Below are 144,179 nucleotides of genomic sequence, written 5' to 3'. Positions count from 1 at the left end.
CCCACTCTGTCATGAAACTTGCTGGGTGATCGTAGAACAGTGTCTCTTTCAACTTAACCTACCTGACAGAGTTGCTGTGAGGATATAATACAGGGGTGGGCAATTATTTTTTCCATGGGGCCGCATAAGAAACAGAAAATATTGTGGAGGGCCGGGCCAAAACGCAGGGGGGGCGAGGTGGTTTTGAAAGCCCACAGAAGCCGGCGGCCAAGGCAACCGGCTTCTGCGGGGCTTTCAAAGGCGCCTCACTCCCCAGCAAGGCAGGGGCGCTGGTGAAGCTTGAAAGCCCCGCAGAAGCTGGCAGCCAAGGCAACCGGCTTCTGCGGCGTTTTCAAAGGCGCATACCACCCCAGCAAGGCAGGGGGGCGAGGTGAGCGAAGCCCGCGCAGTAGCCGGCAGCCAAGGCAAATGGGCTTCTGCGGGGCTTTCAAAGGCTTCCCACTCCCCAGCAAGGCAGGGGGGCGAGGTGGTTTTGAAAGCCCCGCAGAAGCTGGCAGCCAAGGCAACCGGCTTCTGCGGGGCTTTCAAAGGCGCCTCACTCCCCAGCAAGGCAGGGGGGCGAGGTGGTTTTGAAAGCCCCGCAGAAGCCGGCAGCCAAGGCAACCGGCTTCTGCGGGGCTTTCAAAGGCGCCTCACTCCCCAGCAAGGCAGGGGGGCGAGGTGGTTTTGAAAGCCCCGCAGAAGCCGGCAGCCAAGGCAACCGGCTTCTGCGGGGCTTTCAAAGGCGCCTTGCTCCCCAGCAAGCCAGGGGGGCGAGGTGGTTTTGAAGCCCTGCAGAAGCCGGCAGCCAAGGCAACCGGCTTCTGCGGGGCTTTCAAAGGCTCTGTTCCCCAGCAGAGGTGTATCTATGCGAAACTGGTCTCGGGGACAAAACCTGAATTTGGCGCCCTCTCCCCTGTTAAGGCCACCCTTCCCCACCACGCACTCAAACAAACAATGATTTTTTTTGCACCATTGCACAAAAACACCCCCCCACCTCCAGCAAAACATACATGTATTGCTCCCCACCAACTCTCTTTCCTAATTTTGTCCTTACACCAACCCTGTGAGGTAGGTTGGCCTGAGAAACAGCTGAGGTAGGCCTGAGAAACCGCTCCAAGCCAGTGCAAGAGGAAATTAACTTTTGAGCATATAAATCTCTCACAAATCACCCCATCAGAAGATTTACCAAACAAATGTCAGCAATATCTCTCACAGATCACCCCCCACCCCCAGCAAAACATACATGGCTCTCTCCCCACCAACTCTTCCTTCCTAATTTTGTCCTTACACCAACCCTGTGAGGTAGGCTGGCCTGAGAAACAGCTCCAAGCCAGTGCAAGGGGAAATTAACTTTTAAGCATATAAATCTCTCACAAATCACCCCATCTGAAGGTTTACCAAACAAATGCCAGCATCATCATCAGTTCTGTTGCTGCTGGGATCCAGCTCAGCTTCCCTTCTCCTGACCTGTGCCTATCGGAGCCAGTCTGCCCAGAAGGCTTGTGAGTAAGGGAGAATAAGGCACACTGGGTCAGAGGGAGGGGAGGCGGAGCGCCCCAGTCCTGCTCCTGGGAGCACAGTGGGATTTCTCCCCCGCCCCCTGGACACTCCAGGCCACCGTACAGAGTGGGCGGGGCTACAACAGGCACTGGCAACAGTCGATGCCTCCATGTGGGCTTGCTAAGGCCTACAGAATCAGCTTGTGTGTAGGGACGTTTTGGCGCCCTGTAGTCAACCCTGCAGGGTCGTCGCTAAGGAATAGGCGAGACGCGGAGGAGGTTTCATCTGGCGGAGAGCGTCAGCAACAGGAAGCGCGGGATTTCGTGATCCTGACAACTCTCCCCTGTGCTGGTCTCTCGCACCTTTTATTAGGGTTTCCTTGTGGGCGTGTAAAGGAGGTGGGTAGGGAGATGAGCGGGAGACCGGGAGACCTGGAGATCATCATGTGATGCATGATCTCACCTGGCTGCTACGTGCGGAGAGGAGCATCAGCGTCTGGGTCTAATCCTCACCTGGGGGCAGGGGCCCATTGTCCCTTTGTCTGGGACACCTAGTGACTGTGAGCCAGATAGTTCATGACCCGTGACTCATAGGGGGATGAGGAGTGGGGGTGCGGTGCGACCAGAAGGCCGTAGGTCCGCTGGTGTGCCAACGTTCTACCACGGTGCTGCTGGGTCAGCAGTGCATTACTACAGCGCCCCCCACGTGACCAAAATGGATGCGCCCGGGGACAAGAGGTACTGTCCCTAGGCAAAAACGCCTGCGCTCCCCAGCAAGGCAGGAGGGCCGGTCAGGGTCATCTGGCGGGCCGGATACGGCCCGCGGGCCGTATAATGCCCAGGTCTGATATAATAGAAGGGAGAAATTGCCTTGAATTCCCTTGAGGGGGAAAGGAAGGGTATCAGTGGAGTAAATAAATAAACAAAAATGTTCAGCTTCCTTTCTCACATTAACAACATTCTCACATAGGCCTTTTATGCATGTAGTGCTTACCTCACGGCTTTCAGCTTTGTGTTAGGGGTTTTTCTCTTTTTTTGTTCAAATGAGATTCTCTTGCTGCAAAATGTCCTCAGCCAAGCGGATATGTCATTTTACACCCCCCCCCCCCCCCACACACACACCTGGCTTTCTCCCAATAACCTCCAGCTGGGGAGGTTGCTCTCTGCTGCCTTTTTTTGTATGTACTGCATTGTATGTACTGCATCTAGCAATTTTGTATATACTGCATCTAGCATCATTTTGCTAGACCATGTACATTTCATGTAGATTTCACCAATCTACTGATCCAGCAATAGACTGGCAGCGTTTTGGTGTTGTTTTTTAAAGCTCTTCTGATTGCTGTGAATTGCTGCTCTGAAGACTGGGAGAAACTGCTGTTAGTTGGGTAGGGAAGGCAGGGAGGAGCAAGAAAACCCAATGCAAGCCAAAGCATGCTGACTCCCTTAATTTTCCCTGTGAAAGGAGAGGAAAAGTTGCATTTTCATAGGTTTTGAAAACCACAGCGATTCTCTGATCTGAGATGTGGTAAGTTTGGGTGAGGGAAAAATGTGCCATATGGAGAATTAAATCCAAAGGAAATGTATGCTCAGTGTGAAGGAGACCACAAGTGTGTAAGAGGCCATGCACACAGAGTCCGAGCAATGTTTATACTCAGGCCATGTGAAATACAAGTTTTCTGGGGTTTTTTGTAGGCCTGGCATAGTAAACCCACTGAAATCCCTCACCTCCCAAAATACCACTTTTCCCAGACTCCATCCCCAAAATCTCCAGAAATTTCCCAAGTTTTAGTTGGCAACCCTACATCAACCCCAATCACTATCCTTCCTCATTCTAAAATACATTATTCTACTGTCTTTCCACCTATGATGATTAAATCCAGGAGTCAGGGTTACTGCAGGGTAGGCTTGCCAGGTCGCCCCTGGCAACCAGCAGAGGAAGGAGCTGGGCAACTTACCACTGGTGGACTGAGGCCTAGCCCCATGTTTTCAATAATGTGTCAAGATCACAGCTAGCACTGACAGGAAATGATGTCATCGCATTGCCAATGACATGGGGACATTCTGGTATTTTTCCAAAAACTCCATGGTAGAAGCCATTTTTACTAATACCTGTACGGTATTTGCTAATATCTGAGCATCCCCATTTATTCAGCAGCATGATGACATCATTTCCAGTGAGCACCAGAAGTAATAGCAATGTGCCAGTTTGCAAGTGGTAAGACCCCCAACAGCCAGCTAAACAGTGCCATTGGGAAGGAGGACCAAAGTGGGGGATCCCTCACTCCTTAAAGGGGTATGGCAACTCTATCACAGGAGAAGGATTGCTGCCCTTGCACAATGACATCACTTCCAGTATGACTTAGAAATGCTGACATGGTGCCAGGGTGATGATCTAGCACAGTGGTGACGAACCTATGGCACGGGTGCCAGAGGTGGCACTCAGAGCCCGCTCCGTGGACACACACAAACAGAGTCCCCCCCCCCCCACATCTAGGCTGGCCTGGGCTGCTGGGCTCGATTATTAGCATTAAACCTAAGACCTAGTTTTGGGGAAGCAGTATAGGTAACCCTGTTAAGCACTGTTAAATCCCACTGATTTTCATGTGAAGAACTAAAGCACGATCCTTTACCTGGAAGTAAACTTGGTTGCTGGCAATGGGGCTTACTTCTGAGTCGTGATTCACCCATTGGAAGAGTTGCACAGTTGCTTCAAAGCAAAGCCACCGACTACCACCAAGCTCACTCCCGAATAACGCACACCTCATAGCCAACCGTTTTTTCTAAACTAAAACCTCAGTATTCAGGTTAAATTGCCATGATGGCACTTTGTGATAAATAAGAGGGTTTTGGGTTGCAATTTGGGCACTCGGTCTCGAAAAGGTTCGCCATCACTGATCTAGCACTTGCCCAAAAATTCTATGGAAACCATGGAGTTTTGGGGTGAATGCTAGAGTGTTGTCCCAGAGTTATGCCAGCAATTCCAGATAGGGTGGGATGTGATGTCATCATATATGGATAACAGTCACTAGTCTGTTTCTGCCAACCAAGTAATTGAGCATAAGGAGTCATTGCAAATATTGCCAGGATCTTGCCCACCATAAGCAGGTACCTGCCAAGCCTACCAGAAGTTCTACATGTTTCAGCAGGAGGCCCAACTTCATAGTGGGGCGCCTTACGAAAGTTACCAACCTCTAGGTGGAGCCTGGAGTTCTCCTGGACTTACAACAGATTTCTAGATGACGAAGAACAGTTCCCCAGGAGGAAAGGGCAGCTTTGGAGGGTAGATTCTGGGGCATTACACCCCTCCCCTCTCCAAACTCTGGCCTTTTTAGAACGCAACCTCCAAATCTCCAGGAAATTCCCAAGACAGAACTGGCAACCCTGGGCCATCATCATAAAGCCACTGTAAAACGGAGCAGCTCATTATCTTCATTCTCACCCTAAAGGATAATCAAGACTGTTACTGGAATCCAGAAGTATCCCTTTCAGTAGCTATTGCCAGTCGTTGCTTCCCTGTTGTCAGTTTCTGGGGGAAGAGATCCAAACCAAGGCAGCTCCCTCATGAGACAGCAACCTGCCACCAGCAGCAAAAGCAAGGCCATGATGTTGCTCTGGAGATGCTCTGTGCCACTTCTGAAAGAGAAGGCCTGATCTCAGAATGCAGAGAAAGTTTTCCTGATCTGGCGCTCAGTTGCTGTTCATCTGCTAAGACCAAACTTCAGAGAGAGGAAGCAGCCTTGGCACGTCCCCTCCTCCACTGCCCCCTCCCCATTCTCCTCCACCACTGCTGCTGCTCAGGTCTGGAGTCCCTGCCTATGACATCATTTCTCACCAATCACGATGGCAGTTGCCTCAATGTCTGGAAGCTGAGGGGGGTCACTTCCCCCCATTTATATCTAATACAAGTTCAATGGCATGCAGTGAAAATTGACCCAGCCCGGAACAGAGAGGGGAGGAGGCAGTTTGCATGCTTCCAATAATGACTGTCCTGATGAGTGCACAACTGGATAAACCCAGGCAGCTGCCTAGGCCCCACACAGGCAACAGGAATGCCACTTCTTTCTAGCAAACTCTCCACCAATGGGTTGGTGCTCCCCGTTTCCCTCAGCTCATTTCTTCTAGTTAATCAAATACCACGCCATACCCACACCACCTTGCAACGTCCAGGCTTCCCACTTACAAGTACTCCATCCTTTACACAGTTTGACAACAACAAAAATAAACAAACCTCCTCATGACTTTTTTTAGTCATGATAATTTCAGTGATCCTATATCATATGGCAGAGTGTGGCAGAGCATGCCACACGCGATTCTATTATTAAACATGCCCACCATTTTATGTGAATAGGGCAAGGTGTGCATTTTCCAGCCTTGGTATGCATAGCCATATGGGTTCAAAAAGAAATCTGGATTTCTTATTGAGAGTGCTAAAACTGAAAAATAGTGTGTCACACAAAATGGTAAACACATGCACTTCATCCCAGAACACAAGGTGCGAGTGTCAAAATCATAACACTTGAAAAACCTTTTGTGTTTGGTTGGGATCAAATAAATGTGGAACAATTGTTTATTTAACTTTGCACAGGGTACCAGAAAACAAATCCTGGAATTTTTGCTAGTGTAAGAACATGACCGCTTTAGTTTCACACTACACAGAACTCTACATGAAAGTGACTGTGGTATTTGTCTGCTGTAAAATCTGTCAATGACAATGAAACTTTGAAGTCAAATTTGGAACTACCTCCAGTTTCACCCCCACCCCCAAGAGCAGGTGTGGAAAGCAAGGATTCTGGGTCAAAAGGTGTGAAACATAAAAAAACAAAAATGGGGTTGCTTGCTTTCTTGTTAGCATTTGGCAGAAATACAACTAACACATGGGGAATCTGCAGCTGCTAAATTTTTGTTTGTTCTTTAATGGTTAAGTAACCCTTGTCAGGAAAAGATAATAATCGCTAAGCACATTAGGACCAATTCATACTGTTCTGAACACTCAAGCAGGGTATAGGTCAGCAGATGTGGGATGCAACTGTGTGTGTGGTGAAAGGATTGTTTATTTCAGCACCCTTCCTGATCTCTGTATTCACCTTGCACTGGTATCATAGAGAGAAAAACAAAAACTGTTTCATTGTGTTCTCTTTGGAGATCTAGCTAACCTCTGAAGAAGTCAAGTGAGCATTCATTTGTTTGCAAGATGTGTCCATGTGACCCTCATGTGCCCGAGACTGTATGAATGGGCACATCACTGTGTAAAACCCCTTGTTCATTGATACGTCATCTAGGAAATGGAACATTTTCTGTTTTACATATTAACAGCATCAACACAAAGAAAATATGCAACTCTGGAAGGAATCACACTTCCTGGTGTGATAACATACTTGCTGGGAAGGGAGAGTCTAATAGGTAGTGTGAAATCTGAGAGATCCGGATTCAAATCTTGGTTAGCTATGAACTGCCAGGAAACCTCTGAGCAATTAAACTTTCACCTTTTTAACTGCCAGCTGCTTATTTCCACTCTGAGGCCATTACTGGTACAGTGGTGTCTGTGCGCACTGTAAAACTGCCCCTGACAGACATAGTTGAGTTTTCTGAATGGGCATTGCAGGACTGGACCCTGGCAACAATGCCACTGAGTAGCTTGCTCTCTGTGAATGAACCTGTTGCCTTCCAGTCAGTCATACTACTCCACTCACTCGCTTGTTGTTTGCAGTAAATGAGCTGAGCCCAGAGAATACATGTGCTCACGATCCCCAACCATAGTTAAAAAAAAAAGTGGATCAGACATACAAAAGCATCTAAGAAATGTGAAAATACCTATATGTTCAATGAGTATAGGTGCTGGAGAGGAAACAGAGACTGCCGTAAGAAATCCAGGTTCAAACCTCAATTACAGACTCCCTCTGATGATCCACTAGCAATCGCAACTGGAATCAGGGGGACAAAACCAGCTGCTTTTGTTGGGAATTCTTCCAACAAATCATAATAAAGCACAGCTAGTATCAATGTATTTTAAGGGAAGACTATCTCTGTTGTTCTACTGAGGAGGCTTTTTGAGGGTTGCCAGATCTCCTAGGATTACAGTTGTTCTCCAGGTGGCAGAAATCAATTTACCAGGAGCAAATGGCCACTTTATGGTGGACTGTATGACACTATATTCCACTGAAGTCCCTCCCTAGCCCAAACCCCACCCTCCTCAGGCTCCGGACCCAAAATCTCCAGGTATTTCCCAACACACAGCTGGCAACAGTAGCTGTTCTGCCAATATTCATTTACTGAGTACATTTTAAATTTTAACTTTCATCCAAAGGGCTCAGGGTAATATACATCAATTCTCCCCTCCATCATTTATCCTCACAACAGTCCTCTGATATAGGTTAGGCTAAGAGCCAAAATAAACATAACAGCATCCTTGTAACTGCCAGAAAAGTGGATCAGACATGAAGAGGCAGCCATGTTACAGACATTTTTAAATGCTGTGAGGGCCCACATTAGACCCTCAGTGTGGTGCTCCTTCCCCCTCACCATGCTTTTTCAAGTACTGATAACCCACAGTGGGGCTTATCCCTACCATGGCTGTTATGGCACTTGAAGAGGGGCAGGAGGGGGGCCCAAGAGGGCCACACCACAGAACCAACCTCACAGCATTTTAAAATACCCTTAAAATGGAGGTGGCGGCCTCATAGTGGCCAGGAGGATGTTGTCATATTTCAGCTCTGAAAGAGTACGACTGTGACTGACCCAACATTACCCAGCAAGCTGCAGTGTGATGATTTGAACCTGGGCCTCCCAGATCCTAATCCCACACTTTAACCACTTCACCACACTGGCTGGAATCAAGCTCCAGGAAAACCTGGATTTTTGAACTTGCTTATGAGGAGTCAGTACACAAAGGTTTTCCTTCTAATTTTTCTCACATTTGCAACACTGCTGATTATATACCAGTAGTGGTAATCGCAGGGAGTTCTGACGTTAGGCCAAGGCCTGCCCTTAGGTCAGGTTTTCTGCAGTGGCCTCAAGCACTGCTAAATGACAGAAACACAAAAACACCATTATTCAGTCTATACCTGCCAAGTGCTGTCATGGCATCTTCCACCAGATTGCTGCCCCATGTTAGAGAGAAAGAAACTTCAAAGTTCTGTAAAATCAAACTTGTTGAAGAGTCCTGCCCAAGGATGGTTTTATATATACTTTTTAGAAGATCCAGCAGCCCAGGCTGGTCAAACTGACCTTCTACTGAGGACAGCCAGCCATTTCTGTGATTCTCCCCCATGTCTCCCTCTCATTTCTTAACTCCTTCTGTTGCAGCAGACCCAGCCAGTTTTTGGTCAGCTAGAAAGCAAGATGATAAATCGGCTCCCTCAGATTGTCTGGACTGCAGCAGCCTGGGTCAACTTGACCCATGCTATAATGTTAATTCTTCCATGAGAAAAATGGGGCATGCCCAATATGTTGTCAAGTTGCTTCTGACTCATGGTGACCATATGAATTAATGTCCTCCAAAATGTCCTATCATTAACAGCCCTGCTCAGGTCTTGCAAACTGGACGTTGTGGCTTCTTTTATAGAGTCAATCCACCTCATGTTGGGGCTTCCTCTTTCGCTGTTGCCTTCAAATTTTCCTAGCTTTATTTTCTTTTCCAGTGAGTCTTTTCATAATGTGACCAAAATAGAATAGCCTCAGTTTAGTCATTTTAACTTCTAGGGACACTTCAGGCATGATTTGTCTTTTTGGTGTAAGGTATCCATAAAACTCTGTTCCAGCATTACATTTTAAAGGCATCTACTTTTTTCTTGTCAGCTTTCTACAGAATCTTGGGAAGGAGGAATATTAGTGTTTCTACAGTGTTACCTGTGTAAAAGAACATTTTGCAGCATGATAAAAAAAAATTGTCTCTACCCCAAGGATCTTACAATATGCAGCCAGATATCTGAGGAGGAACATTGACAGTGGGCAGAAGGGAGAGGCAAAGGAGATAAGTAAGGAATGACTTGGTGGCATTTATGATCACTGACCTCAGGATTTGCTCCGTGATTTCCCTAAAAATTCCTGGATAAGTGCAGAAGACCTGCATGTAGGGGTTAAATCAGCAGAAACTTATATGAAGCAAGTACTGGTAGTACCATTTCAGGCAGAGCAAGGGAAGTTTGTGGAAGTTGAATTGTCCCTGTGCTCCTGCTTTCCACTCTAACATTGCTTTGCCCCAGCTGTTTTTCTCCTGCTGAGATTCTATGACTGCAAACTGCAAGAAAAATGCCTATGGTGAAATTAAATCAGGGAAGGAAACACACGCAGTCTCAGCCTCTGGTCATAGCCTACACAATGAGAATAGAATAGAATAGAATAGAATAGAATCTTTATTGGCCAAGTGTGATTGGACACACAAGGAATTTGTCTCCGGTGCATATGCTCTCAGTGTACATAAAAGAAAAATACATTTGTCAAGAATCATAAGGTACAGCACTTAATGATTGTCATATAGGTCTAGTAAGCAATCAGGAAACAATCAGTAGTAATGAAAACATAAAATGTAAAATCATAAAATAAAATAAAATAAAATGTCAGCACAGGCTATAGTCATACAGTCATAAGTGGGAGGAGATGGGTAATAGGAATGATGAAAAAAGTAGTGCAGTAATTATATAATAAGTATATAATAAATAGTTTAACATTATCGAGGGAATTATTTGTTTAACAGAAACAAAGCAGTGGACCAACTTTACAAGGTTGTTTGGGAGATGATAAAATGGAAGTCTATATAGAAATCTGCATTTTTGTGCTAAACAAACATCCAGTCAATGTTAGATATTTTAAGCCTATTTATTTTCATTGGGATAATTAGTCACATATTTAAAGTTTTCCCATTGAAAACAATGGGACAGAAGTGCTTACATTTGGGGAGGTCACTCCTTAATATCTACCAGTATTATATTCCTGATAGATACCTTGATACTGTCAGTCAGTCCGGAAATAGAAAATATATTAACTGGTTTCTTATAAATTAAAGCAGTTTTTGATACCTTCATTATAATTAACTCACAAAGTTAAAATCATGTCATGAAAGTGCAGCTATCAGATACATCAAGATGACCAGTAAGATTGCATCAGGCCATGTGTGATTATATATAAATAATGCACACACACAAATGTGCATACACACAACACGTCCCACTCACTGCCATCATGGGGTTCCATGTACAAATCACACAAGTATGCATCTTCCACACCCAGCCAGACCACTCCACGCTGCAGGAGGTTTTGCTTGTAAACATCAGTCACTAAGTAACACTCTTAATTAGTTGCTGCTAGACTATTATTCATCCCAAGCTAACCTTAAACCCTGTCTCTTCTCTGCAAGGCACCCCTAGAACAGAGGAAATTCCACAGCTCTGATGTGATGTGAAACAAAACATGAGTTGCCACCCCTAGTCCCCGCCAAACTCTCTCCTTCCCAGACTCTCTTTTTCTCTCTGTGATGCTTTCCAATAAAGCAAGGCTCTCCCTCTGCATATCTACCCCTTCCCCCTTTCTTCATCCTTTTCTGGTTTAGGCATTGTAACCTGATAGGCTGGAAATGCAGTTTCTTTCATCTTCCATTTCCCACATCCTGATAGTCTGGCGAGAAAGAGCCCACCCAAAGAAAGGAATTTCAGGCATGTGGCTTCCTTTCCCTCACCAGCCCCCCATGTGGCTCCATTCACAAAGCAGATTAGCAATAGCACTAGGGCCTCCATTGAGCCCACAACTCTCCCCCCCCCCCCCCAACACACAATAAGAATCATTAGCAACCCCCTCCCAGGTATAAATAGCGCCTTTTCTCTAGCTCTGGCATCCAGCTCCTCTGTTCCTTCTTCTCTGCAGAAGAAAAAATTGAAGCTAAACTGGACTGCCCTCTTTATTCTTTACCATAGTGAATAGCATTCAGGTTTCTTTAAACAAGGGTCCTGTTTGGGCTTAAAGATATTTGGAGGGCAGTCTACATGAATTTCTAACTGCCAACCAATAACACAATTGTCCTAAAATCTCTTGGAAGATCTCAAAGCACTTTAAAGAATGCATAACTCCAAGAGAATGACTATCCAATAAAAACAGAGACAACTGGATGATTTCTGGGTCTTGCATACCCAACCTGAGATGCTTACATATTTATAATACCAGCCTACCTTACAGAGTTACAAGAGAATGTGTATGCAAAGGGATCTGAATGCTGAAAATGTTGTACAAATTATTATTATTATTGTATCATCATCATCATCATCATCATCATCATCATCATCATCATCATCAGGCCACTGGTGTTCTTGGTCAATAGTAGCACTGTGCTACTTCTGGCAAAGTGCCTCTCACATGAGTACTATCCATGAAGTACTAATGTAAAAAAGAATGTCTAAAAAGTGAAATACTCTGCAGCACCTCTGCCATGTGAATGTGTCCTTCACTTCAAAATTTACCTTCAATACTTGGAAGCAAATTCCCTCTTACAAAATACAGTCACTTATGAATGGTGTGCATGCATTTAGATTGTGGTTTTGGGTAACAATATAAACATGACTATGGGCCATATCCTTCCAAAGCAGCAGTTTGTATGTATCTTGGAGGGTGCAATTTATATATATATATATATATGTAGGTCCTTAATCAGTATGTCGGTTTATTTTTAACTTGGGAACTGAACAAATGAAATGTCTGAAATGGGTCTCAGTTGCTCCCTGTGTCTTTGTTTCCACTGAGTAAACAGAGGAGGGAAATAGCCTTTTATTGAGAAATAGCCAGTGGTGGGATTCAGCTGGTTCGCATATATATATGTCTGTATGTGTTGATGTTTCAGAAGCATTTTAGATGAAAGTTGTGTTATTTAATCATAGTCTCTTAGAAGATATGGAAGCAATGATTGATTTCACTGACAAATACAATGAATCATACCCTGACCTGGATAGCCCCAGGCTACTCTGATCTTGTGAGATTTCGCAAGATAAGCAGGATTGGGTCTGGATGGGACACCATCAACAAATACCAGAGTTGTAATGCAGAGGCAGGCAATGGCAAACCATCTTTGAATGTCTATTGCCTTGAAAACCCTATGGGATCACCATTAGACAGCTGTGACATGATGGCAACCCTCCCGCAAAAAACCACCAAATCACAGAATTATGGAAAAGTAAAGCATCATATCAATGATATGCAACAATCACTGACACATTGGAAGTAAAACATGGATCATATGGCTTCCACAATGACCTTTAACATGTTCAATGTATTGTCGAAGGCTTTCACGGCCGGAATCACTGGGGTGCTGTCTGGTTTCCAGGCTGTAAGGCTGTGTTCTAGCAGCATTCTCTCCTGACGTTTCACCTGCATCTGTGGCTGGCATCTTCACTACCAGATCCTCTGAAGATGCCAGTCACAGATGCAGGCGAAATGTCAGGAGAGAATGCTGCTAGAACACGGCCATACTGCCTGGAAACCAGACAGCACCCTTTAACATGTTCTTACTCATCTCCTTGCCTCTGATTAAATTTGTGACACTCAGCATTCTGTTTCAGCTACAATTCTCTTTCTCCCTGTGCAATAGTAAATTAGGAGGACTGATGTCCTTGATTATCTGATTATGAATGATTATTTAAAATACAGGTAAAGCCCATTGACATTTGTTGGGTCCATTTTCATTGTGTTACAATAGCAGATAGAATGTTCATATTTTATAGTATGTGGCTATTTGAGTTATCTTTATTTTAATGTACCATAAAGCTGGAAACTTCCCGGAACTGAACAAACTGCAAACCCAGCTCTGACATCCAAGTGTGTGGGGGGTGGGGGGTGGGGTGGGGGGATATTCTAGTGATTTGTTTTCAATGGAATAAAATCACAAGCTGATTTTGATAACCTAAAAAAACCCTACCTCCCCCATTTGTTAATTGTAATAGTAAAATCTCAAAAGACTGAAGGATGTACATCACAACAGGGTGAGGGAGAGCTGGGGAAGAAATATACATGTAAGATGAGAGAGGAACACTACAGTTTGAAAGGCCCAATCACAGGATCAAGCAGTAATTAGGCCTGATTATCATGCAAGGCAGCTCTGGTTAGATTGGAATGCTGCTGAAGAGACTGCAGAACTGGATGGATTGTTTGCAGTGCTGGGGACTGACCCTTTGATGTCTGCATGAAAGCAGCTTCCCAGCCAACGGAGCACACAAAGGCACAAAAATTGGTTGCAAATACAATGTGTAATTCTGCAGAAATGCAACCTTTCCTAGTGGAACAGGGAAATATTGACTGATAAAGATTATTTTTCACATAGCACTTGTCACTTCCCCACACATACACCCAACCTGAAGGCTGTTTGATATTATGTCTGCCAATCTGACACAAAAAGGATCAAATTTGCTCCACCATCAAAGGAACAGCTCAGCCATCCTTCCTTGGCAAAGATAAAACTGCTTTTTCCTGGTCTGGGTGTGGAAAAGCAAGAATTAGATACCTTTGGCACAAGCAGATGAGGGGATTTCAAGCAGCAGAAATGTTGATCCACAGCACAGGAAGAATCCCCTTGAGACGATAATGAAAGAACAATAATTGAAAGAACAATAATTGGCATAGGGTTGCCAGCTCTGGATTGACAAATACATAGAGATTTGGGATGAAGCCTGAGGAGGGCAGCATTTTTTTTTTGAGGGCGGGACTTCAATGGGCTATAGTGCCATACACCTTCCACAGCAGCTTTTTCCTCGAGCTGAATGGCACACTGTTGCCTGGAGGTCAGTTGTAATTCCATGAGATCTCCAGCCACCATCTGGAGGTTGACAACCCTTGACAACCAGATGTCTGGGTATCAATTCCAGGATACATTAAAGCAGTTCTTGCACCAACAATGCACTTTCCTAAGTTGGCCACCTGTAAAAAGCATCCACGGTCTGGGATTCCCTTCTGCACATGGGCACCGTAGAGGTTCTCGGTCTAAAGTGCATTGAATAAGCAAGCCAGGGAACTGAACATATCTATGTGTAAAAGCATCATGAAGAAGGTGCTAAGGTGAACTGTAATAGTAATGAGGAACTAATATTCTTGGCAGAATATCAAATTTTAACTGGAAATGTTAGTAGGTGTGTTTGATATCCAGCAGGAAAATAACTCATTCTATACAAATGCAAAAAAGATACCTAGCTAGAATCCCTTTGGTTTTCTTTGGTGCATGCTGAATGATTAGGGCAGTGGTGGCAAACCTATGGCACGGGTGCCAGAGGTGGCACTCAGAGCCCTCTCTGTGGGCATGCACAAACAGAGTGGGCTCCCCCCCCACATTTAGGCTGGCCTGGGCCTCTGGGCTCGATTATTAGCATTAAACCTAATACCTAGTTTTGGGGAAGCTGATTTTCATGCGAAAAACTAAAGCGCAATCCCTTAACTGGGAGTAAGCTCAGTTGCTGGCAATGGGGCTTGCTTCTGAGTAAACCCTCCTAGGGTCATGATTTACCCATTGGAAGAGTTGCACGGTTGCTCTAAAGCAAAGCCACCGACTACCACCAAGCTTACTCCCGAGTAACGCACGCCTCGGAGCCAACCGTTTTTTCTAAACTAAAACCTCAGTATTCAGGTTAAATTGCCGTGTTGGAACTTTGCTATAAATAAGTGGGTTTTGGGTTGCAATTTGGGCACTTGGTCTCGAAAAAGTTCGCCATCACTGGATTAGGGCAATGAGTCATGAATCATAAAGTGAAATAAAAGTCCTGTTCTATGAAATCAAGTAAGCCTGGATGCCTGGGGAATGAGATTTCTAAATACAGTTTACTGCATGTGGGAGATTCATATATTTCTTTCTGCTAAATTGGGTTTAGAATGATGCAAGCATGATGTTCCTGTTTGTTTTTTCTTTACTCTTCTTGGATATTTATCAAGATGTTGCTATTAACCAGCTTGCTGTCATCATCTTACAGAAACTACTGGGTTCAAATTTCACTGGAGGTCAGAGTAGAGAGCTGTTCTAAATAGCTGTCTACAGGTGATCTACAAAAAGCTGATGAATGCATAACATCTTTGAAAAAGAATGGCCATCAGATCGTTAAGGGTTTGTTTACAAAAGTTGGGATGCAAGAAGGTGTCCCAGTTTAATGATTGAAGGGAGTCATCCTAAGAAAACCTTGTACTGTGTGGTGTTTGTGGTGGTGAAACATTATTACAAACATTAAAGGGATTTGTGCGTGTGTGTAGTGGGGTAGGAATGTAGCAAGAGAGAAAGAGAGATGTGTTGAATCATAACTTGAAAGAGACCACAAGGGCCATCCAGTCTAACCCCCTATAGGAGAGAAAAACACCAATAAGGAGATATGCAGAGATGGACTGGGGCAGGGGAAGGGGGACAAGGGAAAGTATGTCAGGGGTGAACCAGAGATTGCTGAGAATGCATGGGGAGAGAATGATTATGCTATCATTTGCTGATTGTAGCTAGATGATAGATAAGTCCCTGGAGGAAGGGATTATATGCACTGGAATTTTCCAGTTAAATGTTGTCTAAAGATGTTATTTATGTAGGTAGGGGATATCACAGTTATGGAATCCAAGGCCCACATAAGAATGTTTAGAGTTAATAATAAGACCATCAACTCATTGTCTAAGTTTATCTCCCAATCTAAATTATCACTGAACCTGTTGAGATAAATGGAATTCAAGTCACTGAGTTTTCAAGGGTTTTTTCCCCTTGTTGCATTCTTTATCCATCCCTTCCATTTCCACAAATTAGACATGACAATTGTTGTTATTGCAGTGTAACTGCCCTGATAGGAACAACTAACCACAGAAAACTTGGCTTTTATTTGCTGCTGGCGATCAAATGTAAAATTATCTTCCCTATACTGATGTGCTTCAGATTTCCTCTGATTTCAGTGCAAACCACTTGTAGAGAGTGCTAACACATCACTTATTCAGTGATGGTGCTTTGTTGGAGCAGCTACTAGCACTGTGTGTTATTAACTGGACTCTGCATAGATGCACCTGAAAGTAATGGCTGCAGCTGGGACAATCCTCAGAGGCAAAAAGGCCTGGGGGGTGTTTTGCCCGCTAATAAATCAACCTAACTTTATGCCTTTCAACATTCCAAAACCCAATTATATTAAACAAGAATTTATCCTTCATCTTTTCTGTCACTTAAATAATCACAGGCAGTTGACACAAATTAGGTTTGACATATAGATCATTGAAACAGTTGGACAGTTTTGCTTGTTTGTTTTGTTGACCGAAAACCCCTCAGCTCAAATGATGCATGTTAACAGGGCAGTTTTGTCTACTGTTTGTAAACAGAGAAGATTAGTTCTAGGGGCTGCCAATTTGGCACCTTTCAGTGCTAGTTTAAAGAATTCAGTAACATTCTACCCAGAACGCAGTGCAAACTTTTTAGGGCTAATGCACACAATCAGTAAGTGCATGGTTGGACACTTTCAGATATCAGACTGAACTGCAGTTAGCTTGAGGTGACTGGGTCGTGTGAGGTTCAGATCTCCTGAAAGCAGGTGAGAAGAAATGCTTATGATTGGGGCAAGTGGCAACCTCTCACTAAACACATAAAAACCTGTCATCTACAGAGAAAGATAGTGAAAACAACACAAGCAAGGCAAGCAAACTATTTCTCAGTGGATAGCAATCTGCCAAGAGAAAAGATCCCATTCAGCTGGACAGCTCATTTGAGGAAATAAGTGTGGATCAACTAATGCTCAAGAGAGGTCTCTCATGTCTGTCATATGGTTGTATCCAGTTCTATCTTTTATTTATTTTTAATGTAAGGAATGTAACAGCTGAAAGATGTTAACTTTCAGAATAATAACTCTGCTCTGATCTAAATCTAGCAATTTTTAATGGTAAAAGGAGGAGATAAGGTTGCTTTTCCAAAATTTGTGAGAAAACAATACCCTTCTTTCTGTGGCACTTCATATCCCAGACACTTAGTATTTATAGTTTTTGTTTCTCCTAATCACTCATTCTTATTCACTCCTATTCAAAATAATTTTCAAAAGGCTACACACAGGTCCAGAGATTAACATCTACCGTGATTAAAATTTTTGAATAACTTGAACAATTGTAAATTTGTCTGGCATTTTTGTGGTTGACCTTAATAAAAGGAAATCTATGGTGGTTTTTTGATTTTGTTATGGACCAACATGGCTGCTGACTTTGTTAGAATCCAGAGGGAATCCGAGCAAGTGACCTAAGGATTGGTGCGTGGAGTTGCCAGCTTTTTTTCTGACAGAACTCCTGAGCCTTAAATAGTTTTGGGCTAAACTAGTCCAGATTCTTTTGGGGTCCACATTCACATAGAAAAGGGATATGAGCCATATATTTTTTTCTTGAGAAGAAGAACATAGGTGAGGGGGAAGAAACACCGTTCCCGCCTTATCTCGGACAGGGAAAAGAAATGCTTGAAACAATGGAGCCCAGCGCAGTAAGACAGGATAATTCAGTTCCCCTCACCTGTATATTCCTTTTTATGTAAAAAAAAATACCTAGCCTCTTGCTTGATATATGAATGGGAAATACATGTGAATAAAGCACATGTAGCTATCCAATAGCAATATTTAGCAGATAACGTTTTATAATTGCAACAGGAAAGTCTTCACCTGCTTACATGATAGGGCAACCCTAATTTATCACAAAATAAAAGAGTTGTGTTACTTTAAAATTAAAGGCTAACCAGTTTATTGTGGTTTAAGCTTTTGAGGGACAGAGTCCACTTCCTCAGACACATTAAGTATTAATCCTTACAAAGTGAGGCTAGAAGGTCACAAGAGAAAGGTGTGACACATCTATGCAGGGAACAAATGAAAAGGCAGCCCAGTCAAAAGGGTAAAGGATCCAGTCAGAGGAGGAGTGACTAGTTCCCAGCTGGTGATCAACTGTCAAAGCGAGATTATGAAAGTACATAAACACCTCAAGAGGGGCAATTACTTTCTGCAGAGAGCAAGCTACTCCCAGGTTTTGGTGAGCTTGGACGGCCAGAACTGTAAATCAATCAGCAGCTTCACACTGGAGTCTCCCTTTGAAACTTTTGTCTTGATCTATGGACACTGTGAAGTCTGCTACAGAATAAGCCATTTCTGAGTGATACCACTTTTAAAGTTCGATGTGTCCACATTCTCTTGCCTAAAGGCAGCCTGGTTTGACCCACGTAAATGGCAGAAGAGGTTGCGGCCGTAAAAATGTATGCCTTTATGTAGCCACCGATCTCTGCCATTTTGGCAGCAACAGACTAATGGAATGTGCCACTGAGAGGCAAGATAAAGTTGGATAAAATTTTCTGGATAAAGTTTTATCCTTGTGAAATTATTATGTGACCTGAAGAAAAAAAGCCCATGTGGCATAGTGAACTGGGAAGTAAAAATGGTCCTGGAGCCAGTCAAGCTGTGTGGCCCCTGCTGTGCTACAAACCAGCACTGCAGGGCAACTCAGCTCAGTGGATTGTTGAAGGCTTTCACGGCCAGATTCAACTGGTTGTGGTGGGTTTTCCGGGCTGTGTGGCCGTGGTCTGGTGGATCGTGTTCTTAACGCTTTGCCTGCATCTGTGGCTGACATCTTCAAAGATGTATCACAGAGGGAAGTCTGTTACACACTGTGTCCAGTGAGAAGGGAATGTTTTAGTGTGGTATAAATTGTCATGTCCCCAGGTGGGGAACCAGTCAGTAAGTGTTTGGGTGGAATTTGCTATGCAAAGGTGTGGTTGATAGTATAGTATTGCAGATGGGTTTTTTTCAGTCCAGGGAGTGATTCACATTTGCATTCCCTGAACCAGGAGTACTGGTGAATGCAAATCCTCTGTTTGGGTGGAGTCCATTGTCCATGAACTTAGCATGTCAGTGGGGCTGACAATGGGCACTATCTCACTCACTGTTTCTTCGCCCAAATGGGAGGAAATGCAGGAGGAAGCAGGTGGTGAGCTGACATGAACTGCCATGGTTGATGAGAGGTCTGGGGTGAACGGCTCCAAGGGCTGGCCAAAGTTGATGGCGCTTAGCTTTGCCAGCTCTTGACTACCCTTGGCCCACCAGGAAATTTCCCTGTGAATTAAATGGCCAGTTCACTCTTAGTGGTTAGAGTACTGGATTAGGGTCTGAGAGACCTAGGCATGAATATGCAGTCTGCCATGGAAACTCACTGGGTGAACCTGGGCTACTATCTCAACCCACCCTACCTCACAGTTTTGTTGTTATGAGGATAAAATAGAGAAGGAGGATGTTGTAAGCTGCTATGGGTACCACCCCGAGGACAAATGTTCTGTATAAATACCTATCTGAATAAATAGGATCATTAGGAAATGTATATAAGCTGAAGAATAATACTGATAATAAGAAAGACTGTGGCGTAAATTCTTAGTAAAAGGTAAAGGTGGTCCCTTGAGCAAGCACTGGGTCATTACTGACCCATGGGATTATTTCACATCATAATGTTTAGTAGGCTATGTTTACAGGGTGGTTGGCCACTGTCTTCCCCAGCTGTCTACAAAAGCCAGGTACCCATTTTACTGACATGGCTCAGAAGGATGGAAGGCTAAGTCAACCTTGAGAGAGCTACTAAACCCGACTTCCATCAGGATCGAACTCAGGTTGTTAGGAGAGCCTGAACTGCAGTATTGCAGCTTACCATTCTGCCCCACAGGGCAATTCGAGGTGGATTACAGAAGATTCTTAGTAGCATGAGCAAAATCACTCTAAACAAAGAGACTTCTCTGCACACACACACACTGCAGTCCTCTTTCTCCTCCCCCCTCAAAAAAATCATGCTTGGAAATACTTTTTTTTTGGTGAAGATGTGTTAAGATGTACTTTAATAAGTCTTTATTGCAGGGTTTTTTCCTTCAGTGGAATAAGGTCAACTTCCTCCTACCCTTTCAATGTTGTTGAAAGGGTAGGAGGAGGCGGCTGAGGGGGGATATGATTGAAGTCTACAAAATTATGCATGGGGTAGAAAATGTTGACAGAGAGAAATTTTTCTCTCTTTCTCACAATACTAGAACCAGGGGGCATTCATTGAAAATGCTGGGGGGAAGAATTAGGACTAATAGAAGGAAACACTTCTTCACGCAACGTGTGATTGGTGTTTGGAATATGCTGCCACAGGAGGTGGTGATGGCCACTAACCTTTATAGCTTTAAAAGGGGCTTGGACAGATTTATGGAGGAGAAGTCGATTTATGGCTACCAATCTTGATCCTCTTTGATCTGAGATTGCAAATGCCTTAACAGACCAGGTGATCGGGAGCAACAGCCGCAGAAGGCCATTGCGTTCACATCCTACATGTGAGCTCCCAAAGGCACCTGGTGGGCCACTGCGAGTAGCAGAGAGCTGGACTAGATGGACTTTGGTCTGATCCAGCTGGCTTGTTCTTATGTTCTTATGTTCTTATGTTGACAGATGTATGCAGCAAGAAATTGAACAATGATTAAGTTATGTCTTGAATTTTTCTCAGTGCTTCAGCTGGAATGTCTAGCCTCCCCGCCCCGCCCCGCCCCCCCCCCCCATACACCATGTTTGCATGTTTATGCAATTTAGCATTCCTTCCGTGCCTAATTTTTCAAAGCCACCTTATTTTTAAAGAGTTGAAAAAAACCTGCTCCTGGGGTGGTAAGCTTGTTATAAGCCTCCAACTAATCAATGTGTTGATAGGCCAGTTTCTGCCTCAAAAATGCAGAACTGGTTTTCCCTGAGCTCAATACTTAGCAGATAGTACAGAGCACACTGAGTTCACTCCCACAACATCTCTACCACTCAAAATATGTACATTTGGGTCCACCCTTTGAGAGTTGCTTGGGACTGCCTTTCCTCAAGTTTTGTAGTAGTTTTGTACTCGACAGAGCAGCCAGAACCAATGGAGCAAGGGTCATGAAGCATGGGGGCTTAGCCAAATGCCCAGGGGCAGAAAAGGACTTGTCCACTGAGACTAGCTGGCTGTCAGTGGCATTCCCCCCTTAAAGGGACCAAGTTCCTCCACTGGTCTCTGGGCACCTGCCAGTTTTGGCATGGGCCCCAGCATAGCCCACCCCACTATGAACCCCATGCCAACCCCTGACTCTTATTGCCAGCAAGAACAGGAGCAGAAGGTGCCTTGCTATGCAGGGCGCCTTTCACGGTCTTGCACCCTCAGGACCCTTTCAGGGGGGATGAACTGCCAGGCTCTGGAAGAGCCATCCCCCCTGGTGTGACCTCTATTCAGTTGTTGGAGATCAGAAATATCCCTCCCCCATCCCATGCCCAACGCAGCACTGCACCCAGGACACTTGGTGAGGGTCCTCATTCTCAAGGAGAGCTTCTTTCATATATGCACCTCCCATCAATGTCCCCTCTTTTTGGCATCCAAACCACTTGGTTGCACCTGCATGGCCAGGGCTTTTTTTGTAGGGGGGGGGGGACCCTGAGCTGTGGCATCGACCCTTGCAGCTGCAAGCCCCTGAGCAGGCATATGTCACCTGAGGCAGCAGGCAAGCCAAATGAACAGACAGCATGGACATTGGGACTCCTGAGGGCAAAGAAAGGAGCTTTCCAAAGCCCCCTCTGGGGTTTTGAGTTCTTCTTTTAACAATTATTTGTTTCCCCTGTGAAGGGGAATAGGTGGATTTGTTTCTACTGGCTAAGGACATCTGTAGAACCAGCATTCTTTTCTGAGCATCCAGCCAACTTGGAATGTAGAAGGACCTACGTATCTGTATGGATGGCTGACTTTCCATAGTGAGCTCCTGTGCACCCACCTTACAAAGGGTCAGTGCTCTAGCTCTGAGGGCACTGGACCTCAAGATGAAATAGAGGCTTGAACTTGGCACACCACTGCCACCAACAGCACTTATTGTTAAGGATTGGCATTTTCTCCAGCACAGCCAGCCAGAAGCCCGAGGCACACAATGATCAGCACTGATTTGTTTTGAAAATGGCCCCCTATGAAGCCCACACTCTGTGTGGGCTTTCTCTTGCTCTGTTGCCTCATTAGCATGGCCCTTCTAGGCCCCCGTATAGTCCAAGACCACCCAAAACTGACCCACATTGTTTATAACCGTCAAAAGACAAGCTTCCAATGCAAGATGCAGCTGCAAGCTGTTTCAAGTGGTCTGCTCCACCCACCGTACTCCCACATGGACAGAACATGGACTCCAAGGTCCATGGATCTCAGTGTCCTCCCCCAATCAATTGCAAATGTTGGCCAATCCTCAATCTGAGCTGCCCCGTCCCTCTGCACTGTGGTCCCAGTCACAAGAACCCATCATTTTCTCAACTGATTACACCTCACTTCCTTCAGGATCTCCAGACACAGTTTGTGCTTTTGTCTGAGGGTCCACACTTCAGGGGCAGCACATACAGCCCATGCAGATGGGTCACCATCTTTAGCAAGAAGGGCTCTATAGACTCTGCAGGCAGCATCTGCAGTACTAATCAGCCTCTCTATGCACTGTCCAATAACTCCTACAGACACATACCAACTCACAGGGCAACAGAGGTCAAAGCTCTGCCTCAGCTTCATCTCTGGGGAAATGGGTGTGGCTATCCTGGAGTGGTTTCCAAATGGGGTGGAGGACCAAGAGAGACCTGCATATGACCAATGCCTTCCAAGGGCAGGCTTCTTCTGCAGTCAGAGCTTAGTGTAGCCCAGGGAGTTGAACACAGTGTTTGAAGCCAGAGCTCTCCCTGTTGAATTTTGACCTGCAGAACAGAAAAACACAGACACTTGTCAGGGGCCAATAACTTCTTGGTGGATGCTAACAGGTCACTCAGGGGGTTACCAAGGAGTTCACTCAGTAGCACTTGGGCAGCCATACATGCTGCACCATCCAAAACTCCCTCATCTGTCTGGTGTCCACAGCACTAGCACATGAGGAGCCTTCTTGGCATGTGCTCCTGCAAGGGAATAAATCCAGGGATGGTGTGGTTACCCACTCCAATCATCACAGTGGTGATCAGCCCCTTCCCCTTGCACCCCGTTTGAGGGGGAGCCTGGTAATTGCCTGAGCTGACAGGCTACACAGCTGACAGTTAGAGCCCACTCCCCAGGCAGCTATTCCAGTCACTTGAATCACAGCCCCTTGTATGCAGAGGCTATGTGGTTCTGGGGCTTCTGCCATCACCAGGTTCAGGAGGAGACTTTGCTAGGGTGGCTCCTGGCCAGAAGGGAAGGGAACAGAAAGAGGTTGGGGGGAATAGTCCCCTGCTTACCTATCAGTGTGCAGTCTCCCCTTTGGGTCCTGGCTAAGGTGATGGGTTCAGAACTAGGAGAGGTCACCCAAACTGTGGACTTTGCTCTCCCTGTTGGATGTTTGTGCAAAGTGCTCTCCCAAAAGTGTTAAGTGCTTTTCACGCCACAGAGTTGCCTTTCTGCTCACTTGAAGTCTTCATGGCAGATAGTGCCTCGTGCCATGTACCCTACCTACTGAGTTGAGGTTGTCCTGGCTGGGGATTTGGTAGGGCTGGGGCCCGGGGGTACTGTGATTGGGTACTAGGGAAGGTTTGACCAGCACAGGGGAGGCAGACGATTGGTCACATCCTTAGTTGGTGGGGGTGGGTGGGTAAGGTATTTGAAGTTTCCCTATTTACACCTCTCAAAGAAGGCATTCCTGAGCTGAAGGGGCTCAGGGAGCTGACTAATGAAGGCCACGATCCCTGAACCACCCACAACTATGACAGCGCAGCACCCCACACCTGAATTGTGCCAGTGTGCCTCTGTGCTGGTACTCAAAAGCAGTGCAGCAGCACTGGCCAACTGCATGGCACAATGGGCCCTTATGTCAGCATGTCTCTGAGATACACCAGCATAAAAGTCAGCCTGCTCCCTCTGCCCATTCACTCCCTTAGGATTGTCTGAGTCAATGATTTTTGGTGCACATCAGGGGTTTGTTTGACCAAAACCCCACATATCATATAAAGGTGTACATCTGTCTTTTCCAGTTCACTTCACTTAGTGTCCTTTGGGCCTGTAGGATTTCCTGGTAACTGTTTCCATTGCTTTTGTTTTAGTTTTGCTATTTTTCAGTTCATCTGGATTTTTATGATTTCATACAGTAAGCGTCTGAAGCATTTTTGTACACTACATTATCTTTCTCCCAGAGGTTTAAAAATTAGAATACATATAAGAAAAGGTTCACAAAATCTAGATTTAAACAAAAATTAGTTAAAAAGCATGATTTCATAGTTAGGAGTTAATTAAAAGTAATTATTAGCTTTTAAATTTTATTTGGCTACATTATTCACGTCTTCACAGGTGGAAAGGGTTGAAATGGGAATGTGTGTGTAGTATATAAGGCTATATCTAATGAATGAAAAGAATACCTAGTTCAGTGCTTACCTGGAATGTGTTCAGGAATTATCCTATCAATGAGTCACTTTTTATAGCTGCAAACATTCCAGAACGGATTATACGCATGATGCTTTTCCTATCTTGCTTACTTTGCTAACAAAATTATGTATAGTGCAATCCTAAATAGTCACACCCGTTTAAACCCACTGACTTCAAAGAATTTAGAAGGGTGTAACTATTTAGTTGACAGTCTGACTGAGCATCTGTTTCCCTTGTATGTACATGTTGATTTTGAAACTAGAGACAGCAGTAGGAAAATATATATTGTCAATTAAATGTTTTCACTCTTTCTGTCTTCTGAAATATCACATGGTGGGACAATTACACTTCAATATCCGAGGTCAGAATGCTGTAAGAATTATCTAATTCTGGAGAAACTTGCGAGATTTAGATATTTTTGTTCCATCACAGCAAGAAGCCAGAACTGTTCACTGTGTATGTGTTTAAATAATACAAGTAAACAGCGATCACCAGAATTTCTGCTAAACCTCACTAGATTCAAACAATTCACTTCCCAAGTATGTATGGGATGCTGGGAGCTCCCAATGTGTCCAAGAAAGGAAAGAAAGAAAATGAGAAGAAAAAAACACCTCGGATAGTCTTCATCTGTAATAATGTAGATGCTTGTGGCTGGAGTTCTTTGCTGTAAATTTTAATAGACTGAGTAATCAGAACCCTATGCTGGTAAATTATCTTATCTCTGGAACTCAGAACAGCATCTCACACAGCAAATGCTGTAGAAAGATGCTGTGGCCAAGTAGTCCCAGCAGGAATTTCATAGAAGAGTAAAAGTTCAGCAGCCAAGTTCTCTCTACATATTTTCTGGAAGAGATGAAGTAATGACAAGATTAGCAGAAAGGGTTAATCAAAACTGACTTCACCTTGGCAACTGATGAGACTAGACTTGTGAGGATGACAAAGGCTTTTGTTGTTGCCTGTAATGCAAAAAGTAACATTAATTTTTGTCATTTACACACTTGTGGTCTCATTTACATTGAGCATACATTCCCTTTGGGTTTGATTCTCAGTTATGCAGATGTTTTCTCCTCTTAGGCTGCCACCTCTCCTTCAGATCAGAGAATCCCCACAGTTTCTGAAAGCTCTGAAAGTACGACTTTTCCTCTTCTTTTGCAGGGTAAGCGAAGAAGATCAGCATGCGTTTTGCTTTCTTAAGGTTTTCTCGCAGTCCTATGTAACTCAAGCTTCTCAGCCTATGAATGTCCACTCTTTAAGATTTACTTGCAGATAAGCATTCACAGGATTGCAGTCTAAAATGTGTAGTAAATATGCCTAGGTCAGAACCTTACCATCCTGGTCCTCAAGAAAAACTGCTTTTTATCCTGGAAGAGACTCTATATTTTTAATAGCTGCATCATAAACAACAATTGCACTTATTAACATGCACTAGCTTTGACAATAAGGCATTTTTATTTTTAAAATTTTAGAGACGTATAATCTGATTTAGCAACTAGATCTAGAGCTTTATACAGCATGAAATATCTTATTGCTTTGGGGATCATCAACAACCTGTAGGATTATTGTCTAATTAAAAAAAGAATGAAAACTATGACATTATGCCATACAATCTTTTAAAAATGCTTTCGTTCAAATATTTCTGTGAACTGCATGCCTACTATGTAATATATAATTATTTTTCCTTCAATGTATAAACTCTACATACTTAATCAACATTTAATTTCTCTTTTTTTAAAAAAAACAGCTGTTACTACTTCTGTAGAATTATGTTAATCAGTAGGAACTGGGAGATTAGGACTGCAATTGAAAAACTTCTTTGGGTCACAGTCACAGAACAAACTTGAATTTCAAAGGACCCTTTCATGAAGCCAGAGAATGGCAGCAACCTTCCTTTTAAGACCCAGGGGGAAATCGCATGGTGCTCAATAGATTATCAGTGCTCCAGAACAATGGTTGGAGAGTTAACTACCTATGCAACTCAGGCAAATTACTGATTCCCCAGCTCCTTCTTTCACATTCTTTTCCCACATGGGTGTGGCAGTGCTGATAAAGTTCATTCACAAGTTGGCAAGTGTAACAAATGTCCCTGCTACATTCCTTTTACAAATATTACAACCAGAATGATTTGCCAAGTTTTGGACCACTTTTTTACTGTTTGAATACTACTTTAGAAATGCTTAATTTTTTTCTGCTCTAGAATAACAGAAAAATTCAAACTAATAGTCTGAACTGTCTTCACCTCCTTGGTGTAAAATGACGTTTACAGAATGGGAAAGACTGGTGGGACAGGATTTTATCGTCACTATCTAAAGGTGCACGACCACCACCTTTGCAATTATTTTGTAGGCTAGGCAGTGTGGCATTATACACCTTGTTTCTTTTACATGATGAAAATCTGTTGGTTTCACTTGTATTTATAGAGTTTCACTTTCAATTGCTACAATAGTTGGCATACAAACCAATACTTGTTTCTTTTAAAGCAGCTGTTCCTGTTCGAATTAAATTTAAAAACTGTAAAATCACCTTTCCCAAAATTTGCACAAGCTAGTTTGTACAGAATTTTAAAAGGGTGGGCAAAATGAAACTCTCCCTTTATGTACTGCATGTTACCTGTGTACTGCAATATACACACGTATCACCCACTACAAGAAAAGGTCAAAGGTTGCCAAAAATCTTTACTTGAAGTAGTATCAGCAGATATACCATCTCAAAGGAGGCAGTGAAATGAACTCATAGTGTTCTGCCTGGTGCAATTACAATGTATTATGTACTATTAAATTCCAAGTTAAATGAATGCAGTATGGGATTTACAGACCTCACATGTGCAAATCAGGAGTCGTCATCATGCAAAGCTTGTCTATATAGCTAGGAATGTTGTTGTGTTAGTTTTCAAAAAATGAAAGATGAAGCAGATATTGAACTAGCTTCTGTTTATTAAGTGTCCTCTCCTAATCCAAATACAAAGTCATTCCCATCCTATGGAATGTACAGCCAGTGCTAGATTACATTTTAATGCTTCAGATCTTGTCTGGTTTGCAGCTTCACATAGGGCTCATGACCTAATTGAATAACACATACATTTGCTTTCATCTTTTCTTTCATCTTCCTCCTATTTTTCTCTTTTTACTCTAGAGCCCTTTGGGATAGGGCGGTATATTAAATTTAATAAATAAATAAATAAATATAATAAATATAATAATAATAATAATAATAATAATAGAGGCCAATATATAAACTCAGTTTGTCAGGTGCTACTTTAGCATATATTAAAGATTCCTTCCAAAAAGATGAAGTTCCATACCATGTGATGCTCAAAATTATTAGGATTACTTAGTAAGTAAAAAAAACTTTCCCCTATTGCAGCATAAGATATATGAATGTCATATCAATTAACAATGGACTAATTTATATTTTATTTTTCACATTTACAATGTACAAAGACAGGCTCTAGGGCACGGTCATTTCTTATATTATTCCCAGACAAATCCAAAACTGCCATGCAGTCTCCTGTTCATCCTTTCCTCTAGCTTTTGGAACCCATGTAAAAGAACAGTCACGGCACACTTTCAGACCCTAACCTAAAATCTGAGAAGCACTGGACCAAGACAGCCTTGATTCTGTATGGCTCTTATAAATGAAGCCAACAAGACTGTATCTGCTTTTGTCTAAGCTAGTGAGGTGAAAGTAGAGGTGACAGTAGATGTGCTTTTAAACATGATAAAAATCCCCTGCTTTAAGCGTATAAGCCAAAAATAAAAGATTAAACTTTCCCGTAACTTGAAATAGAGGAAACTTCACTTGTTAAATTTCTGCCAGTTCTGGTCGCCGCATCTCAAAAAGGATATTGAGGAGATAGCAAAAGTGCAGAGAAGGGCAACAAGGATGATTGAAGGACTGGAGCACCTTCCCTATGAGGAGAGGCTGCAGCGTTTGGGACTCTTTAGTTTGGAGAGGAGGCGGCTGAGGGGGGATATGATTGAAGTCTACAAAATTATGCATGGGGTAGAAAATGTTGACAGAGAGAAATTTTTCTCTCTTTCTCACAATACTAGAACCAGGGGGCATTCATTGAAAATGCTGGGGGAAGAATTAGGACTAATAAAAGGAAACACTTCTTCACGCAACGTGTGATCGGTGTTTGGAATATGCTGCCACAGGAGGTGGTGATGGCCACTAACCTGGATAGCTTTAAAAGGGGCTTGGACAGATTTATGGAGGAGAAGTCGATTTATGGCTACCAATCTTGATCCTCTTTGATCTGAGATTGCAAATGCCTTAACAGACCAGGTGATCGGGAGCAACAGCCGCAGAAGGCCATTGTGTTCACATCCTACATGTGAGCTCCCAAAGGCACCTGGTGGGCCACTGCGAGTAGCAGAGAGCTGGACTAGATGGACTTTGGTCTGATCCAGCTGGCTTGTTCTTATGTTCTTATGCCTGCTGTCCACCTATTAAAGGATATTTTATGTGATTGCGGTGGCCTATGGCTTACAATAAATTACACTACTACTACTACTACTACTATTAAAGGCACTGTGGGGGGGGGGGGGAGATCTACAAAGGACTCCTTATACTAGCCTGGTGATGAGTGAATGCACTGCCTGAGATCTATCGGATTCACAGGCAGTCCCCGCCCGATAGCGTGGTCCCTGGTCCCGAAATGGCTGCAACACACAAGAAGCTGCTTTCCTCCGCCTGACCAGTCAGCCATAGGCGAAAGTGCACCTGCCGATGCTTAGCACGCTGCTGTCAAAGGCTGCAGACAGAAGGCCGGGGCAGCCCTGAGCACTGGCAGCGGATGTTGTTTGTTTGGTAAAACACCAATGGTGTGTGATGAGGTAGGAATGCACACCGGCGAGCCGGTTTAGTAGCAGCCGCCGCCACCGCCGCCGTCGTCATAGCTGGCATTCATGGCCCCGGGCAGCCGTCTATGTACCCCATTGTCTGTCTTCTCCCTTTTCCCGCCAGGTTCACCGCTCTCAGCCCCCTCCTCTCCATTCTCCGGAGTCCCCCTCTCAGCCCTCCCCTCCCCTCTCTTTCTTTGGCGCCTTTTCCTTCCCGCCACGTCGAGTCTTCTCGGCAGCCCATTCTGACGGAGAGGCCCGGCGCGGGCTGCCAGCCGCAGCAGCGATTGGCCGTGGCGGCGCCAGTGGGCGGGGCCTGATGCTGCTGGAGCCCTGCCCGCCGGCTCTCCCCGGCTCCGCCCGAGCCCCGCTCCCTCCCACTTTACTACAGGCGGCTGGAGCCGCGGCCGTCGCGCCACAAGGGAGGGAGCAGCCTGGCCCGGCACGACCTCGCCCGCAGCTCCCGCCGGCGCCGAAACTCCAGCCCCGCAACCTCGCCGAAACCGCCGCCGGCCCCGGCCTACTTGGAACACGCGGACGGGGCGGGGATGCTGCTGTCCAAGATCAATTCGTTGGCCCACCTGTGCTCGGCGCCCGGCGGGGATCTGCACCCGGTCAAGCCGCTGCCAGGTCAGAGAGGCTGCTGTGGGAACCGGGAGGGGGGGGGGCGCGGGCGGGAGGGTCTCAGTCGGGTGATGGGTGGCCGGCCGGCATACACCCGGGAGGAGCCGGGCCGATTTTCACGAGGCCGGGGCTGGCAGCCGGGCTTGGAAGGAGCAATGCGGGGAGGGGCCTGTGGGGGTGCTCGGAGCTGACCCTTCTCCTTCGGCGTGCTCTTTGCAGGAAAGGAAAAGGAACCCTTGGAGAAGCTGTACCAAGTGGGCCCGCTGCTGGGCAGTGGCGGCTTCGGCTCTGTCTACTCGGGCACCCGGCTAACAGATGGCGCTCCGGTGAGTGTTGAGGTCTCTGGTGAAGTGTGCTTTCAGCACTCCCCGCTACTCTAGTCAGGCGTTGTGTATCCCCATCCGCCTCTGTTCCTACCCTTCCTTCCTCTGTTTTATTCCGTGTACCTGTGCTGACATTGAGCCTCTTTTTGTTCTGGTGTGTTTGCAGGTGGCCATCAAGCATGTGTCCCGTGACCGCGTTTCAGACTGGGGAGAGCTGGTGAGTAAATGGGGGTAGGGATTTTGGGGGGGATCCTCTGTGTTTCTGCACAGTCGGTGTTGGGCTGAGCTCCAACCTGTACTCTTGCATTCATGGACCAATTATCTTTTCCCTGCCCCCATCTCCCCCCTCTTCCCCCCCCCTTTTTCTGCTCAGCCTGGTGGAACGAGAGTGCCCATGGAGATCTTGCTCTTGAAAAAAGTCAGCTCAGGATTTCGAGGGGTGATCCGGCTTCTGGATTGGTTTGAGAGGCCAGACAGCTTCATCTTGGTTTTGGAACGCCCAGACCCTGTGCAGGATCTCTTTGACTTCATCACAGAGCGAGGGGCTCTGCCTGAGGATTTGGCCCGCAGTTTTTTTTGTCAGATTTTGGAGGCAGTTCGGCATTGCCACAACTCTGGGGTGCTCCACCGGGATATCAAGGATGAGAATATCCTTATTGATTTGAGCAGTGGAGAGCTAAAACTTATAGACTTTGGATCTGGAGCACTGCTCAAGGACACAGTGTACACTGATTTCGATGGTGAGTCTTGTCAATTTCCATATGTCTCTCTGCGCCAGAGAATTTCCATTCTAAAACAGTTTGTTCCCTGCTTTTGAGCGTTCAGTAACTTCCCAGCCACGGAACATATTCTTTATTTGGTCTATAAGGCTTGTTTGTTTTGTGCATGAAATGCATTTGCCTGTATTTCCCTTTCTGGGGGAATGATGAGTGCCTCATTAATGACTGCTGTAGTCAAACCCTGGACCTGAAGTTTTTTTCTACAGTAAGCATAGAAATTAGGAAGGTAGTCGGTCTGTTGTAAATATTTGAGGTACTGGTCACTCATTCACCTGCTAGGTATTGTAATATGAGCTTGAGTTTCCTCCTAGACAAGGCAAGACTGTCCGTATTCTTTTTTTAATTTGGTAGATGGAAGAAAGTATTGGGCTTTGGCCTTTCAGTGGTGTCTGAGTTCAAGGGGTGGTGGTGATGGTAATTGTTCAGAAAAAAGTGCTGCCCCTGCTGTCTTACTAAATTATTCATCTTAACTGGAAAGTTACTTCTTGTCATTGCATGAATGTTGTGAAATGTAATCTGGAGTAGATCCATTTACAGGCAGCTCACTTTCCTTTCCTACTAAGAAGCACACAAGCAGATGAGACCAGTAGTCTGTTGTTGTTTAATGTAGGAGGAGGGATTAATTCAAATATTTGAAAGTATTGTAGGGCAGAAACGTGACTGCTGATACATGCCAAAATATTTACAGAAAACAAATGTAAGCTGCTTGCTTGGTTAACTGACTTTCTGTGAGAACTGTTGGGTTTTCAAAAATCATGGCTGGCTTTTGGTTAGTTTTTGTTTTCTGCATCAGTGTACCTGACTGACCTTAGTTGCTGCCGCGGTGCATTTTTTGTTTTTAATTTAACGGTTAATGACCAAGGGATGGGTTGGCTCCTCCCCTTGTTGCCCTCTTTCTGGCATAGTTTTCCTATCTGGTGGTGCCCCCTGGTGGATTATGAAGTATGTTTTTACAACCCAAAGTTTGTAAACAAGAGTCACGTGGCTGGAAACCAGACTGAGCAGCTCTGACCTCAGTATCCTTGCGGGCGGGGGGGGGGGGGGAAGGGAGGGATTAAATGCCATCCACGAAGACAGGGTGTATCTGTGCCAAGAACTTCTTACAGAAGCACAAGTAAGGTGTAGTCTGAGCATCTAAGGATTGTCAAATGGTACCACACCAATCTTGTAGTACTCTGTAATAACTCTTTGTGGACCTATTGAATAGGATAACTTGGTATGTGCAGAGTTCTTGTTTTTCTTTTGGGAAGAGGGTTTTTAAAATTAAGGCATCATTGGGAAGAGAACGATCATTCTCCTAAAGTGCCACAAATAATTTATTTCATTAGCAAACAACTGTAATGCTTAGGGAGTCCCTCAATGATAACATAAGGGGTTTACCCAACATGGCCACTATAGTTGAAGATGTGACTGAAAACTATTTTAATGATATGTAGTAATATTAGTTCAGCTGAAGACCAGATATTTTTATGTTCCTTTAGTTTAAGTGTTCAAGCACTGCAACAGCTAAAGCTACAAGGGATTATCTAAATCCTGACCAGGCTGTAATGCATGGATTAAGCATATCACTGCCAGAATTCTGTAGGATCTTTTAATTCTCTTCGTGATGAGATCTAATTTTCCTTTTTCAGGGACTCGAGTATATAGTCCCCCAGAATGGATTCGCTACCACAGGTATCATGGCAGATCTGCAGCTGTCTGGTCACTTGGCGTATTACTGTATGACATGGTCTGTGGTGATATCCCCTTTGAACATGACGAGGAGATTGTAAGAGGTCAGGTCTATTTTCGGCAAAGGATTTCTCCAGGTAAGTGCTTGCCACCTTTATTTAATAGGGGGCAACAGAAGGGATGGTGAGATCTAGATGGCATGTTGGCGCTCAGTGTACACTCAAAGCATTGTCACTTCAGGACGTTATCTGGAAAGCACTTGTTGCAGAGTATTATCTGTTCTCTTAAAAAGATTGTTTGTCTTAGATGCTGCTGTAAGCTAGTATTCTGGGTAGGCTGCACATTGTGTAAATAGCACCACAGCTACACAAGCTTAACTCCAGAATTTGAACTTGGTAGCAAACTAACAACAGTGGTGTTTAAAGTTGATAACTGTTGTAGGGTTTCCATACTGAAGTTCCTTTTGAACATAAACAGTTGTTAACATAGCAGTTTCTTTTTTTAAAAAAAAGTTTGAAGAGATGCCTCTTCTAGTTTTACAGATTCTGTTTTCCTAATTTTGTGCTTTCTTTTCCAGAATGCCAGCATCTTATTAAGTGGTGTTTGGCTCTGAGGCCTTCTGACAGGCCATCCTTCGAAGATATTCTGAACCATTCTTGGATGCAAGACGTCCTGCTGCCTCAAGAAACAGCTGAGATCCATTTGCACAGTCTAATTCAAGAGTCTAACAAATAGCAAAATATTTAATCTGTCTGGGTGCAAAACAAAGTTCTGCCCTACTGAGTGGGGATTTTTACAGGGACAGCATTCATCTCATTCCAGATCCAGCCTGCCAGGAAACTTTTCCAAGCCTGAAGAAATCTCATACTGGTGTTGACTTAAACTCCTGAGATTCCACCTTGCAAATCTCCTTGCCACTAGGTGACTTGGGTGAATCAGTGAGTGTCCATAACCTACTGAATCAGATCCCAGACTATGAAATGAGTGGAGCAGAGAGAGAGGGAGAGAGAGAAAGAGCAGATTTTCTGTTGGGGAAATCTAGGTACGGGAACAGGGAGGGAAAATATTGATTTGGATTGGCTGCCTGTCTTCACTGTGTCACCATGTTCTGAGTGCCTTCAGTTGCAAAACGAGCTGTGCTGGGAGGGAAAAATACTTGAAAGCTCCTTCACTGCTGCTGTCTCAAGATTCATCTGGTTTTGGTTTTATTCCACCTTTCGAAAAGAACATCATCAAAAGAGGCTTTGTATGATTCATTGGCAAATGCAAGCCAATGGTTATCCAGTATAAACTCTGATTTTGCTTTTGCAGCCTCTCAAAAGCCAAGGCATCCTCAAGTGCACAAACAATGCAACCCCACGGAACTGTAATTTTGTACAGGATAATATAGGAACAAAGCTTGGTGTACAGAAGATTGTAGTGTATAATGTTTTTACTTCTTTGTTTTTTAATTTATTTCCAAGGGTTTTTTTAAATGAAATGTCCTTACTTTGATAGCTTTATTTATTTTATTTATGAATCATGTGGGCTTATAGTCTACACCTCACTTCTGGTTTTCTGTTACATTACCCCCCCCTCCCCCCCAGCCAGTTTTCCTTCCCTAGTCCCAGGTTGTATATCTTTTGCCTGTTTTGCTCTGATGTCTTGCCACTATATGAAACAGCTTGACCACCTCTTGGCTGTTGTAAATAAATATATCCTCCTGTGTGGCTGCTCAACCTCTCTGAATTTTGACACATGCTTCCAGAGGTATTGGTGGAGAAGGGCTGGTGCCATGCGTTTGTATATAATGTTCATTTAATGAAAAGTGGGGCAAAATACCCTGCACTTCAACACTGTCAAGCTTGTATAAGTAATTTGGTGTGTAATCTGCTCGTTTTGTTAATAGCTAATACTGTACAGGGAATTCAGAAATGCTATTTTTTATACATGCAGTTTTAAATAAAAATGGAATCACTTGATTTACTCAGGTTTCTGATGTCTTAGAAAAAACTATGGCAAGTCATATTTCACAGTTGACACTATCATAGTTAAAAAAAACCATCATGCTTTTATTCAGTGTGACAACTATGTTCATGGGAGACACAAATACATGATTTTCCCAGAGCCTTTGTGACTCTGTTTTCATGTTCTTGTATATTCACTTATTCAAGATAACTCATGGAAAGTGATGAATATAGTCAGTTCCACAAATATTACAATAAATAATTTGAAGTTTCAAATATCTGATTATGAACCTTTGCACGATGAACACCCACCCAAACCTTGTGTGTCCTGCGCACCCATTGGCCATTTCCATGCCTGCAGATCTCTCCCGCCTCCCCCCTTCCAATACCCAGGTCATGGAGCGGCTGCTCCACAGGCCCGGCAAAGACCTCCCACCTCCCTCCAACCCCAACCATACATAATCCACCCTAACCCACACCTAGCCACATCTTTCAACCTTCCCCCACCCCGAGCCTCATCTTGCCATCTTCCCCCACCCCTACTAACCTGCCAATCCTCCCACCCTAATTCTCACCTACCAGCCCTCCTCCCAACCCTAGCCACACCTACCAAGCCTCACCTTGCCACCCTCCCTGACCAAAACCCTCACCTGACCCCCACAACCAAAGTCACTCCATTTCCCCTAATCCACCACCCCAAGCCTCACCTTGCCACCCTCCCTCCACCCCAAGACACTCCTCCCCACCCTTTCCCTATCCTCACTTTCATTCCTACCCAGAGCCACACCTCTCCCACCTCCAAGCCACAGACCCAAAACAAGAAAGGTGGCACCTGTCACACTGGGGGGTGGGAGGCTATGGCCCCACTAAAGTCCATTGCAGGGGAGTTGATTCCTCTTCCACCCTTTCCTAGGGCCTATATTGCATCTTCTCCACAATGGGCTTTGCTGCTAGTGGAAGCATAAGGTTAACAAGTTTCAAGTACAAATAATAGTGCCATCAACAAATTGCCTAAAATGTGAATAGGTTACAGCATAAAATCTGGCACAGAACATGCATTGCCGATGCGTATAGCCAGAAGGTAGGTGGTGTTCTAGATCATGATTAGGGAGACATGAAAGATTCAGGCAGTAGATATAAAAATTCTACTGTTTGAGTGCTTTGTAAACCAGCTACCAGTTTCCTTCAGGATTTTAGGTCACGCTGACCTGCTCATATACACCTACACTTTCCAACAATTACTCTTGCCAAAAACAACCTACTACTGGAATCAGAGGAAGCAAAAATTACTATTAAGAAGTGAAGGCAGCATGTAATGTCTAGTACAAAAGGTAGAATGGTTGGGGACATGCTTCTGTTTCCTGTCACAGCAGGTATGAATATATGCGTGGTTGGGATAAAAATAGCTTGGGCTGGTGAGTTGGAACCTCCTGTGCCTTTAGGGGGTGGGGGGCAGGGCAGTGGAGAGAAAAATCACAGAATATACAATCCTATTTTACTATGCAGGTCCTGATTACATTTCTTTGCAATCGCTGCTGGAACTGCTCTTTTTATCATACTTCATGAATGAGAAAATGATGACCCCAAACTCATACTTTTGCCAATGTTTTGAACTCAGTAACAAAGGGTGTGGTTACCAATGATATCCTCTGTTACATTTTCATGCCATTCTTTCAGAAGCTCAAGGTGCCTTGCATGACCCCCCTTGTTCTCTAAGTGGCTGGGTAAAGTTTAGTCAAAGATAGCAACTGACCCAAGGCTGCTGACTAAAATTCCTAGCAGTGAAAATTTTAACCAGTCTCCCCAGGCCTCGACTTGATTCCTAATCACAATATAATGCTGGCTCCTGTTGACATGTACTATTTTTTATAAAAGATGGTGAGTCATGATACAGTGGTTCAATTTTTAAATTCACCACTTGGTGAATATTGGCTATCTACTGACTTGAATCCCTCTGGAGTTTATCACAGACAGTAGGTGTTCTGCTTGTGGTGTGACTTTTATGGCTCGTCTTCTGGTGAAATCCAAAATGCCCCTCAAAAGCTACTCATGGGAGATAGGGGAACCCTACAGCTACAGCAAGAAGGGCTGCTGAGGGAGAGGAGAACTGGCAAAATTCATTCTCCTTGCAAAGGTAGATCTGTTTGATGGGTAATGACTTGCAATATCTGAAAATATTTGCATGTTGCCTATTTTCCACTGCTGAAAAATTCTGTGTACTCAATAAAAAAAATGTCTGGACTTTCATCTTTTTGTTGATACAACCAAGTATTCTTCTTTGAGATTTTTTTACATAATTTTAGTAAAATTTTGCCATGTTTTCAGAACATTCCCATGTGTTACACAGGAAATTAAGCTGTGGCTGACATGGCACTTACAGCACACACTTGAGGTATTTTTCCCTTGTGTCTTGGATTAATTATGTCTTCCTGTGTTCTGATGAAGCATGGCTTAGCTTTTGTTTTTATACTGTAGTGGAGCTGCTTCAGTGTCTTTCTGTTGCACCCAGACTTCACAAATACCTTGTAGCCACATCCTCTATCCTGCATTTGTTTACTGCCTATTCTAGGGTGAAGCTAATCTCTGCTGCTTTTGTTATGCCACAAACCCATGTGATTTACACACGTCAGCCAATTCGCAAGCCAGTTATGTATGGCTTGATATTCTTCACTTTTTCATATGGAACTTTTCTTCTAGATGAAGAGTATTAGTCAAATGTATTAAACTGTTTTTTTTCTTGTTTGTACTGTAAGCAAAGTACCAAGTACTTTTCAATTCTTTACCTGCCTCATGAAATAATAGTGCTACCTGAAGCCTCTCCCCTCTTCCTTCAAACTCCTTGAATTCTAGACCTGGAAAGGACCTTGAAGGTCATCTACACACAAACCCATTAAGTTGCCTTCTATTGAATTGGACCATGGGTTCATACATTAGTACTGCCTACTCAGCCCAGCAGCAGCTATCCAGCACATCTACTAGCACCTGATTCTTTTAAGTGGAAATTGCAGGGGTTAAACCTGGTACCTTCTGCATGCATAACAAATATTCTACCACTAGGCCTCAGCCCTTTCTGACCGCTTCACAGACCAATTCTGTTTCGTGTTAAAGACTCAAAACAAGAATATTTCTGATATCTGGCTGGCTTAGCCTCTGCTTGAAGACATTTAGTGTTGGAGAACACTGTCAGCCAACTATTGGTTCCCTTTTTGGGAAGTTTCTGCTACTGTTCAACCAAAATCTACCTCTCCCCCTGGAACTAAAGTCTCCTAGAATTAGTCTTTGCCTCTGAGACAGCACAGAACAAATCTTCCTTGTGGTAATCCTTCAGGTATTTGAAGAGCATGATTATATATTTTCTGTTCTATCATCCTGTGCTATGAGTGGGATGATAAATTGTGTGAATTTTCAGAGTGATTTCTCATACACTTCTGAAAGAATAGCTTCGAGCAATGGCAGTGGTATGCCAAAAGCTGGTTCAGGTTGTTGGGTCACATGTGGCACCCAGACTTCTGGTCGCCACATCTCAAAAAGGATATCGAAGAGATAGAAAAAGTGCCGAGAAGGGCAACGAGGATGATTGAAGGATTGGAGCCCCTTCCTTATGAGGAGAGGCTGCAGCGTTTGGGACACTTTAGTTTGGAGAGGAGACGTCTGAGGGGGGATATGATTGAAGTCTATAAAATTATGCATGGGGTAGAAAATGTTGACAGAGAGAAATTTTTCTCTCTTTCTCACAATACTAGAACCAGGGGTATTCATTGAAAATGCTGGGGGGAAGAATTAGGACTAATAATAGGAAACACTTCTTCACGCAACATGTGATTGGTGTTTGGAATATGCTGCCACAGGAGGTGGTGATGGCCACTTCAACCTGGATAGCTTTTTAAAAAGGGCTTTGGACAGATTTATGGAAGTGAGAAGTCAATGCGATGGCTGCACCAATCTTGGATCCTCCTGATCACTGGAGATTACCGTTGCAAATGCCTTAGCAGACCAGGTGCTCAGGAGCAGCAGCAGAAGGCCATTGCTTTCACATCCTGAATGTGAGCTCCCAAAGGCACCTGGTGGGCCACTACGAGTAGCAGAATGCTAGACTAGATGGACTCTGGTCTGATCCAGCAGGCTAGTTCTTATGTTCTTATGTGACCGCTCAGTCCTTGACAGCTTGAATGGAAGTCAGCATAAGCTGAAAGTTTTGTGAAAGAGATGGATAGTTGGGGATTTCAGTCAGGAAATGGATCTGACTTGGAAGTGCCAGTGCCAGATATGTATCCCATGCCAAGAGTGGGTGAGCTAACGAAAGCAATTGGGGCAGCTCAATACATCTCCATCTTGAACTTGACAAAGGGATTTTGGCAGGTGGCAATGATTTAAATTTAACCCTGCAGATCAACAAAAGACTGAATTTGTGACCAGGGAAGGCTGAGAAGACAAGCATAAAACACCTCATACACTACTATCAAAACAGCTCAGTCATAGAAAGGGTGGGAAAGCCTTCCCAGCATAGTTAGGAAGCTGTCTGTGCCTGCCACAAATAGGAGGGTGAGAAGTCGGCAACAGATCTTATCAGAGTGGATGTAGACATTGGTAAAATTAATTGAATAGTGTCCATTATTCTCCAACAAATGACAATTATTTCTGTTAGTGAATAAGCTGCTCCAGGTCTCTAGTGATACCCAATCTAATGGTGCCACATATGAGAGACGGGAACAGATTTTTTCCCCAGTTCATGAAATCTCAAGGATAAATTAGATGTCAGTGTGAGTGTCAGCCTGCTTCCAGTCCCCCCCCCCCCCCCCCCCCCAACAAATGTCTGGTGTTGTAATATCATGACGTCTTGTTTTCCCTCTTGCTACCTGCCCATGGTGCACAGTGTGACCAGGAAAACATAGTGTATTGTAACACCACAACACAGTGTTAAGTTCTGGCTGGTGTTAGGGAACAGGAACTGAATGTGTAGAGTCTGTTTTTGGCAGCTGTCGAAGATTTACTGTAACTTCTAATGTGGCTCTCAGTTAATATGACCATTGCTGTATAAAATCCACTGTTTTTTCCACAGTCTGAATTAATGGTTTGTAGTCATCATGAGTACAGATTTGTTCACCCCAGATTTGAATGACTGAAGTAAAATACTACAAAACAAATGCTTTGAACAGCAAAAACCCTATTGCTATGATCACTGTGTAACCTTGATAGGAAAGAGTGCACAGCGGTCATAGGAATTAGTCCAGATGCACTGCAAAATTTTCAACACCACATAAACTTGGGTTTATTCATATACCACACTAAAATTAACCAAATCTGTATCTTGTGCTCTGGAATGCATTCTTTGCAGATGGTGCCTGTACTTAAGAACATAAGAACATAAGAACTAGCCTGCTGGATCAGACCAGAGTCCATCTAGTCCAGCATTCTGCTACTTGCAGTGGCCCACCAGGTGCCTTTGGGAGCTCATATGCAGGATGTGAAAGCAATGGCCTTCGTTGCTACAAGGCAACGCTGCTGCTGAGCAACCTACTGGTCTGCTAAGGCATTTTGGCAATCTGAGAATCAAGCGAGTGACTCAAGATTGGTAGCCATAGATTGGAGCTTCCATCCTCCCATAAAATCTGTCCACAAGCCCTTTTTAAAGCTTATCATCCAGGTTAGTGGCCATCACCACCTCCTGTGGCAGCATATTCCAAACACCAATCACATCGCTAAAGATGAAGAAGTGTTTCCTTTTATTAGTCCTAATTCTTCCCCCCAGCATTTTCAATGAATACCCCCTGGTTCTAGTATTGTGAGAGAGAAAAATTTCTCTCTGTCAACATTTTCTTTCTGCCAATCGCTTCAATCATCCTCATTGCCCTTCTCTGCACTTTTTTTCTATCTCTTCTCGGGATATCCTTTTTTTGGAGATGTGGCTTAACCAGAGACTGAACACAGTACTCCAAGATGCGGCTCGCACCACTGCTTTTATATAAGGGCATGTGACAATCGCTTGCAGTTTTATTATCAACTCCTTTCCTAATTATCCCCAGCATAGAGGTTTGCCTTTTTTTTTCACAGCTGCCATGCATTGAGTTGACATTCCCAAATGGAACTATCAACTAAGACGCCTAAATCCCTTTCCTGGTCTTGTGACTGATAGCACTGACCCCTGTAGCGTAATGTATGTGAAGTTTGGGTTTTTTGATCCCTATGTGCATCACTCTTTACATTTAGCTTCACATTGAACTGCATTTGCCATTTCTGGAGCCCACTCACCTAATTTATCAAGGATCCGCTTGGAGCTCTTTGTAATCCCTTTGTGGTTCTTACCACCCTACATAATTTGGTATCATCTGCAAACTTCTGGCCACCCTACACTACCCACCCCTTACTTCCAGGCCCATGAATAAGTTAAAGAGCACTGGTCCCCGGAAACAGGATCGCTTGGGGACACCCACTCCCTACATCTCTCCATTGTGAGAACTTCCCATTTATACCCACCCTTTGTTTCCTGTTCCTCAACCAGTTTTTAATCCATAGGAGGACTTCCCCTCTTATTCCTTCATTGCTGAGTTTTCTCAATAGTCTCTGGTGAGGAACTTTGTCAAAAGCCTTTTGGAAATCCAAGTAAACAATGTCCACTGGTTCCCCCTTATCCACATGTCTGTTTACACCCTCAAAGAACTCTAGTAAGTTTGTAAGATAGGACTTGCCTCTACAAAAGCCATGCTGACTCTTCCTCAGCAGGTCTTGCTTTTCTACATGTTTAATAATTTTATCTTTAATGATAGATTCTACTAATTTACCAGGAACAGATGTCAAACTGACTGGCCTGTAATTTCCCGGGTCCCCCCCCAGACTCTTTCTTAAAGATTGGTGTGACATTGGCCATCTTCCAGTCTTCAGGGATGGAGCCTGATTTCAGGGATAAGTTGCATATTACTTATAGAAGAGGGGACTGAAACTAGCTCTAAGTTCCTTATTTGCAGTTCTTATTCTAGTGCCTTGTTCAGTACAGTTCTGGATTCCTTTTGCATTTCATTTAGCTAGGAATTAACTTGTCCTGACTAAAAACTGCACAATACCTAAGTATACTGGGGATGGTGTATTTTCCCTGCACTGCTTTGCATGTGCATTAGCTACTAGTGTTTAATTTTGAAGCAGTCAAAAGCTATAGAAATTTTTAGAAGTAGCCTCATATAGGGTAAGTTTCCTAGTGAGGAGAAAGTACTAGGGACTGTACTTTATATAGTAACTGTGGCTATTTCCACATAGTGACAGTTCTCCATCTGACTGATGTGGCTGCTACAGATGTGGAGGCATTTGCTGTAATGACATAGCACCCATATGGCAGGTTTACATTAAACTATAATCTTGAAAAAAATAGCACAAGTTTAGGAAAGGTTACAACAAAATGTAGGGAAAGCTGGATGGTACATGAATACCATACAATGCAGTATGGAATCTCCTATCCCCGCCCAAAACATGTAGCACTTTGAGACCCAAGACGGACCAAAACACCCACATGGAAGTGACCTGCATTATAAATATACAGGTTGAACATGGGGGGATAAGCATTTTTAAGGCAATGCTGTTCTGTATTCAGTTGCCCCAGAAGGTCAGACCAGAACCAACACACTGAAATTAAATCAAAAGAGTTTTCAGCTAAACATTAGGAAGGATTTCCTGGCAGAGCGGTTCTTCACTGACACAGACTTCCTTGGGAGGTAGTGAGCTTTGGAGGTTTTGAAGCAGAGGCTTGAAGGCCATCTGACAGCAAGGCTGATTCTGTAAACTTAGGCAGATCAAAAGAGGAAAGGCACGAAGGGATGAGTCCGTGCTCGGATCTCTTGAACCTTTCCTACATGCTCAAGAAAATGCAGATCACCATTTTGAGGTCAGGAAGGAAATTTCCTCCAGTGAGATTGGCCAGGGATCCTGGAGGTTTTTCCCCCCCCCCCATCTTCTGGCCATGGAACAAGGGTGTGTGTGTGTGGGGGGGGGGGGGTAGCTGATAATAATAAGTGCAGACCTGTGTTTTGACTAGATAACGCAGGAGGTCCCTTTCAAATCTATGATTCTATGGCATGGCAGTCTGTTCCCCTTTCCTCTAAATCTCATGCACAGGGTCCTATGCATGTTGCGCAGCTCTGCCTCTTAAGTAGTGCTCACCAAAAAATTATTGGGGGAAAAGAGGAGCTTTTAAAAAGAGCTTTAAATTAGTTTGCCATTTCTGGTCCCAGTCTGAATTCTCCCCTCCCTCAGCTGTTGGCTAAAACTCCAGATGGAAAAGCCTGCTCTTTCTCCTCTTCTTGTTCTATGGTAGGTAGAAAAGGTAGGGAAACATATCTCAGCCCTAACTCACGGAACATTGCAAAAGAGGCCAAACTTGTTTTAAAAGAGTTGTCCTTGTTTTAAAAGAGTTGGGTCTAGGTTCCTTGAAGCCACACAGCAGCTGCAGGGAATTGCTGTCTAAAAATAAAGGAAAGGCTGTTTGGGTTCAGGACACAACTGCAGAAGAAGGCCTTCTGCCCTGCCACCCACAAGCAATTTTCCCCGCACTGTGCCTGGTTGCTGTTTATTACATCTGACTTCAAAGACATTTTGGCTATTGACCTGGCTTTCAATGGTGCAGTTAGATAATTTTAGACACTGCACTAAATGACCTTTAGACAGTAAAACCTATTTCAAATGTGAAGCCCCAGCCTGTGTTCAGCCAGGCCTACCTCCCCCATTGCTGAGTCCAAGCACTGGGCTTCTGTTGAAATTTCTGTCCCGCAGTCCTGATGGCAGCACTGCTGGTCTGACTTAATATCTACAAATAGTCAAGCATGTGTATATGTCTATTATCTACTCCATCAGTGTTAAAATAAGTCCTCATATGAATTAAATTAATCATGTACTTAAAACAGACTTGCATAACTTGTAATCCTCCCTATACTAGAATGTCGCCCATAGGAGACCACGCAAATTCGACTATCAGCCATAAAGGTGGTAACTTATGCAAGAGCATGAGAGGGACTGAGGTGTTTTGAAACATACGGCGGGGAACTGGCTCATAGCTATGTTTGCTTTGTTGGGTCATGTTGTGCAGACCCTAAGTTCGCTTTGACTCGCTGTTGACAGTGGCTTCAGGTCTCCGTTTGCAAAGTACCAGTATTCATTCCCACATGAATTTCTGCCTAGTTCAGATTAGATAAGACACGTTGCACAAAATAAACTTTATTACATTGCCTTCATGAAACATAGCTTGATTTTACAATGTGGTGGTTATTGGTCAATGAATTTGTCTCAGAGAGCTTGCACACACTAGATCTAGCAGGAATGAAACAAGCACACATCACACCATGGTCAAACCGTCACATTGGGAAAAAATAGCTGATGGTACAAATTCATGCAGCTGCCACATCTGCAAACTTGTTTCCATATCTGCTTTAGCAGTTTAAAGAATAGTGGAGTCCGGCTCAGGTCAGATGTCTCAATAAGCTAGAGTTCCTATGTGATGGGCACAAATCTGGTTAATTGTTGACCTCTCACACTCTCTCTTCTCTCCCCTCATACAGTGCACAGAAATAGATGATGGAAGTATTCAATTAATACTTGTTAGTTGTAACATCCAAATGCAGGTGCTCTGTTATTTTCTTTCCTAGTAACTTGGATTCTTAATCAGGCTACACTGGGGTTATGAATCCCATCCTCGGGAAAGATACTAAGATCGAACATTTAAATCACCCTATGTCTGAACATCCTGTACAAGCAGAGTTAGTTGAAGAGTTCCATTTTTACTCTTGGGGCCTCCCACAGGAGGAGAGAAGGGAAGGATGGAAGTGAGCACATGAACAAAACAATTGACCAGATTTGTGGCTGCAATAAAATCTGATCTGTTTTAAATGTTTGAACTGAGAGGATTACATGTGCTTTTCCGCTAGTTCCTGACAACGCATGAAGGTTATAACGCTATTTGTCAGTAGTAAATAGTAGAATATCTGAATTCTAGAAAGCAATGTTTATTTTTTTTCAAGATTAGGAATATCAGAGACACATGGAGGGTAAATATATCTAAGCACAATCAGGTCTGTGTTGTGTTGCCATGGCCTTTAGTACAGCTGAATACATACTAACTGCATTGATGATGAAGAGGAAGATCTTGTGAGCCATGGGTTTTGCCAGCGCCATTATTGCCGTACGCGGGAATTACTGGGAACATTTAAAGTGTTAAAGGGAGAGGAAACAAAGTCCTACTTCTCCTCTGCAACAGTCATTTCTCATCAGTCTTGTTAGGGAGAATAAGCATGTGGAAGAGAATTGGAAGGAAAGCAATGAGGAATTACTTACCCTTTGCTTAACTTCTTCGCATGAAAAGAAATTTCTGCATGTTATTCTTTCTTTTACCATCATAGTGATTTGGAATTTGTTTTACTTCTTATATCGTACGATTTGAATAAAGTAAGAGAAATATAACAGGCTAGCTCCTTGTTGAATTAGCACCTGTTAATAAAATATCACTATCTTGGTATTCGACACATATGACCAGGATACATTTGCACCTGGCAATATGGAGATGTTAGAAACAGAAGCATCCATCTGCCTCAGTATTTTAGTTCTCGTGCTCTCAATGACAGAAAACAAGAAGCTGAGGGGAAAGAACTGCAAATAAAACTGACATGAAACCTATGCTTACTAAGAACATCAAGCCAATCTGAAGGTAAAGCAATAACAGGAAATTAAAACAAATTAAATACCACTTGGGATGCTTTTCTGTGTACCCATTTTGTACAATTCTTAGCCACCAAGACAAATGCAAGCCTGTTGGTCATACATTCCAGTCAGTCAGCTGCTTAACACTCTCCCCCAATTTTTTCAGAATTAGACAGGTGGCAGAAATAGGAGGGCTATTAACCATCTAGCATGGACAGTAGTACATGATTGGTGAGCTGTGCACTGCTTGGCAGATCATGAATTTTGCAGGCCTGATGTACACCAATGCATAGAATCTGTCAGTTTTCACTGGAGTTTCCTGCACATCCCCAACCTATATTTGGGAGGTTCTTGCACATGTTTAGACAAACGTCTTACCTTCAGTGACATTCGCCCTTTGCTTCTGCTTTCAAAAATCATCAGAGTATAAATTACAACATAGGAAAGCCAAAAGCAGTCTGCAAGCAACCGGAAGGCCAGTCCAAACCATTCCAAAGGATGGACAGAATAGGCGGTATAACGTGCAGCCAAGAAAGTCAGGATTAGAATAGTGAAATTTGCTAAGTCATATAATATTATCCAAGCAATGTAGGCTAACATGCCATTCGTGTTTCTATTCCAAACAGAATAGATGAGGAGAAAACATACAGGATAAGTTAGACCAGCTAAGAGAAGTGCTGTGTAATAGTAATATAGGATCAGAATCTTGAGTAATGCGTGGCTTTGCTTCTGTGCTCAGAGTTCAAGTAGGCTGTCGAATCAACTCATACATATTGATAATTTAGAATAAATAGCCAAATACCATTACAAAAGTCCCTACTTTTTAACAAACATGCCACAATAGCCACCTGTAAAAAAGATGATCATTCTGCCTTCTCCAATAATACCCTGAAAAACAAAGACGACTCACTCAGTCCATCAGTGCATAGAAAATGTTTCCATAAATATCTGCAAAAGATAACTCAGTAAACATATTGTAGAATAAGAGGTAAAGTATTGGAGAAAAAGAGGAGGTTACACAATTTGGCAAGTGTGTTGACAATCAGATCAGTGGTAACACAGGAATGTAAAATTGTTTTAGAATGACTCCATTGATCCTAAGTCTTTCATAAAGTGTATGAGCACCTACAGGGGGCAATATTTTTCCATCAAAAAAATAGCCCTGTTCCACTAAGATTCACTAAATTTACTGAGCAATCCTATGAGTCTTCTCTGCAAGCTTGTGGGGCTACAAGTCCTGAATAAAGTCTCCAAAGCTGCACAGACAGAAAAAGCAGTACCATCCAGGACTCTGTACTATCAGAACATTGCTGCAGTAACAATACAAGACCAACATCATAACACCAGTGGCATAGTTTAGGGATCACAACTAGGCAGCACGAGTGACAGGAGAAGCAAGACTGATTTGATATTTTAAGTTTCTTCAGATCTCAGCCCTCCCATTCCGCAGCAGCCTCCAGTATAATGTTACTACCACCAGAAGAGGAGGTTTAAACTAAAATATGCCCATTTAACTCAATGGAGAGCCAAAATAATGACCCCATTGTTTCTGTTCTCTATACACTAGTTCAACAGGGCACAGGATTTAGATAACTCTGTAGTGAATCACAGCATGCCTACAGAAGTATCATGGTAGGCTTGACTTCCATGCTTCAGATGGCAGGATGAAAGGTTGAGGCTGCTTTAGAAGGTAGAAACAGAACAAGAATGTAGAAACAAATTTGGTAACTTTAAAATTATTGCACCTCCCTCAATTATCATCAAAAGGAAAAAGTTAGCCCTAGGTGGAAAGGACTGTATTTATTACCTTTTGTATGTATCCTTTACTCAGTAGACAATTTACTCATTACGTTTTTCCTTTCTGTAACCAGAAATGAAACAGACTCACAGTGGTTGTTCTGCTCCACACATAAAAGCGTAAAACTTGGCACAATGTGTACCAAAGTCAAAGAAGGTAGAAAAACCTTTGTTTGCATTTAAATTAATAAAACAGGCTGGATGCACAGTAAATACAAATTGGCCTGGTGACGCAGGTATCCTCTATCATTTCTACAGCAGAGGAAGCCCCCAAACGCTTTTTTTTGGAGTCACTGAAGGGGAGCTTTTATGTGAGAATTCTGAGCTTGCACTGGAGAGACTATGGCTGTTTTTACACAATCAGAATATCCCAGGGTGAGCACAGAAAATATCCCTGTGCAGTCGGGAATTCCACACAGCTCCCGAAGCTGCACAGGGTCTGCCCCAGTGTCCCCCTGTGATATTTACCTTAGCCTGGGATTTGCAAAAAATCACGTTTGGAAGTTCTTTTTAGAAATCCCAGTATGACGCTGCTTGTGCCTGTACTATGCAAAAACCAATCAGGAGAGGGACCGGTTTATTTTTCCTGCCCAGCGGGCTGATCACCCTGCGTGATGTTCATTCAAGCTGTCACTCAAAAACAGCAACCAATCAGAACGCGGGTACCGGGCAAGCTCACAGATGCTTGCAGCTCAAAAGCAACAGCCAATCAGAACAATAACTCGATTTATTTTCCTCAGTACAAACTTTATTTTAAATCAATTAGCAGACCTATTCACTAGTTTTCTCCCTCTGACAGCAAAATATTATTTTAAACCATTAAAAACACAGATCAATTTCTTCCATTCCCACAACACATACACAACACATACACATACTACCCCATATGTCCCTACTCGGCCTCTGTGCTCAGCAGAGGCCAATCTACTGGTGGTCCCCGGCCCCTCAATGATGCGGCTGGCCTCCACTCAGGCCAGGGCCTTTTCAGCCCTGGCCCCCGCCTGGTGGAACACTCTCCCTCCAGCTGTCCGGGCCCTGCGGGACCTTGGTGAATTCCGCAGGGCCTGTAAGACTGAGTTGTTCCACCGGGCCTTTGGAATAACCAGTAGCTGAATGGTGCCCCCTCCTGCTCGCCTCTGCTTTATATCTCTTTATTGACGGGGTCAGCAGTCTTCCCGTCTGGGGAGGTTTTAAATTTGGGTCTTGCTGGGCACCTTTGACTTTGATTTTTAAATTTTGTACTAATCGCTGTTTTTAAAAGGGATTTAGTAATATATTTGTATTGAAACTTAATTGTTTAGCTTTGATTTGTTGTACAGTTGTATTATGATTTAATTTTGTTGTACACCACCCAGAGCCCTTCAGGGATAGGGCGGTATACAAAACCAATCAATCAATCAATCAATCAATCAATCAATCAACACCAATCAGGAGCAGACCAAGTTTGTTTTCCTGCCCAGCCAGCTGATCTCCCTGCCTGATGTCCATTCAAGCTGCCACTCAAAAAAGCCCAGCCAATCAGAACGTGGGACACTGGCTATGCTCAGAAATGTTTCCGGAGCAAATACAGAAGTCTGGCTGTGCGAAGCGAACTGGAGCATTCCTAACTGTCCTCCTGGGCAGAAGCAGGAAACTGTGCGCATGTAGAAACAGGGATAAAATAGCCCAGGCATATATGCTCCAAGCTCAACCCCAGTGTAATTGTGGTGCAAAAACGGCCAAAGACACAAGGGTCATGTATAACTCTAAGGCTCATTCCGCACATGCAGAATAATGCACTTTCAAACTGCTTTCAGTGCTCTTTGAAGCTGTGCGGAATGGCAAAATCCACTTGCAAACAGTTGTGAAAGTGGTTTGAAAATGCATTATTTTGCGTGTGCGGAAGGGGCCTAATAGTAATTTTTCAATATTTCAGGCAGAAGCTCTGGCCCTCTCTGCACAGGCACTGAGGGTGTGTGTGTCTGCATAGTTTATGCCGGTGCACCCCCGTGGGACTGTTCGCATGGACGGTCCCACTGGAATCGGCGGTGGCGGCGCAGCCATCGCACAGGCTGCACCGCTCCCAAATGCTCCTTACCTCTGGTCACCTTCTTTCGCATTGTGGAGGCCAGGGGACATGCCCCCCCTCGCCAGAGCGACAACACTGGAGAATGAGGCCAGGGGGCGTGTCTCCTGGCCTGAACAACGCAACAGAAGGTGACTGGGGGTAAGGAGCGTTTGGGAGGGCTGGGAGAGAAACGCCGGCTTCCACCCAGTGCTGTTCGCATGGCACTGAATGGAAGCCGGCATTGCCAAAATACCTCGCTCCCTGAGCGAGTTTCAAAAATACCATTTTGGCGGGAGCTGGGCACCGCTGCAGCAATTTGGCAGCGGCGCCTGTGCAAGCAGTCCCCGCCAAAATGCTGTTTTACCGGCCCGCTGCCGCCGCTTTTGGCCCATGCGGAAAGGGCCCTAGTTTAACAGGATGCCTTTTTAAATGAACATACAGTTTAAAAATATTTTCTTGCTTATTCACAGCTCACCCTCACTAATGCAGTGAAGATCTTTGTGCTGTGCAGTAGCTGATGTCAAAGCAACTTAAAAAAAATCTGTACAGTCAATCAGAAGTCCCAGTCAATCAACAGCCCCACCCAGCATAAGAACATAAGAACATAAGAACAAGCCAGCTGGATCAGACCAGAGTCCATCTAGTCCAGCTCTCTGCTACTCGCAGTGGCCCACCAGGTGCCTTTGGGAGTTCACATGTAGGATGTGAAAGCAATGGCCTTCTGCGGCTGTTGCTCCCGAGCACCTGGACTGTTAAGGCATTTGCAATCTCAGATCAAAGAGGATCAAGATTGGTAGCCATAAATCGACTTCTCCTCCATAAATCTGTCCAAGCCCCTTTTAAAGCTATCCAGGTTAGTGGCCATCACCACCTCCTGTGGCAGCATATTCCAAACACCAATCACACGTTGCGTGAAGAAGTGTTTCCTTTTATTAGTTCTAATTCTTCCCCCCAGCATTTTCAATGAATGCCCCCTGGTTCTAGTATTGTGAGAAAGAGAGAAAAATTTCTCTCTGTCAACACTTTCTACCCCATGCATAATTTTATAGACTTCAATCATATCCCCCCTCAGACGTCTCCTCTCCAAACTAAAGAGTCCCAAACGCTGCAGCCTTTCCTCATAAGGAAGGTGCTCCAGTCCCTCAATCATCCTCGTTGCCCTTCTCTGCACTTTTTCTATCTCTTCAATATCCTTTTGAGATGTGGTGACCAGAACTGAACACAGTACTCCAAGTGTGGTGCACTACCGGCTTTATATAAGGTCATGACAATCTTTGCAGTTTATTTTCAATTCCTTTCCTGAGTATCCCCAGCATAGATTTGGCCTTGTTCACAGCGGCCATACATTGAGTGTACATGCCCATTGAACTAGCAATTAAGACTTCAAATCCCTTTCCTGGTCTGTGACTGATAGCACTGACCCCTGTAGCGTGTATGTGAAGTTTGGATTTTTTGCCCCTATGTGCATCACTTTGCATTTTGCTACATTGAACTGCATTTGCCATTTCTTAGCCCACTTACCTAATTTATCAAGGTCCGCTTGGAGCTCCTCGCAATCCTTTGTGGTTCTCACCACCCTACATAATTTGGTATCATCTGCAAACTTGGCCACCACGCTACCCACCCCTACTTCCAGGTCATTTATGAATAGGTTAAAGAGCACTGGTCCCAATACAGATCCTTGGGGGACACCACTCCCGACATCTCTCCATTGTGAGAATTTCCCATTTACACCCACTCTTTGCTTCCTGTTTCTCAACCAGTTTTAATCCATAGGAGGACTTCCCCTCTTATTCCTTCATTGCTGAGTTTTCTCAATAGTCTCTGGTGAGGAACTTTGTCAAAAGCCTTTTGGAAATCCAAGTAGACAATGTCCACTGGTTCCCCCTTATCCACATGCCTATTTACATCCTCAAAGAACTCTAGTAAGTTTGTAAGACAGGATTTGCCTCTGCAAAAGCCATGCTGACTCTTTCTCAGCAGGTCTTGCTTTTGTACATGTTTTATAATTTTATCTTTAATGACAGATTCTACTAATTTACCAGGAACAGATGTCAAACTGACTGGCCTGTAATTTCCCGGGTCCCCCCTAGATCCTTTCTTAAAGATTGGTGTGACATTGGCCATCTTCCAGTCTTCAGGGATGGAGCCTGATTTCAAGGATAAGTTGCATATTAAAGTGAGAACATCAGCAATTTCATGCTTGAGCTCTTTAAGAACTCTTGGGTGAATGCAATCTGGGCCAGGGGATTTGGTAGCATTTAGTTTATCAATGGCTGCCAGAACTTCTTCCTTGTCTACCACTATCTTCGTTAGTTCCTCGGATTCGCCTCCTAAGAAGCTTGGTTCAGGTGCAGGAATTTTCCTCACCTCCTCTTGGGTGAAGACAGATGCAAAGAATTCATTCAGCCACCCAGCCACACTCACTTTCTAAACACACTTGGAAGACTTCAGGAAAGGAGTTGGCAGGGGCCATGGTGCCCACAAGTACCATGTTGGGAAACCCTGATTTAGATATATTTTTAGGTGGGAGGACTAAAACTACAGATCTAATTTCTGTGGGTGGCAGTAGTTAAGCCTGCAGTCCTAAGAGCAACATTTCCCTGGAAGTAAGCCCTACTGAATAAAAATCCATAGGTTGATGAAATATAAATTAGACCAAGAACAATTGTTCTGACAAATTTGTCAGATTGCCGGTTGATGTACACATACACACCATGATATAATGAAGCGCCAACATTAGATATAATTTACAAACATACATTTTTATGTATGAGCATGAAACTCATGGAACAAGATCCATGATCCTAATTATATCACCAATTGGCCACATAATAGGAAATGTGTAAGAATTAAACAACACTTGTTTTGGTTTATATCAACACTTATTGTTGGTCTGTATGGGTGTCTATTAGTAACTACTGAAGCAGGCCCATTGAGCCAAAATGTGTTTGGTGCGATTTACTGTGACTGTAGTCTTATTTGTATGTCATCAACCGTGGATATTTATTTGTATTATTTAATGTACACTGTGGACTACTTAGTCCAGTGGTTTCAATCTAGAGGCCAAATTCAAGGCCTATGTTTTTAATCTGTATTTTAAGTGCACTGTACAATAAACTTATTTTGTTTAATTCATTTTTAACATTTGTTCTTGCACAACCTTCATGGTACTTAACGCATGTTGCCCAAACAAATACTTCAAAGTAGTTCTCAGGGCCTTTTAGACTGCTCGTCAAAGTTTATCTTTATTCAGTATACAATGAAGTACAAGCGAGCTTCTATTAAGCAGTTTTAAATGTTTCCCCAGCACTTATCACTCTATTAATGTGTGACACCACAGCACCATTCAGGATAAAATTACTCTCTTCTGGTGCATTAACAGGATAAAGTTACTGTCTCCTGGTGTATTAACATTTAAGATATTCCTATATGGTCAATTTAATGTCAAAGCATGAACTTACTGTACTCAGAACCGGGGCTCAATATTTGCTCAGCTTTGTGTCATGCACATTCTGCAGATCCTCCACTGGTGACCAAACAGTTCTTGGGTTTAATTCAAAGATCTGGTTGTCACCTGCAAAGCAATGTGGGACTACCTCTCTTGCTATGCCCTGCCACAACAGCTTCACTTATCTGAGTAATGCCTTCTGAAGATGTCACCCTGAAAACTGGTAAGGTCAGTAGCTATCTATGCACATGCATCCTCTGTGGTGGTTCTTGCTTTGTGGAATTTACCCACTTTACTTCTTCATTTATACCCCATTTTCCTCTCTACTGGAAACCCAAAGTGGGTTACAACATTCTACCTTTTTCTATTTTATCCTCACAACAACCTTGTGAAGTGCTTAGGCTGACAGTATGTGACTGGCCTAAAGTCATCCAGGAAGCTTCCATGGCAGGGTAGAGATTTGAACCTGGATCTCCCAGATCTGACAATATGATCACAACGTCACGCTGAAATGGCCCTGCTGAGGTGATCTGGAAAGCTGCTACACTTCTACAGTATCATTCCACAAGATGTCCAAACAGTTGTATATTGAAGGGAATTTTTATGAAGGATTACATTTGTAATCCCTTTCTCCATTATATGTCATGCCTCAGCATTTGTTGCCTTAAACATGTTTTTTGTTAGCATTGTTTCCCATTTCTATACTCATAGTCCTACTTCATTGTTTTCTGGAGGACTTTGCTGTCTGATTGAATTGTCTTTCATCTTCTGTAATCTGTAATCCACCACAAAGAGCCCCATAGCACAGACAGTGTACTACACTCAAAGCTCTGCGCACGACCTAAGTTTGTTCCCAATGGAAGTTGGGCTTAGGTAGCCAGCTCAAGGTTGACTCAGCCTTCCAACCTTGAGGTCAGTAAAATGAGTACTCAGCTTGCTGGGGGCAAAGTGTAGATGACTGGGGATGGCAATGGCAAAACATCCCATAAATATAGTCTGCCTCGTAAGCACCCATGGATCTGTAATAACCTGGTGTTTTCACAGGGGACTACCATTACCTTTTTAATCCACCTCAAGTCTCATTTAAAAAGGTGAGATACAATACGCTGGGATCGATCATCCTGATTTAATTTATGGAGCTGTTGTAATATATCAGAAGCACTTTGGACACTTGACTTGCATTAAATACATGCTTCAGTATAACTGAATGCAGTACAACTGAAACACCTTCAATGTAAATTTTAAAAAAATTTCAGACACACAACACACAACTTCTATGAAAATGTTAGAAGGCCTTGGCTGAAAGTTCAGCTCATTCTTAAGCCTTTGATAACTTAATACACAGCACAATGGGTGCAACGGAAAGTTCTGTTCCACAAATGAAAGTGACTTTTCATGAAACCAGTGTACTAAATCTCCCGAAGAACTTTGCTCCTTATTTCTGTTGTATCCAGGGCTATAATTTGGCTTCAGTCGATTTAGCATTGGCTGAGAACTGCTCAAAGAAGAGAACTTTCTGACCTTTCCTCTACCTGTTCCAATATGGTGTCCCCTGTAATCATGTCCCCAAGGGCTAGTCCCATGGAGACAGTATGAGGGAAAGGTGGGGGTCTGCAATAGGAAAGGGGAACCAGCAAAAATGATTTCTTCTTTCCTCCTCTCTCTAGCAGAAAACATGGGATAAAATCTAAAGATAGTTCTCCATCAGCAGAAGGGGCAGTAATTATGGGCAGTTTCTCCTTTCATTTCAGATGCCCACTTTACTCCCCTGTTACTCCTCAGGTTTCCTTGTACCCTGGAACAGCATTTGGAGTACGTACAGTAGGACAGAGATAGTTTTGTTCTTCAGAAGTGCCTTGCCTTCCATTGGCAGAAAATGACTGTCAGATTCTAAGTAAAGAAAATATAATTTGAAGGAACCGCAGCCCAATTAAAATAAACAATTAAAACTAAATAGAATAAAGTTAAATAAATAAAATAAAATACCCTCTTAACGGAGCTCAGCTACATCACCACAGCAGCCAACCTGTCCTGACACTGGGATTCAGTCCATAGTTACCATCCAAGACTTCGTACTATTTTTTTTCTCAATTTCTATTTAAGTCGATTCTCATTTTGTTTTGAGCAAAGAGATTGGGTGGATTTAATTTTATAAAACTGTAATTCTATTTTGACTTATTGCCTCTTTTTAAAGAGTAGGAGGTATCAAAACGCCTCCAATTTAGCTCTGAATGACAATGATGTCACAATCATTTGTGCACTTATTGAAACAGTACTGACAGTAGATGTCAGTTACTGCAAGGGGGTATAGACTTTGTTTTATTGTACTGACTGATTAGTTTAATGAATTCTCAGCTAGTCAGAGATCTGCCGTTCAACAGAAAATATTTTGGCACAAGCCAAACCTCCTGCCTTCCAACCACTAGCAAGAAAATGCTTCTGTCTACTCCTTAAAAATCTGCAGGACAGAGATCTGTATTGGTCCAGCTTTTAGAACCCTAAAAGTGTTGTTTTCAGAATGAAAGACAGAGCCCAAGGAGGCATGTGGGTTTCTGGAAAGATGCAAGCATCTCAAGGATTTTATCTTGTAGCAGTTTGCTATACATTCTGGCAGGGTCAAAAGACTGATACACTTCTTCTGATGTCTTCCCCCATGAATGTAATAAACCCAGCTATAGGAGCCTTGGGTCCTTTCCCCATATATTTACTGATGATTTTAGGGGCTATTAATGCCATATTCTGCAAGGGCTTGAAGCATAACCCACTGGACAGGAGATTTGCTTTGTGCTCAGTTCACTAGTCTATAAACCTATATAGTTCCCAACAGTGCCATCTTAAGCAGTTTCAGCTTGTACACCTATTGGCTGCTAGGGGCTTAGAGGGATATAACTGTACTTAGGATGGCCCAGCAAATCACCTTGAAGGCTAACTGAAAGAGATCTGCTTTGGATAAAACTTTTTGAAACCTGAAACCATTGCTGTCTTTGCAAATAACATGGAGCAGCTATGGCCAGTAGAAGCCTAATGTTATTGACTTTTAAACCCATATTTGAAAATTGTTTATTCTAAAACAGCAACAATTCTAATTGTTAAATGATGAGCAAAAATAAAAATGCTTTCACTTTGTAGCCAAAAGAAAGCAAAGAGGTGACTTGCTGGGACATGACTTGCCTGAGGCCTTGCCGAGTCACTTGTCAGATGGAGCAGACAACAACAGAGCCTTTTGGGGATTTGGTGGTAAATAAATAAATAAATAAATATGGACGGACCATGCTTCCACAAGGGGACATGATTTTGTGCTTTCCCCATTGTTGGTGTGGCTGCAGATAAAGTGCAGCAGCAACAGGGTGTGCTACGGAAGGTTTCCCTACAGTTTTCCTGCCCCAGGCCCCTGGAAGCAGCGACTTCCTTCCCCTGGGCCTCCAGAGCTTTAGGGATTATAAAAAGAATCTGTCCTAGCATACTATTGTAACTGAAGTTGTAAAGGATTTTCTCAATTTTTAGTTTTAATTTTTTAAAAGGAAGTCTTTAGCTCCTTACCTTGTAAGGATATGCCTTTCCCCTTATATCTCTACAAAGAACTGGAGACTTCTTTTTTTTTAAAAAAATGAAAGCTGAGAATTCAGAAAACCTGCTACATCTATAGCTACAGTTTTATATCAATATAATGATATTCTAGTACCGATTAAAAAAGAAAATAAAAAGTAACCCAGGAACAAGGGAAGGACATGGCTGCCATATGAACATGGTCAAAGAGAATGACTGCTATGTAGGCTGAAAAAACTGAATTTCTGTTTTTTTCTGAGAAAAGCCAGGAAAATAAAATGCACCACAATGTCGTGGGGGAGAAAGAAAAAGAACCCACTTCCCAAGTAGGGAAAGATAAACCATGTGGAAATTGCCCTTGATAGATCAATGGTCTGACTCAGTAGAATGTAGCTTTCTGTGATCTCCCTAGTCAGGAAATTTCATAAGTGATGTGGCAGTCTTTACCATAGTCTTAGCTTGTGCCAGAAACAAGATCATTTTAGTCCATGCTATCAAAATATTATGGTATGTATGCCAATACCTTTAAGCTCTCTGCATCTGAAGGCTTGGTCAAAAGCAGGGGTCCCCAACATTGGTGCCCATGAGGAGCTGACATATTTCTTGGTACCTGCCAGCAGTTTCTAGGAAGTATGTAGTGCCAGGCACAGCTTTTACCCAGCAAGGCTTCTGACTGAGATTATTACAATGTTGCAAAGCAGCAGTTACCCCCACAGCACAAGGATCTTCACTATGTGACTGAAGGTAAGCTACAGCAGCAGAGGCATAGCAGGGAAAGTGGTGCCCAGGGCAAAATGGCGCCCCGCACCCTTCCCCCACTAGCTGTGCCCCCACGCCCCATTGTAGCTATGCCCCACTTGCTTGAGCTGGTGGCAGTCCTGGGCAGCCTGACAGAGCCGAGGGGAGAAGGCTCAGCCAGTGTACCCAGGGCCCGGGGTGGTGTGGTTGGTGCTGCGGAGGGCATGCTGGCCGGGGAGAGGTCGGCTCTGGTGCCACCTCCCTGCCTGGCATGCCCAAATGGGAAGGCCCTCACTCTGGCCAGCTCACCCTCCGCAGCGCTGGCCACACCACTCCTGGCCCTGGGCGTGCCGGCGGAGCCTTCCTCTTGGCTGGGCCTGGCTGGGAGCCCTTGTCTGGGGCGCAGTGGAGGGAGGGAGAAGGGGTTTGGGGTGATCTTCTGCCCCCCCACATGACCCAAATGGCCTCCACCCAGGACATGTGATCCCACAACTCCCCATGGGCGCTACACCACTGTGCAGCAGCCATTGTCTGACTGGCTCCACCTCCTGGGGCAGCTATTTTGTGGTTGCACCCACTGTTGGATGTCAGCCCAACAAAGCTGCCCACAGACTCAAAAAATTGGGGACTCTTACTGAAGACATTCTGAACCAAACAGGAACTCAAGGCTATCTGGTTCCATAGGCACATTAACACTCAGAAGAGAACATTCGGATTTGCTGAAACAGTGAGGCACTTTGAAAATATAGAAGACCATATGTTTTAAGTAAGAACTTCATCAGGAAACCAGACTTGATTTCTGATTTTCTCTAAGCTGAAACCACTGTAAGAGCAAATACTGTGTAGCTGGGCATAAACCATTATAGTAGCTTTCAGATTTGCTGTCCTAAGTTCTTATGGTGGTGGTGCTTTCAGTTTTTGGGGAAAGAACAGACTGCTGGTGCTGCCCCCCACCTCTGTTGGAGACCGTGCCTGCTCACAGCCTCCAATGGGAGGTGGGGGGGGGGGGTGTCAACCCAGCAGCAGCCGGTGCCGAGCCGGGAGTGTCTGGCGGGCCCGCAGCAGGCTCTAGGCCTGGCACCGGCTGCTGCCGCCGCTCCCCCCCACCTCTATCAGAGACAATGCCTGCTCACAGCCTCTGATGGAGGGGGGGCCCCCGGCAGCCTGCTACGGGCAAGGCCTTTTTTTTGCCCACCCCACCTCTATCAGAAGCCAGGGGGGTGCAAAAACAAGGCCTTCTTCCGGGCTCTGTTTTGTGCTGGTATGCCTCTGAGAACAGCACAGATAATTAGGGTCTTTTCCTTTACTCTTGGTCTTGTTCTAAATGTAACAACCGACTGGACATCATATCGCATTCACAGTATCATCTGCAGTAACAGGAAAACAGTGCAAAAAAAAAAATAACCTCAACAACAAAAAAGGTACTTCATTTCTGTTCACAGCAGCATTCTATTGCCCTCTAGTGCTGACTAATGCAACTGTCAATTCTGTTCATGTACAACTGGGCGCTTGATTTCTCAGGATACTTTCAGTGCGTATGGTTCCTGAATAAAGCTTTTCTTTTTTATGTTGCTCCATCTGAAGCCATCCTAAGGTTATAATTGCACAGCATATCTAACCTCGTTCAGCTGAAAAATGGAAGGAAAGTAGCTGGACAAATGATTGCTTGTAAGGGCATGGTAAAGAGCAGATCAGATGGCAGTGTGTGTTTGAAACAGTACTGATCTGCAAGAAATGCCCAGTGCAGGAACAGCCTAAGTACCCAGTGCACTTTCCATTTCAACATACAATGAGTTTGATTGGATTGTGACATTAAGTAATGTCCATAATTTGGTCTCAAAAAGGTAGCCGCACAATATAAATATACTCTTGAAGATCCTCTTTAAATATGTTGAGTGCTTCTTTAGATAATTAAATTAAATGATAAACGGAATCTTTGGGTCAGGGACCATACAACAGTTTGGTATACTACCCCACAATTATATATAGAGAAAATTATGCTCCACCTTGATGGAAAAACACAGTTTGCCTTCTTGAAAACCAAGGTGCAAGTGATCTGGTCTAATAGTAACCGTATTTATCCATCAAAGCCATCCAAGTCACCTCCAAGGTCAGGGACAGAGGGGAGAACCTCTGTTTGCCACACGGTGTGCAGAGTCCCACAAGGGGTGATTGTCTCAACAATATCATTTAACACATTTATGCAATCCCTCACTGGGTTGAACTGGAGCTTTGGACTGAGCTGCCATCAATATGCTGATGACACTCAATTATATCTGATGGTGGAAGTCATCTGGAAGTAGTCCCAGAGATTTTGGCCAGTTGTTTGGATGCTGTAGTGGGATGGATGCGAGAGAGTCAACTGAAGTTAAATCCATCCAAGCCAGAGGTTCTGTGGCTGGATCAATGGGGGCTGGGTGGTGTGTGCCAACCTTGGAGGGCATTCAGCTTAAGGCGGTATCTACCATGAAAAGTTTGGGTGTGCTCCTGGATGCCTCCTTATCTCTGGAGGCCCAGGTAGCGTACATAGCTCACATAGCACTTTTCCATCTGCACCAGGCAAAGCTTCTAGTGCCCTACCTTTCCCAGTCTGATCTTGTCACAGTAATCCAACCAACAGTCAACTCCAGACTAGATGTTTGCAATGTGCTCTACACAGAGCTACCCTTGGGTCAGCTCCAGAAGCTCCAGCTGGTCTAGAATGTGGCAGTGAGGGCTCTGACTGGGACCCCAGGACAGGCATCCATCCAACTAGTGCTCTGCCAGCTGCACTGGCCCCAGGCGGAGCATCAGATCAGGTTCAAGGAGCTTGTACTCATGTACAAAACCCTTAGCTGTCTGGGGGCAGTGTTTCTTTGTCTCTCCTGGTATGTTCCCCAAAGAGCTTTAAGATCAGGAAATAATTTTCTGGTGGTCCCTGGTCCTAGAAAAGTGTGGTTAGTCTTGACCAGGGCCAGGGCTTTTTTGGCCCTAGCCTGGTGGAATGCTCTGTCTAGTGAGACCAGGATCCTGCAGGACCTGTAAGATGGAGCGGTTCTACCAGTCGTATGGTTGAGGCCACCGTGGCACCAGTTGGCCTCCCCTCCCCCTCCCCTCCCCCCATTCTTTCCCTTCCCATTCTTCCCCTTCCTCTTTTCCCATTTCCCTTTCTCTTGTTTTCTTTTTATTGTTTCCCTTTTTTAGTATTTTGCCCCCACCAACTGGGGCGTTGTATTACACCCAAAGATGTAAATATTGCTGTTTGAAATTGTTGGCATCACTGAAATTAGAGAATGTTTGATGATGAGGTTTTAATGCTGATTTTAATGTATATAGATATTTATTGTATTCTAATTATGTGGTGAGCCGCTCTGTCTGAAAGGGGAAGGGCAGCCTATTAAATGAAACAAACAAACAAACAAATAAAGGTTGAGGCTACATTAGGAAAGCCGTAAACTACACCAGAGCAAATAAATCTGCTAACCAGAGCAAATAAATTTGCATCAGCCAAGATAGCTTTAGTTCAAGCCGTATATTGGTTCCGAGTTACATAAAACTGATTATAGGATGGGAGTGGGAGAGAGAGAGTTTCTCCTGGCCTATCTCATATTCCAACCATATATTTTTCTTTCTAAGGCTACAAGTTTTGAAGTTCAGAGCACTGGAAGGCTGCTTGCTGTCAGCAAGAGCTTCAGAAACAGCTCAGGGAAGGATGAGTTGGGGAACAAGCCCCATCTTTCCTTAAACCAAGCTATATAGGACAATGACCCACAGTGAACTGCATTTCACTGTGGGTTCCAGCTTTTCCCCTTTAACAGCAACAAAGGCATCCTTAGCCACCTCCACCCCCAAAATAGCCTAATTAGGACTGTTCACGTACACACTCAATGTCCTTGAAATGTTCATAAAACAAAAATGAAGAGAAGGGAGGAAATTGGCCTGCTCATTGCTTTCTTAATCCAAATCCAAAACCTTCATTAGGCATAAAACCGGTGTGTGTCATGATGCTTTCTTAATCTCTGAAGGAAAAGGGCTAGATGAGGGGGAATTTTCAAATTGTTCATTTCTCCTACTACAAGTGTGTGTTGGCCTCCAATTTGTCGATTACCTGCTGATTTCAAAGCTACTTACTGTTGAGTTGGACATAGATAACTAGCATTACAACTATAATTGAAAAACAGATCTTTACATGAAGAGATGGAGTCTGGAGGTGAAGAACTGTCAATATGCCTGTTGCACTCGAAAGGCAAAGCAAGTGACGTAATAGTGGACCTAGCCCAGTTGGAGATGCTTAGGATGTGTGTGAATGTATGTTCACTGTTACTCTTGCTATCTATAAGGTCACAATTAACTGTCCTTGTTATATTGACAGATGCTGGTCTATTGACACAATTAGTCCTCTTCTGTAGGATTCAGAATCTGGGGATTATTTGATTACTCTTCTTTAATCAGCCATCAGACTGTACACAATGCATTAATATTTGATGATGGAAAGCCAGACCCACTTGTCCTCTAACTGTTAAATAAGCCTCCAAACTCTAACAATTCCAAATTCTAAAGCCGTATGCAGACCTTAGTAAATGATGTCTTAAAATTTTCTGTGTGCACTAAAGTGTCAATATTGATCTGAGTAACCAATCTTGCCAGTTTCTGGAGTTAATCACTGCTGAAATTAAAACCCATACTTTACCTTTCCAATCTTGAAATGGTTCCTCTGATTATATCCTCCCCTTAGTTCACCTTTTAATCACAACTGTTGTATCACAAGACCAGAACTGTGATTGTTGTAACATTTTCTGTGAAGACAGCGGGAAGGAGTTATGAAACAAGAAAGTCTATACATTGATCTGTGTATTTTTATGCTTTTTGGTGCACCTAGTCTAGCTGTATGGAAAACACACTGTCAGCATTAGATTTCTGACATATATCAGTGTCAGTCCCTCCAGGGCATTGATGAGGCACACTGCTTTTGCCCTTTATGCACTGTGATTTGCACTTTTTTCATGGACAACATAGGCAGTTTAGTAGAGATGTAATGTAGTTTTCGAGATGTCGAAAAGCATATGGCTCTGCCTCCATGAATGATGGTTGCCTTTCTCCAAACCTAGTTCATTTGTTAAAACGATGAGCTTTATCATAGCTGACTTTAAAAGGAGGTTGGACAGATTTATAAGTATATCACTGGCTACCAGCATGATGACTAAATGGAACTTGCAGCTCCAGGGACATTAAGCCCATTAATGCATTGCTAGGAGGCAACCTCTGGGCAAGTTTTGGCATCTAGCCAGGGTACCTGGGTGGCCAATGTGTGAAACAAGGTACTGGACTAAATGAACCACTGGACTGAGCCAGCAGGGTCTCTCTCATGTTCAAGCTTCACTTCTGCAAGTATTTTGTCCACATCCCCTGGTTCAATTAACTGAAAGACATCCATTTACATTTTGCAATTATAAAATTCATGTTGGATTGCAACTGTTTTTCAAATCACTGACCTGGTATTTAACTTTTTGACTGACATGCTCAGGATTTCTTTGATTGGAAGAAGGTCAGAAGGCAGGGAATTGTCTTGGTTCTCTTCTCCTTAAGTGGCATATCCTAAACAGAAGATTGAGACGGTAATTGAATACAAAATCACTTCCAGGTTGTAATCCTGTAGGTTTGAAAACAATCTACAGTTACCTTTCTCCACAACCTCTATCTCAGACGCACCAACAATAGCCAAACTTCCTACAACTGAACCCATTTCATTGGGTTTACAACCCCTGGTGATCTCAGAAAAGGAAGTGCAAGATCTATTTCACAGACAGAAGCCTGGAAAAGCACCAGGCCCAGACAAGATAACACCTTCTTGCTTAAAAGTCTGTGCTGTCCAATTGGCCCCCATTTTCACCCAAATCTTCAACAAATCACTAGAGATGTGCTATGTTCCTTCCTGCTTCAAACACTCCACTATCGTCCCAGTGCCGAAGAAGCCTTCCATCAAGGAACTGAACGACTACAGACCAGTTGCTCTAACATCTGTAGTTATGAAAACTTTTGAAAGGCTAGTGATGTACCATTTGAAAACCATCACGGATCCACTGTTGGACCCCTTGCAATTTGCATACTGAGCAAACAGATCGACAGACGATGCTGTTAATATGGCTTTGCACTATATCCTACAGCATCTTGAATCGCCAAAGACCTATGCAAGGGTCCTCTTTGTTGACTTTAGTTCAGCATTCAATACTATCAGACTGGACATTCTTCTAACCAAACTAAATCAGCTAGCAGTACCTGAGCACATTTGTAAGTGGATCACAAGCTTCCTAACAGATAGGAAACAGCAGGTGAAGCTAGGAAAAATTACATCAGACACCTGTAAAATGAGCACAGGGCCCCCCAAGGCTGTGTACTTTCACCACTTCTCTTCTCTCTGTATACCAATGACTGCATCTCAAACGATCCATCAGTTAAAATACTGAAATTTGCAGATGATACAACAGTGATTGGTCTCATTCGAGACAACGATGAAACCGCATACAGACGGGAGGTTGAACAACTAGCCTCGTGGTGCCACTAAAACAATCTAGAACTGAACACACTTAAAACCGTAGAAATGGTGGTAGATTTCAGGAGAAACCCTCCCATCCTACCTCCTCTCACAATACTAGACAACACAGTATCAATAGTAGAGACCTTTAAATTTCTAGGCTCCATCATATCTCATGACCTAAAATGGTCACCTAATATCAAAAATGTCATCAAAAAAGCACAACAAAGAATGTTCTTTCTGCGCCAACCCAGGAAGCTCAAACTGCCCAAGGAGCTGCTGATACAGTTCTACAGAGGAATCATTGAGTCTGTCATCTGCACCTCTATAACTGTGTGGTTTGGTTCTGCAACCCAACAAGATCGACACAGACTTCAGAGAATAATCAGAACTGCAGAAAAAACAATTGCTGCTAACCTGCCTTCCATTGAGGACCTGTATACTGCACGGGTCAAAAAAGGGCTGTGAAAAAATATTTACTGACCCCTCGCATCCCTGGACATAAACTGTTTCAACTCTTACCCTCTAAACGTAAGCTACAGAGCACTGCACACCAGAGACAACTAGACATAAGAACAGTTTTTTTCCCGAATGCCATCACTCCTATTAAAACAAATAATTCCCTCGATAATGTTAAACTATTTATTATATACTTATTATATAATTACTGCACTACTTTTTTCATCATTCCTATTACCCATCTCCTCCCACTTATGACTGTATGACTATAGCCTGTGCTGACATTTTATTTTATTTTATGATTTTACATTTTATGTTTTCATTACTATTGATTGTTTCCTGATTGCTTACTAGACCTATATGACAATCATTAAGTGCTGTACCTTATGATTCTTGACAAATGTATTTTTCTTTTATGTACACTGAGAGCATATGCACCGGAGACAAATTCCTTGTGTGTCCAATCACACTTGGCCAATAAAGATTCTATTCTATTCTATTCTATTCTAATCCTAGCTATAAGTAATCCTTTGCATAGCAGGTTCCACCCAAACACTTAATGATTGGTTCCCCACCCTGGGACATGGACAATATACCACACTAAACTTTCCCTTCTCACTTAGACACAGTGTGAAACAGACTTCCCTCTGTGATACACCTCTGAAGATGCCAGCCACAGATGTAGGCGAAACATTAGGAACAAAATCCACCAGACCACGGCCACACAGCCCGGAAAACCCACCAGAACCAGTTGAATCCGGCCGTGAAAGCCTTCAACAATACACTAGCTAAAGATGTTTTTTACACAGGAACAGGCATGAGTGCTTTTCACACTGCTGCTGTGACTACCAGTACTATATAGCACTAACAGGGCATCCACATGACAGATTTCCCCATAGTTTTATTACATTCACCTAAAAAAATTATGTGCATCAAAAACTACCCAACAGAGACACGAAACCAGAAAGCAAACCCTGGAACAGACACGGATGTCAACTTTGTCCCCGTACACATAGATAATACTATTATAAGACCTAATAACATCAGTATACCATCTAGTGCTCATCCATTTGCATATAATTTAATAAATGTCACCATGTGCCAACAGTATCTTTCTGCTATCTACACTGGGCAAACATGTTGGCTCACATGTGAGAAAATCAAAGTACACAAAAAGTACAGAAAAAGAACATTCAGAAACCAGTGGGAGAACATTTTAATTTTCTTGAACATAATGCTGCAACTAGAAAGGGAAAGTGATGAATTAAAACTCATAAGGAAACTAAATATCCAGGTGTAAACTGAGACTTGGATTTCTTCGCTCACTGTCATTTCTAACCGTTTCAATAGGAGTCACCTTCCAGAAACTTTACTGACTCTTCTCAACACACTATAACCCTTTACTGATGTCAATTAATTTTCTTATGCTTCAAACAACTTCTTTCCTGATTAGTTGTTCATTCTACATAATTAATTTTGTCAATTGCAGCCCTGGAGAGAGGTTGGAACCTTTGACTTCTCTAACGTGTTTCAGTCCCTTTCACAGAGAATCACACCTGAAAGATTTATAATGGATTCTCACTTGCCCCAACTTCTCCCTTCTTCTCCAACAATAATTTTCCTATAAAAATGAGGAATATAATTTCCTCTTCATAGTATTAGGAGAAATAAACTCTGACTCATAAAAACTAACACTGGAATAAGTGTTGTTACTATTTAAGATGCTAATGGACTTCTATTATATTTTGCTACAACAGACAAACACAACAGCCCTTCTGGAATTCCCCATTATTTCACTGCCCCAGTCTGCTGGGCAGCAGTCATTTCCCGCCAGTCCCTGGACCCCCATGGCTTTTCCAGTTGTTTTAAAACAGCAATTTAATATTGTTATGTCAATGCATCATAATTCCATTGCAAAAAAGTATCAACTCCCCTTTGTTGTGCAAATATGCTTTTCCATTTATATTTCTGCAACAAAAGAGGCTAGATACTGTATATACTAGCGTATAAGCCGAGCTTTTCAGCCCTGTTTTAAGGCTGAAAAGGCAGGCAGAGGGAGCTCCTTATTTGGGCAGTGACTCCCCCTGATGTCATTGCCCAAATAAGGAACTCTCTCCACCTCCTGGCAGGCTGGGCTTCCTCAAACCCAGCCCAGAGGTGAAGGGAGCTCCTTATTTGGGCAATGACATCGGGGGAGTCACTGCCCAAATAAGGAACTCCCTCTGCCTCCCAGCCTCCCACCTTTGGCTTATATGCAAGTCAATGCATTTTCCCAGGTTTTGGTAGTAAAATTAGGTGCCTTGGCTTATACAAAGTCGGCTTATACACGAGTATATACGGTGTATAATGAAAGCTGGGAATTCAGAGAATCTGTGTCAGGTGGGACCCTGGCATCAGGGGAATCTGTTGGCAACTGGGAGGGGGAGCAAGGAGTCTGGATGGAAAGTTACTTTTTCTTCTGTTTAACTGAAACAAGTAGGGGTGCCCAGGCCAGATGGTTGCTTATCTCTTCCTTTGGCCTTGGAGTTCTGTCTCACCATTTCACAGCTTTCCTTTGTTGTTGGGTAGCGCAGGAAAAGGTGGGAGGGGGGATGAGCGCTGGGGTGATATACTGGGGGGTTGGGAAAAGACAATTCAGAATTGGCTTTTCTTCTGCTGGTCATTAATGCTTTCAAATAAAGTGTTTTGAACCGATGGTTTCGGAGCCTTGTTTGGTCTCAGACCCAGGGCTTGACAACCTGTTACACATTCTGTCTTAACATTACATCAATTTAACAATATTCACTTGCTGATGGGAAAAACAAAAATGCCCCCCAGGTGACAGGAGGAAGAAATGACTGCTTTGCAGGACAATAGCTGCCACATGTGAAAGGGATCTGAGAGTCTTAATAGACCGCAAACTGAACATGAATCTGCAGTGTGATGTGGCAGCCAAAAAAGCCAATGCAACTGTGCTCTGCATCAATAGCAGTATAGTGCCTAGACTGAGGGATATAGTAATAACACTCTATACTGCACTGGTCAGATTTCACCTGGAATACTGTGTCCAGCTCTGGGCAACACAATTCAAGAAGGATATTGACAAGCTGGAATGGGTCCAGAGGAGGGCAACCAAAGTGGTAAAAGATCTGCAGTCCATGCCCTATAAGGTGTGGCTTAGGGAGTTAGGTATGTTTAGTCAGGAGAAGAGAAGATTAAGGGATGACATGGTAGCCATGTTTAAATATTTGAAGCATGCTTAAATATGCTGGAGATGGAGCAAGCTTGTTTTCTTCTACTCCAGAGACTAGGACAAGGAGTAGTGGATTCAAGGTATAGGCAGAGGTGTATCTAGGGAAAATGGAGACCAGGGCAAAATCTGAGTTTTCCGCCCCCCCTCCCCCTAGGCTCTATTTTCCCTAGATACAGGGGGGTGGGAGAGAGAGATTGAGCTGTCTGTCACAGAGGAGAGCCAGGTTGGTGATGGCACCCAGGTCTACCACCTGAAGCCAGTGAGGCAGCCAGGTCTGCCACCCAGAACTGACAAGTATGGCCTGGGCCCGGGGCCCCCCCCCCCCCCCGATTAGATGGTGTATGCCCAGGGACATGTGATACCCCTTGGTATCGGAAAAGAGATTTCACCTAAACATCAGGAAAAACTTCCAGACAAGAAGGGCTATTCGGCAGTGGAATGCACTGCCTTGGAGAGTGGTGAATTTTCCTTCTTTGGAGATTTTTGAACAGAGGGCTGGTTGGTCATCTGTCAGAAGTTCTTTGATTGTGTATTGTGTATGGCAGGGAGTTGGACTTGATGGCTCTTGTGGTTTCTTCCAACTCTGTGACCCTATGATTCTAGAGGCAGAAGCAAAAATGTCTGAACTTTTCCATCCCTGCAGCAATTATCCAGACTTCGTTGCAATCTTTCCCCAAACTTTGGAGCTGGTTTTGGAATGGCTGGGGAAAAGCCAAAATGTTTCCCAATAGCACTGAACCTATAGAAATAACTGGTTGCTGTGGGCTTTCCGGGCTGTGTGGCCATGGTCTGGTGACTAGACCATTGGCCACACAGCCTGGAAAGCCCACAACCACCAGCTGAGTCCCACGGTGAAAACCTTCGACAATATAGCAAATAATCTTTGTGGAAATGGCTCCATTAACGGACAGGAAAACTCACTGGGCTTATTTCTGAGTAAATGTGCTTAAGATCCTGCTGTACCCATGGCCAACTGATCCAACAAAAATGAGTTAACTTACAGTAAGTAACTTACTGGTCTGAGACAAAAGAAAGCAATTTGCCAGGGTGCACGGTGAAATGGTTATATCAGAAATGCTACATAGGCTGCATTAAGGCATATAACCAGGGATAGAGAGACCCGAGGCCTTCTCTTAGTTTATTCTGGTAATTACTCAGTATCTTCTACATAACTTGGAAATAAACTGAAAAGAACAGGCAGGCCATTTAATGAGAAAAAGTAGAGTTACGTCTAGTCGACCCTGTAATATATTGAGAACTATACTTGATTTATATGTTGCTGCTTCTCTATTCCCCTCTCCCATCATTTTCGCTGAAAATTAAGCAACCTACTTCCAACGGTTGGCGACACTGACGAGCCCTAAGTACATTGATATGTCTCACTAAGGGGATGGGGCGAGGATTACTTCCTCCCTCCACAGGATAACATCTGCTATCTGAGTAACTCCAGTGATGGGTATGTTTGAGAATGCACCTACAATTTTAATCTGAGAAAAATGGCGAAACTACAATGAAGCAAGTTAATAATCGCCTCTTTGTTGTTTACAGAGACAAACGGCTGAGAAACTATATAGGCACACTGTCAGGGTGAAGCCTTTACCGCATGGTTTGAGTAATCCGCACTCCCCGCCAGCGCGACTCCCGCTTCTTCCCCAAAGCGATCACTTTTGACAGTTTAACCGCATTCCCGCTTCCAGGCGGACGCGGACTGCACGTGGCTCCCCTCCCCCGCCCTCTAGGCGAATCGTCCCGCCTCCCGAGTTCTGCCAGGCTTCTGATTCCTCGTCCCCCATCCCGCTTAGTGTTCCTTCTGGAACCTAGCTCAGGATTGGCCGGCCGTGGACATTCTCAGCCAGGGGACCAATGTTAGGCTGCACCCGCCCGGAACCAAGATGGCGGTAGAGGATTGTGGCTACGGCGCCCCTGGAGGGCGGAGGTGAGGCGGCCTCGGCCCGAGGCTCCTACCGGGGCCGATCGCTTCGGCTTGTCCGTTCCCCCCCACCCAAAGCCGGTGGGGGACTCGGTTCACGGCCCTAGCCATGGCTGCGGAAAGCAGGAAGCAGTTTTGGAAGCGGAGCGCGAAGCTGCCCGGCAGGTCAGTGAGGATCGAGCTTCGATCCTGTATGGATGCCGACTAGTCAGGCGTTCCACACTGAGGCAGGAGACGTTGATCGGCGCCTGTGAAGCGGGTGCTGCTCGCCGCCATTCATTCGTGAAAGGCGCTTGAAAGGTCGCGGCCCTCTCCCTGAAGCCACTTAGTGGCTGAGATGCATTTCCCTCGGGAGTGGGGGCTGCAGTGAGGTTTTCCCTCGCTTTGGGGATAACTCTTGCCAAGGAGGTTGTGACGCGATTCCTCTCCCGTTGCTACTTGCACCATCAGTCAGCAGCCTCTGTCATTGAAGTTCTTTGCCAGCCAAGGTGCAAGGCGGGCACTTCTATTACTGGGCGAAGGGGGCAACTATATGCTTACTTTCTATGCCTGAACTCTCTTGGGTAGGGCACTAATAGAATTCCCCCCTCCCCCTTCTAGGGCAGTGGGGCACTTAGATAGTACTGTAACCAGGATTTCTACTTTGCCCAGGAAGCGAAACCATTTCCTGGTTTGCATATATTAGTGATGTCAGTCTGGGTGTGCTTATATGCTAAGCTGATTGCTGAGCATTCTAAAGGTAAAATGCATAAGCAGGTGCAAAAGGAACCCTGTGGTGCTAACCCCACCCTTAAACTAGTGGGGCCTATTTTGAACCACTGTTAACCATATTTGTCTGTTGTAACACTGTCTTGCACAAGTTCATATTGAAATAAATGCCCGTTTAGAAGGTGCCACTGAACTTTCTTTCCCCAGTTTTAGTTAGAAACCACCTAGAGCATCCTGAAACCTTTAAGCAGAAGCCCAAATAATCAAGAGCCTTAGTGAGGTCCTTTTTAAGTACTGACATTTGCTCACATGGAGTGGAAGGAATCTGACTCAAATCTGGGTTTCTTTTCTTTCTCTGCATCACTGCTCTATTTGGGGGCATGGTTGCTAGAACAAATACTGTATTGGTGAGAGAGTGTTATTGCGGAGAGGGTCTGCGATGGAAAAACCATATTTCAGCACGAATGAGAAGTTTCCAAAGCCATATGTGGAGCAGCACACTCGCACTATAATGCTAATTAATTTGGCATAACTTGTTATAACTTGCTAATTAATTTGGCATAACATTGGGCATGACTGCAAATGTATATATACTTGGATTAGGACTCCCAGTTTGCTTATCAAGTATGCACAGAAATAAGCGGAAACATTCTATCTGCTTCACAATTCCTTGACCTCTGTGCAGTGGTGGGATCCAAAAATTTTAATAACAGGTTCTGATGGTGGTGGGATTCAAACAGTGGCGCCGCCGCACACACACACCTCCAGTCCCTATTGGGCAGGGAGGTTGCTTTAGTAACCCCTTCTCGGCACTCAGAAAAAATTAGTAACCACTTCTAGAAAAGTGGTGAGAACTGGTTGGATCCCACCTCTGCCTCTGTGGCTATCATGATGAGGATACTAATTCCTATCAATGGAGTCAGGAGTGTGTGCCCTTGGAGAAAGTAACTGAAGGCTGTCATCTAGCTTTCTCTATTTGTTTGAGATGAAGACAGTAAATTAATATGGATATTGCAGCCTGCACATAAATCTGTAACCTCAGTTTGACCCTGCAGTTCCCTTACAGTACTGCACTGCCTGGCCTCCCAACTGGCTTTAAATCCTGCCAGGTCAGTTGATTCTTTGTTTTTGGTTCCAATGCATGCTCGCTTTCCTCTGTTCAAACTACCAGATGGCCATGGTAGTTCAGATATATGAAAGAACTGCAAATACAGGTCATGGTTCCTGTTTTTGAGAAGACAAAATGCATTGTGGAAACACACTAGTACCTTGCTGTCTGTTAAGTTTGTTATTTGTAATACCACATCCTGCTTATATGTGTGCTTGCTGTTCTAAAGCAATGTGTCTCTTCTATCTATAACTATTTTAAACACTGGAGTTAGCTAAACCAGAGAAACCGGTTTGTGGGAAATAAATGAGCCTACTTGAGACTCAGCCCTGCCACTGAACTTAAACTTCACAAACTTTGGTATAAATTGTCTTTCAGTTATTAGACTGCTAGGAATATTTTAAGACAGTGGAAAGGAGTTCAGGTTATGTGCATGTATATGGCTTTAAACATATTGCAGTGCATGTCATTTCCAGGGATTTTCTGTTTTTCTGAAACACATAAATCGTTATATGCCAAGCCAATTCATACAGCTTCGTCAATCACAGCTTCTGGTTTTCCCCAGCCTGGATTGTGCTTTGTATGTTGTAAATAGGTTGTCTTTGTTCATAATTGACAATTCAGTGTATCATTTTGCACAGCACTGCTTACACTGTGTTAGGATAGTCTGTTCTTAGGATAAGTTGTCTGATGACACTTTTGCACTATGTGCAGTGTAATGTAAGGTGGTGAGAAAAAGCACTCAATCATATATGAAATAATGTGAATCAGCCTTTCGTAAATCAGCAAAATGGGGAGAGGAGATTTTGATTGGGGAAGCTGAAAGTTTCAAAGAGCTGCTTATCAAAACGGGAAATCTTTCCTGTCCTTTCTATGTATGCCAGAGTGGGAGACTAAGGAGGGAATTATGAGAGAATGAATAGTCAATATTGCTGTTTTATCCTATAGTGGATTGCTCGGGTGATATGTATAAACAAATAGTATGAACTTTAAAATGCCTGTGTAGGTTTTTCATTGGTGTCCCTTCTTTATTCTTGCTCCCTCTTTGTAGTACATTATAATCAAATGAATCTGCATGAATTTTAATATCTGTGGTAAAGACTTTTAAAAATTTTTATTCCACCTTTCCGGAATTAAACTGCTTGAGGCACATGTGCCTTGGTCAGCTTATGTATGCATAATCAAAAAGGTGGGGTGTAAATAACAACAGATTGTTCCATGGAGAATCCTGCTCTGTGTCAAACAGTTGTACTAGCTGAGCTCTGGATTTCTGAAGTCCTGCACAATTATGTGCAAGGACTTAGGTAAGGGGGGGTTTCTCGGGTTCAACCCCCCCATTACATGTCCGAAGCTCCGACCCCCGTTTGTGGGGGGGGGGGTTTGCATTTTTTAGTGCTTTTTCGGTTTTTGGCCTGCAGGGAGCACATTTTTTAGGTTAGCAGCACCAAAATTTCAGGGTTTTTTGGGGAGACTCTCCTGATGATACTACCCAGGTTTGGTTCAAGGGGTCCAAAGTTATGGACTCCCAAAGGGGGTGCCCCATCCCCCATTGTTTCCAATGGGAGCTAATAGAAGATGGGGACACACTTCGAGGGTCCATAACTTTGGACTCCCTGAACCAAACTTCACCAAACCTGGATGGTATCATTAGGAGAGTCTCCTAAAGATGCCCTGAAACTTTGGTGCTGCTAGCTTAACAATTGCATCCCTGACAGCAGGCACCCCCCAAATTTCCCCAGATTCTCCTTTTAAATCCACCCCCTTTGGCATGGATTTAAAGGGAGAATCTGAGGTTCCCAATTTAAACATTGAAAGTGATGCTGTTTCAGGGTGGGGGATAATCCACCCCAAAACAGCATCACTTTCAATGTTCTTTTAACTGGGGATCCCAGATTCTCCCTTTCAGGTGAATTTAAAAGGAGAATCTGGGCTCCCTAGTTTAAACACCATTGAAAGTGATGCTGTTTGGGGGTGGATTCCAGCATCACAGCTGGTGCCCATGGGGGGGTGCAAAACTCAGATTTTGCACTGGGCTTCATTTCCCCTAGCTACGCCTCTGCCCAGAGGGGAGGGGAGGGCAGAAGGGGCTGCCGGCTGGGAGCCCAGCTGGTGGGGGTCAGGGGAGAGCAGGGCAGGGGAGTCTGCTGTCCCTGGCCTCGGAAAGCTGCTTTTATAAGCACTGAGGCCGGGGGCGGGGCTTGGGGAGGTGTGGCCATGCCCCAGGGGCAGGTGGGGACGTGGCCCTGCCCCTGAACCCCCCATAAAAAATACACTGGTACCTACGTCCCTGGTTATGTGTTTATCATGGCTTCATAATATTAACCTACCACTGTGATAAAAGTGATTGTTAAGTGGCACAGCAGTGTATGTAAATGGCCATTACTGTAACTAGAATAAAATAGGGTGCTGGGAAATATATCCTATCACAGAGTTGAAAGCTCAGATTTTAAAATGCAAATAAGGCCAGCACTTTGAACTTGTTTTTTGTAAAATTACAATATAAATCTGTTTAAAAAGTAAAACACGTGTTCACAAGAATCTGAAGGCAAAGGGAAAGAAGGACGAGAAATGTGGAGAGAAAGTGACTTGGTGAAGTCATGTGATAGGACAGTGGCAGAGGTTAGACTATGTATTTCAGACTGTATTCAGCATTAATTGAGAAACAGCTCTTCAATCCTACAAGCAAGTTATAAAAATTCATAAGAGTAGGCTTGTCATGGGATGAGCAAAAGAGTTTCCAATAACAGCAAAAGTGGTCTTAAAGTTTTCCCCTGCAAAATGTACTTCTGGATAAACAAGTACTTTGGGGGCTCCATTGGATCCCAGTAGAAGACAACAAGACAAGATAATCACCATTTCTTTGGTAAGGAGTTTATGCTCATTTATAAACCCTAAAATGACTATTACATGAAATTGTGGCTAGAAATATTGAACATAGAAACACACAGCTGAAAGGGACCTCAAGGTCATGTAATCCAACCTCTTGTGCTATGCAGGAAATTCACAACTATCTCCCTTATTCCCCCAGGGATCCCTGTTCTATGTCCAGAGCAAATAGAAAACCTCCAGGATCCCTTGCCAATCTCAGCTGGAGGAAAATTCCTTCCTGACCACAAATTGGCATTACCCTTAGACATGTAGGAAAGGACCATGAGATCTGAGCACTGATCCTCCTCATGATCTTCCTAAGTTCACAGAACCACTTGAAAACCTCTAACAAAGGAAAGCCCACCACCTCCCATGGAAGTCTGTTCTGCTGAGGCACCCCTCCAGTGGTGGGATTCAGCAGGTTCGCACCACTTCGGCAGAACCGGTTATTAATTCGGTGCTTGTAGTTAAATTATTTGAATCCCACCACTGCACCTCTCTCTCTGACAAGAAGTTCTTCCTAATGTTTAGCCAGAAACTCTTTATTTATTTATTACATTTATATCCCTCCCTATCCCCGCAGGACTCAGGGCGGGTCACAACATAAAAGTATGCTAGCAATAAAACCATTAAAATAGCAATAAAATTATTAAAAACAGTAAAAAATTCCAACGCCTAATAAATAACAACAGGTGGTTTTAAATAATACAAACCTCTGTCACCCCGCTCCATCCTCCTTACTGTATGACTGGTTCATTGGTTCATCGATCATTCTGCAGTGGCATTGACTGCTTCTCTTGGAAGAATTACCCTAAAGCTTGGAGCTACTGATGATGTTTCTGTGTGACTTTTCATACACCCTAACTATCTGCGACTGGAACAGTTACTTATAAATCACCCAACTTTCTTGTTTCCTCTGTAGCATTCAGCCTGTTTATGGTGCTCAACACCCTCCGCTGGATCCCCGGCTCACCAAAAAGTAAGTAGTTTTCCTTCTTGAACAGAAGGTGGGTTATTAGTGGTCATCACCATGTGATGCCTCTTCATCCTTGAAAAGAGACCTTTTTTTCTGTCTGCTGTTTCATGGAACTGCGATCTTCAGGATCTTTTCCCTTTGTGATAATTAATAATATAGAAAATGTTTTGGTTCAATGGATTTTATCTATGCACTTTGAGAAAATGTTTCCTTCAGGGGTGACAACTTCAAGTTCTCATATCTTCCAATGAAAATCCTTTTGAAATAGTTATTGTCACCCCTGAGGATGATGTTGGCAACTATATTTAAACCAATACTTTCTTCCTTGTGATCAAATTTGAAGCTGACCTCTGTGTTTGCTTTTTTCGCCACAAGCTATTAGCCACTGATTGAAGGGCTTGCAATGAGCTGGTGGTCTAGCTATTGAGTCACTATAGGAAGGCATCCCCCTCTCAGTCATTGCCCTTGCTGAGCCAGCATGTCAAGAAATTGATGGGTTGGGGAGTCTAGAGTCCGTGCTGGTCTATAGAAGGAATTTCTCCAAGAAAAGGTGAGGTTCAAGTCAGGCAAAGTCTCGACTACAGCTGCCTGGAAGTATGGCCACCTGGCCTACATATTGTTTGCTGCTTTTGAGAAATGAGACAGTTTAAAGATTGTAGATCCAGTTCCTCCCACCCCATTGTTTAACACACGAGTCGATCTTATCTTGACAAATCTCCATAGCTGCTATGAATACCATTTTATACGCCCATTTATTCAGTGAATCTATACTATCTTGGAACGTTTGTTATCTTAGTAACAAAGTGGCCCTCTGTATCAGTGTAGTTTTTCTCTGATTGTGGCCACTACCAAATGGATGTGTGCAGGATAATTAACCGTCACCCATTTCCAGCAGATTCTTCTCCATGCCTGTTAATTGGAAGTTGGAGGATTGCTTTTCTGTCTACTAATGAATTTTTGTGAGGAATGCACCAGTTCAAGAGTTCAAAAACTTTACCAGCTGAATAACCCCATTTTGATTAAACTGTTTTCACAGACCTCTCACCTCTGCCCCACCTTCCTCATCATATACCACATGCTGAACAGCCACTTTTCAAAGTACATTGTGCAGACTGTGCCTGCCACATGAAGACTTATTTCTGTTCGCAAGCTAAAAATACATTGGGACCTCTTATCAGCTACATTTTAAAAGACAGTTTTGAGGAAAATGTGCTTATTGTCTGTACATGGCAGATCTCAAATTATAGCTGCTTCTATAGGGCTATAGCTCAAAAGTCCCCAACTCAAGTTCTTATCACTCACAGCTCTTGACTGACGAGTGATTTGCATTGCTGAGGGCAGGTAACGTCCTTAATGACTTCCAGCTAGAGGTCTCTGAATAGGGACAGGAAAGGGCCTGGAAAACTTTTAGAGCTGCTTACAGAAATAGAAAGGACCACTGGAACCTCAGCATTGGTATTAAATTGAAAAATTGTCCTTGGATGCCTACTGGAATTCATTGTCTCTACATTGGAATCCTTCATGTTGAACAATAAAATAACAATTCAGTTTTATAAGAGAAGAAACTGATGACTCTATTAGGATGGTACCTCCTTGATACCACTCAAACAATTAGACTTCCTAGGCTGAGTTATTGGTTCTCAGCATCTAACGTGCATTCTCTGGCTTGTATGAGGTGATCTGGGGGTTAAGTGATTGCCTTTGAAAGAAGGGGAATCTGATTGTGTTCCCTTGGGACTTCCTTGGAGCCTCTGTCTCTGTTCCTAGAAAATGTTAGCCATATGGATATAAGAAGGGATTGCCTTCTGTCTTTATTAGAGATGTAAAATTTCCAGAAATCTTGAAGCTAGAGGAGGTTTTTTAAATTTTTGCCATCTAAGAGGTGGTAAAAATGGAAGTTGAAGGCAGAAAACAGATTTTGTATGAAAGAAAATGATATTTGAATAGAAATGTTGTGACATTGTGATGGTCTTAAAAAGGTCTCTTTTAGATGACCTCACAAACCTACTTTTTCCCCTATACTTAAGATTTTTGCAACCAATTACTTTAGAGGGGTTACTTTCACTTGGCTTTTGTGCACTTACAGCTTGTGGCGCAGCTGTATGCTTTGCAGTGTGGTTTTTCCCATGGTTTTTTGTTTGCAGGGGGAGCCTCCTGCTGTGAAACGTCCCCAGCTTCACTGATTCACTGTTTTGCCTGCCTGCTGCTCCCTTTCAGTTTCTGTGCAACCTTCCCTTGGACAGGTTGCCTGCTGCCTTTTTTTTTTTTTTTTTTTGGTGCCGTGTGGGTCTGTCGATAATGCAGTAGACCATGTGAGCTTCATGGGGCTATTGCTCCATCATGATCAGATCAATTTCTATGTGGAGTACACAAGTGATTAGAACTAATTATTCTTCCAGCCCAACATGGAACATTTGCTTCATTCTCACCGTACTTATGATTTTGCTGTTCTTTAGAGGGTGCCAGTCAAGATTCTTTACATGCTCATTGGGGTTCAATACAATCTCCTCCTTTTTTTTTCTTGCTTGCCACACAGTAGACAGACAGCAAACTTTCTTTGGTAAGGTGCTTGGCAGGAGTGTTTGGCCTCCCATGTGTCAAGACCGTTAATCTCTATTCAGGTTCTGAACTTTGTACTTAGTGGAGTTTTCTTGAAAGGATTTTGCTTTCCTTATTCCCTGTCTGACTGGAAGGGGCAGAATTATGTGATTTGATGAAGAAGTTTTCTTTCATATACAAGGGACGTGAAATCAATAGGGGCAAATTATGTCACAGGTTGGGGAATGCCAGAGACAGTGGCTGGCTCTGCAGTGATAGCAGTAACACAGATTCTCTTGCATTTTGTAGCTTCATTAAAGAACGTTCCAAGGTCAATGCACTGCCCATGAAGAATAAGAAGGCCAGCAGTTTTCATGAGTTTGCCCGTGACACCAGTGATGCCTGGGACATTGGGGATGATGAAGATGAGGACTTCTCATCTTTCCAGACCTTGAACTCTAAAGTGGCCAAGGCCACAGCAGCACAGGTGCTGGAGAACCACAGCAGGCTGCGTGTGAAATCTGAGCGACCCCAGGCAGCTTTGAATGAAGTACCAAACAACTGCAAAGTTATCAAGTCTAATAGTGAGGCCCAGCTGTCCAGACCTGGTAAGAGCACTGTCACAGTTCCTACTCTTCTGTCATTACTGCACTACATGCTTCTACTGAGATTATATGGATTCTGCAGAAGTATTGCACTTTCTGTAAGTACGGAACAGAACATCTTGAAAATACTGGATGTTTGGCAAGAAACGCAGTCTTCTTTCCCCGTGGCTACAAAAATAGGCTTTACCACATCTATACTCACCACACCTGGTGAAATCTTGAAAGTTGGGGGCAAGTCGGCTGAGTAGGAGGTCTTAAAAGATAAAGCTTTTGTGCTCTGTACAATTCGTTGTTCTTTTCTGTACTTACCGGAAGCAAAATAAAAGAGGTAAGATAAGAAAGTACATTGAAATTTGTTTGATCTGTATAATTGTAATTCATGTTTTGTATTAGAAATAGAATAATAGGCTAGACCAGTGATGGCGAACCTTTTCGAGACCGAGTGCCCAAATGGCCACCCAAAACCCACTTCTTTATCGCAAAGTGCCAAGACGGCAATTTAACCTGAATACTGAGGTTTTCGTTTAGAAAAAATGGTTGGCTCCGAGGCGTGCGTTGCTCGGGAGTAAGCTGGGTGGTAGTCGGTGGCTTTGCATTGAAGCAACCGTGCAACTCTTCCAACTGGTGAATCACAGCCCTAGGAGGGTTTACTCAGAAGCAAGCCCCATTGCCAGCAACCGAGCTTACTCCCAGGTAAAGGATCGCGCTTGAGTTCTTCACGTAAAAATCAGTGGGGTTTAACAGCTTTACAAGGGTCTGCTCCTACACTGCTTCCCCAAAACTAGGTCTTAGGTTTTAATGCCCTAATAATCGGTGCCCCCTAGCCCGGCCCAGGCTGCCAGCCTTCTAGATGTGGGGGGGGGCACTCTCATGCTGCGTCTACAGAGAGGGCTCTGAGTGCCACCTCTGGCACCCGTGCCATAGGTTCGCCACCACAGGGCTAGACGGACCCTAAATTTCAATCAGTTTTCTTATCTTGTGAAATTCAGCTTTTCTTGGTACAGAATTGCAGTTGAGTACGTGTAAAATGCTGTCAAGTCACAGCTGACTTATGGCTACGTAGGTTTCTCAAGGCAGGAGACTTGAGACTAATAGAGGTAGTTTGCCGTTGCCTTCCTCTTTGTAGTGACCCTAGAATTCCTTGGTGGTCTCCCATTCAAATACTAACAAGGCTAGACCCTTACTTACCTTCAGAAATCTGACAAGATCAAGCTAGCCAGGGCTATCCGGGTCAGAACGGATATTACATAGGACTAAACGTTTGTGGAGTTAATTCATTTACTTTGGTTTGTCAGTATGTTCTAACGAACTTGTTTTGCATTGGTTGGGCCAAACTTTTGAAAATAAAGGCCTTTTTGGTAGCAGTTCAAGCCAATACGAATAGCACTGTTGGGGTCAAATTAGAGGTTTTAGGGGGCCCCAGTGGAACTTTGAGTGGAGATTATTGAGTACATATGGAAAGCATATTCTAAATAGTTTAGTTATGCGCTTATCATTTTTTGTAGGTGCTAGTCCAGTAAATGAAGTACTCACACTATGACTGGCTTTAAACATTAAAGAAACTAATAGTTTAGTGCATGCATAGCAAAACCTATACCAAGAATAAAACTTTGTTGGTTTTAAAGGTGCCACTGGACTCAACCCTTTTTCTGCTGACCTCTGAAAGACTAACACCATTTATTACAGCATGAGTTTTTATAAGTCTGAGCTCATTTCTTCAGATGCAGTCTAAAGAACTGACCACTAACAAAAACTCATGCTGGGCTCAATGTTGTTCGTCTTTAAGGAGTCATTGGACTTCTGCATTGTTTTGCTGCAGTAGACTAACACAGCTACTCAGGAACTATTTTAGAAATGAGCCTCCTGTCTCACTATCACCACCAGATGGCATCCAAGGCTATATCATACCTCTCCGTATTCTGATAACTAGCTTGGGCAGGTATTCAAGAATTTGAGAAGCTTCCAATTCTAAATTACCTTGTGGTTTTCTACTTCTTTTAATCTCCAGACTCCTGTCAGGTTTGCTGTTTAATATATTAGAAACAGAAATGAGAAACGAGCATGAAGACTAGAGCAAGTAGAAAGGACTGAATGGGAAATGATGCTTAGGAGAGCAGTGAGAAGCTGCCCATGTTAAAGGGCAGGCCAGGTGATCTAAGCCACATTAGTAATCTTGCAACAGAACTGTTCTGACAGCCATCCCTGTAAGTCACGGGATAGTATCTGTTGCTAGCAATGTGCCATTTTATCATGTTGATCAGTGTGGAGGCTAAGACAAAAGGGATGAGGATTTATTTCTTGCTTCTTTTCTGAGAATTAGCATTAAGGCATTGCTTCAGTTGTCACATTCGCTGAAGCAAAGATTCGTGCAGTTCTGTAGAACGGGCAGTCAAAGAAGAGCAATTTGTAATATACCCCAAAGGGTTAATACACTCTGGTCTTGAGATTGCATTTGTACGGTCCATGATGGCATGACAGGGAAAGGTTCATTACAAAAAGCTTTTGCCTGTCATTCTCCGGTAGAGAAGAAAGTTACAGCTGTAGAACCTCTCCTTGCCATGCGTGTACTGGAGATCTGATTGAGCATTTAAAACCCTAAATAAGAAGATGGTGGATTGTGGAAGCCCTCTTACTTTCCGTGCTTGCTGTTGTCCATTGCTCTCACAGCCTGATGGCCCTCTTTATCTTCTTATAGAAGATGACTGCATGTGCAACTCACTCCACAAACAATCCCTCCCACTCCGACCCATCATTCCACTTGTTGCTCGCATTTCTGACCAAAATGCTTCAGGAGCTCCTCCCATGACAGTGCGTGAGAAAACCCGCTTGGAGAAATTCCGGCAGCTTCTATCCAGCCACAACACTGACCTAGGTGAGTCAGAGTATTTTAAGGAAAACTGTGCATTATGAGGCCCTGCTTATTCCAGAGGAATCACTGAATTTATTCTATACTAATTTCAGTTGATTTTTTTCGCTTACCTGTGTTAAAATTGTACTGGAGAAACAGGAAATGGGAGGCAGTTAAATTTAGTAAAGCATCTTGTATGCCAGAGATCGAAATAATAGTATTCAAAATATCTGTAGCTTACCACATAGTTTAAAATTATTTTATTCTGTAAATATTTAATAATGGTACATTTAAAACTATTATTATGATCACAGGACTGTCTCTGCTATTGCACAGAAACTTGCATGTCTAGAGAAGAAGCCTATCGTGAGCTTGGAGTTATGAGTCTGCTTAGCAGAAAGGAGTTGCCTTGTTTTCCAAGTTCAGGAATGCTGTTAGAGATACTGTATGTAAAGAAACTAACTTCTGTGCATTTGCAGATGAACTAAGGAAATGCAGCTGGCCTGGCGTCCCTAGAGAGGTTCGGCCTGTGACATGGCGCCTTTTATCCGTGAGTGCTCATGCTGCATACCTGGACTAGGCTGACTTGCATACATTGTACACAGGGGGGTGGGGGGGGGGAGTGTGAAAGTGTTATAACTTGATAGTTTGGCAGTTGCCTGTTTTCTGGTTAAATCTGGCAGGTTTTTCTCAACCCTTCGGTCTAAAATTCTCCCACTGAAGCACTTCTATTTTAAAAGACACTATATTCTTAAAGGCCCTGGAGACTCATCTCGTATAAAGTATTGTAGGTGTAATTACAATTCTTTTTCTGAAGCTTACTGTCTGCTAGATGGAATAGGTAAACTTTGAGCACCACAGAAGAAACAATGGGTTTTGCCTTGACAAGTCCCTGTTTTGCTATAGGGTTACCTCCCTGCCAACATGGAGCGGAGGAAACTGACCTTGCAGCGCAAACGAGAGGAGTACTTTGGCTTCATAGAGCAGTATTATGACTCTAGAAATGAGGAACACCATCAAGATACATACCGGCAGGTACCCGAACACTTCACGCCCCCTTCCCTCATTGTGTTGCATCCCGGAGGGCTTGGGGATTTAATGAGACGTGACTTCTTCAGAATGACTCTCTGAATTTTCCCCAATAGCTTTGTCCACTGTTTTGTTGAGCTCGTCCTGCAGTATTATGGCACAGTGTGGGTGCAGAATTTATTGCCAGGAGTGTGCTGATATAGCACGTGACATGAACAGCAATTCTAAAAGGAAATATTGCTCTGGTACTTGAAGTTACCAACATTTTCCTAAAGGTCTAATTCCATGCCTGATGTTCGCCCTTGTTTTCTAAAACATGCATCATGTGGGCATGAATCCTGATAGGTTGACATGTTCATGCTGACTTCTGTATTGAACTGTCTGGTCTCTCACTGAAGGGTCAGTAAGCAGGTATTGGTATGGGAGTGGTTCCTGGATGTCCTCTGAATGTCCTCTGCTGCTCTGGTTTGGGCCCTGGAAGTATTTCTGCTTTTTATTGTAATTTAACAAATGGTCTTAGTGATCCTTAATGTTTTATAATTTTGTTGGTGTTTTTCCATCCCTTTCAGATTCATATAGACATTCCACGGACTAATCCCCTCATCCCTCTATTTCAGCAGCCGCTAGTTCAGGAGGTAAGAAGGTTTAGTTTTTTAACTTTCCCTCATTGTACTCACTAGCCTAGGCTGGTGGTGAAAGTTCACTTCCTGGACGTGCCATCTCTGCCAGTGAACGGAGTTTCCTTGTAAAGGTTACTCCTCCCATTTTGCTCTGTAGGCAAGCCTGTGCTGAGATCTTGTGTAGCTCCTTCTCTTTCTAAGAATGTAAACTAACAAACATTTAGATGAGTTCCATTTGTATATATTCCTATAAATGTTCAAGCAGCTAACTTTGTGCATCACTCACCCCTGACTTCTTGCTCCTCTTTTTATGGGGAAGGGAAGGACGCATGGGAGGATTGTGTGTCTTGCTCAGAGTCTCATACTGAGCAAGCATGGGAACAGGGAAGGAGAGAGTCTTGATTTTTTCCTTCGGACTGCTGAATGTCTGTATTCCCAGTTAAATTCTTGCCTTCAGCCATGACTTTATCCAAATATTCTCAAAAGAGGACACTGCACTCAATACCTTCAAAAGACCAGGAAAGAGCTCCCTCTCTCCACTCATCCTCACATCTGATGGTTCCTGCATGGTGCATCCTTTTTCAGCTCTCCTGTGGTACAGGATTTTCCCACATGGGACATAACAAGGTCCTCATGACCTCAACAAAGATCCTCTCGAGTCTACTAAACAGATCCCCCCTCCAGGTTCTCTTCTACAAGGCTGCCTTCCTGGTCACTGTTACCTCAGCCAGACAAATACAAGAACTCCATATTCTCTCCTGAAGAAAGGTGCTTGGCATTTCCATAGAGACTCTGGAGATGAAGATGGGGTTGGTTCACAATACCAGTGTGAATTCCTGTTTCATAGAAACCAAAAGATAGTGCTCACTTCATTTAGGCCTCATTCAAACCATTTTTATGTTTGTAATGGCACAGAGCTTTTAAATATATGTCTGTTGTACAGTGGTCTTCAGATTCTTAGACACCTATTTCATCCCTCATCTATGTGATGGAAAGTCTTTAGAACAATGCTTTCTGAATGGATAAAAGCCTGTATGTTTGTGACACGAGAGACCTAGCCTATCTTGTTTCTTACTAAAGTTGCTACCTACTCTGCTACCTACAAAACAATCTTGGTAGTCTTTGGAGATTTTTAGGGCAGCTCCCATGGTCACCACCTACTCTACAAGCTGGATACTTATGCCTCAGTCTTCTATTAAACTGGTGCTTCAGTGAATTATTATTTCACAGTGTCCTTGGGCATTTCCCACCCAGGATGGTATAGCTTTTCTACAGTTCTCTCAAGGATCTCCTCCTCCACTGATGGAAAATGAACCATTGGCTGTACCATGAGAGTTTCTTTTCATTGGAGGCAATCCAGAATCTTAGTGTGAAATGGAACCTGTTTGTGTAATGTAGGGATCATAAACAGAAGCAATAGACTACTACTTGGTATTTAGTTGAGGCACCATCCTCTGTGGTTTTGTCTCCTTTATTCATAGTCGTCCTTTCTCACTGCAACTCAAGGTGATTATACAATTTTTAAAAAAATGCAATATAAGCACTATCATAAGTTCAACCAATAACACAATCAAACTGGATTACGAAGGTAGAGAACAATGCAATAAAAGAGTATTATTCATACAGTGACCAAAACAATAAAGGCTACCAAACATTGAAAATGCCCCCTGGAATAACATGTGCTGTGGAATGATAACTAGATTGGAGGTTTCATAACCTAACTGGTAACCAATGCATTGGTGAACTACTGCCCATCAGAAATGCACAGATATTCAACACAGCCAGGAGTAATCCTCACAAGGATGCATTTAGAATCCAGTCCACCAATGAAAAGAAGCCCTCACAGTAAATTCACTCTTTCATTCTCATAGAGTCTGCTGCGTGCAAGGGTTGGTCCCTCAGCCTGGAAAGGCTTCATTGTCATCAACATGGCCAGTTGTATTTCTGCTGGCATCCAAATGACAGCATGGTGTGTACTTTACTTTTCTGCACCATAAAAATGCAGATTTCTGTACTCAGACTAAACTATTAAATCAAGTTTATGAACATGGGCTTGTTTTCAGGAGCATCCTCAGTTTGTATTCTTTATTCTGAGAATTATAGTGGTTGAAAAAGAATGAAGGATAGTTATGGTTCACTGCACATCACTTTGCAAAGGCTGTCTGGAACAGAACTCGATGTTGAAAGATGCATTATTGTTGCCGGAAACAGCCCACCCTGTCATTTCCAACTTTTTTTAGTGATGTCTGATAATGTAAAATGCATGATGCAGTATAATAGCTCCATTTCCCCAGCCCTTCCTGTTCTATTGATTGTTGTTTGAATAGATGGATAAACTTGAAATGTGGTAATATCAGATTTTGTATTGGTAGATATTATGGGAAGGAAAATAATTCCAGAAGGGTAATCGGCTTAGTCTGTCATAGGAGGATCACACAAGTGCCAGAAGTATCTTAAAGGTTAATGTGGTATAGTAGTTAGCAGTGGACTCTTATCTGGAGAACTGGGTTTGATTCTCCACTCCTCCACATAAGAGGTGGACTCATATCTGGTGTCTGTGGGGACAAAATGGGCATCTAAGGCTCATTCCGCACATGCAGAATAATGCACTTTCAAACTGCTTTCAGTGCTCTTTGAAGCTGTGCGGAATGGCAAAATCCACTTGCAAACAATTGTGAAAGTGGTTTGAGAACGCATTATTTTGCGTGTACGGAAGGGGCCTAAGTTTGTTGCAGGGTTTATTTGCAGGGTTTGTTAGATGATCCATGGTTATTGGAGAGAAGCTCTATTTGGTTGGGAAGCTGGCTTTAGGCAAGACAGTTGTACATGTGAGCCCGCCTCTTCCCATTTGTTCCCCAGTCTGGCTGTCCTGAACCATGACCAGGGCTTTTTTGGCCCTGGCCTGGTGGTGCTCTGTTGAGTGGGACCAGAACTCTGAAGGATTTAGCATAATTTCACAGGGCCTGTAAGATGGAGCTGTTCTACCAGGCCCATGGCTAAGGACAGCAACTGTTGTCCATCTTGCTGGCTTCCCTTCCCTTCCCCCCCCGCCCCCGCCCCCGCCCTTCCCCCTTTTCACTCCTTGACATGATAGATGAAGATATTGAGTGTGGGTTGTTGGACTGATTGATTTATCCTCATTTTAAATGGCACCAGGATGCAAAGTCTGCATTGAAATTGCATCAACTTTACAGATTGTTATTATTATGTACGGATTATTTGTTGTAAGCTGCTGAGAGCCTGCTTGGGGAAGGGCAACCTAGAAGACTAATAATAAATAAAGAAATGAGAAAAGATCTGCCACTCAACTGAGCCTGCGACAAGATGGGCCCCAAGTTTTTTGCACGACAGCTGTCTATTTAAACTAGTCCAGTACATCATCAGTGATTTGCAACCTATTCTGAGTAGTAATACATCCTTCTCACAGGCCTTGGAACTATATAGGATCCATTGCAAAAGTATGGTTCATTCTCAAAGCTAAGGCAATACACCTTGAAGTTGGAGGTGGAGGTGGGGGTGGGGCTGAACAAGGATCTTAGGTTCCTAACTTACTGTAGGTGCTAATATTTTACAAAAGCTTATTTTGACATTAATATTAGTCTTTAGGGTACTACTGGACTCCTTTATAATGAAGACGGGGACACTATTTTTGGCAGCAACCATGTACCTTTCAATACATCTAAATGTGGCTGAAGTTTCATAAAAAGAGACATTCTTCCCTGTATATTAAAAAATGAACTATCAAGAGAGTGGGCAGCTGAATACTCATTTTTTCTGCTTAAAATCTGTTAGATATTGATGTTTATGCTTCGTTTAATTACATTTAGGTATTTGCAAAACATCGACATTTTCTAACACAGCAGGGCTAAGTTTGATTTCTGTAGGTATTTTGTGTCAAGTGACTGGGAATAGTATCATTTGACTTGGTTTCTTCTAGGGAAACGAACAAAAATTAGTGACCTGTTAGACCAGTTGCTCTGTGCACATATAGCAAGAAATCATCCCGTTAGTATTCTGCGTAGCACAATAGAGGATAAATTTTCACTGCAGCAGTGTCATTTGTCTATGTCCACATAGCTTTTTAATGATAGAGCCAAGGATATGAGACAGTATATGACTTGATCGGAATAGCAATAATAAATTAGAAAAAAGTTGATTTTGTGGTAGAGCTCAAAATCCTTTTGTGAGACTGATTCTCTTGAATATTTACTGATGCCTGCAGATCATGCATTTTCAGTCAAATCTGAATGGACTTAATCCATTTCAGAGATTATGTAGCAAGAAGGAGCAGCGTACTCTAAGAGCTGGTAGTTGGTTTGAGTGTTGGGATTTATGGTAAGTAATTCAAGGACTTCAAAAGCCATGCAGCCATGAACTTTAGAGTCTTTTCTTCAGATTTCTAAAGCATAGAAGCACATGTTCAGTTCCATAAAGAAATGTCTAGCAAGGCACTGTGTTGTCATCCTTGACAATAAAAGGCCTATGAGTGTTCTGAGTGCTGGATAAGGCCAGCTATCACATAGTGTTTCTTAATGTGTGGTTGTGGGGAGGAGGGGGGGGGATGGATTCTTGAGAATTTTCATTTTCTCTTAAAGCCCTCTTCCCCCCCACTAGGTTTCTTGCTTTCACTGTTGACATAATCTTTCAAAAACACATGGCTGTTGCTACAGCAAAATCTTCAGAATTCAGACTGTCTCTCTAGTTCGCTTTGTATGACTACCAGTTCCTTACTGCAGCTTCTTGATATATTAAATAGGATTCAAGAAACAGAAATACACTTAAAGAATAAATAGGTCTGTTCAGGATGTACACTTCATACTGTATTTTCTCAAAAGGAAGAAGCCCTTCCTAAAAAAGAAAGGGTTATAACTTAAACATGAAAGCAGAGGACCCTGAATTTAATTTTTTTTCCAAAGAAAGGTAGCAGTATAAATAATAATATATAATAAAATAGAGTACAAAAGAAAATAATGATTTTCACTTGTTATATTTAATTGCACTATAACTATTCACAAGGAGAATGGGTCACTGTTTCAAATTATAAAAGGCAAGAGGCTAGCTTTTTAAACAACCCACTTTCACGAGTCAATCTACTTGCCAAAAGCTCAGAGAAACTGATTGACCGGCAGTGCAATCCTGAACTGATGTCAGTGAAGTGGATTCCGCATGGGCCAAATACAGCGGTGTGAAAACGATGTAAAATGGTTTAAAACGGTATAAAAGGGTTTACACCATTTTCACACCGCTGCTTTTGGCCCATGCGGAATCTGCCTGAGTTTAGAAGTGTGTAACGCTCCTTATGAATTCACCATTAAGCCCCCTCCCACCAGTTCACAAGTCTTTCTGTAGGCTCAAGTTGCATTTTTCCAACAGAAAGTGTTATGTGTCTAATCCAACTGGACATTTAAAACTATCTGCTTGCCTAATCTTCTAACAATTGTCAGACAAGGAGCTGCAGTTTCTGAAGCTCGCCTGTGAGCCCCCTGACTCCTCTCACTCCCTGGAACTCAAGGCAGCTTGAAAGGCAATATGTGTAGACCCAGGGTCATTTCTCCTGCCAGTCTTCTCTGCTGGTGGATGAGGTGGCACACACTCTTTGAAGCTCTCCTGCCCTCCCTGTATGTGTGGGTAGTCACCTCTCACACTTAGCAGATCTGTATACTTAAGTGGAAAATATTTTCCTTTTGAGTAAATACAGGACATCTGAGGAGTTTGGACCAATGAAATCTTGTATTAGAAAATGTTTTGCTAGTCTTTAATATACCTCTGGACTGCTGTTTAATTTGTTTATGCAGGTTAATAGGGTCATCCCTCGGTCCTTGTTATATTATGGAGTTAGTTCCCCTTCTTAGGCATGCCTCCCCTCAAGTTATGATGGAACATTCTTCTACAGTCCAAACACACCAATGCTAGGTTCAGAATAAATCATATGTAGGAAGCAACATATATTTAGAGGGTCATGCCATGTTCCCAGGAGTAATGGTTGCCATGCTGTGTGCACAATTAATTGCCTGCATGACAAGGCAGTGTGTGTTAGTTCCTTACTGCAAGGTATGGTAGAAAAGTTGATTTGCCTTTATGCGTGCACCAGGGATTTTTGGGAAATGCCAAGTATTGGGAGTGGGGTGGAGATTGATCAGCATAGAAGACAGGGGATCTCCAGTATAGGTCTGCAGTTGCCTCCAAGTTCTGTTAAAGGTGTTATATAAGGTTGCCTTGCATGTTAAAAAATTGAAATCTTTTGAGATCTATTTTAAAATGGTAGAAAAGGGGGTTCATTCATGTTTAGTGAAATCTGCAAAACAAACAACCCCCCTCCCCCAGTCCCAGTTTAGTATAGACTTGCCAGTGGCATCATGGGAGCATTGTTCAACTTCTTATTGCAAAATGTGAAGTGTACTTCCAAGCTGTCTAATCTAACCAAGAGGTTTGGTAACTGATAGCTATTGTGTTTTGGAGCCAAGAGCAAAGCTGCGGTTTGAAGTGAGAACTGTACATGTCACTTTTATATAGGAGGAAAAACTTGAGTGAAGGATTCACCAGTCGCAGTCTCTTTCCCACCCCCACCCTCACCCCACGGCCAAGCTGGTCATGTCTTGCTTTGCTCCATTCCATTTTTGTTCCTTTCAATCAAGTTCATCAGCAAGAAAGAGATTTCAAGAAGAGGCAAATCAATGACACACCCACAACCCTCTGCGGGGCATTTAGGTATAAAATCACGGCCAGATGTTTTGTGATGGTGGCACCTAACTGAACTTCTCCAACATATGAAGAACTGGTGCACGAGCAAACACTCAAATACAGATAACCTACAATGCTTAATAAAATATAATGGGTTTGCATGCACGATTAAAATAAGTTGCGTATTTTAATATTAATTCAGTTAAGTGGTAAGTGCTTATGAGCTGTCCTAGTTCCTTGGTTGTCATTGTCTAGGACTCTGGAGGAAGAGAGGGGCATTTCTTCCTTAATAGTTAGGTGAAATATTGCCTGTGTGTTTGTTTCTTTTTCCTCAGAATGGATAGGAAATGTTTTTTGTAAAAGAAAAGTCAATCCTGCTCTGGTGCCCTTGATTTATGGCGGAGTTCTCCACAGAAACAGGAAAATAAAAAAAGCCTATAGTGCTCTGCCTCTTTCTCTGAAGATGTTGTGAAAATGAATTTGAAAGTTACTGAACAGGGTGTTTCCCTAGGCTGCCTCTGTTTTGCCTCTTGTCTTTGTGCAGTTCATTGCCTTCAGTGCAGACCAATGGCATCACACATGTTTGATAACTTAGCCTTTCCTTCAACTGTGTCTACAATCCCATGCCAGATCTTGTCTGAGACCCCATAGTTATTTCATGCTGGGTTGTCGTGCATGGTGTATTTCTGTCTGTTGACACACTTTTCTTGGGACAGCTGGGCCTTCTGTACCCTTTCTTCATTTCCCCAGCACTCATTAGACTTCCTACTCTGACTGTCCTCTGGGCATGGCTAACTTAAGCACCTGGCTTTCCTTCTTCCTCTCTAGATCTTTGAACGAATCCTGTTTATTTGGGCCATTCGACACCCAGCCAGTGGCTACGTGCAGGGGATTAATGACCTGGTCACTCCATTCTTTGTCGTGTTCCTCTCTGAATATGTTGGTAAGCGATGTTTGATGGCTGCAGTGTGCTGTTACCCTTGCTGTTAAATGCTCAAATTGTCATAATCAGATAATCTTTATCACGCCCAAAATGCTTTGCTGTTGGCTGTTGTATGAAGCTAGAATGCATATTAATCTATTTACACTTCTCTCCTGGCCTAGGTTTTGTCAGTAGCATACAGTACCTAACAGTGCAAGTAGGTATGTGGGTTTGCATGCATATTTAAAATATTTGCATATGGCCAATTGGCCATGCTGGCAGGGGCTGATGGGAATTGTAGTCCATGAACATCGGGAGTGTCATAGGTTCGCCACCACGGGCATACTCTATTGAATAATGATAGAAACAATGTCAGTGATAAGATCATGGCTGGAATGCAGTAGGGGTTAAGTCAGGGGTGTCCAACTCTGGTGTTTCAGATTTTCGTGGACTACAATTCCCATCAGCCCCTGCTGGAAATTGTAGTCCATGAACATCTGAAGCACCAGAGTTGGACACTCCTGGGTTAGGTAGTCCATCCTATTAGGAAAATAATGCAGTTAGCAAAATGGAGGAGAAAATGTAATGAATGGGGAAATCCTGATGTTTGGTATGTAGGTAAGAGGAATTGATAGCGTTCTATGCAGCTACACATCTACCCAGAAAAGCATACAGATCCTTCCCAGTCTGGTTTTAGTCCTACACGGTCACTGCTGTCACCTTTTTTAGATTTCCTACTAAAAACTGATCTTCTGTTGAATCAGACAAGTATACTATGTTAACCAAATGTAAAGCTAGTATCTTGCTTATTGTTGAGCTGGGCTTGGAATTCATACGTAAGAATGTAATGGGCCAACAAATTCCAGTGCAAAGTGTAACCAATGTGGTGGTCCTTCTTCTTTTTCTTTTCTTTAAGAATCTAGAGTGCATCTTGGGATTAGTTTTACCAGTTACATGTTTTTTGAACTTTTACCACTTCATATGTAAAAGTGTTATCTTTGAAACTAGAAGGACCTAAAAGATGCCTGTTGATCAAATAATACCTGAAATTATTATGTGGACATGTTGGTGATTCATACTTATGCTGACACAATTTATCTGTGAAATTATATTACATGAGTAAATAGGTTCTAGGTGTAAGAGGATGCATGCATTCAACAGGATTTGTGAAGTTATTCAATTAGGACTAAGCACATGAGCTGAATTTCAAAATACCATTCCTGTCAGTACTAGAAAACAGCTCTCCCTTCACTCTTCCAGGCAAGAAGCATCTAACTTTTAAAGTCTAAACTTGTTTCAGTTTCTGTCTGCTGCCTTTTGCCTGGAATGATAAGGTATTACAGATATCCCTCTTCTGGGTTGTGGAACATCTGCAACTGGAGCTACCTTATCCCATTACGAACTTCCTTAAATAGCTGCTTGTTATCTATAGTTTGAGCTTTTTCTGCACATACTTGTCCCCTAGTAGCACATTATACAGCATAAATAACTGAGTCAGCAAGCCTGCAAGGGCTCCCGAGGGAAGTATTTGTGTGGGAAAGGACTCCTTTGTTTCGAGATAGGGGTTATTAAGAGGTTGTCTCCAAATAAACTCTTGCTCATGCATTTGTGCTGACACCTGTGCTTCTTAATACTGGATTTACTGGTCTTACCCATAGCATCCATGCTCAGTGATAGATTAACCTTGGTCTGCAAGATCATTGCTATTCATTAACCCCTTTTTGGTAAGTGCAAATTTTCATTTCCATCTAGTGCCCTCAGAATATTTTGAGGGCCACTGAGAAACATCCCACAAATTGGGCTGGTGCTTTGTACATATATCTGTCCAATCAAAGTTTATATGAGATTCTTTCATGGACTGTATGAGGGCCTGGAGTATTTGCAATTGGAAAACATAGCAAGGAACTTCGCTTTCCAAAGAAGGGTGTGGGTTTATTAAACTGTTCATAGATATTGGAATTATACCATTACATAAATTATACATTTCACATTGAAACTGGAATTGGACTGACCAGGTGGGTAATTTTTTCAAAAGAACATTGAAGAGCTGGAAAAAAATACTGAACTGGATAACTGAATCATTTTTCCTTGTTTTCAGTTGCAAAAGTTGATTGGCACTGCCCAAACAGTTGATGTAGCAACTTTAGTCTTTTGTTACTTCCATAGGCTATTGCTCTTGGTTGTTCCCACCTGTTTGAATAAATCTCTGCTGGATTCCCAGTGAGGTTCCTGGTCAATGAAATGTATAAGTTCTGCCCTCTCTGCATTTCCGCCTCTCTTTTTGTGTTTGCTCCTCTTCCCATGGTGTTCAGTGTTGTCTGCCTGCACAGACTCAGCTGCCTTCATGAGTTGGCAAAGCACTCAAGCACTTCTGGGACTCTTCTGGGACTCTGCCAATCTATATATTCATGCAGATCTATGAACTGAGTGTCTGCTATGTTGACCAGAGGAATGATTTCAGCTCAGTATTGCTGAGGACTGCTTGTTTTAGCAGGTAGCATCTGACAGAATAGTTTGTTGTCAGGGCTGTCTGCAGCTGTGGTATCTGTTCAGTGTCCTACAGGTGGAGCAAGGCTGTCAGAGATGCCCAATTGGTACATCTTCTGAAGGGTCAATTAGAACAGACATGCCAGACAGTAACATGTTCAAACGGTGGTCTCAAGTATGGTTTGTTACTCTCATCAAAAGCAGGCAGGCACTTTGGAATGTGTGCATATTTAATGGGACATAGAGGATCAAAGTGGCTCTTAAACGTTTATCTAACAGCAAGTTATTTCATTCCATTCAGTCTTGCTATTTTGATAAGACAGTAAAGATTGTGATATTTTTTTCAAAGCCACAACATGATAGCACTTTCACAATTGGATATAACAAGCCAAATTCTCCAGGTTAGACTATTGTAAATCCTCCAGGTTAGACTATTGTTAGACTACCTCCAGGTTAGACTATTGTAACTACCTCCAGGTTAGACTATTGTAACTCGCTCTACACGGGCCTTCCCTTGCGTTTGATCCAGAAACTAAAGCTGGTCCAGCATGCGGCGGCTCGTTTGCTCACAGGGGGCGCCTTCCGTGATCATATCCAACCTGTGTTGCGCCACCTGCATTGGCTTCCAGTTGAATTCCGAATCATCTTCAAGGTGTGTGTGTTGACCTTTAAGGCCTTACGCGGCCTGGGACCCCTCGTGCACTTCTTCGTCGGAATCCGCATTACTCCCATATAGCTTACTCTTCTACCGCCTCTTAAGCGTTCAGCAGAGGCCAATTAACTGGTGGTTCCTGGCCCCTCAATGATGCGGCTGGCCTCCACTCGGGCCAGGGCCTTTTCAGCCCTGGCCCCCGCCTGGTGGAACACTGTCCCTCCAGCTGTCCGGGCCCTGCGGGATCTTGGTGAATTCCGCAGGGCCTGTAAGACTGAGTTGTTCCGCCGGGCCTTTGGAGTGCCCAGTCGCTGACTGAGTGCCCCTTTTTATTCCTCTGGTTTGGAGTTCCCTTTTGCCATCTAAGGGACCCACTTCTTCATTCTGCTTCCCCCCTCTTTGGGAGGGTTTTAATTGTTTTTTTTGCGTGACGCCATCTTTGTTAATTTTATCGCTGTGTTTTAATTCTAATTTAATGAGGTTTGTTTGTATGGGTTGTAAGATGTATTTATGTTGTGCACCGCCCAGAGCCCTTCGGGGGTTGGGCGGTATATAAAACCCATACATACATACATACATACATACATACATACATACATACATACATACATACATACATACATACATACATACATACATACATACATACATAAATGCAGTTTGAAACATAACAACTCATGGTTGCATCTTATGGACATCTTTGGTGTGTGGACCTTGGTGACCCTGGACACCAATTTCTGTACATTTCCTGAATAGCACTGGAACTGCCTTTGTAAAATGGTAATATTGACCATACATGGTATGAATGATAGTAGGAAAGGAAAAAATGGAAAATACTCTGCTCAGTAAAAAGTATAAATACGAATATTATTGATGATCTAAAAAGCAATCAAGTAGCTGTCATGCAAAGTTATCTCGGGAAGAGAATCATATTTTGAATCAGTCCCATTTTTATATGTGAGAAACTCTGGTCTTGGGACATTACTCCTAACTGCATTTTTACCTTCCAGTGTTAAATTTATTCTAGAAATAGGGGTTTTTTTTATTTAATTTTTCTAGCCTTTATCGTTCACTAACTACTCTGTCAGCCTCCTAGTGATGTAAATTTTGATACTTGGATTGTAACCTTCTCCCAATATATTTATCTTGGGTTATGGCCAGATGACAAACAAATGTGATGGCATAGCAAGCTGGCATATGTGTGAATTAAGGAAGCCAGCAAAGTGGTTATTTTTAAAATGCAGCTTTTTTGTGCAGTTATAGCACAGACAGTGGATTTGTGCCCAGTAAGGCAGAAAAAACACAGCCTTTCTTTTTTGGCAGAGCCTTGCATGTATTAGCCAGCACTTGTGTTTGGCTGTACTTCTGGTTGAAATTAATTTCACTTGCTAGTTACCAGAACTATTATCCAAGCTTATTGGTGGAATCCCACTCCAGAGAATGTTGCTCTTCCCAACAGCCATATCTCTAGTCAGCTGAAACTGTACATACTAATTCTCTGCTAACCTGGCCCCATAATGCCCTGCACTTTGGTGTCAATCATAGCCACATTAGAGTTGTCCTCATGCCAGCCTCAAGTAAGTGTTTCAAAGATGTTGGCTGCCTTTCAGTTCCTTTTGGAGTCATAAGTTGAATATTCAGATTCTTTACGAGGGACCTATGTAAGGTTTTTGCAGAACAGATGTTTGTGCTGCGCAATATGCTCAAGAGTGCCTTTTCCATAGCTCTTATTGGCTCTTGGCTCAGGTTTCCAAAGTTTATATTGAGTAGTCTGTTGGGAGCCAAGGAAGAAGGTAGGAGGGAGCAAACTGGACATACTGCACCATTTGTCTTTTATAAGCATGACAGTAAGTTGGGTGTGACACAGCTGCTTGCTATCTTCATCTTTCCTGGGTAGTTCCTTGTCTTGACTTCTCACATGTTTCACTTTTATCACTGGATGGGCCTTCCCATTGAGTAACACTGCATTTCTTTTAAAATGTTATTGTAGGCTGATCGGTGAAATGAAGCCTTCTTCCTGGAGGTGGTGGTGGGTTAATTGGATTTTCTAACTCTTAAAACCCTTTGGACAGCAATCTGCAGAATGAAAGAAACAGGCGTTTCAGATGAAACAGACTTGAGAAGAGAGGGATGCTACACTGTCATTTTTGTGTACTGGAAAGCATCAGACACATCATACTAGGAAGTCAGGATTACAGCAGTCAGTGGAGTACAGTGATATTGCTCTAAGACAGGGGTGTCCAACTCTGGCACTCCAAATGTTCATGGACTATGATTCCCATCAACCCCTGCCAGCATGGCCAATTATGGCTGATGGGAATGGTAGTCCATGAACATCTGGGGCGCTAGAGTTGGACACCCCTGCTGTAAGAATCCTTCCAAAAGCTTTCATGTCTTGCACCAACAGAAATTGGTCTCATATAAGTTGGAGCTTTATTTACTGCATTTTTCTTATGTGTGGGACCAGCCACAGTAGCATTCAGTCTATTCTGTCCCTGCAGTCCATATGAATTCTATCAAGAATTCAGTTTTCTCTTGCCCACTGACAGGCTCAAAAGGATTCTAGAAAAGCCAGCAACAGCCTTGTGCCTCCAAGTGTGCAGGATTTTCCTCATACCATTCCCCCCTCCCCCTCTAAGGAACTGTTTTTGAATTTCCTATTTAGCAGACATACTGAAATCATAAAGTAGAATATGGTGTTTGGTGAAATTGTGGAGGTCATGACTCGCAACCTCCTCGGTTCCAGGATAAGCAGTTGGACTGAAATAATCATCGTCATCATATATCCCCAGAGGACCTAAAATATAACAAACAATAATAACCAATAGAGATTATTTTTATGAAAATGTTGAAGGCACTCAAGAAATTAATGTTTTGGGGAGAAGTATTACTTTCTTGAGCGCAAGTGTGGTGTAGTGTTTCAGAGTGGCAGACGCTAACCTGGAGAACCTAGTTCAGTTTCCCATTCCTCCACAGGAAGTCTGCAGTGTGATCTTGGGCCAGTTGTAGCTCTCTCAGAACTCTCTCAGCAGAGGCAGGCAATGGCAAACCACTTTTGAACATCTCTTGCCTTGAAAACTCTACAGGATAGCCATAAGTCAAATGTTCTCTGATTACAAATTGATAAGGGCAGTTCATCTTAGCTGAACCTGTTTTATCGTTCAGCAGCATTTCGTACAGTCAACCATGATAATTGGATGGATTAACTGCAGACCATATGTGAAGTAAAACTGCAAGTTCTTTACTTGTTGGTCCAAATGTAAAACCCAAGAACACAGTCCATGTAATGATCCTCTGAAGACGCCAGCCACAGATGCAGGCAAAATGTCTGGACAAAATGCTACTAGAACATGGCCATACAGGCCGGAAACCACACAACACCCCAATGATTCCGGCCGTGAAAGTCTTCGACAATACATAGTCCATGTAATACCTTTATTAGGACCAATCCAGTGACACATAGCAGTGTGCAAGCTTTCAAGATTCCCAGCCTCTCCAGTGGCTCTGCTCTTCTCCCTCTGAGCCACAGAACATTTTTCTGGGTGAGTTCCTACTAGCCAATCAGGAAGGCAGCAAACAAATTCTTCTTCCTGTTTAGCTTGGGATCGTCCTCCCCCCCCCCTTCCCTCTCAATTTTTTTCCTGCCTCACAGGGAATTGCAGCTAGCTTGGTTGCCTGCACTAGTTTCTCTTTTCCATTCTACTTACTCTTATTCTAATTTTTCTACTGTATTCCCTTTCTTTATCTTCTCTCCTCTGGGCTGTCTCTATTTTTTCTGACTTCTGTTGAGGCTGAGGGAGGGTGAATTGAACTGAAGATGCCTCTGGCACAGATTGGATTCTTGGAGGCTTGTAAGGTGTTCCTCTGGGTGTCCAAGCTAGAATTGAGGCTATGCAGGATGGTTTCCTGTAGGAGGACAACCTGGAGGCTCTGATAACAGCAGGAACCGAAGAAGCCTTTAGCCAAGCAAGCACCACCTGCAGGATGCTTCTGCCTTAGCAGTGTCGTTGCATCTGAGCTATCTTGCATCTTGGCAAAGCATGCCAAAAAGACATGTGAAAACAAAATGGCTGCTGCCAAGCAGTCCTGTCCTCCCATACCAATGCAACAGGCATTGAGGACCTGGAGGGAGGCCCCTACTCATGAGGAGGTATTCCATCAGTTCAGAAGGTCTACTCAGAGTGGGAGCAGCAACAAATCCCCGATCTGGTAACACACCTTTGGTCCAGCCCCCTTTCCCCCTCCCAACTTGACTTCTTACATTAGGGAGGAAATGTTAAAGCTTTGGCAGCAGCAGGTTGCTAGCTTTCCACTGGCTCAGGGACTTAGTTGCCCTTCTTCTCTAGCCAGTTCCTGGGAGGGAGTGGGGGGCCAACAGATGGCTCATTAAGGCTGCTGAGAAGCATGGAAGAGTGAGTCCAGATAGGGCTCCCTCTCTATTTTCAGTCAGTGACTCTGAGTCCTGAGAAGAAAGAAAGTTTTTGTCTGATGGGGAGGCGGTGGAGGAGATCCAAGTCCCTGAACAGTCCCTTTGCTTCTTTAAGACTGAGTGTTTTTAATACATTCTTTCTAAGGTCTTGGCTCCTACAGCTTTAAAGGACTATTAGCTAACAAAGGAACTAGACAAACCAGAGACTAATCAAAGCTTAGAACAGATTGCTTAACCATTTTGGCCAGGACCATGGCTTTCATGGTAGCAGCTTGCCACTTACTCTGGCTCCGGGCATGGCAGACAAACTTCCATTCAAAGGCCACAACAAGCTGTTTGGGGATACTCTCAATAAGATCCTAGGGGAAACTAAGGACAAAGCTATGGCTATGCCCAGAAATTTGAGGAAGTTGACTTGGACACCGGAAGGGAACTCATCCTTTCGTTCCTAACACACCCTCCCTAGATTTCAACAGGACAACCTCAAGTCAGATTTCCAAACAAGAGTGGGTCTTTTCACTGTAGACCTAACTCCAGACTGGACCCCCACCCCCCAGACCAGAACATCAGGTCCTCCAAGGTGTGACTCGCAGAACTTTCTTGTGGTGGTTGGGGGAAAAATTACAGAGCTTCAAGGAGGCTAGGATAAGCTCATAGACAAATATGTGATAGAGGTGGTTTCCAGCGGGTTTGCAGTCAAGTTCCTCCCCTTCCCACTGGACTGCTTCCTAACATCGCCTGCACCCTGAAAATCCAATAAAGAAAAACAGCAATTCAACATATTTTAGCCATTCAGTCATCGAACCTGTGCCTGCTGAGCGCAACAGAGGCATGTACTGATTCTGTTTACAGTACCAAAAACAATGGGAATTGGAGGGCCATCTTGAACTGACATTTCAAGATGGAAACCCTAAAAACCAAAGCTGAGGCCTCCCAGCCCCAGGACTATCTAACTTCTACAGATCTCACAGCATGATCCAGAATTCTAGCCTAAAATAGATTCTGAATTCCACCAATAGTGGGAGATTTTCCTTCCATTCTTTTGCCCAGATTCAAAGCACCCAAAAGAAGAGGTGTGGCCCACCTTCGAAGTGAGAAGGGTGCTTAAGACATATATAATTCGGACTTGACTTATCAGAAAGATGGAGACCCTGTTCATTGCTGCTTCTCCTCCCAACCTAAGTTGTAAGATATCAGCATCTACTATCAGCCGATGTCTCTAGAACTGCATTGTTGAGGTACCCAGGGGCATATTGAGGATCTCAGGCATATCATAGCCCATTCTGTTAGAAACATAGCCACAAAGAACCCTTTGTGAAGAATGCCTCTGTTGAGAAAATTTGTAGAGCTGCCACATGGTCATTCATTACAACATTCATCCAGCACTACAGAATAAATAATTACTGTTTCACTGACATGGCTTTGACATTAGGGTGTTGCAGCATATTCAGGACCCGTGGTATAGATTTACTGCTCTTGGAGGTCCCAGAAGATGTCCTCTAGCTCAGAGGAAGAATGACCATTGGATACTCACCATGAAGGATCCTTCTCCTCTGAGCACAAAAGGACATCTTGTCCTTCTGATTCATTGTTTTTTCTTCTTTTACTATCCTGATCTGCTTCTCTCCTGTTATTATTCTAATATTGCAGACAACTGTTATTTCCATTTTTTCCTGTTGATGTTTCCTTTCAGTATTCTCTATGTAGATAATTAGATTACAGTTGACTGTTGTTTGACATGCTCAGAAGTGAGAGGAAGGGGAAATGATCCCAAGGCAAACAGGAGGAAGAATTTGTTTCCTGCCTCCCTGATCGGTGAGTAGGAATCACCAAAAAGATGTCCTCTTGTGCTCAAAGGAGAAGGACTCTTCATGGTGAGTATCCAGTAGTCGTTTTCTTGTTGGTATTGTAATAGGTGAGTGTAAGATGCCTTGAATTATGCACAATCTCAAGGAAGTAATAAACTTCTTTAAATGCCAGCTAAGTGGACATGAGTTTCTTGTGAAGAGATGTCTATTAGCCCAACTGGGTCCTTTTGGCTATGCTAGGTTGGATAGTGAACAGGAGAAGGTGAGATAAGAGCTTGAAGTACCCAACATCCCACTCCCCCCAGAACTTTGTAACTTCCAGTTCAGCTGCCTGTCTCTGCTAGACCATACTAGCCTGTCTAACTTTCCATGGAAGAATAGCATGAATGCTTGCTATGTGGTATTTAAATTCTCTACCTGATTGTAAGAAACCTTGTAGTACTCCTCTGGTGATGCCCTTTGTGATGCCCATAGCACTGTAATGCCTGCTGATGGGATTCCTGGGGCCAGTACCAGCTTTCCTCCCTTTCACAGGATCAAGAAGCTCTTCAGAGGAGTACAGGAGGCATCACTTTGATGTTTGCAGGGAGCAGCCATTCAGAAACAGCTGCATCCATCACAGCAGGATTCTTGGTTTGGAACCTGCCAGCACTTTACAATTGGCCCCTGTGCCTGTTAGAGACACTGATTTATGATTCTTTTAATACTGGGAGGTATCGTGTAACTTTAGATTCCATCATTGCTGGATTTTTATATAATTTACTGATTGGATTTTCCTAGCGTTCTGTGTGTGTCAATGGATTGATGTTTTTATTTCATGTTGCAAATCATCCTGAGCCCCACTATTGTGTGGGGAGGGGGGGAGTATTAGTACAATAAAAATAATGATAATAACACCTACTGTTGGTTCTCAGAATTCAAGTTGTTCTCAAAGGTTGCAGGCAAGGTTGGAGGCCCATGTGTTACCTTGTCATGCATTAGAATTTTGATTTAAAATAAGGCGGCAATCTTTAATCAGCAAACTGATCAACAAAGGGTTTAGCTGATTATTTGGTTTGGAGGGAGCCAATTTTAATCAGGATAGATTTTAATTGGTAAAGTTGAAAAGGAAGGGTACACCTGCCCATATTTCAAGCTTCTTTGATTCTGGTGTGTGATTGCAAAAGGTGAAAAAATTATTAAAGATAGCCCTTTCCTTCCTATACAGTAGTGGTAGTCTTATCTTACACTTATTCTGAATCTCAAATAGCAGTCTATGTTGAGGTTTAAAATATAGCTGATTCATCAACCAAATTGGTGGATAACAAAAATCTAAACTTCTCCCAGTAGCAGCCTTTTGAACTTGCAGCAAACCCTTGGAATGTGAGCAATCCTATGGAAATTCAAATTAAGTAGATTCAGAAAAACTGGGAAGCAAACTAGAATCTTTCTCAAAGACGTTTTCATGAGGTTCTTTTAATGCCCTAAACTGATTGCAAGGGGGAATGGATGGGAGCTTGCTAAGCTGAGGGGTCTCTCTGTGCGAAGACACAGCCATCAGTTCATCATTACCTCAGACACTAATTGCTTTGAGCTACATTCAACTTTCAGGCCCTGGCTGGGGAAGAAACTGTTTAAGAGCTGTTATGCTTTTATGACTGTGTGGTCTTTTCACAAACTGTTGATGACTGTGTGTTTCAAAGACTCTGGGTGGCTGCCTGGGAGCAACTTCCATCTCCCCTCACTGGCTGCCATTGCCTGTTAATCCCCCGCTGCCATCTCCATTACTCTAATGCTCCTCATCTTCACTTGGCTGCTGTGCTGCTATAGCATTGGTGCCTTCCTGCTGTGCTGTGATCTCTTGCCTCCAGAGTGTTGGTGGTTTAGAGAGGGATCAGTTCATGGCAAAGACAGCACTCCAACTACAGGAGACAAATAGTTTGGGCTCCAACAGACAAAATAGAAGAGGGAACACTCTCTCTTTTTGTTTGTTTAAAGCAATAACACAACTGCTGCTTTATGACATACCAAACTCAAGCATGCCTTTCTTGATAAATCAACTTGCCTGGGGGACCTGGCTCTTAATATTCATGTTTTTCATGTTTTTAAAAATCTTGGTTTTTGAAGATTTCACTCAACCAGTATAAGTGCATTCCTATCAGTGATGAACGATGAATACGTATTTATACAGCCAAATTTCCTGGTTACTGTCTCCAGCAATCTGGCCGTGTCAGCGTCCATGCACCATTCACAACTGGTGGTAATGCACAAGTATATGAATTTGGGTTTACAGAAATAAAATATGGATTATTTTAAAGATTTATGCCCTGTCCTTCAGTTATAAATTATATTTAAGATGGTTCACATTGCTCTCTGAATCACCAGAAGTGTGAATCGGTTGAAACTGCTTTTCATAACCAAACTGACATGAGTGAAACTGAGCTGAGTTTGATATTATGAAGGAGCAGTTGAGTGATTGCTTCACCATGCAGAATCACCACAGTGTTGCCAAGTGTGATTTGTTGATCCATAGTGCTTTGGATGCTAAGGAACTGTTTAAAAACCAGACAGCACCCAATGAGCCAGTATAGTATAGTGATTAAAGTGCTGCATTAGGATCTGGGTGAGCCAGGTTCAAATCCCCACGCTTCCACGGAATCTTGCTGGGTGACCTTGGGCCAGTCACATACTCTCAGCCTAAGTTACATTACCGGGTTGTTGTGGAGATAAAATGGAGGAGAGAAGAATGATATTCATTGCTTTGGGTCCCCTTTGGGGAGAAAGGCAGGTTAAGTTTAAATAAGTAAATATATAATAACAATGAGGCAGCTTAACTTGGCAGCTTGACTGTGGCAAGCATCTTGGAGAGTTGAGTGTTGTGATTAGTCCTTCAAACTGTTATAACAGGAATCCGGGTTCTGGATCTGCTAATTGAATGCATGAAGCAGCTTTGTAGTGAGTCAGGTAGAGCAGGGACATACTGCCCAGAGGGACATGTGGGGGTAAATGCCCCCGGGCGCCACATATTTAATCACATGGGGCCCCCCTGCAAAATCACCCCCACACCCCTCCTTGCACCAGGCCTCTCCCTCCCTCTTCACCCTTGCAAGTCTCTGGTGTGGGTCTGGCCCCCACCCTTTCCCGGGCAGGAGTCCCCAAAGCGAAACCTCCCACTGCCCATGTGGGCGCGAATTGATAACCAGCTGCCCTGCCATGTCCCGGCGAGTATTCTTGGTGCTCAGGGCAGGCGGGTCGCCAAGAGCGAAAGGAGAGCCAGCTCTGCCGGGGGGAGGGGTGGAAGAGGAGGGAATTCCCCTCCCCGCTCCTCCTCTCCCCTCTAACTTGCCTTGCAGAGCATGGGCCCTGTTAGCGCCGCCATTCGGAAGAGCTTGGGTTGGGCAGCTTCTTTTGGCTCTGTGGATATTGTTTCGTGGCGCCCGCAGGGGAGCCGTCCATGCGCCTGGGCAGCAGCAGAGGTCTCCGGACATGGCCAACTTGGTCCCACTGCTGCAAACAGACCTCAAGGGAGGAAAGTCTGTAAGTAGGAGGCGGGGGGGGGGGAACAGAGGGAAATGAGCTCTGCACCTGCTCAAGAACCCTTCAGCAGCAGAGTAGGGCTGGCATTGTGTGCAAGAGAGGCCTATTGACACAAAATGGAGCCCAGAAGGGGGGCGGAAAACTCAAGTTTTGCCCCAAGCGCCATTTTCCCTAGATCCGCCTCTGAGGTAGAGTTCTTTCTCATCACCTGCTTCCTGATCATTTTAACTGGAGATGCCAGGGAATGGTCTTGAGACCTTCTGCATGTGAAGCAAATGCTCTGCCACTGAGCTGCAGCTCCCTGGAAGCATCTTCTGGTGGACAATAAATATTGCAGCAACCTTGCTGATTCTAAGCAGATCTGACTGTGGCCATTGTCTGATGGAAGACTGTCCAGAAACCTCAATGTATGCTGACTTGAATTTTACACAAGAAAAGTTCATGCAATAAAAAAAAATCTTAGCCACTAAAACCTGTTTTCTCAGAACCTTTTATTCTAATACATCTTTTAGGTTGAAATGCAGTAGTCTTAAAGGAGGGCAGCTTATTTTAAAGGGATCAGGAAATGTGGTAGGATCTTAGTTTTGAAATGGAGATAAACCAGTTTGAGGCTTGAAGATTTCCTATGTGCTAATGTATACTTTGTTCTTTTGCCCCAGTGTTGTCTCTGTTCAAACTGAAGTACTGCAAAAATTCAAAAACCTGCGAACAGAGACTAACAAATAAGTGTGCACACTCTAGGCAATATTGTCTCTATCACGCAGCCTTCAGCTCATGGGGGAGGGAAGCCTGTCTTCTAGTTGCAGCCTGATTTTAGTGGCTCTGTCCTTAAGTATCTCACTTCTTCAGAATTATTGTTTATTCTAGTGGCTTGGAATATTAAAAATTATTTGTATCTTCTGCCGAACTCGATTGCCATTTCATGCCAAAATCTTTCTAGCCAAGTACTCTTGCAAAATCAGAAAACAACCCCCCCTTCCATACTTCAGGCTGGCTTTTATGTGATGGCCATCACTCCAGAATCATGTCCACTCAGTTTTCAGCTAGGAATGCTTCTCTTTGTCCTAGGATCGGACATCAGACTCTCACAGAAAGGAACTAGAGGCCAAATTAGATTTCTGCCAAACCTGTTTTCTGAAATTAGCTTGCAGTTTGGTGCCTGCTTGTCTGTATCGCAGAGCGGCTGCCATTTCTGGGCTTGGATCCCTTAATCTCTTGAACTAGAGAACTAGGCCAGTTGCTCAGCAGTAGGTCTGAATTCTGTGGGTAGTTTGAATAGCCTGTTCTTGGCTCTGTAAAAGAAGCATGGGAGAAGCGTAGCCTCCTGCTCGATACTCTCAGCCAAAGCATCCTTTAGTACGGACACTCTGTGATATCCATTAGCAGGGCAGAGAGAGTGGCCAAATTGGTATTCCTTTGCTAGTTTTAATGGATTTGTCAATTTCATCTGATTTTCAGAGAAACCGACTTTCAGAGGAAACCAAGAAACACTTGTACAGATGATAGCATGGGGTGGGAGGAGGTAGTGATGAAATAGTGTCTATTTGTGCTTGAATCTTGCCTTTAAAAAACACGAGGCACCTGAAATTCTGTATTTTGAAAGCAATCCTCTTTTTGTGGCTTTGGGAATACATTTTTAAATGTATATAGCTTTATAATTATGTACTTGGGTTAAATACATTATTTCATACACTTGCCACAAACTTTTTCATATTCCTAGACTCTTCTGTGATTTCCACAGTACCTTCTGTGCTTTTTAAAAACTCATATGAGAAGTGAGTTTGTGCGTTCAGCAGAAACTAACCATAGAATCTCAAGGGTTTTTTTTGTAACTATGAATTGAACCCCAAAGCTATATTATGTTCCTGAAATATGTATAGTACTAAATTTACAAATAAGAGGAAACATATGCATAATATCTTCAATAATGAGTAATGGAATCCTGTTCAAACGCTTTTATTTAATTATTAAAAGATATTAGACTTTCTACTGTAGTGTCATCTTAAGCTTCCCTGAGATAGCTAACAAACAAGATCAGATAATAACACTCCCAAACATTGTGTCTTAAATTTCCAAAGCTCTGGTAATACTATAATAAATGACTAAAAGCACACTGGAGCTGAGGTAGACTTAGAACAAGCCAGATGAACCTCCTGGTACAGGAAGTTGCAGAGGCTGAGCATCACAATTCAAAGGGCCCTGGGATTAGGAGGGGTAGTTTAGGCAAATTTCCTTTATCTATATATATAAAAAGCTAACAGTTACTTTGTTACTCATGCCCTAACGTGGGAACAGCTGGACGGATCGCCCCCAAATTTTCACATGACGTCCCTCCCTGTTGCGGGCAGGTAATCGGACCTTCAAATCACCATAAGTCCATACCTGAGCCAGGTAAAACATCTTTTTCCTGGCGCACCAGGCCATGAAGCTGGCTGTGTTTAACTGTCACCCTTAGAATGTTCATGCAGCATGTCTGTGGCCTGAGGGGTTGGTATGCTCTTAGAATGGTCACGCAGATGGCCAGAGATGACCAGTGAAAACAGTGAATAAGTAATACTGTTAGGTAATACGAGTGGAAGTGAAACACATACACACTTTGCCGTGTGAGACGTCAGGTGGGGTTCCCGCCCTCACACGCAGGTAACTTTCACTCTGTGTGCCTCACCCACTGCTATCACCCAACACACATACTCTCATACACATCCATCTCATCCTTACACACCTCACTCTGCCTTCCCTCACATCCAACCACCACTTACCCACTTCCTCACCCATATTCACCAAAGCTCTCTTTTATTAAAAGCGAGCTGGAGTTTGCCTTTTTCTTCTAAGAAAATCCTTGAGGTGGGGGCGAACCAACAGTACTGGCTCTGTTCTTTTGCACATGGCTCTTTAAGAACCCAGGGAGCTGGACTTGTTCTGAACGCCTCACCACCCTGCCTCTGCTGCCTCACTGGGATAGCCTCCTTGCCCCAGTTCTGCCTTACCCAAGCCAGGACTGTGCGTGTCAACCAGCCTTATGGACAGCGGGATTCGCACTCTGGATAGTTCCGTTGTGGAATGGAAAGGGTTACCTTATACTAAAAAAACAAGACAGCACCATATAACAATGTGAATTGAAAAGGGAAATAGGGATTCCATTTGACCACCCCAAAAGGCTGTGCTGCGGATCATTGGACCTGCATGGACATCTGTGTGGGTTGCGGACTGTGATGAGAAGGACAATTGCCACAGCAACGCATGGCCGGGCCCCGCTAGTTAATAATAAGCTCCTTCAACCGGAGGTCTTGAGTCGTACAATCAAATCATAGTTCAATTATCAATAACTATTACAGAGTGATTGATAAAAAGAAAATCATGCCACTAATAAAATTGGGAAAGTGTCACATTAATACTTAGTAGTATCTATAAGATATTAGACAAGAATTTGGCCACAGTTTGCTTAACAGCAGGTCTAATGTCAGCCAACAAAAAGGAAACTACCTGAAATTCAATGGCAAGTTGGTACTTACTCAAAATGGGAGAAACCCAAAATTCTCACAATGAAGACTCTTGTTGACAAAATATCAGAACATGATCAGAGGTCTCAGTTATGCCAGATACACAACAACAGAGGTATGGAGTATTAGTAAATCATCCCTTCAGTTTGGCAGTAGGAAGTCTGTTACACACTGACACATGGTTCCCTCTGTGATACACCTCTGAAGATGCCAGCCCCAGATGCAGGCGAAATGTTAGGAACAAGATCCACCAGACTACGGCCACGCAGCCCAGAAAACCCACCACAACCAGTTGAATCTGGCTGTGAAAGCCTTCGACAATACATTCGATACCATTGATCATGATATCCTTCTGAAATGCCTTTCTGGACTGGAATTGGGAGGCACCATTCTGCAGTAATTCCAATCCTACCAGGAGGGTAGGTTTTAGACAGTAGTGCTGGAAGACTGCTGTTCTGCCCTTTGGCTTCTGGCCTCTGGGGTCCAGCAAGGTTCCATTTTATTCCCTATGCTATTTAACAACTGTATGAAACCTTTGGGAGAAGTCTTCTGGAGATTCGGCCTGGGTTATCCTCAATATGTGGATGATGCTCATCTCTACCTCACACTCCCAACTGATCCCAGGGAATATGTAGATACCTTTACTATTTATTATCTGTCAATGCCAATAAAGATTGATGATGATGTAGATACCCTGGACCAATGCCTGGAAGTAGTTTTGGAATGGATATGAGCTAATGAACTGAAGCTTAATCCCACCAAGATGGAAGCGCTACTGGTGAGTGGAAGGTCTGACTGGGGATTTAAGGAGAACCAGTATGGTATAGTGGTTGAGAGTGCTGGATTAGTAACTGGGAGATACAGATTCAAATGAACAATCTTGCCATGGAAGTTTGCTGAGTGACTTTGGGTCAGTGACACTCTTGGCCTAACCTACCTCACAGGAGCAAAAAGATGGAGAGGGGGATAATGTAAGCTACTTTGGTTCCCCATTAGGGAGAAAGATGGGTCATCAATGAATTAAATAAATAAGGACGTTACCCACTCTGGATGGGGTTGCATTCCTCTTCTACGTTGGTAGTCTAAGGGGCTCTTGGATCCAGTCCTCCTGATGGATAAGCAGGTAGCTGCTGTGACCAGGAGTCCCTTTAACCAGCTTCAACTGGTTAGCCAGCTGCAGCCTTTGCTGGAAGATCTGACGACTGGGCTGCATGCCCTGGTTACATCTAGATTAAATTACTGCCATGCATTCTATGTGTGGCTGCCCTTGAGAAGTGGTTGGAAACTTCAGCTGGTACAAAATGTTGTAGTCAGGATGTTGACTGGAGTGAGTCATAGGAACAATATTGCTTCACTCTTGGCATATCTACAATTTGCTTCTGGGCACAATTCAAGGTGCTGGTCTTGACCTTCAAAGCCCTATATAATTTAGGACCAATGTACCTGAAGGGCTGCCTACTCCCTTATGAACCCACCTGATCACTACAGTAATCTTTGGAGACCCTACTTTGGGTGCCCCTACCTTAGAATGTCCTTACCTTTGGGTAGGGGCACTCAAAGCAGGTGGCAACCTGGATTAGGCAGGTGGCAACTCAGAAAAGGGCCTTCTAGGTTATGGCATCAAAATTCTGGAACTCTCACTCTGGAGATATTTTTCTGTCTCCTCCTGTTGCCATCTTTTGCCAGCAGGTAAATACTTTTATTCAGTTTGCTGTTCCCTCAGTGATCCCTCTATCCTGACCAATGTTTTGAGTGCTGTTTTTATGCCTTTGTATCTATTTTAGCTCTGTTTTACTAATTTTAATGATGTGTGTGTTTAGGGAGAGGAGTTAATGGTTTTGAAATGTGATTCCATTATGTATGTTTTAATTTGTTAGCTGTCATGGTAACCCCTGTGAGAGTAGAAAGGCAGAATAACAATTTTGTAACTAAAATAAATAAAATCCACAGCAAGAAACACTCAGGCTGTTTCCGCATGGGCGGAATACAGCGTCCCAGGGACGCTAAAAAAGCGTCCCTGGGGAGGGGTTTGCATGGCTGTCCCAGCTGCATCTCAGCAGCGGCAGCCTCGCAACCCCCGAGTGGCGCGAAGCCGCTGTTTCAGAAACAGCGGCTTCCAACCACTGCCGTGCGAACGGCAGCACCTGGAAGGCACCATTTCCCTCCCCTTTCCCGAACACCTTACCGTCCCTCCTACCTTTTGGTGCATCGCCCAGGCCAGGGAACAACCCCCCCCCCGCCTGCGACTCCAGAGCTGTTGCGCAGGGCAGGGGGGCGTGTCCCCTGGCCTGGGCGACGCGTCGGAAGGTCGGAGGGACGGTAAGGCGTTTGGGGGACGGTGCAGCCTCCGCGCAGGCTGCGCCCTCTTCCCCGTTCCTACCGGGACCGTCCGTGCGAACGGTCCCGGGGTGTGTGTGTCGGTGTCATTTACGCCGCCCCCCCCCCCCCCCCGCAGCATGGCCGTGCGGAAATGGCCCTAGTGTGAATGTTGAAATCTCACAGAATCCCACAGTCTGAGTTTCTCCAGCACTACAGTCAAGAGCACCTTCACCACCTCAGAGAAGCATGCCCACTGGGAAACTTGGTGACCAGTAAAGAAACAGAATGCCTGTGCTATCCTTGGTCACCAATATAAGGAATATATATATTCCTGAGCATCCATGCCATCTATTATTTATACCAGGAATAAAGTTGAAGGACTCATGGAGGGTAATAGCCACCCCTCCTCCCCAGACACCTGTGTCAGTTTTCTTTTTCTGTAACATCCTGGAGGGATGAGCCATTTCAAGCCTCACAGATATGGAATTGCATAGTATTAGTGAAGAAGTGGGAGTAGCAGGGACCCTTGCGTTGTTGACCCTTGATGTGCTGTGGAGATTAGATAGGCAGTGAGCATTCTTGCTAAATACTGGCCATCTTTGGAGAACCTCACCCCCCCCCCCATGTTGGTCAGTTCCCATCTGCACTGAAATGTACCAGGAACAGATAACCCCCAAGCCCAGCATGCTAGTGTCCACAGACTAGCCATACAGTCTCCAGGGGTACAGGCCTAATGTTTTAATTTTAGGTCGTCCAACTTGTGTGACACTATGTCACTTCTGCTACTGGCTTTCCAGTGAGTAGCTAATATGACTCTCCCTCAAGCGTGGTGACAGACCTTCTGCCTTTCATTGTCTGTAACAGCTGGACCCCAGTTGTGTGTCCCAGGCTAAGAGGCACAAACCAAGAGGCCTTGTTCTCTTGCCCTTTAGCTTGTGCCTTTGGTGAGGCCCTGGACCATCTGAACTGAGTATTAGCCAGATCAGCTTTCTTACCTAAGGATTTCAAATGGAGAAGGGCAATGTCTGCTTGCTATGTGTCCAGTCAGCTACAAAGTCAATATAGCCGGGTCCTCCTTCCCACTCCTTTTGGGCTGCTTGCCAGGCCCAGTTCCTTGACTGTTCATACATTACATATTTGTATAAATATACCCTCTACATAGTTCCTCCTCCATCTGGTAGTTTTTGGTAAGGCTTAGAGTTAACATGTGGCATTTCAGCCCTGAACAACCGAAATCCAGATCTGATTCTTGACTGAATTCTGAGATTCCAACAGGCATTGCCCCTGCTTTTTCAAGTTTAACTTTATACTCACAGAGGTCAGAAACTTACTCTTTAAAAATGAGATTTTTGATATATTGAATTATATGTTCTGTATTAATTTTTGTGCTTTTCCTGAACTTTTATGGAAGTGCAAATAGTTATGGCTACAAGTTATGCAATTCACCCTAGAGAGGAAGGGTAGACCTAGCATGCTCGGGAGCAGGTGCTCAGGTGCTCGGGAGCAGCAGCAGCAGGCCATTGCTTTCACATCCTGCACGTGAGCTCCCAAAGGCACCTGGTGGGCCACTGCGAGTAGCAGAGAGCTGGACTAGATGGACTCTGGTCTGATCCAGCTGGCATGTTCTTATGTTCTTGTTCGTCACTTGAATAAGGCTGTTTGGCATCAATTTATGTCCCTATCCTCTTGGATATCTGTTGCACTTTGTTTTTCAGAAGAAGATGTGGAAAATTTTGATGTTACAAACCTGTCTCAGGATGTGCTGCGGAGCATTGAAGCTGATAGCTTTTGGTGTATGAGCAAATTGCTGGATGGAATACAGGTAGGAGCCGTTTTGCTGTGTGCAGGTTTCCCAGGTTGCCATTCTTCAGCCCTCTGCATCTCAGTGTTAAGAACAAAACCCAGGCCACTCTCACGTGGCAGAATGCCCTCATGGTCACTTCTCTGACACTTCCAGGACATTCAAAGGATTCTTCCTTGTGAGTTCTGTCCTCTCTTCAGTTCCTACCCCAATTTGCCTTGTTCTGTCAGCTTCGCCAGTGCAAGTGATGTGCAGTGTTGCTCACACTCCATGCTCCCCCCACCCCAAATTACAATTCTTTACTCAGTCAGCTGGAATTCTACATAAAATGCTGCAACTTATGTGAATTAGGCAAATTCATCACCTTTTCATGTTTTCTTTTAGTATTGAGGAGGAGCGTGATGCTTTGAAGGGTCCTGAAACTGCTCATTCATACAACCGGCTGGCTTCTGACACTTCTGCAGGCATCCCTTACACTTCCATGGCCATTCGGACTGGAAACTTGAGTTTGTTTTTTATTTTTTTTAATGACAGCTGGGATCCCCAGGAAGTTCACTTTTGCACCCATTGGCACATGCCACGTTTTTCCTATGCTTTTCAGAATGTCTATATATTTTTCTCTGGTTATGTTTGTGTTTATTTTTAATTTAATTTAAAGATTGCCCTTCCCCTTAAATGGGCTTAGGGCAGCTGACAACAGTAACGTCACAGTTAAAATTCAGTACCACAATATACTATGCTATGGCACCTCAATAATTATCTCTAAGGGGAATGAATTAAAAGGGAAGGGAAGGGAAAAGGGAGGACAGCTATGTTGGATTCTGTTGCTGCCCTCAACCATCGGCCTGGGCAGGGGACACATATAGGTGTTAGACAGCAATGGGGAGAGGCTCACTCTTGGCTGGACACTAGATACCAGTGGATGTTGTGGTGATGTCCTCTCCCCTGGCACTACCCTCTGTCTCTGCCCCTGGAGAAATGAGACTAGCCACTGTAAGGCTGTCCCATATATCCCAGTGCTGGCAAGGTGATGAGACAGATGACTGTGTCAACCACTGCTGTTTGATCAAGTAACAGCAGCAGCACCAACCTGCCCTGGTCCTAAACAGGACTTCAGGGCAAAATGGCACTCTATCAATAGAGATCAGGCCAATATCCACCCTGTGATGGACTGCAGAGGAAAAGTTAATTTAAAAGTACCAGTCTATCAGAGGCAGTATTGTTTATGTTCAGAGTGAGGCATAGAAGGCCGTAGGAATAGGAGAAACTCCCTGATTGGTTGTGGCATCCTAAGCTGATTGGCTAAAAAAAAAACCCTTGATGGTACACAGAACTGTTTGTGTAGAACAATTTGAAGGACTTTTGGATTTTACAATTCTGGTGTAAAAGCTATCTGCCTTAGCTGTGCTCAGTCATCTGAGAGTAGTTCAGTCAACGTGTGGGACTGGTTCTGCAGATATCAGCCTGTAAGCTGTGTGAAAGCAATAATATACACAGACTGAGAGAACTGGTGAGGGGCCAAGCTGAAGGGATCCATTTATGAACCAGTGAGGAATATATCTTCTAGTGAGAGGAGAATTCATGGGTACCAGTTGGTCTGGTGGATTGGGTTTTTGCTTTTCCTCAAAAGAGAGTGATTTATGTTTACGTTTGGATTTTAACTCCAAAGGCTGTGTGAAGGTACTGAGTATATGTACCAAGCTTGTTAGGACCCTGCATGTGAACAATCCATTAGTCGGCAACATCTTAAGAAACAGTAACATCAATATTAACATCTGAGCTAAGAACTGAAACTGAACAAACTTATTAAGCCTGTGCCTGAAAATCAAATACTGAATCTCTGTGCTTAAGCTCTTGTGTATATATATTTCTTCTGCCTTAGCCGTCCCTTCCCACTAAGTTAGTTATCTCCCTTTCCCATCTCCTCTCTGTTAGTAAACCTTTTATTCTGTTTAAGTTTAAAATCTGCTTCAGTATTATTATTTTGTGTGCCTTATTTAAGGGGTTTGCCAAAAGAAGTTAAAATAATGGGCATTCTTCACTTTCTGGGATCATTACAGGGCTGAGGGAAAGTACTTCTGTTTCACCTAAGCTAATGTTATCTGAAGCAGCTCAGTCCCTGAAGTGAAAAAGGTGGAAAAAAATCTGACAAGACATGTCAGTGAGTGGTTTCCCTGCCTGCAGAAGTTGACAAGGTTCCTTTTCCCAACACACACTCACTGAAGATCAAATCCAGTGTGTTGCCTGCTTGATATGTGAGACCTGAGACAAATTGGGAGAGTCCCAGTGTCGCCATGGAAGACATTAGGTCCTTAGCCTGACTGGAAGTACTATTATAGGCATGGACATTGAAATATTCCAGTACAATCAGTCTGGGGAACTCTAAGGCCCAGTCCACCACCATCTTCAACAGGCCTGGCAGGGCATTAGCTGGTGCATTAGGTAGTTGGTACACCAGCCACATAGCCAGACTCTCATCATCCCACACACTCAGCACCTGAGATATTTGGGGTGAGGGGTGCCCTGTTGTTTTCTCTTTCCTTTCAACTGTATTTCTGGCCTATACAGAAGAATGTGGGTGGTGTCCCATCATTTTTGGCAATGCCAAGCTGATATGTCCTAGGTTTTGGTTTTCATACAAACAGCCTGAGTCATTCACATGGTTGATTCTTCTCATGCTTATAATCTTGGGGTGTCAATTACAGACGCAGAGGAAGCACAGTGGCAAGCAAATGTAGCTGTCCCAATGACTTGCATCACACAAAAAAGTAGCAGACCCTGTATATGTGGGAGTTGCTTCAGGCAAACTCTCTGCTTTGCTTTTTGGGCTCTTGTTTTGAATGTCTGCATAGTTATCTGCTTAAACCTTTATCATTTTAAGGGGTTTGCTTTCTTCTTCTTTTGCACTTTAAATATCACTCGCAGAATGGGAGTAGGAGGAGACAGCTTTCTAACTAACTGTGTATAACTTAGCTCTGAGAAGGAATAAGGTAGCCTCATGATGCAAAAGCTGAGGAGTCAGCACTGTGTTGATCCAATTTGCAGCTGGGCTGGATTGCACCCTATGCTTGGTCCTAGTGGAAAAGAGGGTACATGTGCTCTTTCATAATACACATCTGGATGCAGTCTTCAATATTCCAGCTTTTTGTGTCTATGGCAGAATGTATTAAATTTTGTTCTGTGGGCTCCTCACCACTTTTCTAGAGTTCTCAAAAAACCCAGTGTTCGTGTCCTTCATGTCACTGGAACATACATATGCATAATGGCAGTACAGTCTGAAGTAACTTTCTCCTCAAAATGACTTTCTTCAAACTGCAGTGGATACTTAGTTCTGCTGAACTGGTCATCAGGAAGATCGTGCACTTGTTGATGGGGATACAGGCTTTTCAAATACGGTTTTCTTGTCCAATGTTTGGAGTAAATAATGTCTTCAACTGCCTTATCCTTGCTTACACTAATCTGCCTTTCTTAAACATGCTTCAGGGAAAACAGGATTCTTAGAGTAAGGATAGTAGTAAAAATAACAGGACCTACCAGGACAAATGGAAAAACTTCATTCCCAGCATTCAGAGACAGCGGCTCACAGGGTAAACTGTGGAAGTTAATTTATCTAAATATTTCACAGCCATCCCAGATCATAGCTTTGTGCTGGAGTATGTGGCATGTTCCATTTATGGAAGTGACTGACTTGAATCCTTTGGAAGGTGCCACCTGAGAAGGCGGTACTGTGCTAGAAGGACCATTGGTCGAGCCAATACAGTGTGTATGTGCTCGATGGACTTGCTTCTCCTCTAACCAACAGTGTACTTGTTTTACAGGATAACTACACATTTGCACAGCCAGGGATCCAAAAGAAAGTCAAAGCACTGGAGGAACTCGTCAGCCGAATTGATGGTAGGTGAGAGGAGATTTAAGCTGCCAAGGAAGAGGAGCTTGCTGCGTTCTTATTGTTCATCTCCCCAGCTGAATTGTAGCAGCTGTGGGTTCATGGGGAGAGAAAGACAGTGGGTGTGGGTTTTACAAAGCTTCCAAGAGGTAGGAAACAAGCTTCTAAGAGCTTCTTTAGCCAGTTATCTCTTCAAGATGAGAGTCAGCACAGGATGCTGGAGCTGTTAACCCAGCTGATGCCATTAAGCAGTATTGGAAATGGGGCACTGCTGGGAGATGGGAATGTGGGAGAGGATATTACCTGATAAGCAGGCAAGAGAGTGGGTGATTTAGCAGAGGGGGGGGGACCTCATTGTTCAAAGTGCACTTCTCGGAGGCATTTTAGTATGCGAGTTTAGGTGGGAAGGACTTGGCTGCATGGAGCAAAGGCACTGATGGGTGGGAATGTTTGTGGATGGAGATGGAGTTTCCCTGAGATATAGCAGTGGGGGGAGGCTGCATCTTCAGCTGTGTCAATGGAATGTGCTGTTTCAGAGCAGGTACACAATCACTTTAGGAAGTATGAAGTGGAATACCTGCAGTTTGCCTTTCGCTGGATGAACAATTTACTGATGAGGGAGCTTCCTCTTCGCTGCACCATTCGCCTTTGGGACACTTATCAGGTATGGTAGGCTACATTGCTGCTGTTGGGTGCCTGCCTGTATACAGCTGCTCATTGTCACATGCAAATTGATGGCAATTATTAGTTTTTCTGGGTGTAGGATATTGCATGCAGCGTGTGGTTAGAGTGGTCAGAATAGGAACTGGAAGATGCAGGTTTGAATCTCTCCCTCTGCCTTGTAGGTTCACTTGGTAACCTTAGGCCAGTCCCTCTTTCTCATCCTAGCCGAACGGGTGGGATTGTTGTAAGGATCATATGGAGGGAGAAACTGATGTGGTAGATGTTTCAGGTCTCCATCGGGGAGAAAAGTGGGGTGTAAATTTAAAATATTCCTCACTGTGCCAACAGACCTCTTGCACGAAAGGAAGCAGTACAGTCAGCATCCACGTGCCAATAAAAATGTAAAAGAACTCTGTGAGAGGGAGGATAGCTCTATACAGCCCCACTGTACTTGGCAAAACAGTAGGAGGTAAGTCTGTTGGTTCGTGTTTTCTAATCTGAAATGCTGTGTTGTTTTTTTCCAGTCTGAGCCAGAGGGATTTTCTCATTTCCATTTATACGTCTGTGCTGCTTTCTTGATTAAGTGGCGGAAAGAGATCTTGGATGAAGAGGACTTCCAGGTAAATCTTCAGAAAGTAGTTGCCCTTGCTAAGATAATTATGCATCATAATTATCCTGCTTTGAAGCATTTCTCTACCGAGGGTAATATAACAGGTGGCAACAGGATCATCAGTGCCTGTAGCCTCTGATTAGGCACGTGCAGTGACTATATCCAAGGATCCCGGCACATGCTGCCTCTGAGGCCAGGCATCAAATATCATTTATTTATTACATTTCTGTCCCTCATGGAACTCATGGTGGCGCATGAGGAGGTTATATGAAATCTTCCCTCTAGGCACTGCCCAAGCGGTATCTAGTTTAACAAGGTTGCTGTATCCTGTCCCCTCTAGAGCTTTGGTTCCAATTCCAGAGTCTCCTGCGTTGTCTGTATGATTTTAGTAGACATCCATGCCAGGCTTCCCCACCTGTCAGGCAGGGTCTCTACCATCCAGTTTTCCTCACAGAGTAAGAATAAGTTAGCTACTTTTATTACTGATTTGTTTATTTAAAATATTTCTTCTCTACCTTCTATCAAATCTAGAGCTCCAAATTTTTTTTACTACTGTTGTTATTCAATCTGTTTATATGAAACAGTGACTGCACTTTCAGTCAACTGGAGAAAGACACCCACCCCCTCCAATAAAGAGTCTGCCTTCGCTACGGCCATCTGGACACTTGAGGTTATAGAAGATGCAAAGGGATGTCTGCTTGTCTAATTCTAGAAATTCCTCACTGCTTCCTCTGTAACACATCCCTTTCTCCTCCTCAGGGTCTTCTAATGTTGCTGCAAAACTTACCCACAATACACTGGGGCAATGAAGAGATTGGACTCCTCCTTGCTGAAGCCTACAGACTCAAGTACATGTTTGCAGATGCACCCAATCACTACCGCCGATAGATGCCATTGACCTGCCTCTACATCCCGTTGCGCTGGCCCAATCCTGATCACTGTGGCATTTCATCCCCCATGTCCTCAAGACACTCCAAACAGGATCCACTCCTTGCTGTAAAAAGCTCACATCAGACTCCTGTCTTAACTTTTGTGTGTGCCCGTTTGCCACTGCAAGTGTGGATGTGCCACTCAAAGAACCATTTGTGTCCCATACTGTGAGGATGGCCTGAGCTTGGCCGGGGGCTATAAGCATGAACTGAGCCTCTGAATGCCCAGCCTGGGCCATCTAAGCCCGGCAGCCTCTTGTTAACCTGTCTAAGCACAGACACATTTGCATATTCCCAGCTGGGTCTGTATTTTCTTTTCCTCCAGATGCTGTTCAATCAAACTCCCTAATGAAGATGCCTTATAAAAAAAGTCCTGCCTGGGGGATGGCAGCACCATTGGACACAAGAAGCTCTCAGGGCTTAGCTTCGCTCCGTGTGTCTGAAGTGCAACATTTCAATGGTTAACAAGAGACATCCTTTCTTCTCTCTCACACACAGACAATCGTGCGCCATGTCTGTTTGCATAGGGTGGTGCACACATGTTGATGGAAGACTGTCTGTCTTGTTCGCACACAGTTCAGAATTACATAAATGAACAAGACTGGACTCCACCTGTGACTGATTGATTGCTTGACTGACTGACTGTCCTGTGTGCATTGAACTGGAGGGCAGAGGGAGCTGTGCTTCTAAGAATCTCCTTTCCTTGACAATGACACTCCTCCTCCAGTGCATTATGTGTATATTGTGTTCTTGTGTATATGGGTAAAAGATGTACATTATAAGTCTTCTGTTTGTAGCAGATATGGTTTTATATTTATAATGTGTGTTACAAGCGTGTAAAGGCTGCCTAGGTTACAAATGACAGCGGGCCTCCTGCCTTCCCTGGCTGTTGGGGTGCTGGAGCTGTCAGCACATCTGCACTAGCACATTTTTCAGATCCAAGTGTTTCGTTTACTATTATGAAAATGTGACTCCAAAGCAAACATGACAGCATATGACCTCCAGTGCTAAGGAGGTAGGGGGTTTAAGAAGCTTGCTGCTGGAACAGACGTTTTGGACTCACTGAGAAGTGACCTGAAGAGTGCCTGCCCTCTTCATCCACACTGGAGCATGCCCTTTGGAAAACACGCAGTACTCTGTCGTCTTCAAGCATTGCAGTGGTGGCTTGGACCATTAATGTACATTGCTGTATCAGTCTCCTTAGAAAAGTAATGAGTCCCAATCTGCAACTGCTGGCTCTTCTCTCCCCCCAATTGAATGCCCCCCTTCCCCGGCCCTCTCTTCAGGCGGTTGAAAATATGGATTGACTTGGTTCAAGCCTCTGAATTAACCTGGGGGAAAGAAGAGGAGGTGGCTTCCATCGCCTGCTGTAGCCCCTCTTCCCCTCTCTCCACAATTGTCTCAATATGAATTTTGGCAAAGGACAATGTTTTTAATTAAATGTCTTACTGTAGTTAGCAGGTGTAGTCTCAGTAGTGCCAAGCCTTGACCTCACAGGGCAGAGTTATTTCTAACAACTGAAGTTCCTCAGCTTGTTCTGGGCTGACCTCTGCTCATCTCATCAGGCTTCACTCTGCACCCAACTTGTTTTGTTTCTCCTCTTGGGACCACAGAAGAAAAGCAGTTGAGTGGCTTTCCCTTCAGCAGTGGCACCCAGGGAGATTGGATGCACCAGGAGGTGGGAGCCTTGTCACCACGCAGTGTCTCAAGTTGCTTTCCTAACCTGGAGTTGTTTTCTCAGGCCTTCTGACTTGATTTTCTTTTGTGTGTGTGCCTTCTGTTGTTTCCTCTGAGACAGCTACCTGGTGGTCCTTAGTTTAACATGACTAATTAAAAGAGAAAACTGAATCATGTTGCTTTTTTTAAAATTATCCTTGGGTTTCTAAGTTCCAAAGTTCTTGAAAACCTTCTTCTCTTTTCTGAATCGAAGTATAGCAGACACCAATCCTAGATAACTTTAATTTCACAGTACTGCCTTTTTCAGAAGTGCCAGTCCATCCCTGTTGTTTCAAGCAGGACTCCTCTAACCTGTGGTTATACCAGCTGTCAAAAATACTGCCATTCAAAATAACGTCTTCAGGGTCATGAAGAAGGGGTTAATCTTCCCACATTCTCTCGGCAAGCAGAGCTTTGCAGATGAACGGGTCCCTTGGTGTGGAAGGATGTCCCTCTCAGTTGCTGGTGTGCCTATTCCAGCTGTAATTCTTTGTTGAGACTTATCTTTGCTGGTTTACCTCAGACTTCAGCGTTGAACCTCCATAAGCACTGTGCCTGCTTTCTATTTTAAAAATGCTTTCATTCTTTCCGCTCCGTGACTGACGAATGGCACAGGCGCAAGCTTACCAATGCATCAACAGCTTCAGCAAAGCCAGCTTCTGTAGGGGCTAAGGCAGCGACATGTCGGAGAACCAACAAGGTCTGGCAGCATGTTCTGCTTTAGATCCTCCTCCTACGGTGAGGTATTCCCACCTGAGAAGCATTCATTACTTTTGAACATTCCATTTTGCAGGATATTTTCTCCCACTGACGGAGAAAAGAACATTGGACCTAGTGCAGCTGGTCCCTCCCATGGATGGCTCATGGTTGAGTTGGCCTGACCCACCTAAACTGTCTCACTCTTCTAAAGAACTTGGGCTACAATTTGCCTGATGCCTAAGCAAGGGTACATATGTGATCCAGGCACAAACATTCTCTCACCCGATGTCTCTGTGCACGTGTGGTGGCGATTCAGCTATTTTAAACAAATTTCTTCATGCACTGTTGAAGTTGATGTAACTTTTCACAAGGTTTCTGAAACCTTTCTCCAACATCAAAGGATAACTAGCAAAAAAACTCATTGTCTAAGACTCTCCTTTCAACCACAGCAAAAGTCCGAGTGGCTCCTCAGGCCAGCATGAGAAATGGATGTCACTCTGGAATATTTTGACACAAATGCATCTTCTAGGAGCAACTGCAGCCTGAAATGCTTCATTCGACTGTCTTTCATGGCTGAGACTGTCTGCTCTAAATACTCCCATTCATGACTGTAGATAACACAAAACATGCTCTGAGCAACATGTGCAACAAATTCCTGTGTCTATGTAAACCCTATTATCGCCCTTTTAAAAATAAGATCCAGTTTGGATGCCCCACATTCATCCACACGGAAGGTTTAAAAAACACAGAGGAGCTAATGGCTAAAATTAGACATCCTTCCATTTTTCATGCAGGCTGGGTTGAGCACAGCAGGTCACTCAAACTTTTTCTCCCCACCCTAAGTTAATTACTATTAAAATAAAAAGTTCAGTGGAGTGGAACAAACATAATTACTTTTTGGGAGCCTAATTATCTGCATTTATTGCCAGTGCTTTGTTGTAATTGATTGCTAATGGTCTGCTTCGCCCTGGAATTATCTAATTAATACCCCCACAGAAGAAATCAGACTGAAATGGCAGCTTTTCTGCAGTCCTGATTGCAATTGTCTTCATTCTGGCGGCTCTGTTGGGCTTTCTTTGTTTATACCTGGATGAATCCTTGGAGTGTTTTGAGTTCCAAAGGCTGGCTACCTTGCCAGGTCCATGTACATCACGCTCTATTTTCTCGGGCAAACTAGAACATTCTTAATGCTGAGGGCAAATCCTTAAGATGTTTTTAACCACACTGGCACATTTTCAGCCCATTTCACCCTACATCTTCCCTCAGTCCATCTGCCTTCAGCTATGTACCTACTACTTGCTTTACTTGGCTATGATTCCTTTCGTTTAGTACAACACCATGTTGTTCCACAGTGGTCAGCCTTCCAAAGCATAAAACATTGATTTTTAAATATTGAGGGGATTGTTTCGGTAGGATCTTATAAATCCCAAAATACAATGCAGTCTTGAATTGTGTGTGTCAGAAAATAAAAGCAAAGGTAACTAGAAGTTAGAGGGAAATGAATATAAAAGAAGTCAACTATTACTAAGGAATTGTCAAAGCAAATGACATTAGTTTTGGTTTTGGCTACTTCTCAGAATGGTGAGAAGACAGGATTGTATCCACTGCAGAGCCCAGTTTCTCTTTATCCTGTTCCCATGTAGTAAGTGTAAAATTAAATACACATTCCCCTAAAGATCACCTCTTAGGTGAGTAAGAGTTCTTGTGTCATAGTTTTGTGAGTCAGCTGGAAGACTGATCCACATTAGCTAGTTGGCATATGGGGAGGGCAAGTTGAAATGATCTGTGCAGAGGAGTCATGTGATTACTGTGTATGTGTATCTAGCTCATGACTCATCACACATGAGCTGGCAATTTTTCAATAAAAAAAAGCATTAAGTGTAATAACAGCAGCCTTCATTAGAATTTAGTGTTTCGTCCAAAGCAGCCAGTGAAGTTCAAAACACATTGTTAAAGCTTTGTTTCATAATACAATATAATGCAACGCTGGGAGAGGCCATTGCTCAATAGGAAAACATCCATTTTGTATGCAATAAGTCCTAGGTTCAATATCTAGCATCTCCAGAGGCGTAGCGAGGGGGAAAAGCTCCCGGTGCACCAGTGCATCCTCCCGCCCTGGAATGCCCCCGGAATGCCCTAGCTACACCCCCACAGGGGCACACGCCTGGTGTGTTGCGCAACCCCCTCCCTGCCACCATCTTGGAGCTACGCCTCTGAGCATCTCCAGTTAAAAAGATCAGGTAGCACATGGTGTGTCAGCGTGCTTTACTGGTTAAGAGTGGTGGATTCTAATCTGGAGAACCAGGTTTGATTCCCCACTCCTCCACATGAGCAGTGGACTGTTATCTGGTGAATTTGTTCCCATGCTCCTACACATGAAGTCTCCTGGGTGACCTTGGGCTAGTGACAGTTCTTTGGAACGCTCTTAGTCCCACCTATCTCATAAGACAGGTGTGTGTTGTGGGGAGAGGAGGGGAAAGGAGCTTATAAGCTGCTTTAAGGCTGCTTACAGGAGAGAAAGGTGGTGTATAAGTCCAAATTCCTCATTGTCATCATCCTGTGAAAGGCCTCTTCCTGAGTCCGTAGAGAGCCCCTGCCAGTTAGAGCAGTGGCATACCTAGGCAAACTGGAGCCCTGGGCAAAACCTGGGTTTGATGCCCCGCCCCCCCATGGGCAGCCACTCTCTCCCACCGTGACCAAACAATGATTTTTTCCACCAGGTCATTCCAAAGTCACCATCGCATTATAGAACATGCCCCAACTCACAAAACTGAACACAGCAATGGGCCATGCCACATGCAGAAATATTTTTTTGAAAACATTTTCAAAATGCTTTCAAAATGTTTTATTACTGCTATGAAAACATTTTATGGTGTTGTATCCAGTCCCCCCAAATGGGGGAAACAGCATCACTTTCAATGTTATTTAAACTGGGGACCCCAGATTCTCCCTTTAAGGTGGATTTAAAAGGAGAATCTGGGCTCCCTAGTTTAAACAAGTGATGCTTGAATCCACCCCCAAACAGCATTATTTTCAATGGTGTTTAAACTAGGGAACCCAGACTCTCCTTTTAAATCCACCTTAATGGGAGAATCTGGGGTCCTCAGTTTAAACAACACTGAAAGTGATGCTGTTTTGGGGTGGATTATCCCCCACTCTGAAACAACATCACTTTCAATGTTTAAACTGGGGACCTCAGATTCTCCCTTTAAATCCATGCTGAAGGGGGTGGATTTAATGATAATGATAATGATGATAATAATGATAATAATGATAATGATAATAATAACAACAACAACAACCTTTATTAGGCATTGAGAGAATAAAAGAAAGAAAGAAAACAAGCATTGGCAGGAAGGGAGTGGATTTTAAATGAAAATCTGGGGAAATTTAGGGGGTGCCTGTTGTGAGGGCTGCAATTATTAAGATAACAGCACCAAAATTTCAGAGTATCTTTGTGAGACCCTACTGATGATACCACCCAGGTGTAGCCCCCATCTCCTATTAGCTCCCATTGGAAACTATGGGGGATGAGGCACTCCCTTTGGGAGTCCATAACTTTGGGCTCCCTAAACCAAACATCACCAAACCTGTGTAACATCATCAGGAGAGTCTCCCGAAAAATCCCTGAAATTTTGGTGCAGCTAGCCTAAAAACTGCGCCATCTGCAGGCCAAAAACAGAAAAACACTGAAAATACAAAAAATCCCACAAACGAACTGCCCACTTTGCCCAATGGGAGGAACGCCTCTGAGTTAGAGTAGACAGTACTGAGCTCGATGGACCAAGGGCCTGACTTGGTGTTAGGTAGAGTTGCATGAACATTTATTTTCAGGATTTCATAAATAAAGATTTCACACAAAAATCCCTGAACAAGGTTCCATATGGTGAAAGGTCTCTGGATGACTAATGATCCCAATAATTGCTTGAGCCACCTGCTATGACGCCCCCTTAAACCCTTTGTCATTTCACAGGTCAGATGGTGAACCTGTTCATGGAGTTAGGAACACACCCCTGCTTCTCTTTTGCTCTGAATTCTCCTCTGCTAAGCTGCTTTTAAAACAGTATCAGGGCTCTCCCAGACATCCTTTGTAACATTTAAGTATCCCCTGAGGTTTCTTATGTGAATGAACTCTACATTTTACTTCTGTATTTTATTTTTTATTTTATATTTCTATTTATACCCCATCCTCCCCATTTTACAGGACTCAGGGCTGAAAACAACAGCAAATGTTTACATAATAAAACAGCAATAAAAACATCAATTAAGCAGATAGCAAAGATAGTAAAGCAACTAACAGATAGCAAAGTTACTGCATCCACAGGAGGCCAATGATGATAATGATCAGGCCTTTATCTCTTTGAAACAAACAGACAATCACTTCACCACATGCTAAATCTCCCATAAATCTATGCAAGCTAAACCTTTCAATACACCAATCAGGCCAAGGCAAAGAAAAAATGTCCAACCTGCCAGGACAGCAGAACTTTTCCTCAGTAAAGCAAATGATCCCTATCAATTTCACCTGAAAGGTGCCAACAGGTGCAGCCTGGCCAATAACATAAATCTTACTGCCATCTCCCTGAATTTACACTGCCAATCACTGTCATAAAGGGGGGAAAGTCATATTAATGTAATATATATTTAAAAACCAAGCCATTATTTATTTATTTATTTATTTATTTATTTGGATTTTTATACCGCCCCATCCCCGAAGGGGATACAGATACAAAGCAAGTAGCTATAATCCTCCAGACCAGACAAATATGAATACAGATCACCCATTCCAAGTGGCTGTCTCATACAGATCACCCATTCCAAGTGGCTGTCTCATTCCAGTCTAGTGAGCGTTGCCAAGAGGTTGTGTAGAGACCCTTTCAATAGAATCCTCATCTCTCTTGCCCATTAGGTAAAGTACTATTCTCTGTACCTGCCTTGGCTCTAATTCTTGATGTTCTCCAGCTCAGTAAGACTTAGATTTAAGGAGGAATGCTGACTCTGGGCTTGGGAAACAGATCAGATAATTTACAATCTTGTTACAAAACAAATCTAGCAGGTTACTTTCCCATCAATTAAACATGAAGCATTTTTCATATCAACAGCAAGATTACCTTATATGCCCAACCAAACCATTCCTGGATGGATGAGATATTTGTCCTAGGGTGCTAATTAGTTCCCACCTACTTGTGGCTTATTGCTGCATACTTTTGCAGTCTTGATAGCCCCTTTGCCAGGCCCAAATGTCAGACAGAACTACCAGATCTGCTTCAAGAGGATGCAGCCATAGGAACAGACAAGGAAAGTGAAATGGAGATTTTTTTGTCAGATTTCAGGAAGATGTTATGGCTGAGTTTAAGAGAATGAAAGCGGGAACGCAGTCCCCATCTAAAGGTCCAAAAACATGACTATTGTTTGAACAACAAAGACCTTGTGATTCATTAGACAGGGCTTTTCAAGAGCAACACTTGAAGCTGTGTGAAGAAAATACAACAAATCCCAGCTGGGTTGCATTTTATAATCTTATGAAAAGATTCAAACGTACATTGGAGGCAGTGTACAAAGCCACTGTATTATTTTTGTTCCTGACTATCCATGCCAACAAACACCTGTATCTAGAGGCATAGCTGAGCCATACTGCACCCGGTGTGCACTTTGTTTTCCGCCCCAATCCTCTGTGGTGCCCTGCCCCCCACCCCAGTGGGGTCGCGTAGCCCTGCCCCCACACATTGCGTAACCCCGCCCCCTGTGTGTCCCTGCTGCTGACTCCTGCTCTCCCCAGGGCCTGCCTGCACGGACCCCAGGAGGGTGCAACAGAGGCATGTCTAGGGAAAATGGAGCCAGGGGCATAATCTGAGTTTTCCGGGGCAACCCCACTCCATTTTCCCTAGATACAGTAGAGAGGGGAGAGAAATCAAGCCTTCTGCCAATCTCACAAAGGTGCACCCAGGACTACCACTGGGCAGGCAGGAAGGGACCCAAGTCTACTGCTTGGGAAGGCTGGAAGGAGCCCAGGTCTACTGCTGGGCATGTCGGAAGGGGTTGAGTGGGCATGCTGGCACAGGCTCTGGCTCCGGAGGGTCAGTGCCCTCCTTTAAGGTGGCACCCACCTTAAAGGGAGAATCTGGGGTCCCTAGTTTAAACACCATTGAAAGTGGTGCTGTTTGGGGATGGACCCCCCCCCCCAAAAAAAACCCAGTATCACTTTCAATGTTGTTTAAACTGGGGACGCCAGATTTTCCCTTTAAGGTGGATATAAAAGGAGAATCTGGGGTCCCTAGTCTAAACAACGTTGAAAGTGATGCTGGAATCCACCCCCAATGGGGGATGGGGCACCCCCTTTGAGAGTCCATGACTTTGGACCCCCTGAACCAAACCTCACCTAACTTGGGTGGTATCATCAGGAGAGTCTACTGAAAAATCCCTGAAATTTGGTGCTGCTAACCTAAAAACTACGTTCCCTGCAGGCCAAAAACTGAAAAAACGCTAAAAATACAAAAAACCCACAAAGGAACCTGAATTTTTGCACCTCCCCCAGGCCCGCGCCTGATCCAACGTGTGCACCCCCATTGTGTCTCCTGGAGCCACTCTACTTCTCAGTCTCTCTTTTGCAAGGCAAATAAGGAAGGCCGTGCAGGAAGGCACAAATGTCCTGCATTTTCAAGGGTGGAGAGGGATGGCATGAATGCTTCAAATTAGAGGAAGGACTTGCAAGGTTCCCCATCCCCCACCCCCCATCCAGTCCAGTCCAATGGGAGCACTATGGAATCCTGTCTTATGCCGCCTTTGCTCAGTGGGACCAACCATTGAGGACATGTGTGGAGCCTTGTTTTAAAATGGCAGGGCCGCCATCTGGCAGAAACATGCAGCGCTTGTTTCCTCAGAAGTAAATCTCACTTAGTCCAATGGGACTGACTCCTTGCTTAAAGCAATTAAGCCAAGCCCGCACACTGTTGTATTCCAGACGCATCACCACATGCCTCAGGCAAGCGCTCTCCTCTCCCTTCCTTACATGAGGAGTTGGGGAGGACCAACTGAGTCAGGCAAGGTGCCTTTGTACAAATGGTCGGTGGGGGGAGCAGGGGGGGTGCAAGTTCAGTACTTGCCCTGGCGACATTTTCCCCAAATGCCCTTGTAATCAACTGACTGTTATGGGTTTTCCAGGCTGTGTAGCCATGGTCTGGTAGTTTTTGCTCTTAACATTTTGGCAGCATCTATGACTGGCATCTTCAGAGGTGTGTCACAGTAAGATGTGTTTCCTTCCAAGATGCCAGCCATAATTGTGGGTGAAACATTAAGATCAAAAACTACCAAACCACTTCCACAGAGCCAAGAAAATCCACAACAGCAACTCAAATCAATGAAGATTGTCCAAAATATCACTTCATGTACGTTTATTTTTGTGGAGGGGTATCTAGGGGCTTTTGATTAGCTGAGAAAGATTTCAGTCCTTGTTATTATGAAAACCATATCAGTAAAGTATGAACCAGTCCCTGTAGAACTCAGTCACATATACAAAAAAATTTCAGAGAGATTTTAAGAACAGTGATGGTAAACAATTTCCATCCCTTCATTATAATGTCAAATTTGTTTTGTGGATCTTTCATTTGTATTTGATGTGTTGTCTGTACCTTTAGAAGACAAACACTTTCCCTTTTGTAATATGCTTGAAGTGTCAATAGATGAAAGAAGAATTATCCTAAGTTTTTAGAGATGGGAATTTGAACCATACTTGTTGAAAACAATGTGACTGGTGTCTGTGTGTAGTTACTGAAAAGTGACAACTAGTGGGGTTGACTGGTGACTGTGTGTAGTTACTGAAAAGTGACAGCTAGTGGTATAGATCCTATCTCTATCCACCATTCCTCTGAGCAAAGTTGGGAGACTTCCTCTATCCTGTGGAGGCTTCTTGAAGTGGCAAATCAGCTGGAGAAAGAGCCACTTTAAATTGGAGGAAGTTTCCTTAGGCTGGAAGAAGGCTTCTTGAAAGATGATTGGATCCCCCCCCCCCCCCCGCACACACACACACATATCCCCAGTAGTCTACACTAAACTTGGCAGAGTGATTTTTACTGGAATAATTATTGCATAATCCCCCAATCACATCCATTTGTGAACAGAATGTTGCCTAGAGAACTTGACTTCCACTGGCACCAATTTGATTCTAAAAACTCATGTTTACCAAATTGCTTTTCATCACTTACTTTGCTGCTTTTGTTCTCTTGATCAGCAGAACATATCAGAACTGAAATGTTGCTTTCACATGAAAGTTAGACTAGTCTGTTGATGAGATTTTCTGCAACGCAGCTTAAGACCTTCTGTATGTATGTGTTCATTTGAATTTTTATTCCACCCTATCATAATGTCTCAGCAGGTGTCACAATCCTTGAGACATATCAGACTCTTCTACATTTTTTCTGCACAACACAACTGGCCATGAATTTACCTGGAGCTCATCTGTAGCTGAAACAAACCAGCTATCTCCCTGATAAATTCCCTTGCCAGAAAGACTCCTTTGCTTGCATATGAAAAGGCAAACACTTTGGCAGCTTCTGAGATAGACAGTGATGGATATCCCAACCCCAAGGGGAGAAAGACAAATTGAACTACCTTGGGTAGGGGATGGCAGCAAAATCTTCAAATGATGGACACCAAACTGCAATGCAAACCCAGGGAGGGGGTGGGAAGAGCTAAAGGGTTTAGGGGTGAAGGCATGAGCTTAGAATAGGCTGTGCCTTTCATCTCAGACTGGGGCCGGGATGGATGTTTCAGATCATGAACACCAATGGTTGTTAGAATGCACAAGAAGCCTGCTTGGCATATACTTGGAAAGCAGTATAAGTATGGGTATTAAAGGAATAGAATGCTCTTGAAAATAAAATGTACACAGATATCACCATTTTGCTGGGTCTTTGGTCACAGAGATTAAGAGTTGCAAAATGGAAATTGGACTGACATACATGCAGGAACTCTGAGGTCTTCAATGGCCTCAGATACTTTGAGATGCTATTACTGTATTATCCTAAGCTACCTCTGCCTTTTACCTACATGACTTACAAGCACTGCAGGGCAGACCTAGGCATTTAGTGTTTGGATTGAATCAGAATTAAACAATTCGTGAAGCCTATTCATATCAAATGAAATTCTGAACTCTATGAGAGCTATCCTAGCAAGGTCAGAATTGCAGCCCATTTACATTACACAAAAAGCCATTATTAACTTTGACAAATCCTACCGTACGAGTTAATACTCATCTTTAGGGCTGGAGAGATGATTCTGTTCTGGAGTCTGCAGGTGTTTGGAGTTTCATTCTCCATTCCTTTAACATCACATTGTCATTTCAGCATGCATCTGCCCTGTCTGCATTTAATGAAGCAGGCCTGATATCTTCTGACATGTGAAAAATGTCAGCATTCATTGCTCTCTATTAAAGGTCAGATCCTGATGGGTGGATTTCCAAATACCATCATTTCCATCCAGCACTCATGTTTTCAGGAAGAGGGTGTAACTGCCCCGGGCACTCTTAGAATCATCAAGGTGTTAATGCGCTGGGTGAGAGGGCCCATTCTCAGTTTAAAAAAGCACAGCAGACAAGCATGTATACTATTAATTCAGCTGATGCCTGCCCTTACTCATGTTCCCAGAAGATGATGCCCACTGTGTTCATTCTCAGTGGGCTTAGATGGATTCAGCTCCAATCTGCCAGCAATGACCTCCAAACAATGCTGGAGAGCTTCAGGGGCAGCTGGACAGCCCCCCATCAACAGAAGGAGGTGTGTGTCATCAGTATATTGATGACAGCTCAGCCCAAAATTCAGCATCAACTGGACAAGGTGGCACATGTAGATATTAAACAGCAACAGTGACAAAAGCGCTCCCTGCAGCACTTCACAACTAATCAGGTGACTCTGAGAGAGCCCGTTGCCGTGTGTAACATGCTGTCCCCAACTCTGGAGAAAAGAAGAGAATCAGCTCAAGGCTATGCCTTGAACTCCAATGTAGCAAGGCAGTGGATCAAAAGATTGTAATCAACCACATAAAATGCTTCTGAAAGGTCTAGTAATACCAGCAGCGCTGTCCCGCCTTAATCCAGTTGTAAGTGGAGTTCATCTATAATGGTGGATAGTACAGTCTCTGTCTGTCCCATGACCAGTGCGGAAACAAGACTGGAAGGGATTACAAGTTTTGGGAATCTCAATGCCCACTCCGCCACCACCTCTAGCAGCTGTGGCAGGCTATTCCTTGGCACACTAAGCGACTAGTACACCAGGAAGGTAGCCAACCTCTGAGCAGCTTCCCACACTAGGCTCACATCCACAATACCAGAGATAATTGAGAAGGGTGTTGTCGTGAAGGGGATGGAATCACGGATCAAGATTGCTACACTGCCCCCCTCCCTGGCCCTGAATCCACGACTGGTAGAGACATGCGAATCTTATAGGGGTGACTTTTTGGAGGGATATTGTCTCTCCCTCCTGGACCCAAGTTTTGGTGATACAGGCCAGGTCTATATCCTCTACTATGAGAAAATTTTGCAGAATGGTGGTTTTATTATTAATGGACCTGGCATTATTCAACACCAGGTGTGGAGCAGAGTTAAATTCCAACAGTCTACAATCTCAGAATGGGACAGAGGTCAGAAGGTGGGCAAGCATCTCTCCCTGACCTTCTCTCATATGGCCTCTGCCCACTGTCAAGGCCAAAACCAGCTCCAACACTCTCACCGTCATTGTTGCTACTGTCACCTGTGCTGCAAATCGCAGTTCGTTCATAATACCAACACTGCTGCCAGTACAAGTTTGTAGCCACCAACTTTGTATTTGCTGTCTTTGTAAACAAGCAGGTGCATCTTTTTGTAGGGTCAGCAGTTGTCGAAATATTATGGAGAGGAAAGCTGTAGTAGTGTGCATCATGGTAGCAGATATAAAAACAGTAGCTAACAACTGACTAAAAGCTGACTCTAAACTAACTCTCTACAGTTCTCCTGCCAAAAAAAAAGGAGGTAGCTTTGGAGGGAGAATTCTAAAGCATAACCATCTCTCCCCCACCTTCTCTCATACCTAAAGGCTAATTATGTGGTTTTAGCAAGCCGCCTATCTCTTCACCTCATCTGTAGGGGGGTGGTGATTGTGGTCTACTTCATAGGCTTTCTAGCAAGGAGGGCCAAGATATAGACTGTAAAACAATTTGCAAATTTAAAATATAATTTAATATTTGTGGGATTTTTTTAACAAAAGAAAACATCTAAGTCATTGGCCATTTTGGGGGTTGATCGTGAGAAACAGTTAGCAAGGGTGGTTATGTATGTGGGTGTCATAATTGGCAGAGCTAGTGATGTTTCCATGGGAACCCTATGAGTGTCTACATCTCCCCATTCTGCAGCTTCTTCAGGGCAAATATGAGCTATCCAATCCCCTTGGGCAAGTGGTCAGATGGCTTCATTAGTTCTTGCGCCACTGTGTTAACTGGTGCCAAAGGTACTGAGAATGAGGGGGGGGGGGGCTTTGTGAGGAGCCAAGTCAAGTCAATTATTCCTGAAAGAGACAGGCTGAGAAAATAACCGTTCACACCTATTAATCCCTTCTCCCACCCCTTTGCGCAGAGTCCGACCCTGTCAAGCAGGGGATAGAGCTCTAGCCTGGGAGCTGTGCCAATGTGTGTTTTACAGTCACTGCATAAGAGTCAGGCTGTGTTAGGCTCATAGCAGCACTGCAGATTAAGTGTCTGGTCAGCACAAATTAGTGTAACAGCACAGAGCTGGGTGGTGCACATGCTGCAGAGAGCTCCTAGACTGGAGGCTATAGCTTGTTAATGAGAGAAGGGGGCAGAATTGACATTCATACCTCAACATTTTGTAAGATGTTCTTAGTCATTTCCTGCCCTTGTGAGAATATCTTGTCTCATGTTCTTCCTGAAGGCCATTGTGCCTCCAGGTTTCCTTTTCTCCTCCTAATGGCCAGAATGATCCTTGTGTGCCTAGTGTGTGAGTGAGATCCATCTGGCAAGAGGGCGATGCCTGTATCCTTTTCAGGTCTCTGTTTTGCAGGCAAGCAGTCATCCACTATTTTGCTTTCTGCACTTAAATAGTAGAAAAATGATAGCACCCCCCCATGTTGGATGTAATTTGAAAGAGACATTCGCTGTTTATGGTGTTTACAATCACACTTCCCATTTTTCACCACAAAGATTTTTGTACTCCTAAAACATGGAAAACCTCTTTGATCAGAGATTATAGCGGGTCAATGAAGAATTGGGAATAAACTAAGAAAAAGCACTATTTCCTTTGAACAATTTTCAGTTCTTTGGAAAACTTGCTAAATGGATTTATACATTTTGGGTAGTTTGTTTCAAAATTTTGTTCATTTCGATACCACTGTTTACTACATTCATTCATTTTCTTTTCCATTAGCTTTAATGAAAAACATGTTTCCCATTGAAACTTTTTGATTTGCCATTCATTTTCTGCTGAAATTGTACCTGCCAAGTCTCTGAAATGTAATTTTAAGTTTCTTGTTGCTAAACAGTTAGAGGGAGGCATTTGGCACTCTGACAGTGCAGACAGAGTTACACGGAGTGGGCAGCTGTCTTGCATTTAGCACCTGGAGAAAGGTAGGCAGAGATTGACAGTTGGCAGGTTTTGTATTTTAATCACAAAGAAGCTAGGTCAAGTTATAGCTAGGCCAAGTTACAAAGGGCGCACATATGTTTTGCTCATACGCAAGAAGACAGGCAGTAGTATGACAGACCAGGTATATCTGGCATTTGGCACTCCCAAGGGAGTTTAAGGACCTAGGACATCAATAATTTATTCTGGAATTCTAGCCAAATGTTTAAACGCATCCTGATGCATTCCTCATGTGCAGCTGACTTTTATTTTGTGGGATGTTGGCACTCCAGTAGGCAAGTTGTCAATGTCTAGCACCTTCTAAGTCCATTGAGACCCACTCACTGCAATCTCACCCCTTACACAAAGGATCCAATTAAAAATGCCGAAAATGCAACAGGACTTAAGATAGCCATAACTGTCTTGGCTCATTGATTTCAATAGGATTTAGGAATAACCAAATTTTCTACAGACTGGGGTAAAAGAGGTCTGGGGAGTGTAGTGTCTGAGAGTAGTGACAGGCCCATCAAAAGGCCCCTTTTTCTCTGAACTTAAGAAAGAATAGATTTTGTAGCCAAATCCCAGGTGCCACCACTGGCAGATATCCCATTTAGGCAAAGCTGATGCAAAAAACCCAGCGCAATGGTTGGAATAGCTAGTCCATCTAGCAGAATGATCAGTGATTGGTCTTCCCCACATCTTCAGACTGCTCCCCCCAACTAGGTGAGGTTATGAGACCCTATTTCCAGCTGACAATCAAACCAACAGAGCAACTAGGCATCTGTGTCCAAATCATCTCAAAAGAAAACCCTCCCCCAGCCCCAATCCTGTTATTCATTATTCTGTTCTTTACCATCACTGTGAAAATGCAGCTGACTGGATATTAGAGTTTAAAACACTCTAGCAGTAAAGTATCTTACATGGAGTAGGACTTTATCTAACTGATGGATGGATTTGTGTGTTATTTGAGTTTGCCACTGTAGACTTTGCCTAATTGAATTAGATCTGTACTTATTCCTATTGCTCCCATCCTCTTCCGTTTCTGTAAACATTTTAATTTTTAAAAAAATGGAATAAGAGTTCCTTCATTTTACTTCTGAGCTCAGCAAATGCCCAGAGTCCTCTCAACCAAGCTATCATTAAAAGGAAGAGGCTGAACTCCCATCCCTGCTATTCAACCATTCTTATTTCTTGCGGGGTGGACAGCCGTATCTGGGAATGCCTACTTTGATTAGAAGAAGTTTCCCAGCTGGTAGCAGCTGCAGCTTCTTCCTCATGAATTTTTTGGGGTGCCCAGTTCCTTTTACCCCACATCTCTCTAGGTCATCACTGTGAGCCATCAAATTCCTAGGATTTAAATAAGCGAACGATACTGAATAGTTGCCACATGTTGATCCCCAAAAAGACTGTTTGCCTCAGATTTTTCCTTATGATTTCCAGTAGATCTGGTGTTCCTTTTTTCTAACCAAATGCATGCCATGGTGGGTGAGTACATTTTGCAACTGATGCTCCACCACAGTAGGAGCCCAGTTGTGAACATTACACACACAGCAAGACAGATTTTCCCAACAGCTCATTTCTGACTCAGGTCCCATAAAATTCTTTTCTAAGCTGGTTTTCAAGAGCACTGCTGCCTAAACCGGGGCTGTACTTGTTTGTCCTCAGCTCACATTATTGGGAGAAGAGAAAGAATATGAAAGCCTTGTGCAACCACAGAACTGACAAGTGCTATTGAAAGTTGATTGTCCTATAAGTGAAATCTTCATGGATTCCACCAGCTTGGTTGACAGCATCTCACATTTTCCACCTTGCTAATCAGGAGGACCCCCTTCTATTTATTTTTGTTTGTTTGTTTGTGTGTGTGTGTGTGTGTGTGTGTGTGTGTGTGTGTGTTTAGTGGAACACTTGATTCACCCTCTACTTCTTCCCCCAGTTATTGCCATTCTTCTACGATAGCAATTTTATTCTGTTTTGTTGTCATTTGAAGGAATTCTTGTCAGAGTTGTCATGGAAACTAGCTTGTTTGTTTTGCTACATTCTGAAGAAAGCTTAAGTAACTCTGACACACTCTCTAAGAATTAGCGCATGGCTACTTTTGGGAGGAAATTTTCTGCTGGCAATTCTGGCTCTGCTGTTGGACATGCTGAAGGGGTTCTTTGCAAGCAGAAGCATTTGCTGCTGAGGGCAATGCAAACTGAGCTATTACCAAATTTCTACTGGTTCCAGGGTTTTTGGAGTGAGCTCAGCTGCTAATCTTGATAGACCTCCAGTAAAGAATAGCAATTTCTTGCTATGGTTTTTACCTCCCCCTCACAGTTGGTGGAGGTTTTGAATATTATTATTAGAAGGGCTTCAAATTCCCACCCACCCCCTTGCTCATGGAAGTTCCTAAACAATTCATGTTCTACTCTTCTTGAAATGGTAGGAACTTCAGGGTTTAAGTCACTTTGGGTTTTAGAATTATATATTTGCTTCATTTTGTAATATTTGCTCCATTTTTAAATAGGCACAAAGAAAACAGTGAAGGCAGATACATGCCTATAAAAAAGACAACACAACTAGCATAACATACCCAAATAATTACATGTCCTCACTCTCCTCAGTCTGCACCCCTGTTTCTAACTAACTCTAGACAGAAAACTCTCAGTTTCATCTGTTTCCTTTTATCCAAATTCAAACAGCAAAACTGCTTTGGGTCTTCTCTCAAAGATATCTGCTAAGCACGTCTCAGAGACCCCATCCCTGCAGATGAATTTCCCGTTCAGGGAATGATCTGCCTTAAGTCATTATGAAACATTAACATTCTTTTATTAAGTCCCTGATCATTCATTCATAGAGACTGATAGTCAAACTTGCAACAATACTATGGGCAGTTAAGATCTGCAAAATAAAAATTTTAAAAACTAAGCCACTTAATTAAAGCTATCACATCTGTAACTGAAAAACATCCCAGATTCATAATCTTATGCTCAAGCACTTTCTGGCCTTATGTGAAGCTGGTCATACAACAAATGAGCACAGAGAGAAGGCTTGGGTCAAAACTTGTCCCAAAGTCCACAGAAGGTTAAAGGGTTTTCCATAAAAGTATCTGTCTGTGGGGTTTTTTTGTTTTGCTTGTTTTATATATGTGCATTTTAAGAACTGTTTCAGTGTGTTGACTGTTTGCTATTATGGGGAACCGGAAATTGATGGAAAGATAGCATTAAAATGTTTTAAATTTAAATGCATGGGCAGATCTGAGCATGTCAAAATGAAGAGGTCATAGCTGGGGTGGCAGTGGATTTGAGTCTGGAATGTTACTTAAAAGAGATTATGACAGAATGTGTGGATAAACATACCACTACACCAAGTCAAAGGAAAGAACTGTCCATCTAAAATCTTAAAAATGGAGCAAGAACTCACAAGATTTACTTCTCATAGACATTCCAGGATTCATAACTGTTTCACTAATTCAGAACAGCTTCAGAGCATGCTGCTGGGAAAGGAGATACCTGATATTCCAGCATTTGATCTACTGTGTCAAGGGTCAGCCTGATGACACCTTCTCAGATGAGAAGGTGGTGGAGGAGGTCAGTTCCAGTCCAGGGATGGTGACAGAGGATAACTTGCAGCCAGAAGTTATAACAGGCAGACGTTCCAGGCAGAAGCTGTGGTACCATTTCCTCAGCTCTCCAGTTCAGCAACTCAAGTCATGGCTAAGAGACACCAATTGGCAACCTCACCTCTGTGGTCACTGGAGCCTCTGGAGAAGTGTTTAAGATGTGAAAATTAGGAGAGACAAAGAAGTAGAAGACTGATGGCTCAGTAGAGATTAATCCCTGACAGCAGCATTGAGGCAGATGGATTATACCAAGCTGGGAATGCCGAAACAACCTAAATAACTGCAGCTGGCTAACCTGTCCTAGCAAGTTAATTCCCTATTGAAACACCTAGTGAAGAGAACTTTATGTGGGATTAACTTGTGTGCCAGGCTTTCTAGCTCTGCTATACATTGGACTCTGAAACCTGACTCTTCTAGACTGAACCTGACCACAACCTTTGGGTTTGCCCTTTCCTGTTTTGACACTTTGGACTAGGAATTATTTGTGCTTGACTTTGGACAGAATCCACTGACCATGTATCCTGTTTCCTGCCACAGTTTAGCTGCTTGGAAACACTGGTATGGATGGGAAAAGGAGATGGAATTCACCATGGGGACCAGATGCATGTCTCACACAGGCTGCAAAGTTGGGACTTTGCTTGAATAGAAAATACTGTACAGGCTTTTTAAAAATATGCATCTACAAATCTATGCTCAGGGCTCCAGGGTGCTCCATGTGTCAGTTTTATACTGAAAACATTTTAATGTAGGAATTAAACTAAGACAGCTCATGTATATTTAGCTCATGAACCTACTCTGGAAAGCTGAGATTGGCTGTGCTTCTCTTTGTGTATGGAATAGAAACCACACAAATCATTCCTGATAATATTCATGCTGCTTTCACATCAGTTCTCACGCAGACTATTTTGTAACGTGAGAAGAAGCTTGGGAGAGTTGTGCCACTGGGTTAATTGGTGCTGGGGGCTCAGTTTGTGCCCCAGATATGCCCTGATCTGTAAGCAGAAGGTAATGAGGCTGACCTCCTTACGGTGAATGGATCATTGACTACAACATGCTGTGGGGAGCAAGATGAGAAGATTCTCATGCTAGGGAAATATTGCATCTAGCTGGGTTTCAAACAGAAGACAAATGGCTAGTTTGACAGCACTGGTACCAGCAAGCATCAGGGGCTTGTATTCTGCATAGTAGGCAAAATCAGTGAGATCTTGCCCGTCCAGCCCTTGCCCTGCCACTTGGCCAAGCAGACACGGCCTCAGGGATGAGCTTTTTATAAACTGACAAGATCTTTTCTTTTTTTTAGCCCATTGAGGAACATGCTGCAATGCTAGAGGGAAAAGATGAACAGCATGTGCAAAACGTAGTTAGAGTCTGCCGTAAGCATTTTCTTTGTTTCTTCTTAATATATGTAACTGACCTTTTTTTTAAACACACACACACACACACACACACACACACACACACACACACACACACACACACACACAAATGGGACTCAGGGAGAGAACTGGGAAAAGCAGCAGGGCATGAAAAAGGAAAAAAGAGAGATTTGCAGTTGGGCTGTATGTGGATTTAAAAATCTGAGTTGGATTCTTTCATATCAGATGGAGGGGATAAAGCTGCTTCATAGTAAATCAGTCTGATAGTCTTATCCATGAGAAAAACATTTCCAAGCGTAAAAGGAAGGAAGCACATCTTCATACCCCAGATGGGCTGGACTTCTCAGAGATCACACCCATCCTCCCAGGGTACACTTGAGACTACATTCCTATTGCAGGGGAAGAGGCAAAACATAGCTTGCGTCCCTCAGCCCTCCCCTCAACCTCTGTCCTGCCAATTTGCCTGTCAGGTACATCAGTTCCAGACAGCGGTGGGATCCAAAATTTTTAATAACAGGTTCTGATGGTGGTGGGATTCAAACAGTGGCACCGCCGCACAGACGCACCTCCAGTCCCTATTGGGCAGGGAGGTTGCTTTAGTAACCCCTTCTCGGCACTCAGAAAAAATTAGTAACCACTTCTAGAGAAGTGGTGAGAACTGATTGGATCCCACCTCTAGTTCCAGATAATAGAATAATGTAGAATTATATAGAAACCAAGAGCCCTCTTGATGCCAGTGAGACAGCGTAATAATTGGTGAGAAGTTGAAACCATGAGCACAAAAACATCTTAGAACAATCTTGTTCCTGACTTTCCTGTTAGGTACGTATTGCTGATGCTATGTCACTCTCTCTTTGCTGTTCTTCCCACACCCCACTTCCCAGAAAAATGAACATAGACAGCAATGTGCCAGAACAAACTGCTAGATTGCTTCTGATTGCTTCCACATGTCAGAAATGTCTGAGATGATTTTGCTCAGATTAAGAGCATTTCCAGTAATGACAAATGGATCAGATCTCCTCCTCCTTCCCCAGGCCTGCTTTCACACACAAAGTCATGCCACTTGCTATCTTCAGCCCTCCCATGTGGCTTCCTAGGCAACATCCAACTCTTGCTTCCACGTCTATCAACGTCACTTCCTGTTTCTTTTTCAAAACAAACATTGCTTATATTTGCTGGCTGATGGCTTGTTTTGTTCATTGCTTTTTATACAATAGGCTGCACTGCTTTTTATACAATGGCAGGCACCAACGACAGATCTGCGGGTGAAGGGGAAAAGGAGATCCCCCTTTGCTCTGAAAAAACACATGTGTGTGAAACACTGCTGGCTGCACTCTGCTGTTTTAATATGCTACAAGTAATCCAATGACAGGCTGCTTGTAAACAGCTGAACATCCTGTCAAAAAACCCCAGCTTCCTGCACATGACAACCAAACAAAATCTGAGCCAGATGGGAGTATTCCAGAAGATGATCATGGGTGCTGGTCAAAAGCTCAAAGAAGAAGAGTTGGATTTATATCCCCCCTTTCTCTCCTATAAGGAGACTCAAAGAGGCCTACAATCTCCTTTCTCTACCCCCGCCCCCCCAACACCCTGTGAGGTGGGTGAAGCTGAGAGAGCTCCGAAGAGCTGTGACTAGCCCAAGGTCACCCAGCTGGCATGTGTTGGAGTGCACAAGTTAATCTGGTTCACCAGATAAGCTTCCACAGCTCAAGTGGAAGAGCAGGGAATCAAACCCGGTTCTCCAGATTAGAGTGCACCTGTTCTTAACCACTACACCACGCTGGCTCTCAACCCTGTCTGTGCTGCGTAGCAGTCGCCCTTCAAGATCTCAGGCAGGGAAACGTCTTTTCCTTTGACTAGAGATACTAGACAACGAGTTTGGGATCCTGCTGAGCAGCAACACAGCAGCTCACAGCTCTGCCCATGACACTTGGACAGTCACAGTCCACAAAGCACTCAATGTATCAAAACTGATACATACTGTCACACTGTATTTGAGAGCTAGGAAAAAGCGGTTTCTTCAACAGCGAAGACTAGAGCAGGATCCCCAGCAATCCCCTGTTGACAATGCTGCAATGTGTTATTCAAAATGGTCTGGAAATGCCCTTAGGCAACAAAGACAGGTGGCCATTGCTTTAGGTGACCCTATGGAAACTGCTCCTTATGCTGAACAGGTCTTTACAGTGTTGATTCATTTCAGGCAATAACAGATGCTTCATTGCCTTGAGAGGTGAAAACCTGCTGCATTGTTGCCTTTGTCCATGTGTCTTTTATACCAGTTGGAAAAGGTCAGCCCTAAAGTAGAAGCTCAGCCTCCAAGACTCACCTGTCAACAAGCAAGCACCCGAAGGAAGGTATGTGTTTGTATGTGTATATGTATGTGCCTGCTGCACAAAACTGAGAAAGTTCTTTGGTACAGGAAAATGTCAACTTGTCCTCATGGTAATAAGAAAAGAGAGTATTTCAGTTTAATGGAAAAGAAGCAGCAGGCCATTGGGGCAGCTGCAGAAATCTAATGGCAGCTGATGGGCTGGCAGGGGTATCTGCAGCGCAAAAGTGCAAGGTCACGTCAATCAATTATTACATTGGGGGGGGGGAAGAAAAGATAAGTTTGATTCAGCAACTTTGGTTAGCACAAAACATTTAAAAGAAGCAATTATTAGTAACATCATAGGATCTGCTTTCCTCACACTTCCCCTGGCATTTGAACACTAATTGCCTACAGTCTCTCCACATTTTAAATGTCAAATCTGCCCCATGTATAAAATGAGAAATAAATCTATGTACTGCTAATCACTTGCACATGTCAATTTATTTAAATGTATGTACTATTTTGATTGCTCGTTGTATTAATGGGAGAAATTTCCCACTCTCAGAGGCGGAGCAAGGGGAAACGATGCCAGGGCCCCCAGAACACCCCACCATGTCCCCGCCACATCCCCGCCACGCCCCCTCGACAACCCAGCCATGCCTCCTCCACTGCTCCACCCGGGGCTTTGCGCCCCCACCCTCACCCCGTGGGCGCTATGCCACTGCCCACCCTCAAAACACAAAAAATGAGGAAGTGAATTTGAAACCAGTGAGTTGATAACCCTCTTATTCCTTCCAACTGACTTATTATTTTTTCACAGCAAATTCAGTTGACTGAATCATATTAAAAGCATCTCACATAGCAGCGATTCACACGGAGAGGCCATAATGCAGGGGCCCTCAACCTTCTAAAGCCCTTGGGCACATTTGGAATTTTGACACAGCATGATAGGTGCAGTAACAAAATGGCTGACAAAATGGCTGACACAGCTTGACTTCAGTTCAGAGCCTTATGCTGTGGTGGTAACTTTTGCCAAAGCAACATGAAAGAACAATGTGCATGGCCAAGAGAGGTGGTGGAAACTATAAGAAAAATTGAACCAGGAAACAGATGGCTTTTCAGGTTTGTACTGTGTTTTGAAGATGAAATTTTACAACCCTTTTAAAATACTATGGACACCATCTTGTAAGAAGGAAATATGTCAGTGTCATAGTAAGAAGCTAATAGAACATTATTGCCTAAAGAAGGGCAAGATTTTAATTTTGATAAGAAATTATAGACCAGCATCATTACTGAATTGTGGGACAGGCGATTAGGCCTGAAAATTGCATTTTATATTAAAGAATACAAGGGGCCTATACAACCAATATAATCAAAATCAAGATGGTTCCCTCTCTCTCTATGCCAAGCACCAATAAACAGTTGCAAGCAGGAAACCAGAACACAAAGGAATGTGTGGTACAGCTTGATATGGGGTCAGAGGTGACAGATATTGGAAGCAAGTAGAGAGAAGGGATTAAGAAATGGATTTTGTATCTTCTAAAATCTATAAGAGGTCAAAGGAGATATGGAGTTTATAAGATCATTGTAATCATGTTTCTATATTTTAATGAACACTGGAATGATATTGAAATATATGAAAAGTATGCGTGAGATGTAGTTTAGCATAATCACAAAACATAATAATTGCTATAATTATTTTAAATTTCTGAGTAAGTTGTGTGTGAGAGTAAGTTTTCACTCTTGAAGATTCAAGGGGGTAGAGCATCCTCTTAGCTCTGGTATGCTGGGAGCTGTCTACTTGACATACACCAAACACTGTGAGCTCAGCTCACTTGGAAGGGGAGGAGGGAACATTCCAGTTTTTTGTGCAGAGAAGGTTAGACATATTCATTTGATTCTAAGATCCTAATGGAATGAAGGTGGATCTTGGAGAAATATGATCATGAGTAAAGAAGGATGATGGGCCTGAGATGGGTAGCTTAGAAGAAAACTTTGGATTGGCTGGACTATGATGTATGTATTTTCTAATTTTCTATATTTTTCTAAATCTGTATCTATAAAAGATGTAGGTCTTTGTGTGTTTGGGTGTGACTCTCTTGGGAGACCACCCTGTGTATGATCTTTTCTATACCATAAAAGGACTTCTTTTAAAACCTGAGTCTTGGGTGTTTTTCTTCAACAGCCAGTTTTAACCTAAACTGGGTTGGAGCTATATAAGGTTTTGTAGCTCCACAGAATAATGACTATAAGTTGTTTACTACAATTTCGGCTGATATATTGAAAACAATTTTACAAGAGGTTATTCATGAAGAACAATATGGGTTTTTTTTAAACTCAAGAGGCAATTGAAGGACAATGTTAGAATGGTATTGTACTGGACATTTTGGAATATCTGGATAAACATAATGAAAAGCAAGCCACTTTGATTTTTCTAAATTTTCCAAAATGGAATAAACTCCAGTTATCATCCTGGGGATAATTTCTGTGATTAAGATGAATGTACTACCAAGAATGGTATTTTCGTTTCATACAATATGGGTGTTGAATTTGATTTGATTTATTCGACTTTTAGCCCATCCTTCCCCAATGGGCTCGGGGTGGCTTACAATAAAATGATATTACAACAATAATTTCTTATGATCTGTGGCGTCATATATTCCCTCTGGGGTAAAATATTACTATAAAAATGCCCTTCCCTCCCTCAGGTCTGTCACTCATACCTTCAGAAGAAGAAGGAAATAACGGGAAAGGGCAACAGCAAGGAAAGAGAAGACAAAAGGAAAAGGGAAGCCAGATTACTTAAAATCCATTGCTGCCCTCAATACTTCAATTGCTGCCTGATAGAACAGCTCTGTCTTACAGGTCCTGAGGGATTGTAACAGATCCTGCAGGATGTGGATCTCACTAGGCTCAGCGTTCCACCAGGTCAGGGCCAGGGTCAAGGACAGCTGGACAGACTTCAGGCCAGGGACCACCAATAAGTCATCAATTGTTGAACTGTAGGGTTTTGGGGAGGACGTACTGAGAGAGGAAGTCCCACAGGCATTTTGCATAAAACAGAAAAAATGACTTGGTGAGTTATGGATTTGAGAAACAGAATAACAAGAAAATAGATATAATAGAGAGAAGTATGAAGCTTATTAGTAATAAGAATAAAAATTAATTTGACAATTGTAACTAGTGAGCAGGTAGTAATCTTGCAAGTGTGCTTATAATTCATGAAATTGGGAGCCCTTTTGTTTCCCCTGTTATATATACTTTTTGAGTTTTTTCTCTCTTTTTGTTTGTTTTACCTCTGCATGTTTTTTAAGCATTAATAATAAAAACGTTTTTTTTAAAATCTGCAAAGCCAGTGAAATTTCCAAAATTCATTCCTAAACCTTGCTGGGCAAAAGCCCTACCTGGTCCCACCCACTCCCTTAAAATATTTGGCGGGCACCAAGGCACCCATGGGCATCACTTTAAGAACCCCTGCCATAGTATAGTATATCCATACAATGAGGAGGCTCAGCATGACACCACTTATGGGGAAAATACAAGGAGTGAACCTCTTTCTGCTTAAAACTGGTTTGGCCAATTTCCTAGTTCTTCTGTTTGGATCTGGGCTTTCTTGTCTAATTAGCCAAACATGCCTCCAAGACTTAGGAACAGGGATAGGCTATACAGGTTTCCAGGAAGCACCAAATTATGGGGTAGTTGTAAGGGTTTCAATGGTGTTGATGTTCAGGACAGCCGCCTGGCCTTGACTGAATTCCAAAATCCGGGCGATGGGCCAGCATCTGCGGCGGAGACTCTGGTGGAGGCCTTATCTCATCGAGGGAGATGAGAACACCGTTCCCATGAGAAACCGGGAGGGGGGATGGGATGGACAGTGTTATAACCTGTGCTTCTGGCGGGAGACTTTATTCCTGCCACGTCGTGTACGTGAGCTTTCTAGGATGTCTGAATAAACGGTCTTTTACACCAAAAAGCCTTTTATTTCTGCTTCTATGGAATTCCTTACAGTAGTCATCACCATGTGTGGGTGTATTTAATGTCCCTAAATAAAGATAGGAATTAGTAAGGGCTGTCTAATGCTTTCTGTGCATTTCCCAGTTCATTCCTAAAAATTAACACATTTCATATTTTGGATCCAAAGCAGAAAAGTCTTATTTGGGTGATATGAAATTCCCAAATCAAATATAATTTTCTTCAACATGTAAGGTATGGTTCAGGAGACAGAAAAGAACCTTTAAAATTGGCATAGAAGAAAATAAATAAGAAATGATATACTAGCTAAGATGTGAAATAAGTTTGCTAATAGCATCTGGCAAAGTTATGTATTTCTTTTCAAGAAGGTCTTCAAGGACTGGTGGCTGTCTTTGACTGCCAGAGATGGTAGTAAAAGGAATATACAAGCTACTGGGTTTCAGAAGTGATTGGCATCCTGCTGTTGATTCTGGGGGTACACAAAAGCAGCCCGAAGTATGTTTGCTCTTATTCCAGATGTGCACAACATCTTCCAGTGCAAATTGTTATATGCTTACCTGCATATTTGGAGAACTATCTGCCAGATACTGGGCGCTTATTCCCCAAGACGACAGGGTCGAAATTCCGCATTTTGAAATTCACCACACAGTCTGTGTTTGAATGAAGCAAGCCAAAAAAACAATATTCCCTGTGGAGACATTTCCTAATGCTATGGTTGGCAAATAGAATATCTTATTAGCATTTTTAAAATTGCTGAGAGAGCAGACAGAGTAACAGATTGCAGTTCATGCTTGGAGCTCTAGGGAAGGTCTGAGAATCAAAGTCCTCCTCCTTCCCCTAGCTTTCCCAGTGCTCTGAGGAAAGATGTTCTGGTAACAGTGAAAACGAGAAATCTTTGGAAACAAAGTCACGAACCTTGTTGTGCCTTTGTATTACTTAGAGAGGTGAGGAAGTACTCAGACAAAAGTTAGTGTCTCTAATTCATATGACATTTTATACAAAAGTTCTAGAGAAACTAGAGTCAAATAAAAGCCTTCCCGCTCCCTGCTATCTACAGCCATCCC

The 144,179-nt window shown here is 43.5% G+C and overlaps 2 protein-coding genes and 1 long non-coding RNA gene across 5 annotated transcripts; 2 read left to right on the top strand and 1 right to left on the bottom strand.

The window, feature by feature from the left end:
* The first annotated feature begins 29,986 nt into the window (after positions 1-29,986).
* PIM1 (Pim-1 proto-oncogene, serine/threonine kinase) lies at positions 29,987-34,966 on the top strand. The gene is made up of 6 exons (XM_048498283.1): positions 29,987-30,238; positions 30,452-30,558; positions 30,722-30,772; positions 30,929-31,295; positions 32,966-33,142; positions 33,583-34,966. Exons 1-6 carry the CDS (start codon positions 30,157-30,159, stop codon positions 33,738-33,740), a joined length of 942 nt encoding a protein of 313 aa, XP_048354240.1. The 5' UTR covers positions 29,987-30,156; the 3' UTR covers positions 33,741-34,966.
* Positions 34,967-46,418: 11,452 nt separating this feature from the next.
* On the bottom strand, positions 46,419-69,105 carry LOC125433619. The gene is made up of 4 exons (XR_007244640.1): positions 69,004-69,105; positions 62,673-62,775; positions 61,871-61,976; positions 46,419-46,510 (listed from the first exon to the last, which is right to left on the bottom strand). It is a non-coding gene; the product is annotated as an uncharacterized LOC125433619 (long non-coding RNA).
* A 157-nt stretch (positions 69,106-69,262) lies between these two features.
* Positions 69,263-118,684, top strand: TBC1D22B (TBC1 domain family member 22B). 3 transcript variants are annotated; one of them, XM_048497572.1, is made up of 13 exons: positions 69,263-69,339; positions 74,940-74,996; positions 77,841-78,139; positions 80,832-81,008; positions 81,464-81,534; positions 81,891-82,019; positions 82,583-82,648; positions 90,143-90,257; positions 110,663-110,769; positions 114,567-114,642; positions 115,171-115,298; positions 115,822-115,917; positions 116,667-118,684. In XM_048497572.1, the coding sequence occupies exons 1-13, from the start codon at positions 69,296-69,298 to the stop codon at positions 116,793-116,795; spliced, it is 1,494 nt and encodes a 497-aa protein (XP_048353529.1). In that variant the 5' UTR covers positions 69,263-69,295; the 3' UTR covers positions 116,796-118,684. The 3 variants fall into 3 exon arrangements, with proteins under 3 accessions (XP_048353529.1, XP_048353528.1, XP_048353530.1); XM_048497571.1 differs by having other exon boundaries at positions 69,269-69,498; XM_048497573.1 differs by lacking the exon at positions 69,263-69,339 and adding an exon at positions 73,433-74,012.
* Positions 118,685-144,179: the final 25,495 nt, after the last annotated feature.

Source organism: Sphaerodactylus townsendi, linkage group LG05 (assembly GCF_021028975.2).
Source record: "Sphaerodactylus townsendi isolate TG3544 linkage group LG05, MPM_Stown_v2.3, whole genome shotgun sequence".
NCBI lineage: Eukaryota > Metazoa > Chordata > Lepidosauria > Squamata > Sphaerodactylidae > Sphaerodactylus > Sphaerodactylus townsendi.
Note: the sequence above shows the minus strand (reverse complement) of the source record. Positions and strands in the feature narration are given on the sequence as shown.

Bases quoted from the DNA above. Each gene is read 5' to 3' on its own strand.
- PIM1 (XM_048498283.1), top strand. From the start codon at position 30,157: ATGCTGCTGTCCAAGATCAATTCGTTGGCCCACCTGTGCTCGGCGCCC. The intron at 30,559-30,721 runs GTGAGTGTTGAG...GTGTGTTTGCAG, and splicing joins GGCTAACAGATGGCGCTCCG to GTGGCCATCAAGCATGTGTC. The intron at 33,143-33,582 runs GTAAGTGCTTGC...TTTCTTTTCCAG, and splicing joins TCGGCAAAGGATTTCTCCAG to AATGCCAGCATCTTATTAAG.
- TBC1D22B (XM_048497571.1), top strand. From the start codon at position 69,443: ATGGCTGCGGAAAGCAGGAAGCAGTTTTGGAAGCGGAGCGCGAAGCTG. The intron at 69,499-74,939 runs GTCAGTGAGGAT...TTTCCTCTGTAG, and splicing joins AGCGCGAAGCTGCCCGGCAG to CATTCAGCCTGTTTATGGTG. The intron at 114,643-115,170 runs GTAGGTGAGAGG...GTGCTGTTTCAG, and splicing joins ACTCGTCAGCCGAATTGATG to AGCAGGTACACAATCACTTT.